Below are 144,179 nucleotides of genomic sequence, written 5' to 3'. Positions count from 1 at the left end.
CAGTTGTGCTGACGTCTTCTATATTGTGTGTTGTCTTTCCCTTCACCTAAATTAGTTCTGGTCTACTGTATAATTAGTGAAAACCCCTCTCCCTCTCTTTCTACCTCCCCCCTCTTGTAACCATCAAAGAATATTTTCTTCTCTGTTTAAACTATTTCTTGAGTTCTTATAATAGTGGTCTCATACAATATTTGTCCTTTTGCAACTGACTTATTTCACTCAGCATAATGCCTTCCAGATTCCTCCATGTTATGAAATGTTTCACAGATTCATCATTGTTCTTTATCTATGTGTAGTATTCCATTGTGTGACTATACCATGATTTATTTATCCATTCATCCATCGATGGGCACCTTGGTTGCTTCCATCTTTTTGCTGTTGTAAACAGTGCTGCAATGAACATGGGTGTGCATATATCCGTTTGTGGGATGGCTCTTATTTCTCTAGAATATATTCAAAGGAGTGGGATTGTTGGATCGTATGGTAGTTCTATTTTTAGCTTTTTAAGGAAGCGCCAAATCGATTTCCAAAGTGGTTGTACCATTTTACATTCCCACCGGCAGTATATAAGTGTTCCAGTCTCTCCACAACCTCTCCAACATTTATTATTTTATCCTTTGGTTTCTTGACTGCTGCTTCTATAGACATTGATTGTTGATTGGGGTAGAATGAAATTGTTGACAACTTCAGGTTTTTCTCCATTTATCATGATGTTGTTTATTGGTTCAGTTGTGAAGATTTACATTTTCGTCATGTTCAGGCGTAATCCATACTGAAAGCTGAAGTTTTTGACTTCATCAGTAAGAACTTCAAGCCGTCTTCATTTTTGGCAAGCAAGGTTGTATTATCTACATATCACAGGTTGTTAATGAGTCTTCTTCCAGTCCTGATGCCGCCTCCTTCTTCATATCATCCAGCTTCTTGGATTATTTGTTCAACATACAGATTGAATAAATAAGGTGAAATGATATAACCTTGACACATACCTGGTATATAGTAGGTGCTTTTTTTTTTTTTTTTTTTAAGAATTAGTTGAATGAATGAATGAATGTTTAGTCTATACAGGAAAGGAAGGTGATCCTGGGAATTGGTGTGATAATGGTCATCGTTTCAGTGAATTCCAAGGTGGAGTGTTGCTCCTTTTTTTGAAGAATTCAGTGTTAATAACAACAGCAAAAAAAGAACAGATAAAAACAACAGCAGCAGCAACAAAAAACCCTATGGGATGCAGTTTCACTCTAATACACATGGGGTTGCCATGAGTTGGAATTGACTCAACAGCAACTGGTTTCATTCGTTAAAAAGTTGTTAGGTGCGGTCAAGTTGGTTCCAATTCTTAGTGACCGTATGTACAAAAGAACGGAACACTGCCTGGTCCTGCACCATCATCACAATCATTGCTATGTTTGAGCCCATTGTTGCAGCTGCTGTGTTAACCTATCTTGTTGACAGTCTTCCTGTTTTTCGCTGATGCTCTTCTTTACCAAGCATGATGTCCTTCTCCAGGGACTGACTGGTCCATCCTGGTAACTTGTCCAAAGTATGTGGGACAAAGTCTTACCATCCTCGCTTCTAAGGAGCATTCTGGCTGTATTTTTTTCCAAGACATATTTGTTTTGTACTTCTTCCAAGACAGATTTTCCAAAGAGGAATCAGAAGACGTGTTCACGACCATCAGAGAAAAATAAAAGCAGTGTTTTAAAGAAATTAACAAAACAAAACAGTATCTTTTCTGAAATCCCACCATAGTCACATTACCTTCTTGGAGTCAGTGTATAGTGTATGTTCAGAATTTTGTTATCATGAACAACCAAACACAAATTATTGGAAGTTTATCCACAAAATTTAGGAAGCCACAAAATTTAGGTAGCTTAGTGTTTTTATAAATACTTGATTTCATTAATTAGTATAATAGGTCTTGACTTAAGGACACTGTACTTTTCTTAAGGAAATTCACATATATTCTGGTGTTATAATCAGTCTAAAGCTGGAAAAGAACCCTTCTGCTTGAAAATTGTAAAAGGCAAATAAAAGATGAGCCTATTTGTTATCACATATAAAAGTTCCGTTTACTTTAAAACCGTATAATTATTTAATTGTACTTTGATGAAGGTTTACAGAGCAAACTAGTTTCTCATTAAACAATACAGATATTGTTTTGCGACATTGGTTGCCAACTGCGCGACATGTCAACACTCTCCCCTTCTCCACCTTGGGTTCCCTGTTACCAGCTTTCCTGTCACCTCCTGCCATCTAGTCCTTGCCCTTGGGCAGGTGTACCCAATTAGTCCTGTTTTGTTTTATGGGCTTGTCTAATCTTTGGCTGAAGGGTGAACCTCAGGAGTGACTTTATTACTGAGCTATAAGGGTGTCTGGGGGCCATACTCTTGGGGGTACTTCAGTCTCTGTCAGACCAGTAAGTCTGGTCTTTTTTTTCTAAGTTAGAATTTTGTTCTACATTTTTCTTCTGCTCTCTCTGACACCCTCTATTGTGATCCCTGTCAGAGCAGTTGGTGGTGGTAGCAGGCACCATCTAGTTGTGCTAGACTTAGTCTGGTGGAGGCTGTGGTAGTTGTGGTCCAGTAGTCCTTTGGACAATCTTTGCTTTTCTTCATTCTCGCTCCAGATGGGGTGAGACCGGTGAAGTATCTTAGATGGCTGCTCACAAGCTTTTAAGACCCCAGACACTACTCACCAAAGTACAATGTAGAACATTTTCTTTATGAACTGTGTTATGCCAATTGAGCTAGATGTTCCCGGAGACCATGGTTCTCACTGTGATCCCTCAGGGAGTTTGGATGTGTCTATGGGGCTTCCATGACCTTGCCTTGGACAAGCTGTGCTGGCTTTTCCAGTATTGTGTGCTGTCTTACCCTTCACCAAAGTTATCACTTATCTTTTGTCTATTTAATGTTTTTCCCTTTCACCACTCCCCTCCCTCATAACCATCAAAGATTGTTTCTTTTTGTGTGTGAACCTTTTCATGAGTTTTTAAAATAGTGGTCTCATATAATATTTGTTCTTTCGTAATTGACTTATTTCACTCAGCATAATGCCCTCCAGATTCATCAGTGTTGTGAGACGCTTTGCAGATTCATCATTGTTCTTTGTCATTGCATAGTATTCCACTGTGTGCGTGTACCCTTCATTCATTTGTTAATGGGCACCTAGATTGTTTCCATCTTTTTGCTACTGTGGACAATGCAGCAATGAACATGGGTGCACTTAGGTCCATTCATGTGATGGCTGTTATTTCTCTAGGATATGTTCCTAGAAGTGGAATTGCTGAATCATGGTGTTTCTATTCCTAACTTTCTAAGGAAGCATCATATCATTTTCCAAAATGGTTGTACCATTTTGCATTCCCTCTGCTGTTGTTGTTGTTAGGTTTGTCAAGTCAGTTCTGACTTGTAGTGATCCCTTCCACAACAGAACGAAACACCATCTGGTCCTGTGCCATTCTTACAGTCGTTGTTATGCTTGAGCCCTTTGTTGCAGCCACTGTGTCAGTCCACCTCACTGAGGGTTTTCCTCTTTTCCACTGACCTTGTGCATTGCCAAGCATGATGTCCTTCTCCAGGGATTGATCCCTCCTGACAACGTGTCCAATTCACGTAAGATGCAGTCTCGCCATCCTTGCTTCTAAGGAGCATTCTGGTTGTACTTCTTCTGAGATAGATTTGTTCGTTCTTTTAGCAGTCCATAGTATATTCAATATTCTTCACCAACACCACAGTTCAAAGGTGTCAGTTCTTCTTCAGTCTTCCTTATTCATTGTCCAGCTTTCACATGCATACGATGTGGTTGAAGATACCGTGGCTTGGGTCAGGTGCACCTTAGTCTTCAAGGTGACATCTTTGCTCTTCAACACTTTGAAGAGGTCCTTTGCAGCAGATTTGCCCAGCACAATGCGTCTTTTGATTTCTTGACTGCTACTTCCATGCTTTCCAAGTAAAATGAAGTCCTTGACAACTTCAATCTTTCCTCTGTTTATCATGATGTTGCTTACTGGTGCGGTTGTGAGGATTTTTGTTTTCTTTATGTTGAGGTGTAATCCATACTGAAGGCTGTGGTCTTTGATCTTCATTGGTAAGCACTTTCAAGTCTTCTTCACTTTCAGCAAACAAGGTTGTGTCATCTGCATAACGCAGGTTGTTAATGAGTCTTTCTCCAATCCTGATGTCCTTCATATAGTCCAGTGTCTCGGAGTATTTGCTCAGCATACAGATTGAATAGGTATGGTGAAAGGATACAACCCTGATGCACAGCTTTCCTGACTTTAAACCACTCATCATCCTCTTATTCTGTCTGAACAACTGCCTCTTCATCTATGTCCAGGTTCCTCATAAGCACAATTAATTGTTCTGGAATTCCCATTCTTCGCAATGTTATCCGTAATTTGTTGTGATCCCGCAGTCGAATGCCTTTGTGTAGTCAATAAAACACAGGTAAACATCCTTCTGGTATTCTCTGCTTTCAGCCAGGATCCATCTTACATCAGCAATGATATCCCTGGTTCCACGTCCTCTTCTGAAGCTGGCCTCAATTTCTGGCAGTTCCCTGTCAATAATACTGCTGCAGCTTCTTTTGAATGATCTTTAGCAAAATTTTGCTTGTGTGTGATATTAATGATATTGTTCTATAATTTCCATATTTGGTTGGATCACCTTTCTAGGGAATAGGCATAAATATGGATCTCTTCCAGTCAGTTGGCCAGGAAGCTGTCTTCCATATTTCTTGGCATGGACAAGTACGTGCTTCCAGCCTTGCATCCGTTTGTTGAAACATCTCAGTTGATATTCCGTCAATTCCTTAAGCCTTGTTTTTCGCCAGTTCCTTCAGTGCGGCTTGGACTTCCTCCTTCAGTACCATTGGTTCCTGATCATATGCTACCTCTTGAAATGGTTGAACATCGACTGTTTGTGGTATAATGACTCTGTGTATTCCTTCCATCTTTTTGATGCTTCCTGCGTCACTTAACATTTTCCCCATAGAATCCTTCACTACTGCAACTCGACGCTTGAATTTTCTCTTTAGTTCTTTCAGCTTGAGAAATGCTGAGTATGTTCTTCCCTTTTGGTTTTCTATCTGCAGCTCCTTGCACATGTCATTATAATACTTTGTCTTCTCAAGCCACCCTTTGAAATCTTCTGTTCAGCTCTTTTACTTCATTATTTTTTCCTTTTGCTTTAGCTGCTTGACGCTCTAGAGCAAGTTCCAGAGTCTCCTCTGACATCCACCTTGGTCTTTTCTTCCTTCTCAATGACCTCTTGCTTTCTTCATATATGATGTCCTTGACGTCATTCTACAACTCGTCTGACCTTCGGTCGTTAGTGTTCAACGTGTCAAATCTGTTCTTCAGATGGTCTCTAAATTCAGGTGGGATATACTCAAGGTCATATTTTGGCTCCTGTGGACTTGCTCTGATTTTATTCAGTTTCAGCTTGAACTTGTATAGGAGCAATTGATGGTCTGTTAGACAGTTGGCTTCTCGCCTTGTTCTGACTGATGATGTGCTTTTCTATCGTCTCTTTCCACAGATGTTGTTGATTTGATTCCTATGTGTTCCATCTGGCGAGGTCCATGTTTATAGTTGCCGTTTATGTTGGTGAAAAAAGATATTTGCAGTGAAGAAGCCATTGGTCTTGCAAAATTCTATCATTCGATCCCTGGCATTGTTTCTATCACCAAGGCTGTATTTTCCAACTACCAATCCTTCTTTGTTTCCAACTTTCTCATTCCAATCACCAGTAATTATCAGTGCATCCTGATTGCACGTTTGATCAGTTTCATACTGCAGAAGCTGATAAAAATCTTCATTTTCTTCACCTTTGGCCTTAGTGGTTGGTGCGTAAATTTGAATAATAGTTGTATTAACCAGTCTTCCTTGTAGGTGTATGGATATTATCATATCACTGACAGTATTGTACTTCAGGATAGATCTTGAAATGTTCTTTTTGATGATGAACACATCACCATTCCTCTTCAAGTTGTCATTCCTGGCATAGTAGACTATATGATTGTGTGACTCAAAATGGCCAATACCAGTCCATTTCAGCTCACTAATGCCTAGGATATAGATGTTTATGTGTTCCATTTCATTTTTGACAATTTCCAATTTTCCTAGATTCATACTTTGTACATTCCAGGTTCCAATTATTAATGAATGTTTGCAGCTAAAACCTGTCCTCCATGAGTGACCCTGCTGGTATCTTAATACCAGTGGCATAGCTTCTGGCATCACAGCAACACGCGATAGGACAGACTGACAGACACATGGGGGTATTTCCTTTAGCAGTGCATAATAGTTCCAATCTCCCCACAGCCTTTCTAACATTTGTTATTTTCTGTTTTTTGATTCATGCCAGTAGTATTGGGGTGAGATGGTATCTCATTGTGGTTTTGATTTGTGTTTCTCTAATGGTAGTGATCGACAGCATTTCCTCATTTATGTTAGCTGCTTGATGTCTTCTTTGGTGAAGTGTCTGTTTATATTTGCCCATTTTTTAAATTGGATTATTTGTCTTTTTGTTGTAGAGGTGTTGAATTATCCTGTAGGTTTTAGAGATGAGACCTTTGTCAGATTTGTCATAGCCAAAAATTTTATCCCAGTCTGTAGATTTTCTTTTTATTGTTTTGGTTAAATCTTTTGATGAGCATAAGTGTTTAATTTTTAGAAGATCCTAGTTATCTAGCTTATCTTTCGGTGTTTGTGTATTGTTAGTTATGGTTTGTATCCTTTTAATGCCGTGTATTAAGGCCTCTAGCATTGATACTATTTTTCCTTCTATGATCTTTATAGTAAAACTGTGTATTCTAATTAAAATGCTTATAATGGCCACTATTGTAAAATGTACAAATTTTTACATAAAAAAAAAAAGATCTTTATAGTAAAACTGTGTATTCTGATTAAAATGCTTATAATGGCCACTATTGTAAAATGTACAAATTCTTACATAGCTCAGTATTTTTTCATTTTGAAAAGCACTAATTTATCATATTATCCCTTCAGTAGTATGCCAAGCTTTAAGTTAGTCTTGTACTTTTATCCATTTTTTTTTTTTTAATAATTTAATAAGATTATACTAGAGGTCAAAAATGTTCTTTGAATGTCAGATTAAGTATACTTACAATTTTAACTAAGGAAATACTATACAATGTAGGTATTAAAAGGAAGCTTAAGGCTCCTGGTATTAATTAAATTCTGTTAAATAATTGTATTTATTTTAGAATATAAGGAAACAACTTAAGAAAATATGCTGAATTTGAATGAGTTTTTTATGGGAGGAGTATTGAGGGGGTTGGATGGAATGAAATTTTTCTTGTTCAATCTGTAAACACTAAGACTTTTAATTTTGTAGGGTGACATTGAATAGCTTGGTCATTCAGCTTGTATATCCTTTAGTTTAATAATCAAAGACTTCTAAGTATATGTATAATGTGTGCTGCTGAGAATTAGTGATTGAGCATAAGAATACTAGAAAAATCAAGGGATTTTACTGTGGCCCATTATTCATTCAATTTCTGGCAGCCTTCATGATTACAAATCACTTGATTGACTTACTAGACAATCTCAAAGCGAATTATGAATTAGGTTCATTTTTCCTGGTTGATAGTTGGCACATGCTGTAACTCTTCTACTTTGTGATATATCAAATTCTTGTAACTGTAATAATGTAAATAACAAAGTCTTTATTTCACGAAGATGAAATTGCCATTTCAAGAAATGAAATGCGATTGCTAACATTTTAACAGCATAATGTAATTTCTGCCTTCACATCCTAGGGTGGAATCCACAGTGATGATGCTATTTTTCAGGTTACCAAAAAAAAAAAAAAATCTTTCGAATGATTTTACATCAGGTATAAAACTCCTATTGGTATCAATTCTGTAGGCTGCTTGAGCAGTTGACTGAGCCTAGGTTGAAAAGGGAAACCCCGGTAGTGTAGTGGTTAAGAGCTATGACTGCTAACCAGAAGAGTGACAGTTCAAATCCACCAGGTGTTCCTTGAAAACTCTATGAGGGTAGTTCTACTCTGTCCAGTAGGGTTGCTATGAGTCAAAATTAACTTCATGGCAATGGGTCAGGTTGAAAAAACAGTTGCATTTTCTTTCCTTAAGTATTTAAAAAATGTGCATGATGGAGGAATTGTTTATTTTTAGTATTTTCCTTTGAAGGAAATGTAGTTTTTCCTAAATACCTAATTTGTAAAGAGGCCATGATGTTGCAAGCTTAAAAAATGTTAAGCATTTTAATGGTTATTAATAAAGAGGGTCTCTTTTTGAATAGGGAAAAGGCCCCATAGTGACCTGAATCTTGAGTCTTTCCGTTTGGAAAGTCCAGAGAGTCATCTCTGCTTTCCAATGCAGCCTGTTCTCTTTTGGCTTAATAAGAATTCTTCCTGAATAACTACACTGGCAGTTGAGTGGCAGAAAATTCCTTTAGCATAGCTGCATTTTTTAAAAATCCCATCCACTCAAGGAAATGAAAATAAAATGGGTGCTCTTTATATTCAAAATTTGGGACTCCTGCACGGAATCTAGTCATTTCCTAAGTAAAAATGAGGCCCCTTTGTTGAAAATTCTTATGCATAGGAATTAGAACCCAAACTATTTAACGGTGTTATTATTCGATTCTTTTACTAATAAAAAAAATGAATATGAGAAAGTAATTATGAAGGCAAAATTTAGCAGAATTAATGGAAACCATACATGTAAGGCCAACAAAATTCGACTGCCATACTTTTCTCTGTGTAAAAAAGCAGAGTAATTAATATCTCAAGAATTGTAGAATATTTTCACTTTCTTTGTTTTTTTTTAACATAAGATTTATACATATTAGAACAAAAAAACTTTGTTTTTCATTGTCTTTAAAAAGATGTTTTACAAAAATTTCTTCCAAACAAATTTCCACTATATATATTAATTTATGCAAACATGTAGAATAGTAATGTATAATTGTATATAATTGCATAGACACCATTATATACTTTTTATTTTAGTGTTTTGTCTTCTTTAACATTGTCTAAAGTTCTTGAATTTATGTTTGGCCACCTTGAAATTAACTTTTTAATTCCTTAACACTATTAATTATGTGCTTAGTATTTCAAATTTTTATTAACCATATTTCATGGGATTAACATTTTATTCCTGATTTGCCAATTAACTATATAAATAATTATTACATTAATTTAAAAATTATGATTAGAAGATTAATCTTCCAAAGATGTCTATAACAATATACCACCACTCTGGTAGAACTGGAATTACCCACTGCCATCGAGTCAATTCTGAATTATAGCGACCCTATAGGACAGAGTAGAACTGCCCCATAGAGTTTCCAAGGAGCGCCTGGTGGATTCAAACTACTGACCTTTTGGTTAGCAGCCTTAACACTTAGCCACTATGCCACCAGGGTTTCCTAGAATTGGAATTAAGGAATTAGAAATGGAAAGACAGAGAATCAGTTTATTAATTATAGAAAAAGCAAAATCTTTGATATCTTTGGTAGGTTTTGTGACATGACCATGAAATATACTGGGACCTTAAAGGATTGCCACTTTCCATCCTGGCTGGGTGCCTTTTATTCCTGTGTCATAGCTGTACATTTGGAATCCAGAAATGTTATTGTATTTCTTTAAGCATAATGAGGTTAGCAATATATAGTAAAATGGGATTTTGTGGTTGTAACCTGGCCACAAGACTTGGGAATAGAAGGAGGCCTGGGAGAAAAGAGGAGACAAAGAAATTTGTTAGGTCACAGAAATGGGCTGTATTATTTTGATGGTTTTTTATGTTGATTAAATCAGTGGATTGCTAGATTGTCTCTATTTTGTGGTATACAGCCTGATATTTAATTGCTTCTTTTGAAAAATTTAGCATTAGAATAGTCATTGTCAGAGAGACTGAAACATCTAGATTTTATGGGAAAGCTGAAAGAAAATATTCAAGAGGAAATTTCTGATATTTTGTCTTTCTAGATAAGTATGTAAAGGGGTGAGGCTGTCCGGTATAAACAAAATCTGCCAAAAAGTTGTGTTCCCCAATTTACACTTTAACCCTTGACATTTAATGTCCCTCCTTTTCCGCACTAAATGTACAAGACAATAAACTTTGCATTTTTGTAACATGTCTAAGTGTCTCATATTACATAATATTTATTGCATTTCTTAATATCAACATTACGTTGTTACGTCTATATTGTAGTTTCATAGGTTAAGACTGACATTTTCTGTATTGGTGGTAAAAATCAACTTTTGAAATAGTGTCTTGTTTATTTCGTTTTTATAGCCCTTTAGAATATTTTTGGTTAGTTTTTTCCTTGGCCTGGATTTGATGAGTTCGCAGTGGTTAAGTGCTTGGCAGCGAATGAAAAGGTTGGCAGTTTGAATCCACCAGCTCCTATTTGGAAACCTTGTGGGGCAGTTCTACTCCGTCCTATGGGGTTGCTTTGAGTTGGAATCAACTCGACAGCAATGAGTTTGGTTTTATGGTTTATTTATTTTGTTTAGGCATATACTAAAGATTGGAATTACAGAGTCATAGATATGGAAAACATGCTTATGATATCTTTTTATTAAAAATCAGTTGCTACTGAGTCAGTTCCAACTCATGGAGACCCCATGTGTTTCAGAGTAGAACTGTGCTCTAGAGGTTCAGTGGCTGATTTTTTGGAAATAGAGCATTAATATGATATAATTACATTGTGTATGATTTTAGCTGTTCATACTATAGATAATCTTTAAAATAATTAATTTCTTTTAGAACCTCCTTTTAATCGGATTCGGTGGTATTTAGTTTCGATCCCGAGAAGTGGCTACATTATTAGGCAAAATGATTCAAGGGATGTGAACATGAAAAATGTAGATCTGGTTGTAATCAGTGATTTGGGATTGATATAAAAGAACATAAAAAGGCATTTCATTTTCGTTAAAACTAAGGATCTAAAGCAACATATAATAATGTGGTGCTTTCTACTTCTAATGTCTATATAGTACGTTAAAGCCTCAAACAACATCACTCACTTTTATCAGTCAGTGTTCTCCAGAAAAACAGAAATACACACATACACACATTATATCTATATCTATCTGTCTATAATTTTTTAAGGAATGAGCTCACATGATTATAGGGACTGCTAAGTCTGAAATTTGTAGGTAGGCCAGCAGGCTGGAAACTCAGGCAGGATTTGATGCTGCAGTCTTGAAGCAGAATTTCTTCTCTGGGAAACCTCAGATTTTTCTCTTAAGCCCTTAAACTGATTGGATTTTATCCACCAGGCTTTAGCTGATTGGACATTATTGAGAATAATTTTTCTTTACTTAAAGTCAACTGAGTGTAGATGCTAAGTACAGCTACAGGATAGTCTAGCCAAGTTGACAGATAAAATTAACCATCACAGTGTACCCCTTGTCAAATTAGCACCTGTATGCATTAAACCATACATCATCTTAAATAAAAATAATAACAGAGTCTTACTTCTGCCTAACATGATACAACTATCCTGCACACAACCAGAAGTGTGTTAACCTTTTCCCCAGAGGAGGATGCAGAGTCCTTGGGTGATGTTAATTCTTTTAGATGTTCTGTATCATAAATACTGTGATTTAAAGTTTACTATTTTCTAAAGGAATCTAATTTTTCATTTTTATTGAGGCATAACACACATACGATACAGTATGTGTAAATTATTATATAGATATATATATTATATAGGGTTTTCTTCTGGGTTATTATATAGGTATAGTATTATAAAAGTATATAATTTCATTAAAAAATTTTATTCTTTAGGTAAAAGTTTACAGTGCAAATTCGTTTCTCATTCAAAAATTTATACACAAAATTTTTTTGTGACATTGGTTGCAATACCCACATTGTGTCAGCACTCTCCTCCTTTCACTTTCCACCCTGGGTTCACTGTATTCATTTAAAGTTAACTACTATTAATACATCTTCCACCACTAGTTTGTCAGTTTGTTGTACTGTGGTTGCTTGCATGTTGCTGTGATGCTGGAAGCTATGCCGCCAGTATTTCAAATACCAGCCAGGTCACCCATGGTGGACAGGTTTCAACGGAGCTTCCAGACGAAGACAGACTAGGAAGAAGGACCTGGCTGTCTACTTTTGAAAAAATTGGCCATTGAAAACCTTTTGAATAGCAGCAGAACATTGTCTGATATAGTGCTGAAGGATGAGTCCCTCAGGTCGGAAGGTACTCCGAATACAGCTGGGGAAGAGCTGCTTCCTCAAAGTAGAGTCGACCTTAATGATGTAGATGGAGTAAAGCTTTTGGGACCTTCATTTACTGATGTGGCATGACTCAAAATAAGAAGGAACAGTTGCAAAAATTCATTAATAATCAGGACGTGGAATGCGTGAGTATGAATCTGGGAAAATTGGCAGTTGCCAAAAATGAAATGGAAGGTATGAAGATTGACATTCTAGGCTTTAGTGAAGTGAAATGAACAGGTATTGGCCATTAAGAATTGGACAGTCATATGTTCTACTATGCTGGGAGTGACAAATGGAAGAGGAATGGTGTCACATGCATTGTCAAAAAAGAACATTTCAGGATCTATCCTGAAGAACAATGCTGTTATAATAATATCCATACACCTACAAGGAAGACCAAACTCAGAGTCTTATTGTAAGAGTGGCTGAATTACAATGCCAGCTCACTTGCCAACCTTGAGATGTGTCAAAGTGAGGGGATTCATTGGGAAGAAATGGGGTCCTGAAATTTGGGAGGGGGACATATGGGCAGATAATCAGGAAGCTGGAGACATTGAGCCCCTAAATTCTGCTGAATCACTCCTGCCAACAGAACCAGTCCCATCTGAACAGATTACTTCATGTTTGTTTGCTACACCACCCTGGCCAGAAAAACCATTAGTCCTTCCACTCCCATCTAATAAGATTAGCCAGGTGCATCTAAAGAGCCCTTGCCTGAGTCATTGCCTGGGGCATCGCCTGAGGTAGATGCTTTACAAGACAATGCTGAATGTTCTCAAAACAACTTCACACTACTGATTCAGGCTTCTAGAGCTATGACTAGAATTAAGTCCCAGGGAGCCCCAAAAGGTGAAGTGAAAAATGTGACCCAGGAGGAGATGCATTCCACTCCAAAAGAACTGCTTGACTTTTCTAATATGTACAAACAGAAATCTGGGGACTACGTGTGGGAATGGCTAATAAGAGTATGGGATAATGGTGCAAAGAACACGAAGATGGATCAGTCTGAGTTTATTGATATGGGTCCACTAAGCACAGATTCTTCATTCAGTGTTTCAGTTTAGGAAAGGATCTAATAGTTTATTTGGTTGAGTTGCTGAAGCAGGGATTACGTGGTGGCCTACACTAAATCAAGTTGAAGTACCAGACCTACTTTGGTATACTGTAGAAGAAGGTGTCCAAGGCTTAGGAAATTGGCATGCTAGAGTGGGTTTATCAGGTTAGACACACAGACCTACACATGCAGTGACCAGAGGACACACCTTTTGTCACAAGTGCGAGGAGCAAATTTGGGAAGGGAGCCCCGGCATCCTTGAAGACTGCTGTGATTGCTATTTTATGTAAATTAAATTCGACAGTGGGAATTGCCCTAACTGAGTTAAGGCACCTAACTACAGTGGGGCTGATTGGACCCTGTGGTAGTAGGGACCAAGTGGTGGCCCTCAATCGGCAAAGACAAGGTGGGTATGATTACAGTAATGGGCAGTGGAGTCAAAGCAGTGATCAGAATAGTCTGGCTCATGTGGACTTACGGTGTTGGCTATTTAGTCATGGTGTCCCTAGGAAGGAAATAGATGAGGAAGCCTACTAAATATTTACTTGATCTGTACAAATGGATGAATTCTAGATCAAGTGAACAGCAGTCTAACTTGAATAGAGAGTCATGGTCCCTCAATCAATTTCCTAGGCTTGAGGGAGTTTAACAACCCACAACCCCTTGAATGAAGGAGCGGCCGGGTCCCCTTGAGGAAGGACTCCAATGCGCGCCAAAAATTTATACCATTGATCTCTTTCCTAGTCTTCCCCAAAGGAATCTATGGCCTTTTACAAGAGTGGCTGTTCACTGGGGAAAAGGAAATAATCAGGCTTTTTGGGGATTACTGGATACTGGTTGTGAACTGACACTAATTCCAGGAGATCCAAAACATCACTGTGGCCCACTAGTCAGAGTGGGGGCATATGGAGGTCAGGTTATTAATGTAGTCTTGGCTCATGTCCATTGTATAGTAGGTCTAGTGGGTCCCTGAACCCATCCTGTAGTGATTTCCCCAGTTCCAGAATGCATAATTGGAAAAATACACTTAGCAACTGGCAGAACCCCCACATTGGATCCCTGACAAATGGAGTAAGGGCTGTTATGATAGGAAAAGCCAAGTGGAAGCCATTAGAACTGCTCCAACCTAGGAAAATAGTAAACCAAAAGCAATACCACATTCCTGGAGGGATTGTAGAGCTTACTGCCACCATTAAGGACTTGAAGGATGCAGGGGTGGTGATTTCCACCACATCCCCATTCACCTTGCCTATTTGGACTGTGCAAAAAACAGATGGACTTGGAGAATAACGGTAGATTATCGAAAAATTAACCAGATGGTGACTCCAAACAGCTGCTGTTCAAGATATAGTTTCGTTGCTTGAGCAAATTAGTATACCTCCTGGTATCTGGTATGCAGCTATTGATCTGGCTAATACCTTTTTCTCCATACTGTCTCAAAGGACCACCAGAAGCTGTTTGCCTTCACCTGGCAAGGCCAGCAATACACCTTCACTTGCCTACCTGAGGGCTCCATCAACTCTCCAGCCCCATGTCATAATTTAGTCCGTAGGGACCTTGATTACCTTTCCCTTCCACAAGACATCACACTGGCCCATTGCATGGATGACATCATGCTGATTGGACCTAATAAGGAAGAAGTGTCAATGACTCTGGACTTACTGGTAAAACATTTGCATGCTAGAGGGTGGAAAATTAATCTCATAAAAATACAGGCACCTTCCACCTCAGTGAAACTTCTAGGAGTCTAGTGGTGTGGGCATGTCGAGTTATTCCTTCTTAAGTGAAGGATAAGTTATTGCATCTGACCGCCCCCACAACAAAAAAGGAGGCAGAATGCCTAGCGGGCCTCTTTTGAATTTTGGAGGCAACATATTCCTCATCTAGGTGTGCTACTCTGGCCTATTTATCAAGTGACTCAAAAAGCTGCTAGTCTTGAGTGGGGCCCAGAACAAGAGAATCCTCTGCAATAGGTTCTGGCTGCTGCGGAAACCATTCTGCCACTTGGGTCGTATGATCCAGCTGATCCAATGGTGCTTGAAACATCCGTGGCAGATAGAGATGCTGTTTGGAATCTTTGGCAGGACCCTATTGGTGAATCACAGCACAGACCCTTAGGATTTTAAAGCAAAGCCCTGCCATCCTCTGCAGATAACTACTGTCCTTTTGAGAAACACATTCTGGCTTGTTATTGGGCCTTAGTAGAGACTGAATGCTTAACCATGGGACACAAGTCATCATGTGGCCTGAGCTGCCCATCATGAACTGGGTGTTGTCTGACCCACAGAGTTATAAAGTTGGACGTGCACAGCAGCATTCCATCATTAAATGGAAGTGGTATATATACAAGATCAGGCCCCAGTAGGACCTGAAGGCACAAGTAAGTTGCATGAGGAAGTGGCCCAGATGCCCACAATCTCTACTTCCGTCACATTACCTTCCATCTCTCAGTCTGAACCTGTGGCCTCATGGGGAGTTCTTATGATCAACTGACCGAAGAAGAGAGAACTTATGCCTAGTTTACAGATGGTTCTGTGTAATATGCAGGCACCACTTGAAAGTGGACAGCGGCAGCACTACAGCCCCTTTCTGGGACCTCCCTGAAGGACAGTGGTAAAGGGAAATCTTCCCAATGGGCAGAACTTTGAGCAGTGCCCCTGGTTGTTCACTTTACTTGGAAGGAGAAATGGCCAGATGTGTGATTGTACACTGATACATGGGCTGTGGCCAATGGTTTGACTGGATGGTCAGGGACTTGGAAGGAACATGATTGGAAAATTGGAGACAAAGATTTATGGGGAAGAGGTATGTGGGTAGACCTCTCTGAATGGGTCAAAGAAGTGAAGATATTTGTGTCTCATGTGAATACTCACCAAAGTGTGACCTCAGCAGAAGATTTTAACTATCAAGTGGATAGGATGTCCGTTTCTATGGAAACCAGTCATCCTCTTTCCCCAGGTACCCCCGTCATTGCTCAATAGGCTCATGAACAAAGTGGCTGTAGTGGCAGGAATGAAGATTATGCATAGACCCAGCAACATGGACTTCCACTCACCAAGGCTGACTTGGTTACAGCCACTGTTTAGTGCCCAATCTACCACCAGAGGGACCAACTTTGAGTCCCTGATATGGCACCATCCCTGGAGGTGATCAGCCAGCAACCTGGTGGCAAGTGGATTACATTGGACCACTTCCATTATGGAAAGAATAGCACTTTGTCCTTACTGGAATAGACATTTACTCTGGATATGGATTTGCCTTCCCTGTGTACAGTGCTTCTGCCAAAACTACCATGTATGGGTTTAACAGCTGCTTCAGCTATGGGCTGTGGAGTGCTGCGGGGTAGGTGCAGTGATGCTGGTTCTGCTCTGGGCCATGGGATCTGCTGAGTCACAGCCAGCGGGGAGGAAGTAGAGGGGGCTGGTTCTGCTTGCAGCCGCAGGGCATGATGGAGTGGAGGAAGTGGGGGAGTGAAGTGGGGCCAGTTCTACTGGGGCTATGGCATACGTTGGGGTGGGGCTGATTTTGCTTGGGGTCGTGAGGCTCGGTGGGGTGGACCCAGTGGGGAAGGGGGTGGAGTAAGGCCAGATCTGCTTGAGACCTTGGGGTGCAATAGAGTGGAGCTGGCAGGGGGGAAAGTGCAGCAGGGCTGTTTCCACTCAGGGCCATGGGGCAAACGTGGTTGAGGTGGCAGGGAGGGAGATGGAGTGGTGCTGGTTCTGCTAGGGCCACTGTGTAGCTGAATAGAGGAGAGAGGCAGGAAGTGTGGTGAAGGGAGGGGTGGATGGGGCTCTGTGGGAGAGAGGAATGGTGGGGCTTGTACTGTGGTCCCCAGCAGCTGAGGCTGCAGGGATTGGACAGTTCATGCTGCTATTCTCCAGAAGGTTGGGGATTGTAGGAGCACATTCCTCTGGTTACTGTATGAGAGTGTTTGAGCATTTCCTTGAATGGCAGCCAGCACACCCAGTCTTACTTTGCTCAGTGTCCCCCCATTCCTCTATCTCCTATTGGAAATTCTGTGAAGGTGCCTTTCTGCGCTCTTCGTGCAGGGTTGATGGGTTTATCCCAAGATGGCCACACTGTGTCATGCTGGATGGCAAGGAACCTCTACTCCATATCTCTGTTTGTTTGCTATTTTTAATCAGTTTCTTCTTTTAATTTGCTTCTGAGGTAATACTCTATACTTGCATTTAAGGTTCAGGGTTTCAGGATTGACTTCTATATTTGTTCTACTTGGTTTTTTGGGTCTTTTTTGTAGAGAGATGGATTAGTGCACTTGACCAGTCCCCCATCTTTCCTCCCCCCTGCAAATATCTTTTTTTAATAATATGGATGGTGTCTATACACCTGGACCTTGTTGGTTAGAATATACAGAAATTAAATTGACTATATCTGTAGAAGGAGACTATGGAGAAGCTCAGTATCATCAGTTAGTAAAAAGGTAGGGGCCCACTGTGGTACAGACCATCAATTGCTCATATGCAAGGTCGGATTGAAGCTGAAGAAAAATTAAAACAAGTCCATGAAAGCCAAAGTAATGACCTTGAGTGCATCCCACCTGTATGGAACCCTGGTGGCACAGTGCTTAAGAGCTACAGCTGCTAGCCAAAAGGTTGACAGTTTGAATTCACCAGCCGCTCCTTGGAAACCCTATGGGGCAGTTCTACTCTGTCCTGTAGGGTCGCTATGAGTCAGAATTGACTTGACAGTAATGAGGCTTTTTTTTTTTTTTAATATCCCACCTGAATTTAGAGACCATCTCAAGAGTAAATTTGGTGCATTGAAAATTATTGACCAAAGACCAAACAAGTTATGGGATGACATTAAGATCATTGAAAAGACAGGAAAGGAAGAAAAAAACAAAATGGATGTCAGAAGAGATTCTGAAACTTGTTCTTGAACATAGAACAGCTAAAGTGAATAGAAGAAATAATGAAGTAAACGAACTGAACAGAAGATTTCAAAGGGTGGCTCAAGAAGACAGAGTAAAGTATTACAATGACATGTGCAAAGACCTGGGGTTAGAAACTCAAAAGGGAAGAACACACTTGGCATTTCTCAAGTTGGAAAAAACAGAAGAAAAAATTCAAACCTTGAGTTTCGGTATTGAGGGATTCTATGGGCAAAATATTGAATGACGCAGGAAGCATCAAAAGAAGATGGAAGGAACACACAGAGTCAGTGTACCAAAAAGAATTGGTTGATGTTGAACCATTTTAGTAGGTAGCATATGATCAAGAACCGATGGTATCGAAGAAGTCCTAGCTGCACTGAAGGCATTGGCCAAAAACAAGGCGCCAGGATTTGATGAAATATCAATTGAGATGTTTCAACAAATGGATGCAGTGCTGGAGGTGCTCACTCATCTTTGCCAAGAAATTTGGAAGTCAACTACCTGGACAAACGGCTGGAAGAGATCCATGTTTGTGCCCATTCCAAAGAAGTGATCTAACCGAATGCAGAAATTATTGAACAATGTCATTAATATCACATGCAAATAAAATTTTGCTGAAGATGATTGAAAAGAGGTAGCAGCAGTACAACTACAGGGAGCTTCCAGATTCAAGCCAGATTCAGAAGTGGATGTGGAATGAAGGATATCATTGCTGATGTCAGATGGATCCTGGCTGAAAGTAGAAAACACCAGAAAGATGTTTACCTGTGTTTTATTGACTACGCAAGGGCATTCAACTGTGTAGATCGTAACAAACTATAGATAACATTTCGAAGAATGGAAATTCCAGAACACTTAATCGTGCTCATGAGGACCCTGTACATAGACCAAGAGGCAGATGTTCCCATAGAACAAGGGGATATACTGCGTGGTTTAAAGTCAGGAAAGGTGTGTGTCAGGGTTGTATCCTTCCACCATACTTATTCAATCTGTATGTCGAGCAAATAATCCAAGAAACTGGACTATATGAATATAACATAGATTGCCAGAAGAACAAAAAAGTCTGTCTTGAAAGAAGTACAACCAGAGTGCTCCCTAGAAGGGAAGACGGTGAGACTTCATCTCATGTACTTTGGACGTATTAACAGGAGGGACCAGTCCCTGGAGAAGAACATCAGGCTTGGTAGAAGGTCTGCAAAAATGAAGAAGACCATTAAGGAGATGAATTGATGCAATGTCTGCAATAGTGGGCTCAAACATAGCAATGATTGTGAGGATGGTGCTCGACTGAGCAATGTTTCTTTCTGTTGTACAAAGAGTCGCTGTGAGTTGGAACTGACTCAACAGCACTAACAACAAAAATAACAACACTAATACATCTAATGTTATATGATAAGGGGATAAGGGAGGGAAGCAAGCAAAGATATTTTATATACACATATTGATAGTAAAATTAAAAAGTCATAAAAATTACTCTCCTATTTTCTATAATTTGTCGTGCGTTCTCAACTTGTGTTTATAACTACCTTCTTCAATGCTCATTCTATATTGCCTTTGTCCTCAGCAAGGACATTAGTTGGTTGTGGGTCTTTGCCTGTTTGGGTGACACAAACCTTCATTTCTGAAGAGTGTAGGTTTTTACTAATTCTGCCTGAATTGAGCTGTTTTGGTTTTCCACTGGCTTTTTAATAATAGGCTTGGTAGTACTAAGAGATGCCCTAAGGAATCTCCTGTACTCCAGATACATTCTTCTTTACTTCCACTGTATAGTAACAGCCCAGTTTCCCCTTGGTAATCAGGATCAGTTACACCAGTGGTACAGTGCCTCCCTTCTTTGCCTGTTGATTCAGAGGCATCAGGAGCCTAAAGTGACTGGGTGTCAGTCTTAACTTTCAGTTCAATGGAATCATTGTTTTGTTTCCTGTTACAAGCACTCCTCCCTTTGGAACTAAGACTTCAAGACTGGCAGAGCATAGGACAGGTTGCAGGGATAGGAAGAGAGTGGTGCCACTCTCATTTCCACCCCTGATTCCTTGATCTGCATCCTGGCTGTGGGAGACACAGTACCCTATATTGGATGCTGATTTAAAGCATATATAGCCTCCTGGAGAACATTATCCCAGCCCTGCAAGGTATTGCTACTTACCTGGTGTTATAGCTGACTTTTCAAAAGGCCGTTCCGTTGTTTTATCAAGCCAGTTGCTTCAGGATGATGGGAACATTGTAAGACCAGTGAATTCCATTTTCCCCTTGATGCACTTTACTTGGAGCCCTGGTAGTGCAGTAATTTTTGCTATAAAGTGAATTCCTTGATTAGAAGCAGTGCTGTGTGGAATACACTGATAGTAGATAAGATATTCTGTAAGTCCATGGATGGTAGTTTTGGCAGAAGCATTGTGAGTATGGACAGCACATCCATATTCTGAGTAAGGGTCTCTTCCAGTAAGAATGAGTGTAATCATTTCTATGATGGAAATGGTACAGTGTAATCCACCTGCCATCAGGTTGCTGGCTGATAACCCTGGGGAATGAGGCCATACTGGGGACTCACTACTGATCTCTGCTGCTGACAGATGGGGCACTTAGCAGTGGCTGTAGCCAAGTCAGTCTTGGTGAGTGGAAATCCGTGTTGCTGAGCACATGCATAATAAGCTCCATCCCTACCACCATGGTCACTTTGTTCATAAGCCCATTGGAGACTGACTGGAGTGGCAGGGGAAAGAGACTGACTGGAATCCACAGGATGGGTGTCCTACCTACTTGATTATTAAAATCCTTCTCTGCTGAGGTCATACTTTGGTGAACATTCATATGGGACACAAATATCTTCATGTTTTTTGGTCCATTCAGGGAGGTTTATCCATATACCTCTTCCCTATACCTCTTTGTCACCAATTTTACAATCATGCTCCTTCCATGTCCCTGACAATTCAACCAAACCATTGGCCATAGCCCATGAACCGGTTTACATATGTGGTCATTTTTCTTCTAAGCAAAGTGAACAACCAGTGCACTTCTGGGGGTTCTGCTAAAAGGGATAATTTCCCTTAACCATGGTCCTTCAGGGACCTTCAAGGTAAGGGCTGTAGTGCTACAGCAGTCCATTTTTGGGTGGTGCCTGGTTATTGTGTAGAACTATCTGTAGACCAGGCCTGAGTTCTCTTCCTCAGCCAGCTGATCATAGGAAACTCCTGATGAGACCATAGGTGCAGGCTTGGAGAGAAAAGGTTAATGTGGAAGGAGTGGGGGCCATGGGAATTGGGGCCGTTATGTCATGTAACTTTCTTGTGCCTTCAGGGCTTGCTTGAGCCTGATCTTGTATATACCACTTCCATTTGATGATGGAGTCCTGCTGTGCACATATAACATTAGGCCAGACAACACCCAGTTTGTGATGGGCAGCTTAGGTCACTTGGTAACTTGGTAGCCCATGGTTAAGCATCCAGTCTCTACTAAGGCTCAGTGGCAAGCCAAAAACTTCTTTGTTATAAGGGTAGCAGTTAATCTGAAGAGAGTGGCAGGGCTTTACCCCAAAATCTTTAGGGTCTGCGTTGTGATTCACCTATAGGGACTTGCCACAGGCTCCAAACAGCATCTCTGTCTGCCACTGCCCCTTAGGGACCATCATATCTGCTGGATCATACACCCCAAGAGACAGAGCAACTTGCACAGCTGCCTGGACCTGTTGCAGAACCTTTTCTTGTTCTGGGCCCTACTCAAAACTAGTAGCTTTTCAGGTCATTTAGTAAATGGGTCAGAGTAGTACATCCAAATGAGAATATGTTGCCGCCAAAATCCATAGAGGTCCACTGGGCATTTTACCTCTTTTTTGATTGTAGGAGGGCCAAATGTAACAACTTACTCTTCACCTTACAAGATAAATTTTGGCATGTCCCACACCACTGGACCCTTAGAAATTTCACTGAGGGAAAGGCCTCTGAATTTTTGTCAGATTTGTTTCTCACCTTCTGACATGCAAACTCTTACCGGTAAATCTAGAATAGTTGCTACTTTTTGTTCACTAGGTCCAATCAGCATACTGTCATCAGTGTAATGGGCCAGTGTGATGCCTTGTGGAAGGGAAAGGTGATCAGTATTCCTGCTGCGTAAATTATGACATACTGCTGGAGAGCTGATATATCCCTTAGGTAGGACATTGAGGGTGTATTCCTAGCCTTGCTAGCTGAAATCAAACTGCCTCTGGTGGTCTTTACTAACAGGTAGTGGGAAAAAAAATATTCACCAGATCAATAGGTGTAAACCGGGTACCAGGGAATGTGTTAATTTGCTCAGGCAATGAAACTGTATCTGGCACAGCAGCTGCAATTGGACTCACCACCTTGTTAAGTTTACCATAATCTATTGTCACTCTCTAAGATCCATCTCTTTTCTGTACAGGCCAAATAGGTGAGTTCACTGGGGATGTGGTGGGAATCACCATCCTTGCATCCTTCAAGTCCTTGATGGTGGTACTAGTTTCTCCAGAAATGTAGTATTACTTTTGGCCTACTCTTTTCCTAGGTAGAAGCAGGTCTAGTAGCTTCCACTTGGCTTCTACTACCATAACAGTCCTCATTCCTCAGGTCAGAGAAGCAATGTGGGGATTCTGCTAGTTGCTGAGTATGTCTATTCCAGTTATGCATTCCAAAACTGGGAAAATCACCACAGGATTGGTTTGAAGACCCGCTACACCCACTATGAGAGGTACATGATCTAAAACTACACTAGTCAGCTGATTTTCATAAGCCTTACCCTGACTAGTAGACCGCAGTGATATTTTCGGTCTCTAGGAACTAGTTTCATTTCAGAGCCGGTGTTCAGTAATCCCTAAGAGTCTGATTTTATCTTTTTCTCCAATGCACTGCCACCCTGTTAAAAAACTGTAAGTCCCTTTGGGGAAGGCTAGGAGAAAGATTAAGAGTACAACTTTTTGGCAGTGTAGCAGGGTCCTTCCTCAAGGAGACCTGGTCTCTGCTTCATTTGTTTATACTAACTGTATATACCTAAGCTGGTGTTCCATGCTACTCCTGCCACTCCCAAAATGTCTTCACATTTCTGTCACTAAGGCTTTACTATCCATCTACCTCTCTGCATGCTACTCCTTTTTTTTTTTTTTTAAATCTAAAGTCCCCAATAGGTATAAACACTTCGTAGTCATTCTTCTAATTTCTGATATTCACGCTATTGTTGTTAGATGCCATTGAGTCAATTTTGACTCACAGTGACCCAATGTAACAGAGTAGAACTGCCCCATAGGGTTTCCTAGGTTGTAATCTTTGTAGGAGCAGATCCCCAGATCTTTTCTCCAATAGAGGAATGGCTGTGGGTTCAAACCACCAAGCTTTCGGTTAGCATTTGGGTGCCTAACCATTGTGCCTTCAGGACTCCATTCATGCTGTAAGACACATCCAAAGATTAACTCATGAGTTTTTGAAAGATTATTACAAATTACTAACAATTGAAATTAATTTTATATTTACGATTAGGGGAATTGTTCAGAAATTTTCCAGCATATGATAGTTGGGGACTCTAAAGGCATGTAATGTAAAGTTGTCTACTTTGAGATGTCTGTTTCTTCTCCAAGGTTAAATTATACAATACTGCAACCTGTATACTCCATATTTTAATGCAAGCAATGCACACCTTCTGTGTTTGCCAACTGCACCCCCCACCGGAGAAGTACTTTCTTAAGTGTGCTATATGTAAAAAAAACTAGCATAGCATGCTTACGAAAATACTACTTGAGTGGGAGGGCATAGTTGCTAAACAAACATAGAAGGCATGCATTATTTGCATAAAATTATGGTAATTTTACATTTCCAAACATACAAGGGTTCATGTTAATTTTTTTATTGTAATAGTGCTAATTAACATTTCTGTCTTCTAATTAGTACATAGTTTTTGCCAAATGAGTATAATGTACCATTTCTCTCTTTACCTTAGCTGCCTCTAAGCTCCTAAAAAAAACAAGGTACTCTTGGGTTGATTCTGATTCATGGTGACCCTATGTGTGTCAGAGTACAGCTGTGCTCCATAGGGTTTTCAGTGGCTGATTTTTCAGAAGTACATTGCTAGGGCTTTCTTGTGAGGCTCCTCTGGATGGACTCAAACCTCCAACATGTTGTTAGTAGCCAGTTAACTGTTGGAACCACCCAGGGACTCCTCTCAGCTCATAGTTAGAATTAATACTTCCTAATTTTTTTCTTCGTCTCTGGTTCCTTTTTTTTCTGGTTCGTAGTATATTCATTTCCTGCATTTGTTCATTTAATTACTGAATCTCACTTTATTTATTCATATGTATGTTCATTGCCATTTTATGTTTTAGATAACCTGCTGTATAAATATATTTTAAATAATAAATCAGCAAAGTCTTAAGGGAGTTATGAATTATAGGTAGATAAAAATGAATACAAAACATTTATTATTTTTGCAGTTTCTTTACTTTGTTTTCTTTACCATTGTGTCCAAGCACCTAAAATAGTACCTAACTGCATAGATGTTAGTGAATGAATAGATTGAATTAATACCTTCTCTCAGACACCTAGGTGATTTTAACCAGAGTTTAAATTTATTTATGTACAGTTAGTGTAATTAATGATGTGGTTGACTTTAAATCTACTGTCTTACTTTGCGCTTTCTCTTTGACATGCTTTTTCTATTTTTTTTCTCTCTTTTTGTTCCCTTTTGGATTGATAATTTTCTCATTATTTCTTTACCCCTCTGCTAATTGAGAAGCCATACACTCTATTTTTATTCATTTAGTAGTTGCTATAAAAATTACAGTAGGCATAATTATTAAGGTCCAAATTTAAAAAATACCTTTAATCTCTTTCCGGATAATATAAATAGAACACTTTAACCTTATTTTCCCTCCGGACTTAGTGTGGAAACTCTGGTGGCGTAGTGCTTAAGAGCAACAGCTGCTAACCAAAAGGTTGGCAGTTTGAATCCACCAGGTGCTGCTTAGAAACTCCATGGGGCTGTTCTACTCTGTCCTGTAGGGTTGCTATGAGTAGGAATTAACCCGACGGCAATGGGTTTGGTTTTTTGGTTTGATTTATTGTTGTGTCATGTATATGTTTTTAACCCCACAAGACTTTATTTAATATTTGGTATGTTTTTTTTTTCATGTACATACACCCACATATCTGTCGCTTTATTTGATGTTGATGCTTTCTTACATCTTAGGTTTTACGTTTGAGAACCCATTCCTGCAGCATGTTTATTCTTTAACATCTCTTCTAGTGAATGTCTTTTAGTGACAAACTATTTTTATTGTTCTGAAGAAGTCTTAAAATCCCAGACGCCACTCACCAAAGTAGGGTGCAGAACATTTTCTTAATAAACTTTGTTGCGCCAAATGACCTAGATGTATCCCAAAACTATGGTTCCTGCACCCCTGCCCCTGCTACTCTGTCCCTTGAAGTGTTTGGTTGTACTCAGGAAACTTCTTAGCTTTCGGTTTAGTTCAGTTGTGCTGACTTCCCATGTATCATCTGTTCTCCTTCCCTTCGCCTAAGGTAATTCTTGTCTGCTCTCTAGTGAAATCTCCTTTCCCTCCCTCCCCACCCTCGTAACCATCAAAGAATGTTTTCTTCTGTGTTTAAACCTTTTCTCGAGTTTTTATAGTAGTGGTCTCATACAGTATTTGTCCTTTTGCGACTGACTAATTTCATTCAGCATAATGCCTTCCAGATTCATCCAAGTCATGGGATATTTCGTTAACTTGAGCTGTAAACTTTTACCTAAAGCACAGTAAATAAAAACAAATTACCTATGGGGGGAAAAGTCTTTCTTTTGTGTTTGTTCCTGAAAGATATTTTCACTGGGTGTAAATTCAGGGTTGGCAGTTATTTTTGTCATCACGTTTAAGATCTCATTTCACTGTCGTTATGTTTTCACTGTTGTTTTTGTGATACCAGTTATCAATCTGACGTTCATATAAAGTTAACTTAGTGATCTGTCTCTCCATATATCTTTATATAACATTTGAGGTGTCTTTTATATTTCATATAATTTACCTGCTTCAGGTATATAATTTAATGATATTTTAAAGTAAATTTAGCAAGTTGTGCAGTCATCACTCTTAATCACTTTTAGAACATTTCCATCATCCCAGTAAGAACCCTCATTTCCATTAACGGTTGATTCCCATATTCCCTCACCTACCCCAGAAACCACTAACCTATTTTCTGTCTTTATACATTTTCCTTTCTGGATATTTTATATAGATGGTATCATACAGTATGTGGTCTCCTGTGTCAGACTTCTTTCATTTAGCATAATATTTTTGAGGCTTATCTTTGTTTTGGCATGTGTTATTTATTTGTTCCTTTTTATTTATGAGTGGTATTCCATTGTTAGGTATACTACATTTTGTCTATTCATTTACCAGTTGATGGACATTTATGTTTTTTCCACTTTTTGGCTATTATGAATAATGCTGCTAAGAACATTTGCGTGCAAACATTTGTGCAGATACAAGTTTTCATTTCTCTTGGACAGATGCTTAAGAATGAAATTTGGTTGGTCATATGGCAAATTATGTTTAACTTTTTAGGAAATTGCCAAACTGTTTTACACAGCGGCTGCACCATTTTACATTCCCACCAGCAATGTATGAGGGTTCCTGTTTCTCCACTTTCTTGCCAACATTTGTTATTGGTTTTTAAAAAATTTTTATTATAGCCATCTGGTTGTTGTGTGCTGTTGAGACAATTCCAACTCCTAGTAACCCTACAGGACAGAGTAGAACTGCTTCATAGGGTTTCTTAGGCTGTGATCTTTATGGGAGCAGGTTGGCAGGTCTTTTCTCCCATAGAGCGGTTAGTGAGTTTGAACTGCCAACCTTTTGATTAGTAGCTGAGTGCTTAATCATTTCACCACTAGGGTTTCTTATAGCCATCTTAATGGGTATGAAATATTATTTCATTGTGGTTTTAATTTGCATTTTCTTCATGACTAATGATATTGAGCATATTTTCATTTGCTTGTTACCATTCATTTGTCTTCTTTTATGAAATGTCTTCAGTTATTTGCCCATTTTTGACTGGGTTTTTGTCTCTTTATTATTGAAGAATAGGAGTTTTTTTGTGTATTTTGGATATAAGTTCTTTATCAGATATGCATTTTGAATATATTTTCTTCCAATCTGTTGTCTTTTTTTAATTTTCTTGTGCTTTAGGTGAAAGTTTACAGAGCAAATTAGCTTCTCATTCAAAAATTTATAGACAAATTATTTTGTGACATTGGTTGCAATCCCCACAATGTGTCAGCACTCTCCCCTTTTCTGTCCTGGGTTCCCAGTTTCCATTCATCTAGTTTTCCTGTTCCTTCCTGCCTTCTCATCTTTGCTTTTGGGAAGATGTTGCCCATTTGGTCTCACATACTTGATTGATCTAAGAAGCATATTCCTTATGTGCGTTATTTGTTTTATAGGCCTATCTAATCCTTGGCTGAAATGTGAACTTCAGGAGTGGCTTCAGTTTTGAGTTGGTAGGGTGTCCGGGAGCCATAGACCAAGTTCCTCTAGTCTCTGTCAGACCGGTAAGTCAGTTCTTTTTTGAGAATTTGAAATTTGTTCTACATTTTTCTCCCGCTCTGTGTGGGACGCTGTATTGTGATCTCTGTCAGAGTGGTTGGTGATGGTAGCTGGGCACTGTCTCGTTCTTCTAGGCTGAGGCTGGCAGAGGCTGTGGTTCCTGTGGTCCATTAGCCCTGTGGACTAATGTTTTCCTTGTGTCTTTGTTTTTTTTTTTTTCATTTTCCTTTGTTCTGGATGGGATGGGGCCAATAGATATATCTTACATGGCTGGTCGAAAGCTTTTAGGACCCAGATGCTACTCACCAAAGTAGGATATAGAACATTTTCTTTATGAACTGTTATGCTAGTTGACCTAGATGTCCTTTGAGACCGTGGTGCCCCAGCCGTCAACCCCAGTAACTCAGTACCTCAAGGTGTTTGCATGTGTCTAGGAAGCTTCTATGACTGTGCCCCCTTTGTGCTCTATTATGTATATGAATATGCATGCCGTACGTACAAATATTATGTAAAAATATCGACAGCTTAACCTATAACTTGTATATGGGTATATGCGTAAGAGTTCTTCGTGTATTTTGGATGTAAGCTCTTTATCAATATTTACCAATATTCATTTTACATATATTTTCTTCCAGTATACTGTTTGTCTTTCAATTTTCTTAATGGTGTATTTTGAAGTACAACAATTTTGAATTGTGATGAGGTATAATTTATCAATTTTTTTTTTTATGAACCATGCTTTTGATGTCATATCTAAGAAATACTTGCCTGACTCAAGGTCTCAGAGATTTTTACCTATATTTGCTTTTAAAAGTTCAATTGTTTTAGTACTTACATTGAAGTCTGTGATTCATTTTAAGTTTTTGTGTATGGTATGAGGTCTAACTTTATCTTTTGGCATGTGGATATCCAGTTTTCTCAGTAGTATTTGTTAAATGGCTATTCCTTTCCCAATGAATTGCCTTGGCACTTGTTGAAAATCAGTTGACCATAAATGTAAAGATTTATTTTTGGGTTTTCAACTCTGTTCCAGTGACCTATGTGTCTGTCCTTGTGCCACTACCACACTGTGTTGATAACTGTAGTTTTGTAGTAAGTTTTGAAATTAGGGAGTGAAAGTCTTCCAACCTTGTTCTTTTTTTTAAAAAAAATTGTTTTGGTATGCTAGGTCTTTTGTAATTCTGTATAAATTTTAAGATCCTCTTGTCAATATATGTAAAGAAGCCTGGTGAAATTTTGATAGGGGTTGTGTTGAGTATATGAGTCAGTCTAGAGAAAATTACTATTGTAACAGTATTAAATTTTCAGCTCCATGAATCTGGCATCTGACCTTCTTTTGATGGTACTCTGGTTATTCTCCCCCCACCCCCCACCACCCCATTGCTTTTAAGGTCTTTCTCTTTTGCTTTTGGTTTTAAATAGTTTCATTATGATGCATTTAGTTTTGAATTTCCTCTCATTTATACTGCTTGGGAATTTTTGGTCTTCTTGAATTTGCGGACTAGTGTCTTTCATGAGTTCTGGAAATTTTGTTTCTCTATATAATTTTTCATTGCATCTAAAATATCATCAATTGTAAGATACGCCATTTATGTACCACTAAGAAATAAAAAATGCTGCTAATTAAACTTTTTTTTATGCCTTAATAATAGCACTATGTGATGTATGAATTGGTCATACTAACCCTAATTGCTTCAAAATTTTTCATTTTTCAAAAGGATTTGGCAGACATTTCCTCGGTTGCATTGCTTGATCTGAAATCTTTTGCTTGTGTCAAAGAAGAAAATCTCATACTCTGTTAAAAGTAAAAGAAAAGGAGTTTTATTGAGGAATAGAAACAGATGTAGTTGGGACAGCACAAACTGAAAGTACAAAGTGCCCTGAAGCTCGGACGTTGCAGGGGGTTTTTATACAAGAGATTCAGCACGGTCAGCATGACCACAAACATTTGGAAATAACTTGTTTTCTTCAACTGTCTTCTACATACCAGCTAATCCGCAGACTTCTTCGAACCGGCCCATACCTTTCAAGAACAAGAAGCAATTTACAAGAAGTGAGATTTTGAAAGTGTATTGCCTTTTGCAACCCCCAAGGTGTTGAGGTCCTGGGCTTTGGTACCAGCGGAGCTATTTGAGCTCTCCAATTCCACGAAGCCTTGGGAGTCATCTAAGCTAAATAATCTCTTGGATCTGAACTCCACTCTTTTGTGTTGAAGCTCTTCAAGTTTTACTGAAGACTTATTTTTATTTTTACAAGTAAGATTTTACTGTCTTTTTGGAAATGGAAGTGTCAAATCTAGGGACAACTCAAAGCCACCATCTGGGACTCCTGCCCACTATGTGAACAAATGCTTTGATCCTTTACTGTGCTCGTTTTTGTTTGGTTGGCATAACATTACTAAAGATAGTTTAGGAAATCAGTGGCTACTTTGGGTTACTTTTGGTCTTCTCCACTGTAAATTAGAGAACCAAGGCTCCTGAATTTAAACAGTCCCAGTGGGATGCCTATTTTTGAATGTTTATGTTTGGACTTTTGTTTGAGTTCTCTAACAACAGTTTATTAAATCAGTGACGACTTTAGGGTACTTTCAAATCAGAGAGACTAGTATATTTAAAGTCTAAAATAAGAGACAAGGTGTCTAGCCACAGAATGAATTAGGTTAAAAAAGAATGAATCCAGGTAAAGAACTTAATTATCTTTTCTTTCAGTACCTAGGCCAACTTAAACATATTTAAATGAATTAAGATTAACTAATTTTTTCTTGATAATGAACTTCTGAGACCTGTACAGCTCTGGAGAAGATTTTGAAAAGACCCCTTCCGACCAAGTGAAAACCTTTTTGAAGACAAATTTAAGGTTAAATTAAGAAAATGTATAAGAAATGATAAAAGTTTGAATGGGAGTGTTGACTATTTGGATAACTTTACTTCAGCAGTTGTGTTTTATAGTATTTCCCAGATTTTTGAGCGGCTTACTGATGTTAAGTTGAATTGGTGGATACTTATTATATTAAAGGTTATAGGCTCTTGCTTTTTATGCCACAGAAAAAGGGTATGTGTGTGTTTCTAGGTCTAGTAATGGACGGGTTCATTTTTGTCCCTTGAAAGATTGCGCTGTAAGAAATATATAATGAGCACTCCTGCCCAATTATAGTGTTCTCCAACTTGAAAAATCCATTCAAAATCTGTCCACCACAGTGGCTCAAATTCCGAGGACATTGCAGATGAGATAGCTGCTCAGTAAAGATCATTATTATGTCTTGTTAAGGTTGTATTAGATAATAGAATAACTCTTGTCTTCCTTCTAGTCCAGCAAAGAAGAGTTTGTGCCATTGCTAATACCTGCTGCTGTGTTTGGATAAACACTAAGCCTGAAAATTTGTCAAAAAGGCCACTTGGCTGCATTCAATACCTCCTATAACTAATTCCTCCCCCCCCTTTTTTGATATCTTTAGGTTATTACCCAATGGCTTTGGTTCTTGGTTACACCCATTACAGACTAGACTAATTCTTTTGATCGTTATAATGTTAGTTATAGGACTAATGAAATGCTTGTTTAATGCTTGTAATCAGGATAAAGCCCCTCTTGCTATGCAAAGAATTGTGTATCTTGAAAAAAAATTTTATGTTCTATGGCAGCTAAACTTTTGCCTCTTCCCTGCCTTCCCTCTAAAGCATTGTGCACTGACCCTTGCTGTTTAGGATTGGACTGAATTATTCCTTAAATGTGGCCTTGTCTATTGCCCTGATAAGAACTAACCCAACTCACCCTGAAGATGAGCCCCATTAGCATGGCAAAGTGAAGAGACAGGAAGAAAAGAGAAGCAACCTTAGCAAGAAAAGTGACTCTATTGTAAGTGATGTGATCATTGGCCCCCAGTAGAGGCTTGGCCAAAAGAGGGGAATATGCTAGCAGACCTGAAAAATAAGAGGGGTTTGAGCCATACTCATAATAATAGGTTAATCTGCACTGACTCAGGGAAGATGGGGAGGAGGGAGGCTGAACTGCAGCTACTCTCGGAAAGAATATTTGTGGAAATTGCCCGCTGTTCTTGAGAGATATAGGGTGGCTCCGAGAATTCTGTAGATTAGTTGGTATGCAGATGATAGTTGAAAAAAAACATGTTATTTCTAAATGTTTGCAGTCATATTGACCATGCTGAATCTCTTGTATAAAAACCTCTCATGCTGTCTGAGGCTGGGCTAGTGCTAGATTTTATTTCTAGGGCAGGACAAGTGCTAGAGTTCCTGTCCTAATATTATATTATGGGAAGAGTATGGTATAATGTTCAAATGTTTCACTTATCCCTAGTTACACTTTGAGTAAAGAATATTGTTCAGGAGGTCCAAGGTAAAGTCAACAGGGCCCCATAGGTATGCCAGGCGTAGCAGCGAGAAACTGAGTTGGTAATCCCAATTTAAGAGAGCAGGCCTGTAGAAAACAGTCAAGTGATGTGTTTAAGGGTAACATAGCTACCAGGCTTGTCATAAAGCCATAGCTATCAGGATTAGAGTTGTGATTTCTACTGAGGGGGATTGAAAGATCATGGCTTAACATCCTATTCCTAGGAGGAAAAAGGGTAGTAACCTATTCCTTCCAACTGGGGTCATAATAGGCAAGTTTTTTTTTTAAATGCTCAGAAACTTGGATATGGTAGCTCCGTTTATCACATGGGTGGGGTGAGGCTCAGGTGACGACATAGAAACCACTTGGTCAGCATTTACTATCCTTACCTCTGATGCTTCTCCAGCTTAATACAGTGACTGATTAAATGGTAAGCGATACTAAGTGTACATTGAAGCAGTTTAGGCATTTATTATCTCAGTCAAAATTAACTCAGATACCAAGATAGGTCTGATCCTGCAGGTGGAGGTTGGGAGCAGTGGTGGACCCTTATGGGAAGTTGGGGACAGCTGAAGCAGGAGAAATGAAGTGAGAACCAGTGTTGGAAAGTGTTTTAAACCATTTATTCCCAAACTATTAAAAACGCATATTCTTCTGTTAACCAGCCCTTTGTGTGCCATCGTAAATACCCATGTACTTATATGCACTGTAAAATAGAGTGCCTCTTCCTTTACTGGTGTTCTCATGCTCTTCCTCCAAAATATCTTAATTTCAATTGTATCATAACGTTTTATTGTATTTTCTAGTGGGCAAATTTTATCCTACTTGGAGTTCATAGTAGGTTTATGTCCTTCATCAGTTGGGAAGTTTTTTGCCATTATTCCTTCAAATATTCTTTCTATCCCTTCGTGTCTCTTCTCCTTTTGAAACTCCCATAATAGGTATGTTGATTCGTTTGAGGGTAACCCATGATTCCCTTAGGTTCTGTTCACTTTTCTTCATTCTTTTTTTTCTTTTTGCCCCTTAGACTTGATAATTTCAGTTGTCTGATCTAGTTATGGTTATTTTGTCAGCTTAAAACTTCTGTTCAGCTCCTCTAGTGAATTTTTCATGTCAGTGACAATTTTTTCAGCTCCAGTAATTCTGTTTCATTCCTTTTTATAGAGTCTATCTCTTTTTAAGAATCTCTGGTGGTGCAAATGGTTAAGCACTCAGCTGCTAACCAAAAGGTTGGCAGTTTGAACCCACCAGCGATTCCACAGGAGAAAAGACTTGGTGATTTGCTCCCATAAAGATTACAGCCTAAGAAACCCTGTGGGACCATTCAGCTCTGCCATATAGGTTCTGTATGACTTGGAATTGACTTGATGGCATGCAACAACAAAAACAATCTATTGATACTCTCATTTTGTTCATGTATTGTTTTCCAGATATCCTTTTGTTCTTTGTGTTTTCCTTTAGTTCTCTGAGCATATTTAATACTGTTGTTTTAAAGTCTTCTAGTTTGTCAATAAGGAGCCTTGGTGGTGCCATGGTTCAGTGCTTGGCTGCTGACTGAAAGACTGACTATTTGAACCCACCCAGCAGCCTTATGGGGTAAAGACCTGGTGATCCGCTTCTAGCCAAGAAAACCCTATGGGGCAGTTCTACTCTGTCGCATGAGGTTGCTGTGAGTTAGAACAGACTTGATAGTACTCAACAAGTTTGTCCATTATCTGGGCGTTTATAGGGATGGTTTCTGTCACTTAATTTTGTTCTTTTTTAATGGGCCATACTTTGTTTGCCTTGTGTTTTTTTTTTTTATTTCTTTGTTTTGTTGTTGTTGTAACCGGGACATTTGAATATTATAATACGTCAGCACTAGAACTCAGATTTTTTTCCTCTTCTCCAGGGTTTGATTTTTTTTTTTTAATTAAAAAAATGATTATTGTGCTTTAGATGAAAGTGTACAGCTCAAGTTAATTTCTCATTCAAAAATTTTGACACATACTGTTTTGTGACATTGGTTGCAATACTCACAATTGACAGCATACTTCCCCTTTCCACCCTGGGTTCCCTGTGTTCAGTCAACCAGTTCCTGACCATTCCTGCCTTCTCATCTTCCTTTTGGACAGGAGCTGCCCAGTTGGTCTCTTATATCTGATTGAACTGAGAAGCACGTTCCTCACGTGTATTATTTTTTATTTTATAGTCCTCTCTAATCTTTGTCTGAAGAGTGGGCTTTGGGAATGGTTTTAGTTCTGGGTTAACAGAGTGTCTGGCGGCCGTAGTTTCAGGAGTTCCTCCAGTCTCTGTCAGGCCATTAAGTCTGGTATTTTTAAGTGAATTTGTATTCTGTTCTACATTTTTCTCCTGGTTTGTCTGGGACTGTCTGTTGTGTTCCCTGTCAGGATGGTCATTGGTGGGAGCTGGGCACCGTCTAGTTCTTCTGGTCTCAGGCTGATGGAGTCTCTGGTTCGTTTGGTCCTTTAGTCCCTTGGGCTAGTATTTTCCTTGTGTCTTTGGTTTTCTTCATTTTCCTGTGCTGTGAGTGGGATGGGACCGATAGATGTATCTTAGATGGCCGCTTGCAAGCTTTTAAGACCCCGGACACTGCTCACCAAAGTGGGATGTAGAACATTTTCTTTATAAACTATGTTATGCCAGTTGACCTAGATGTCCCCTGAAACTGTGGTCCCCGGGCCCCAGCCCCAGCTACTCTGTCCCTCAAAGTGTTTGGAAGTATCTAGGAAATTCTCTGCTTTTGCTTTGGTCTCGTTGCGCTGACTTCCCTTGTATTGTGTGTTGTCCTACTCTTCACTGAAGTTTACCCTTGTCTGCTATCTAGTTACTGATTTCCCCTTCCTCTCCCTCCCCACCCTTGTAACCATCAAAGAATGTTTTTTTTTCTGTGTGTAAATCTTTTCTTGAGTTCTTATAATAGTAGTCTCATACAATATTTGTCCTTTTGTGACTGACTGATTTCACTCAGCATAATGCCTCCCAGGTTCATCCATGTTGTGAGATGTTTGCGAGTTCATCATTGTTCTTCATTGTTACATGATATTCTAGTGTACATACCATAACTTGTTTAACCATTTATCTGTTGATGGGCATTTAGGTTATTTCCATCCTTTTGCTATTGTGATTAATGCTGCAGTGAACATGGATGTGCATATGTCTATTCGTGTGATGGCTCTTATTTCTCTAGGGTATATTCCCAGGCATGGGATTCCTGGATCATATGGTATTTATATTTCTAGCTTTTTAAGGAAGTGCCATATCATTTTCCAAAGTGGTCATACCATTTTACGTTCCTACCAGCAATGCATAAGAGCTCCAGTCTTCCCACAACCTCTCTAACATTTGTTATTTTGTGTTTTTTAGATTAGTACCAGCCTTGTTGCATTATATTTATAGATCACTTTGGGTAGAATTGACGTTTTCACAATTTTGAGTCTTCCTATCCATGAGCAAGGTATGCTTTTCCACTTATATAAGTCTTTTTTGGTTTCTTACAGCAGTGTTTTGTAGTTTTCTTCATGTAGGTCTTTTATGCCTCTGGTTAGATTTATTCCTAAGTATTTTATCTTCTTGGAGGGTATTGTAAATGGTATTGATTTGGTGATTTCCTTTTTAAAGTTCTCTTTGTTGGTTTAGAGGACTCCTGCTGATTTTTGTATGTTAATCTTGTATCCTGCTAGTTTGCTAAAATATTCTATTAGTTCCATTACCTTTCTTGTGGATTCTTTGGGGTTTTCTGTGTATAAGAACATATCATCTGTGAATAGAAATACTTTTACTTCTTCTTTACAAATTTGGGTGCCTTTTGTTTATTTTTCTTGCCTTATTGCTCTTTTTTTTTTATTGCTCTAGCCAGGACCTCCAGCACAATATTGAATACGAGTGATGATAAAGGGCATCCTTTTTTAAAAAAAGTTTTTGAAGGTAGTAGTCTGACTTCTCAGTGTCTTCCCCTGTTTTTTCAATGACTGCCCTCCTGCAAACGCATAGAACCTGAGGATTCTGTTCCCCAATGTGTGTTTTGAAAGAGATTTCCTTGTACCCCAGGGGAAAACAAACAAACAAACAAGCAAAACCTCCCTGAGCCTTTGCAAATCACCTCTGTGCCTGGGCCTTTTTTCAGCATTTAGGCTGGATTATGGTATGCTTAAGAGTCAACCCAAGGTGGAAACACAGGGTCTTCTTAGGTATTTTCTATGCATGCATTTTGCCAAAGAAGGGTGTGACTTTCTCAACCCCCCCCGCCCCCACCATACAAGGTGCTTTTGAAAGCCCTAATTTCCAAAAGGAACTCTCACTCCAGCTTCTCCTTCAGCCATTCTGTATTAATTGTATGCTCCAATCACACTTTCTAGCCCCAGGTGGATATGGGATCACAGCCTTCAGGCATAGTCTGCTGCTACCCCCGCACTGCATGGCTCAGAGGCAGCCCAAACTGAGAGGAGTGCCCTTTTTTAGTCCTTCAGGCAGCCCTCAGACATATCAGAACAGACAGACATAATAACCCCCTAGTAAAGTCTACTCTGCTTACTCCAGAGCCAGATATCAGGCCCCATCTCTCTGAGAGTGCAGTCTGCCACCGCCACCTTAATTTGGCCAAGCTGGGGAGCAGGAGGTATGCAGGCAGTAGAAAATCAAATATCTCCTACTGTTTAAAAGTTACCTTTTTCTTGATTCAGCGTTAGCTTAGTTGCTGCAACCTTCTACCTACTTTTTGGAGTTCTTGCAAAGTCGAGTCTATGAATTTCTGCTTGTTTTCCTTGGTGATCCTTTTTTATTTATTCTTTTTAAAGGACAAATATTTCAAAATTTCCCTAATGTATTTATTTTCACATTGTTTTATTTGGTTCCCTTCTCTCATGTTTTTTTTTACTTGTTTATTTTTTATAATGGCTGCAGCTGTGCCACACACATGACCAAAAAGAGAGTCTATATTACAAGGGAGCAAATGTAAAGCCTGATTCCTTTAAGCTCTCTCTAATGAATCTCTCAATCATTTTAAGAATTGTCGTTGTTAGGTGCCATTAAGTAGATTCTGACTCATAGCGAACCCTACGTACAACAGAATGAAATACTGCCCGGTCGTGTGCAATACTCACAATTGTTGTTATACTTGAGCCCATTGTTGGGGCCCTTGTGTCAGTCCATCTCATTGAGGGTCTGCCTCTGTTTCGCTGACCCTCTACTTTACCAAGCATGATGTCCTTCTCCAGGGACTCATCCTTCCTGATAACATGTCCAAAGTATGTGAGACGTAGTCTTGCCATCCTTGCTTCTAAGGAGCATTCTGGCTGTACTTCTTCCAAGACAAATTTGTTCGTTCTTTTGGCAGTCCATGGTATATTCAATATTCTTCGCCAACACCACAATTCAAAGGTGTCAACTCTTCTCCGGTCTTCCTTATTCATTGTCCAGCTTTCAGATGCATATGATGCGATTGAAAATACCATGGCTTGGGTCAGGCCCACCTTAGTCTTCAGGGTGACATCTTTGCTCTTCAACACTTTGAAGAGGTCCTTTGAAGCAGATTTGCCCAATGCAATGCGTCTTTTGATTTCTTGACTGCTGCTTCCATGGCTGCTGATTGTGGAACCAAGTAAAATGAAATCCTTGACAACTTCAGTCTTTTCTCCGTTTATCATGATGTTGCTCATTGGTCCAGTTGTGAGGATTTTTGTTTTCTTTGTGTTGAGGCGTAATCCATACTGAAGGCTGTGGTCTTTGATCTTCATTAGTAAGTGCTTCAAGTCCTCTTCACTTTCAGCAAGCAAGGTTGTGTCATCTGTATAACACAGGTTGTTAGTGAGTCTTCCTCCAATCCTGATGCCCCATTCTTCTTCATATAGTCCAGCTTCTCGGATTATTGGTTTAGCATACAGATTGAATAAATATGGTTAAAGGATACAACCCTGATGCACAACTTCCTTGACTTTAAACCAAGCAGTATCCCCTTGTTCTGTTCATGCGACTGCCTTTTGATCTGTGTACAGAGTCCTCATGAGTAAAGTTAAGTGTTCTTAAATTCCCATTCTTCACAGTGTTATCCATAGTTTGTTAAGATCCACACAATTGAATCCCTTTGCATGGTCAATAAAACACAGGTAAACATCTTTCTGGTATTCTCTGCTTTCGGCCAGGATCCATCTGAAATCAACAGAGATATCCCTGGTTCCATATCCTCTTCTGAATCCAGCTTGAATTTCTGGCAGTTTCCTGTCAGTGTGCTGCTACAGCTGCTTTTGAAAGACCTTCAGCAAAATTTTACTTGTGTATGATATTGTTCAATAATTTCCACATCTGGTTGGATCACCTTTCTTTGGAATAGGCATAAATATGGATCTTTTCCAGTTGGTTGGCCAGATAGCTGTCTTCCAAATTTGTTGGCATAGACAAGTGAGCGCTTCCAGCACTGCATCTGTTTGTTGAAATATTTCAGTTGGTATTCCATCAATTCCTGGAGGTTTTGTTTTTTGCCAGTGCCTTCAGTGCGGCTTGAACCTCTTCCTTCAATATCATCGGGTCCTGATCCTATGCTATCTTCTAAAAAAGAATGGCCTCCTAAAATCTTTCACTCTGGGAACACATGGGTTAGCTCTCTTTAACATACTTTTCTGCTCTGCTGATGTCATATTGAATTTATTAGGGCATTTATTGCTTCCTAAAGTTGCATACTATTTGAATCTTAAAGGTGCTTATTTAAAAATCTATGATTTCTGAGATAGATAGCTGTTGGATTTTGAACAAAAGTGACAATAGGGAACTAAGAATTAGGGGAACCCCACTTGGAGAGTAATCTTCCATGTAGTACGCCTAGCCTAAACTTGCTGATAATCTAGGAGTGGTTAACCCTCTTAAAAATGTCCATGGGAGGTGGGCCATTAGAGGTTCTAAGTCAAACTCTTGGTGTAGTTTTTACACCAGCCTTCTCCTAATTTAGTTATTTCCTGGGTGAGCCACTTCTCTGCCTTACTGGGCATGGGCATATTCTTTGGGTATAGCTCTCCTAGCAGTTTTTCTTCATTATTTGAATTAATAATGTATTTATGAATACTAAGTATGAAAAATCAAAATCTTGCTAGTAGGAATGACATAAATTTAAATTATGGAAAATGGTACCTGTTTTCATTAAAAAGTTTCACAGTAATACTGTTTTCTTTTAATGTTAAATTAAGGAAGCTTTTACTTTGCTATTTCTTTTATCAGTCTTATTAGAAATTCTTCATGCTAATTGTCATTGTGTGAATAATCCATCTTAGAAAAGATTTGAGTGTAAAGTAAGGAGACTCAGTATAGTAGGAAAAACGTAAGGTCTGATACTAGAAGACCTGGATTGGCATCCTCACCCTATTTTTTATTAGCTAAATGACCTTGGAAAGATTAGTTAAACTTTCTTTGCTTTGGCTGCTTCATCTGTGAAATAGGAATGATGATATTACATCACAGGATTATTTTGAGACTCAAACGAGACAACTTTTGTGAAGGTGCTTTATAAACTATAAGGCATTATATAAGTATTATAATTCTAAGTAACGTTATTTTCTAAAGGTCAAGGTTTAGAGATTGAGAGGCAGTAAAGTTAAATCAGATTGCTTGCGGTGAAATTCCAAGTCTTCTTCATAGTAGAGTTGTGACCTAAACCACTCTTGGCCTCAGTTTCCTCTTTTATAAAATGAAAATTATAATTGCATCTATCTCATATGGTTACTGTGAAGACTAAGTCAGCTAATCCATGTAAAGCGCTTCTAACAGTGCTTTCCAGCACATTCAATAAATGTTAGCTATCATCATCATTCTTCAATTAAAAAAGGAATTATTTTCCTAAATTAAAATCCATATTTACCATTTATTAAGTGGCTACCCTGTCGTAAAGTATCAATGCAATAAATTTAATTTTTCCTTAGTGATGAATGGAGCCCTGATAACACAGTGATTAAAGTGCACGACTGCTAACTGAAAGGTCAGTGATTCTAAATGACCAGCATCTCCAGGGGAGAAAGATGTGGCAGGCTTCTGTAAAGATTTATAGCCTTTGAAACTCTGTGGGGCAGTTCTAGTCTGTCCTATAGGGTCGCTATGTGTCGGAATACAATGATATACTTTTCTTGACTTAAGAAAACTCCTTCACGTTGTACCCATAGTGACCCTATAGGACAGAGTAGAACTGCCCGTTAGGATTTCCAAGGAGTGGCTGGTGGATTTGAACTGCCGAACTTTTGGTTGGCAGCCAAGTTTTTAACCACTGCACCACCAGGGCTCCTGTACTCATTTCACATAGTAGATATTCCTGATAACTTGTGTGCATGTAGCATTTTGGTAAAGTTAGTTATATTTTGAATCCGGTAAAGGGATGTAGAAAATAAATCCTGAAAATAAATTCATTGAAAAATAAAGAAGTCATTGAAATGTGATCATTCATTAATTTATTCATTCTTAAAATGAATTTTCATAGTTAAAAAAAGAAGTATGGCTATATTTGTACTCACTAATAATTTGTGGGAGCCCTGGTGGTGCAGTGGTTTAGAGCTAATGTCTGCCAACTAAAAGGTCAGCACTTTGAATCCACTAGATGCTCCTTGTAAGCTACTCCCTCCTGTAGGGTCGCTATGAGCTGGAATTGACTTGACGGCAATGGGTTTTTTTAAATAATTTGAGAGAATTAATCAATAAATCAGTCAATTCATTTTAAAGGAATCATCGAAATGTTCAAAGCAATAGCCTTGAAGGATTTTTATACAAATAACATGCACCTTCTACATTTGTTTGCCAACTGCCCCCTCCTCCCTGCAAGGTATTTTCATAAGTGCTCTGTGCTAAGAGCGGTTGGCAAACAAATGTAGAAGGCTCTTGTTATTTGTGTAAAAATATGGTAGTTAAAAAATGTTGAACATAATGGATTTAATCAAGTAATTTCTTCAGGTAAGTGTCTAATGTGAGGTAATGTTTAACTAAAACAAAGACTGGCATTTTGAAAACACATAAATAACTAGCTAAATGATTGTGTGATTTTTTTGCTGTGTACCAATAAACTTAGCAAGATGTAAGGAAGTGTAATATTTGAGATTAATTTGTAATATTTAGGTTAAAAATTTATGCTTTTTTTCTTTTCCATGCAAGGCATGACTTACACCACTTATGGTTCAACTAGGATTGCTTTCACATTTTATGTGTTAATACTTTGGTGAAATGTGCAACATGAAAGTGAATTGAAATGATTGATGATTGCTACACAATCCAACACTGATTTCAACGAGTCAAAATGTTACAAATTTGGCTTAACTGCAAGAGGAGTCTGAGGCTTCTGTGACAACCCAAGGTCAGGTGACCTGGATATGTGCCGCCAAACTGTTCCTTTGGAATAAATAGGCTATTTGTAAACAGGATGGCCAAGCAGTCTCTTACAAGATTTCAAGTTCACAAGAATGAGGCAGCTGGGTGAAAAGTCAAAGGTGAAAGGTAATGTCATTTTGGGCCTATTCTTTTGTGGAGCCTTTGGCAGCCCTACAGACTGAGGTCTTGGAAATAGTTCACACACAGGCCTTCTGCCAAGAGACTACTGAGAGTTGGCTCAGGCAGGATTCTATTATGAAAATTCTTTTTCTTTCTTTATCTCACTCTTCCTTCCTCCCTCCCTGTCTCTCTTCCTTTCTTTCTCCTCTCTCTCTCCCCTATCTCTCTTTCTCCCGTCTCTATGCCTTGGTGTCTGCAACAGATAAAAATGTAAGGAATTTAATAACTAAGTATATAAAATAAGCAACCAAACAAATTGATGTTTTACGTAAAGTGAATTTAGAATGACTGTTTAGGGCCAGAGATCCAAAAAATTGAATTATTATAATAAATATGTACAAAATTTATTACAAAGAATATTTTAGAAAAAGACTATTTTAAAATAACTAAGAAGATTAAAAATATTGGCTGAAAAATTTGGGGCAACTATTTAAGAGGCAGTGTATCTCTTTGCCACCTAAGCCACCCGAGATGGTCATTAAACAAGTCTACTTGGATATTATAATTAATGTGCTCATCTGCAATTATATGTTATGCTATTAGGAATTAAGATTTGGTATGTCTGCCAGTTGGTCGTACTGTGGGGGCTTGTGTGTTGCTGTGATGCTGGAAGCTATGCCACCGATATTCAGATGCCAGCAGGGTCACCCATGGAGGACAGGTTTCAGCTGAGCTTCCAGACTAAGACAGACTAGGAAGAAGTACCCGGCAGTCTACTGAAAAGCATTAGCCAGTGAAAACCTTATGAATAGCAATGGAAAACTGTCTGATATAGTGCTGGAAGATGAGCCCCCCAGGTCGGAAGGCACTCAAAAGATAACTGGAGAAGAGCTGCCTCCTCAAAGTACGGTTGACCTTAATGACATGGATGGAGTAAAGCTTTCGGGACCTTCATTTGCTGATATGGCATGACTCAAAATGAGAAGAAACAGCTGCAAACATCCTTTAATAATCGGAACCTGGAATGTACGAAGTATGAATCTAGGAAAATTGGAATTTGTCAAAAATGAAATGGAACGCGTAAACATCGGTATCCTAGGTATTAGTGAGCTGAAATGAACTGGTATTGGCCATTTCGAATCGGACAATCATATAGTCTACTATGCTGGGAGTGACAACTCGAAGAGGAATGGTGTTGCATTCATCGTCAAAAAGAACGTTTCAAGATCTATCCTGAAGTACAACGCTGTTAGCGATAGGATAATATCCATAGGCTTACAAGGAAGACCAGTTAGTACGACTATTATTCAAATTTACGCACCAACCACTAGGGCCAAAGATGAAGAAATAGAAGATTTTTATCATCTGTTATAGTCTGAAATTGATTGAACATGCAATCAAGATGCATTGATAATTACTGGCAATTGGCATGCAAAAGTTGGAAACAAAGAAGGATCAGTAGTTGAAAAATTTGGCCTTGGTGATAGACACAGTGCTGGAGATCGAACGATAGAATTTTGCAAGACCAACGACTTCTTCATTGCAAATACCTTCTTTCACCAACATAAACGGTGACTATATACATGGACCTCGCCAGATGGAACACACAGAAATGAAATTGACTACATCTGTGGAAAGAGACGATGGAAGAGCTCAATATCATCAGTCAGAACAAGGCCAGGGGCTGACTGTGGAACAGACCATCAATTGTTCACATGCTAGTTCAAGCTGAAACTGCAGAAAATCAGAGCAAGTCCACGAGAGCCAAAATATGACCTTGAGTATATCCCACCTGGATTTAGAGACCATCTCAAGAATAGATTTGACCCATTGAACACTAGTGACCGCAGACCAGACGAGTTGTGGAATGACATCAAGGATATCATCTATGAAGAAAGCAAGAGGTCACTGAAAAGACAGGAAAGAAAGAAAAGACCAAGATGGATGTCAGAGGAGACTCTGAAACTTGCTCTTGAGCATCTAGCAGCTAAAGCAAAAGGAAGAATTGATGAAGTAAAACAAGTGAACAGAAGATTTCAAAGGGCCTTTCGAGAAGACAAAGTAAAGTATCAAAATGACATGTGCAAAGAACTGGAGGTGGAAAACCAAGAGGGAAGAAGACGCTTGGCGTTTCTCAAGCTGAAAGAACTGAAGAAAAAATTCAACCCTTGAGTTGCAATAGTGAAGGATTCCATGGGGAAAATATTAAACGACACAGGAAGCCTCAAAAGAAGATGGAAGGAGTACACAGAGTCATTATACCAAAAAGAATTAGTTGACATTCAACCATTTCAAGAGGTGGCATATGATCAGGAACTGATGGTACTGAAGGAAGAAGTCCAAGCTGCTCTGAAGGCACTGGCAAAAAACAAGGCTCCAGGAATTGATGGAATATCAATTGAGATGTTTCGACAAACAGATGCAACGCTGGAGGTGCTCACTCGTCTATGCCAAGAAATATGGAAGTCAGCTTCCTGGCCAACTGACTGGAAGAGATCCATATTTATGCCTATTCTCAAGAAAAGTGATCCAACAGAATGTGGAAATTATAGAACAATATCATTAACATCACACACAAGCAAAATTTTGCTGAAGATCATTCAAAAACAGCTGCAGCAGTATATCAACAGGGAACTGCAAGAAATTCAGGCCGGTTTCAGAAGAGGACGTGGAACCAGGAATATCATTGCTGATGTCAGATGGATCCTGGTTGAAAGCAGAGAATACCAGAAGGATGTTTACCTGTGTTTTATTGACTATGCAAAGGCATTCGACCGTGTGGATCATAACAAACTATGGATAACACTGTGAAGAATGGGAATTCCAGAACACTTGTGTTCATGAGGAACCTTCACATAGATCGAGAGGCAGTTGTTTGGACAGAACAAGGGGATACTGAGTGGTTTAAAGTCAGGAAAGGTGTGCGTCAGGGCTGTATTCTTCCAACATACCTACTTAACCTGTATGCTGAACAAATAATACGAGAAGCTGGACTATATGAAGAAGAATGGGGCACCAGGATTGGAGGAAGACTCATTAACAATCTGCGTTATGCAGATGGCACAACCTTGCTTGCTGAAAGTGAAGAGGACTTGAAGCACTTACTAATGAAGATCAAAGACCACAGCCTTCAGTATGGATTATGTCTCAACATAAAGAAAACAAAAATCCTCGCAACTGGACCAATGAGCAACATCATGATAAACGGAGAAAAGACTGAAGTTGTCAAGAATTTCATTTTACTTGGTTCCACAATCAACAGCTGTGGAAGCAGCAGTCAAGAAATCAAAAGACGCATTGCATTGGGCAAATCTGCTTCAAAGGACCTCTTCAAAGTGTTGAAGAGCGAAGATGTCACCCTGAAGACTAAGGTGGGCCTGACCCAAGCCATGGTATTTTCAATCGCATCATATGCATGTGAAAGCTGGACAATGAATAAGGAAGACCAAAGAAGAGTTGACGCCTTTGAATTGTGGTGTTGGCGAAGAATATTGAATATACCATGGACTGCCAAAAGAACGAACAAATCTGTCTTGGAAGAAGTGCGTCCAGGAGGGATGAGTCCCTGGAGAAGGACATCATGCTTGGCAGAGTACAGGGTCAGCGGAAAAGAGGAAGACCCTCAACAAGGTGGATTGACCCAGTGGCTGCAACAATGAGCTCAAGGATAACAACGATTGTAAGGATGGCGCAGGACCGGGCAGTGTTTCGTTCTGTTGTGCATAGGGTTGCTATGAGTCGGAACCGACTCGATGGCACCTAACAACAACATGAAGAAAAGAGGTATAATTAGGATTCTTAAAAATTTCTCATTTCTTTTTTGACTTACTGCTATTGTTATTGTTGCTTAGAGTAGGAATTCATTCCAGGCATGTAAAAAACAAAGTAAATGCTAGATTTTGCTTTTCTGACATTAGAGCTTGGTTTGAAGAGCCTTCTTTAACTCCTTGGCTATCACATTGTCTGTCTGACTAGTTTGTTTCTTTCCTGTGTTTGTACTCTGTTACAGAGCTAAGATTTCTATCTTGATCGATTTTGGTATATTTTCATCCCTGGATATGAAACAATTTGTTAGTAAATATGTGGGGAGCTGGAAATCCTTGAGGTAGAAAGGGGTGATGTGAGGGGCAATGAAAAAAAGAGCCATTCCCAGATACAAAGTATTAGTCATAGGCCATTATTACTGTAAGTACACTTCTTCGGGATGGTAGCAATTACAAAGAAATTACCCAGTTAAATGGAAAAACAAAAACGTTTCATTGGGAAATTTAATGTACTTCCTAGTGGAAACCAAAACATCCAGCTTGGATCATTACCAGTGAGACTTGGCTTTCATTATTAATCTGTATTAATGAGAGTAGGTGTAGGAAGGATGGGACTTTCCAGCGTGCTCCATAAAGTCTGATTCCTTTTTCCCTTGTAGAACAATGAAACAAATCCGTTTTGTCTTTCAAACAGAAGTTTCAGAGAATATCTTAATTTACAGATGGTCTTGTCTTTATCTACTTTCTTCAGGAAACTAAAGAAAAGAAATTCCCAAAGTTTGGGAAGTCATTTGCTATTATTTTTTCTTTCCTTGAATTTCTTGAGGCCATGAACACTGCTAAAATATGAGGTATTATACATATTGGTAAACAGATTTCTATGTTTTTTGTTTTAATTTTTTATTGTGCTTTAAGTGAAAGTTTACAGAGCAGATCAGTTTCCCCTTTGATAGTTTGTACGTAAAGTGTTTAGTGACACTGGTTGCATTCCTCATAATGTGTCAGTACTCTTCCCATTTCAACCCTGGGTACCCCGCTTCCTTTTGTCTGGATTTTCTACCCGTTCTATGGATAACACTGTGAAGAATGGGAATTCCAGAACACTTCATTTTTGCTTTTGGGCAAATGTTGTACTTTCAATCTTGTATAATTGATTTTTCTAAGGAACACATTCCTCTCAAGTGTTACTGTTTATTTTATGGGCCTATCTGTGGCTGAAAGGTGGCCTCTGGGAATGCCTTCAGTTCCAGGTCAGAAGGGTGTCTTAGGGCCATAGTCTTGGGGATTCCTCCAGTCTCTATTAGACCACTAAGTCTGGTCTTTTTTGTGAATTTGATTTTTTGTTCCACGTTTTTCTCCCACTCTGTCCAGGACCATCTGCTGTCATTCCAGTCAGAGCAGTCAGTAGTGGTAGCCAGGCACCACCTAGGTCTTCTGGTCTGGGGTCATGTAGGCTGTGGTTCATGTGGTCTGTTAGTCCTTTGGACTAATTACTGCCTTGAGTCTTTTGTTTTCTTCACATTCCTTTGCTCCAGATGAGAAGAGGTCAATAGTTATATCTTAGATGGCTACTTGCAAGCTTTTAAGACCCCAGACGCTACTCACCAAAGTAGGATGCAGAACATTGTGTTTATGAACTATGTTTTGTCAATTGATGTAGATATCCCTGATCTATGTTTTTTATTAAACAGGATGACAGGTTTCTTTTTTCCTTATTTTATTGTCTTCAACAAGACTGTGTTGGACAAATTAGAAAATGGTAACTTTTTAAAGAATATATTTTAAAAACATGAGCAGGACTTTACTTATTTTTCCCATGTAAAAGTTTTCAATGAAAACTTGAAAAATGTCTACTCTTTTTTAAAAAATTAAACTTAACAAAAGTAACCTTGGACAAGTCACTGAACCACTGTGAATCTGTGTTCTTATATGTAAAATGAAGGCTCGGACTCTATCTTTAAAGTTTCTCCTAGGTGCAGCTATCATACATCTAACCAAATATTGTTTTTAAGACTTTAGAACTATCCGACTTGCTATTAAATTTGGTATTTCTGTCATTTTTCTTCAGTGAATGAAATGTTAGAGAGAAAGTGTATCAGGTCCTTGAGGTATGAAATGTGTCATTAATCCATGTTAAGAGGGGGCAGTTGGCACTGTATCCCCTTATTTATCCGTTTCCCTTTGCCATTCTTACTACTATTAAAGTTATTACCATTGTTCCTGTTACTGCCACCTCAAATGAGAGGCATAGACTAGGCTGATGAGGCCAAGAGCGTGACCTCTCTAGGGCCTAAAGGAGAGGAGCAAGCTGATTGCTGATGGAACCAGAGATTCATATTGCTGGCACAGAAATCCCTACTTAGGTGCATGAATAAAATCACAATTTAAAAACTCCAAATTATAGGTGAGGACAGACCCTCTAATCTGAATTAAAAGCACAGACATGAGAATCTGAGCTTGAGTCTGTCAGTTATGACTGATTTGTTTTTGGGCAAATCATTTAATAAGTTTGAGCCATAGTTTAATTTGTGAAATGGGTATCAGGCTGGTGTGAGGACACAATGACTCAGTTTATGTGAAAGCACTTTGTAAATGATGCAGTTTATTATGAAGGTTACTTTTTTTTTTTTGCTAAGTTTAGAAAGTTGTGAATATTTGTACAAAATAGTTAAAGTAAATTTTTCCTATAATGTAGCAATATGTATTTTATATGAACAGATCTACATGAACAAAAGTGAGGTTAGAGTTTTAATATAATATGCGCTCTGAATTGGGAGCTGGGAAACTTGAATCTACGATATCTCCATGATATGAATTAATTTCTGTTGTTGAAAATGGGGCATCCTGTGATTAAATAATTCTCCTATGATCACTTTGGCCTTGACTACACAGAAAGTGAGAAGTAGAGAATTGCAGGTACTTTCAAGTGAATAAAATATTAAGAAGAAAAAGAAAAAAAAGGACTTTTTAATTTTTTGAGTCCCATTTCTGGTTCAATTAAGATAATTGCCAAAATTTTCACTGTATATATATATATATATATTTTTTTTTTTTTAATAATTTAAGTCTTACTCAATCAATGGTAGGTCCCAGTAGACTTGAAGCTTCTTGATTCCTTTATCTTTTTCTAGCATATATTAGTTGGCATTTGTTCCCTTTCGCATCAATGCACTTACCAGTAATTTTGGTGAGTCCCGTGTCTTTAATATAGGATGCTTCAGGAATTTTTCGTTCTTATTTCTCTAGCAGTAATAACGGAAGCTTTACCAACTGTTATTTGCATTATATATGAAATAACCTTTAGCGTCACTAATCCAGGCTAGCTGGCATATGTCTGAAAAGACTACACATACAATATAAACACACACATATATCTCTTCATTACTCACAGCCTTTATTGAATAGTGCTAAGTCAAAAATTAGAATGGCCTCCTATGCTTTTCATTTTTACTAGTGGATGTCTTTATATAAGGATTATATACTCACTCTTTAAATTCAGAAATAAGCAAAGCATTGTTGTTGTCAGTTACCATCAAGTCAATTTCAACACATGGCGACCCCGTGTATGCAGAGTAGAACTGCCCCATAGGGTTTTCTAGGCTGCAACTTTCAGAAGCAGATCGCCAGGCCTGCCTTCTGAGGTGCCTCTGGGTAGGTTCAAATTGCCAGCCTTCTGTTAGGAGTCAAGCACTTCACCATTTGCACCACCCAAGGACTCCAAACAAAGCATATATGTATATGTGTGTGTGTGTATGTATGTATATATGTATATATATTTTGCTTGTATATGCGTGTGTATATATCTGTATATGTTGTTGTTGTTATTAGGTGCCGTCGAGTCAGTTCTGACTCGTAGCGACCCTATGCACAACAGAACGAAACACTGCCCGGTCCTGCGCCATCCTTACAATCGTTGTTATCCTTGAGCTCATTGTTGCAGCCACTGGGTCAATCCACCTTGTTGAGGGTCTTCCTCTTTTCCGCTGACCCTGTACTCTGCCAAGCATGATGTCCTTCTCCAGGGACTCATCCCTCCTGACGACATGTCCAAAGTATGTAAGATGCAGTCTCGCCATCCTTGCCTCTAGGGAGCATTCTGGACGCACTTCTTCCAAGACAGATTTGTTCGTTCTTTTGGCAGTCCATGGTATATTCAATATTCTTCGCCAACACCATAATTTAAAGGCGTCAACTCTTCTTTGGTCTTCCTTATTCATTGTCCAGCTTTCACATGCATATGATGCGATTGAAAATACCATGGCTTGGGTCAGGCCCACCTTAGTCTTCAGGGTGACATCTTCGCTCTTCAACACTTTGAAGAGGTCCTTCGAAGCAGATTTGCCCAATGCAATGCGTCTTTTGATTTCTTGACTGCTGCTTCCACAGCTGTTGATTGTGGAACCAAGTAAAATGAAATCCTTGACAACTTCAGTCTTTTCTGCATTTATCATGATGTTGCTCATTGGTCCAGTTGTGAGGATTTTATGTTTATGTTGAGGCGTAATCCATACTGAAGGCTGTGGTCTTTGATCTTCATTAGTAAGTGCTTCAAGTCCTCTTCACTTTCAGCAAGCAAGGTTGTGCCATCTGCATAACGCAGATTGTTAATGAGTCTTCCTCCAATCCTGGTGCCCCATTCTTCTTCATATAGTCCAGCTTCTCGTATTATTTGTTCAGCATACAGGTTAAGTAGGTATGTTGGAAGAATACAGCCCTGACGCACACCTTTCCTGACTTTAAACCACTCAGTATCCCCTTGTTCTGTCCAAACAACTGCCTCTCGATCTATGTGAAGGTTCCTCATGAACACAAGTGTTCTGGAATTCCCATTCTTCACAGTGTTATCCATAGTTTGTTATGATCCACACGGTCGAATGCCTTTGCATAGTCAATAAAACACAGGTAAACATCCTTCTGGTATTCTCTGCTTTCAACCAGGATCCATCTGACATCAGCAATGATATTCCTGGTTCCACGTCCTCTTCTGAAACCGGCCTGAATTTCTTGCAGTTCCCTGTTGATATACTGCTGCAGCTGTTTTTGAATGATCTTCAGCAAAATTTTGCTTGTGTGTGATGTTAATGATATTGTTCTATAATTTCCACATTCTGTTGGATCACTTTTCTTGAGAATAGGCATAAATATGGATCTCTTCCAGTCAGTTGGCCAGGAAGCTGACTTCCATATTTCTTGGCATAGACGAGTGAGCACCTCCAGCGCTGCATCTGTTTGTCGAAACATCTCAATTGATATTCCATCAATTCCTGGAGCCTTGTTTTTTGCCAGTGCCTTCAGAGCAGCTTGGACTTCTTCCTTCAGTACCATCGGTTCCTGATCATATGCCACCTCTTGAAATGGTTGAATGTCGACTAATTCTTTTTGGTATAATGACTCTGTGTATTCCTTCCATTTTCTTTTTATGCTTCCTCTGTTGCTTAACATGTATATTAATACGTATATATGTGTATATATATTTTGCTCATATATGTGTGTGTATATATCTGTATATACACGCATATATAAACAAAGCATTGAACATTGAAAATTCATATTATTGACATGCTTCTTTCAAGAGGTGTTTAGAGAATGCAAATATAAAACATTTTAAGTATTATTTCATCTGTTTATTGATGAAGTATTGTGACATTCCTTAATGCTTGATTTTTCATTTTCCATACTTATTTTGGTCAACCCAAAAGCCAAACCCACTGCTGTTGAGTCGATTCTGACTCATAGCGACCCCATAGGACAGAGTAGAATGGCCCCATGGGGATTCCAAGGATGTAATCTTCACAGAAGCCTTACTGCCACATCTTGCTCCTATGGAGCAGCTAGTGGGTTCGAATTGCCTGCCTTTTGGCTAGCACCTGAGCACTTAACCACTGCACCACCAGGGATCCTTATTTTGGTCAAAGAAGTATAAAAATCACAGGCTATTTTTTTTTGGACTAGGAGATGTAGAAGTTTTATATTGTATTTCCCCAGTAGGAGAACACTGTATTATTTTGATGTTTAAGCTGTGTCCTATGTCTACCTTTTGCTTGTTTAAACAGTTCCCTTTGTTTTTGATGGAAGATGAGAACTTATTGGCAGCTCTGTCACATTTGATGCAAATTCGCTTAAGAATTGGTATGCTGCTTTTGAGAATTTTGTTGGAGTTCATAGAATGAGAATCTGGTATTAAGCGTTTGATTGCTAACCAAAAGGTCGGCAGTTTGAATCCACCAGTCGCTCCCTGGAAACCCTGTGGGGCATTCTACTCTGTCTTATGTGGTCACTGTGAGTCAGAATCGACTAGGTGACGATGGTTATGGTTTTCTAGGAATCTAGATTAAGGCATTCTTTGTTCACTGAGAGCCTTATGTTTCTTGAATGAAAAAGGAGACTATCAATACAATAAAATTAATTTTGATTTTATTAAAATTTTGATAATTAGTCTACTTGTCAACTTTCCTTTGGATAATTGAGCTTTGTCAGCATGTGAAAATGGGACACTGGATTTGTGCTTTTTCAAGTGGATTTGGCACTCTTCAGAAATAGCAGAACATGAAAGTGTTCATTAATTAAAAAATGGAGACTAACCAAAACAAATCTATTCCCAAGCTTAAAAGATGCTGAACAACTAAACTTGAATGTTAAAAATTAAAGGTTTAAACAACCTTTAGTTTTAAGCACATGGAAATAATAATAATATATATGTATGTAGTTCAGTTTTTAAATATGATTGAACCACATTTTTTTTGTATTATTTGATTTACATGGAATTTAATAGGATTTGTTGGGTATACATTACTATAAGCAAGCCCTGGTGTCACAGTGGTTAAAGAGCTTGACTGCTAACCTTTAAAATGTCAGTGGTTCGAACTTACCCAGTCACTCCATGAGAGAAAGGTGTGGTAGTCTGCTTCCATAAAGATTTACAGTTCTACTCTGTCCTACAGGGTTACTATGAGTTGGAGTCAACTCGAAGACAGTGGGTTTGATTTGTTTCATGCATTACTGTGGAGCTCTGGTGGTGCAGTGGTTAAGTGCTCAGCTGCTGACTGAAAGATCAAAGGCTGGAACCCACCAGTAGCTCTGTGAGAGAAAGATGTGGCAGTCTGCTTCTGTAAAGATTACAGCCTTGGAAACCCTATAGGACGGTTCTTCTCTGTCCCATAGGGTCACTAAGAATCATAGTCAACGTGATGGCAACAGGTTTATACGTTACTATAAGATAACAGTGAATATGAAATTGTGTCTTAAAAACTTTCTGATTCTTAACACTGAGATTTAGATACAGTAATGCTCAATTTGTCTTTCCATAAATAGAAAGGATCTTTTCAAACCTCTGCTAGGAGAAATGTCAACTTGTAATGAGTCATCACAGATGAGTAATAGTCTAGAAATTATTTCTCTTAGTTTAGACTTCTTAAATGTTATTTTAGTCTAGTTTTTCAAACAGTACATTGAATGTTAAGTATTATATTGAACAAAATATATAGTAGCACTTGTTGCAGAATCCTTTCCTATAAAAGACTGCACTTTTCTTGGAATCGTGTTGGCTTTTTTCCTTTATGTTAATCATTAAGAATTACTGGGCAATAGCGATGGATGTGGGGCTCTAACATATGTGTCTAAATAGAAGGCATTCTGTTAAAATCTCTTCCTTTGGGAATTTTAATATATATTTATGTATACTTTATTATTTTTTAATGGGATGGTATGTAGACTAACATATGAGTCGGAATTGACTCGATGGCAATGGGTTTGGTTTTTTTTTTATATGGACTAAAAAGTTAGTTATTACCAAAATATACAGTATATACAGTGTAGGAATAGAAATAAAGGATCTTCCCAGCATCATGCAGTGTGGACTCAATTTTTTTGAGTCTGTATTTCTGCATGTGTGAATGTTGGTGTGAGTATATATCTTTATGTTTTCTATTTTAATGACTTATGCAATGTACAGGTGTGGCAAAAAAGGGAGAGAAAGTAAAAGAGCCCACTCAGTGAGTGTGTGCTCTCGATGTATATCTTCTGTTCCTCACTCAGTCTCAGTTCCTTTATGTATGCTGGCCTGGGTGCAGCTCTAGAGTTTAACTCTTTCATTACCATTGGGTAAATGGTATACCAGCCACTTTTTATGCCTCTGGACCTCAGAGGTAAAGCATTATTTTGGTTCCAATGCTTTTAGTATCAAGGTGGGTCCCTATGATATGTCCAAAGCTCAGCAGGCTGGAGTTTGAACCTCACTGTTGTGTAGGTTGAGCATGCTCTTAGGTGATGCTTCCTGGATGTATTAGTTTTGTAAGCTTTTGCTTTTTTTCCTTTATTTCTCTGAGATGAGGCTCGCAAGCATAATTATGTCTTTCCTGTGTGATAGTTAGGGAGCCCTGATAGGTTCATTTTAGTTTTCCTGTGTCATATTTGGAAAACGAGAGGTTACCCATGTAACCTAATAAATAGAAAGGTGCCCACAATTAATTTTTTATGTAGCTTTCATTGGTATATTGTCATACCACAGATTGGTGGCAACCACAGTGTCACTTGCCTCATTGGTGGCTTGTATTACCAGATATTTCTCAAAATCCATATTACCAGCCAAAAATTTTAAACACAGTTAGTGAGCATGCATTCCAATGCTGGAAACACATGCCATTAAAAAAAAAAATTCAGGAGAAAAAATATAGTAATGATAGTTAAAGATATGCATTTTTTTAATGCAATATGAAATACAAACCAACTAATTCACCTGGTACTCAACCAAAGAAAAAAGATAACTGGCTATGAGAGAAAGTATGTTGGCCTTCAGTGTGTCATTGCCCTAAGAGATTTTGACCATATACAGTTTTTCCTTATATGCTGACACTTAACTATAGTGATTTTTTAAAAAATAATTTTTATTGTGCTTTAAGTGAAAGTTTACAAATCAAGTCAGTCTGTCACATATAAGCTTATATACACCTTACCCCATACTCCCACTCACTCTCCCCCTAATGAGTCAGCCCGCTCCCTCCTTCCAGTCTCTCCTTTCGTGACCTTTTTGCCAGTTTCTAATCCTCTCTACCCTCCCATTTCCCCTCCAGACAGGAGATACCAACACAGTCTCAAGTGTCCACCTGATACAAGTAGCTCACTCTTCATCAGCATCTCTTTCCAACCCATTGTCCAGTCCTTTCCATGTCTGATGAGTTGTCTTTGGGAATGGTTCCTGTCCTGGGCCAACAGAAGGCTTGGGGACCGTGACCGCTGGGATTCTTCTAGTCTCAGTCAGACCATTAAGTCTGGTCTTTTTGTGAGAATTTGGGGTCTGCATCCCACTGATCTCCTGCTCCCTCAGGGGTTCTCTGTTGTGCTCCCTGTCAGGGCAGTCATCGGTTGTGGCCGGGCACCATCTAGTTCTTCTGGTCTCAGGATGATGTAAGTCTCTGGTTCATGTGGCTTTTTCTGTCTCTTGGGCTCATAGTTATCGTGTGACCTTGGTGATCTTCATTCTCCTTTGATCCAGGTGTGTTGAGACCAACTGTAGTGATTTTTTAAAAGAAATAAAAAAATTTAATGTTTGCTGGATTTCTGCCTCAGGCTATACTATGAAAATCCATTTCTATATCAGATGTTTCATAGGGACCTGAAGAAGTATAATACTGTGGGTAAGATTATCTCTTTGGTATTGATACTTGGTATTAAGCTCAGACCAGTTTCTTTTCTCCTACCACCCCACGTTTTGTTTTTACATAATGTCCAAAGTACTTTCAACTAAAAAAAACAAAAAACCAAACGCAGTTTCGTTGAATCGTTCTGACTCATAGCAACCTTATAGGACAGAGTAGAACTGGCCCATAGAGTTTCCAAGGAGCGCCTGGCGGATTTGAACTGCCGACCTCTTGGTTAGCAGCCGTAGCACTTAACCACTACGCCACTTTCAGCTACATGTTATTTAATCTTGCCTCTCACATAATCAATATTCACTAAATATTTGAGGAATAAATGAGCAACTGTGTCACATAGGTATAATTTCCCCCATTTTAAAGATAAAGAAACTGAGGTATAAATGAAGGCAAATGTATTATCATGAAATTAGAAAATCTGGGTTCATAGCCCACTTCTGAAATGATGTTATCTTTGGAAAGTCTTGGTCTTTTTGAGCCTCCCTTTTCTTATCTGTAAAATGGGGATATTATCCCCTCAGAAGGTTATTAGAAGGATTGAATGAATTCATCTGTGTGCAAATGTTTTGAAACTGTAAGGTTTTATACAGATATAAAGGCAAGATTACAGTATTCTGTGTATTACCAATTGTAAGCCCATTAGTTTAATGGCATTTTGGGAAAGAGCAGTTCAGTCTCTTCTACTGTTTCTACCCAGCCTCAGATCCAGAAGTATTAAAAATCAAAATCAAACCCATTGCCATCAAGTCAATTCTCACTCATATTGACCTATAGGACAGAGTAGAACTGCCCCATAGGGTTTCCAAGGGCTGCTGGTGGATTCGAACTGTTGACCTTTTGGTTAGCAGCCAAGCTCTTAACCACTGCACCACCAGGGCTCCCCAGAGGTACTGTTGTTGTTATGTGCTATTGAGACATAGTGACCCTGTGGGTACTAGGCCTAGTTAATCTGTATCATGTTACTAATATTCATTATAAAAGCAATTTTGCAAAACTGATTCTAATGAGCCCACACTTCAAAGGTTATTTTATGCCTGTAATATACTGTGGAAGTTCTTTTAATAAAAAATTTTAAAATCAAAGATAATGAATATATCTTTTCTTCCCCCCTCCCCACCAGCTGAAATTTATTCAAGTTTGTAATCCACAGAAAGAGGTATAAGTCACCCAGACAGGGTTATTCTTCTTGATTTAATCTGGTCTTTCCCATAATATGAGATAAAAGTCATGGTGATCAACTTGTTTATTTTATTCATTTCTTCAGGAAAGAAGGATATACATTAGATTTGTTATTACATTTAAATTTTATGGCATGAGCATATGACAGGTAATTAAACCAAAAACAAACAAAAAACCAAACCCACTGCCGTCAGGTTGATTCCAACTCATAGCAACCTTATAGGACAGTGTAGAACTGCCCCACAGAGTTTCCAAGGAGCAGCTGGTGGATTAGAACTGCCAGCCTTTTTGGCCAGCAGACAAACTCTTAACCACTGCACCACCAGGGCTCCTGGAAGGTAGTTAGTTAGCTTCTAACATTCTAAATCTGTAGGAAAAGTACCTACTTCATGTTTCTTATATTTGTTTCCCTTTCTGATGAGATCTTTGAGGATATTTTGCAATTCCGTAGTTGATTTTTTGTCTTAAATATCTAATACGATGTACTTTGAAATAATGAGATTACACTTTGAAACCTACAGCAAACAAAAATACTAACAGAAAGTAAACACAGGAGAAAATATGGAAATGTAAGTATATAATCAAATAAATGAAAAAAAAAAGTTTTGAGAAGGACTGTAAAGGAGTAACAGGAGATACCATCAGTATGTTTCTTACTTGGTGCTTGTTTTTTTTCAGGAAAAGTCTTATCAGCTGGAGGGTGTTGCTCTTTTCTTTGAACTAAGCTCTGGTTTCTCTGAAATCAGATTTTGTATTCCCAAGGCTCCACTCTGCAATGCCAGCACAAACATACATCAGCAGCTGCACAACACTTTAAAGAGTTAGCAAGAAGGTATCAAGCAATTACTTATTCCATTTTAGAAACCCAGCCATGATATTTTTTAAACTTCTAGAGTTTTAGGGGTGGGTGGGAGGAGGAATAAGACAGAGTAAATATACTTTATGAAAAGTATATGTAAAATAATGATATGAATTAATTGAAAAGGTTGCATTTCTGAATGAGGGATTCAGGAAAATATCCCCATTTTATTCTTCTATAAACAAAACTACATAATGGTTTGTATAAACTATGTAACTGAGTGAATTTGTTTCCAGGTTTCTTTTCTAGCCTGGTAGGTAGATATCATTCTAGTGAATCTATTGTTGACCGGTGAATTGTACAGTGAAAGAAATGTAATGCTTCTAAATAAAATAGCAAGATCTGTTTTTTGATGATGTGAAGGACTCAGAATTATTCTGTTATAGTTTCTGAATTCCACAGATATCCATATATCTATATCTGTTTGGGCAAATTTGCTGAAAAATGCATCGTTTGATTTTGTTGACTCCTGCTTCCATGAATGTTGACTGTGGATTCAAGGATTTTTGCAGATCTGCTGAAAAAGACCTCTCTAAAGTGTTAAAAAGCAAAGCTGTCACTTTGAGGACTGAGGTGCGCCTGACCCAAGCCGTGGTGTTTTCAGTCGCCTCATATGCATGCGAAAACTGGACAATGCGTAAGGAAGACTGAAGAAGAATTGAAGCTTTTGAGTTGTGATGTAGGCAGAGAATATTGAATATACCGTGGACTGCCAAAAGCATGAACAAATCTGTTTTGAAAGTACAGCCAGAATGCACCTTAGAAGCAAGGGTAATGAGACTTTGCCTCACACACTTTGGACGTGTCATCAGGAGGGACCAGTCCCTGGAGAAGATATCATGCTTGGTAGAGTGGATGGTCAGTGGAAAAAGAGGAAGACCTTCAACAAGTTGGATTAACACAGTTGGCTGCAACAATGGGCTCAAGCATAGCAGCGATCGTGAGGGTGGCACAGGATCAGGCAGTGTTTTGTTCTGTTGTACACAGGGTCACTATGAGTTGGAATCTACTCGATGGCACCTAACAACAACAACAACTATACATATATAAACCAACCAGTTGCCATTGAGTCAATATTGACTCATTATGACCTCCATGTGTGTCAGAGTAGAATTGTGCTCCATAAGGTTTTCACTGGTTGATTTTCCTGAGGTAGTTCTCCAGGCCTTTCTTCAAGGTGCCTCTGGGTAGACTTGAACTGCCAATCCTTTTTGTTAACAGTCGAGTGTGTTAACTGTTTGCAATGCCTACAGAGGTGTACTGTTGAAACTTGTCATTGCTGGTATGCGTTTCAGGTATCTCTGATTTTACGTTACTGTTTGTGGTGCAGGAAGAAGTTGAAAAATCAGAACATCTGAGTTACAGTCCTGGATTTTCTACGTACTAGTTTTGTATCTTTGACAATTTACTTCATTTCTCTTTCTGTTTGTGTCCTCATTTGTAAGAGAGGACTAATAGTAGTTCCTCATATAACTCATGAGGTTAGTGGTAGTTCAGGGGTAGAATTTTCACCTCCCATGTCGGAGACCTGGGTTCGATTCTTGACCAGTGCCCCTGAAGTGCAACATGCAATGGAGGCTTGCATATTGTTGTGATGCTGAACAGTTTTCAGTGGAGCTTCCAAACTAAGACAGTGTAGGAAGAAAGCGTTGGTGATCTACTTTAGAAAATCAGCCAATGAAAACCCTGTGGATAATAATATTTCAAACCTGTTGTGCGTGGGGTCATCATAATTTGGGGACTGACTTGATGGCAGCTAACAGCAATACATACAACACAGTATAGCTTAAGTGAGAATTTGTGTGAAAATGTCTTATAAATTATAAAGTGGTGTTAAATATACCACCTAAAATACTTTCTTTGGACTGAAGAGAGGTTTAAAGAAAAAAATGAAAATGTAAATTATTTATTATTCCTCTTTACCAACATTAATGTGATACCAATCATAATCTTTATTAGGTAGGGTGGGAGTACTCCGGTAAGGCCGTACGCTTTGTCTGTTGTCAGGAGAGGATTGAGGATAAATTTGAAATGGGGTACAGATTTCAGGTCATGTGTATGCTTACATTTAAAAATTCATGTTTTACAATCATGTAACCTTTATGATCTTGTTTACCTGTGCAAAAAAAAAAACCAAACAAACCTAAATCTGTTGCTGTCGAGTTGGTTCTGACACACAGCAACCCTACCACATATGAAAATGTGTGTGTGCATGCACATGCATGTGTAGTATATATATGCATAATGTATATATTATGTGATATCTGGGTGGAGAAAAATGCTGAAATATGCATGGTAAGAGGTAATACTTTTGAGGAGAAAACTTACTTCATTCCTTCATCCATTTATTGTACAGTTATTTGTGCCAGGCATAAATCAATTGTCCTGGCTTCAAAATGCGATCACTTTTAGTATGAAAATTTAGCTCTCGGTTTGTTGTTTACATAATTATTGATTTCTGTTCATATTATGTGCTTTTACAACAGATTGTTGACATTTTCATTGAATGTAGATACTCACAGGGATGCATTCAACTTTCAGTCTCTTACTTTAAATTTAACCATAAATTAGAGAAAAATGGTGTACCTGTATGTCTTCTCTTGGACACACAGATGCACTCTGAGGAAGGTCTTCTGACATTATCTCCATTTAATTGTATACTTCGTGAGACCCAATTTATGTATAGAAGACAGGAGATTTTTCTAAAGGTAGAGAAAAGAATTAATATTTGTTGTTAATATCATTTGTTGATTAACTTATTTATTGTCCATCTAATCTAAGCCTGACACTATACTAGATGCTGAGGATAAAAATAGGAGTAAAAAGAGGTGTAGTTCCTATCCTTATTCAGCTTACAGACTACTGGAGGAGATAGACGTTACTCAGAAAATTTAAGTTTAATTTAAAATTTTAAATTTAATTTAAAATTAAAAGTCATAAATGCTAAGGAGAAGTGTGTGGTCTTATGAGAGCATTGGGAGAAATAGAAAAAGTAATAGATACATTAAAAAACAAAACAAAACAAGTTGAATCTGTTGCATTGCAACCCTATAGGACAGAGTAGAACTGCACCATAGGGTTTCTACGGAGCAGCTGGTGTATTCCAACTGCTGACCTCTTAACCACTGCACCACCAGGGCTCCAATAGTTACATATTTGAATGATAAAAAGAAGTGGGAAACTGCCCTTAGTAATCAATAACATTATTTCATATATTTTATGTATCACAGAGTTCTATTCGTAAGAATTCTGATTTGAAAATTATGAGTGGGAGTAATTTTAGTAATTTTCTAGCAGCTAGATAAACTTAAGCAATTTTGGTATAATAAGGAATTATGTGCAACAAGATTATAAAAATAATGTGAAATATAAAAACTGGACCATTAGAGAAAACCGTTTTATTTGATATGCTTGGAATCGGTGGAATAAATCCGTATGCTAAATTATCCCTTCATGCACATTTCTTTCTTATACATGGTTTCCTTGTCCTTGTAAAATAGGAAGATACGACTTTGGGAACTATGAGGCTGACCAAAAAAAAAAAAAATGTTAAACATTAAAATTTATTTTTTCATTGATATATTCACTTTTGTTGAAATCTAAGTTGTAAGGGGCAACCACTAATTTCAATTTGTCAATTTTGCTTTGTTATGTAAACTGTTCATATTGTTACTTGAATTGAAAAGATATGAGAAAATAAAAAAATTGAACATTTTTTTAGTGTTATAAAATACCAGTTTTCTATTTTTTATCAACAACTTTTAAATCTAAACTTAAAGTTCCTTAAACTTAATTTTTTAGCATTTTTGATTCTTAGTTATATGGTTGTTTAATGTTAGATCTGTTTCCCCAAGTATTTAATTCAATATGTCAGCAAGAATTGCCCCAACTAAAATATTTCTCTTGTTTAAGTGAAGTAAAAGAGATGCTCCGTAACATTTAATATTGATTACTGAAATGGCAAGTTATTTACGAATAATGCCAAAGCTTATATACTGTCAGGCTTTCCTCGGTTTGCAGAGAAAACTGGCTGGACTTTATGGTAGCACCTCTCACTTCATTGCTTGAAGAGCTTCCTGAATGAATTTCATTTGTTAATGAGCACTGGGGATAAAAATCCTTTGGTGAGTTGGAAGCAGGGGGCAGGAGAATGTATGCCTTTGGGCCCTATATTTTAATTATGAGGATAGTGTAGCTTGTGCTCATTTTTTTTTTTTTACTTTTGTTTGGATATTTTCAGTTTAGATTTATCAAAAGTAGCAATTTATTATTTTTATTTAGTACTTGGTATGAAATATTCAGGAAACACCGGTAGCATAGCGGTTAAGTGCTGTGGCTGCTAACCAAAGGGTCGGCAGTTCGAATTCGCCAGGCGCTCCTTGGAAACTCTATGGGGCAGTTCTTCTTTGTCCTCTGAGATTGCTATGAGTGAGAATCGACTAGACAGCACTGGGTTTTCTGGAATATTCAGTACTAGTGTTACTAGAAATAACAAACTTTGAAAAAAATTTTTTTTTCTCTTTTTCCTCTCAATTCTTGGCCTTAAAGAAAGTGTTCCTTTAAGTAGCCCTGTATTTAACATCCAGCAGCATTATGGTAGCTTTGAATGTATAACAGAACATGAAAGAAAAGTTGAGTGTTTAAAGCTGCATTGTAATTGTGTATCAAATACACTGTAATCCTATCTCTCAACTCCTGGTTTATGGTGGTCTCCATGAGGATCAACTACTGTAATGAGGATTAATGAAGCATAAAATACTTCTTTCATCTTTGGGTAGGGGGCATTCTATTCCCTAATTCTCAGTTCTTGTACTTTCCAAGCTTGAATTTTTCTCCTATGCTAAAAAAAATCTGTATGTTCGGTAAGAATAACTCCACTCTTCTGCAGTCAAGGTTGGGAAGTTAATCACAGGAGACATTTGTTAACTTAAGTTCTATATATCTTATGAAAGGCGTTATAGGTCAGGGATGTCTTAGTAATTTTGCCATAAGATAAATTTTGCCACAGTGTAAGTAAAAGATTGGTAATTATTGTCATTTCCTGCCATTTGCACCACCATCCGAAATAACTTAACCCCAAGCCCTACCATTCAATAAGTCATGAAGGTCAGTCAGAATAGATGGTAAACAGCCTAACTCCTCCTCTCTGATCTGGACATTTCTGGTGCACACTGAGTGTTGTAACAGAGTTGGTGAATGACTAGCCACTTTCTTTGGATACATGATAACATGGGGAGAGCGCTGAATGAATTGAGATCTCTGGCTGATGTTATACATGTGAGTAGTTGTATTTGCCCTTTTTTAGACTGTCAATATTTTCATAAAATGAAGCAAAAATATAAATTGGAACTATGTATAAGTTTAAAATTTTTCTGGGATAAAAGCATGTGAACAAAAATGAAGCTCATATGGAGAAGCACATTTTCTGTTGAGAGTCTTATTTTTTTCCTAAATTTTATTTTGTTATTGAGACTATACATAGCAAAACATACACCAATTCATCAGTTTTACATGTACAGTTTAGTGACACTAATTACATTCTTCAAGTTGTGCAACATTCTGAGTTGTTTCTCCCTTATTAGCAGAAACTTACTGGCCCCTAAGCTTCCTATCTAATCTTTTGAGTTGCTGTTGTCAATTTGATCCCGTCCATATAAATAGCTCTTTAAAGAGCATAAAACTCAAACCCATTGCCATCGAGTTGATTCTGACTCATAGTGACCCTATAGGACAGAGTAGAACTGCCCCATAGAGTTTCCAAGGAGCACCTGGTGGATTTGAACTGCCAACCTTTTGGCTAGCAGTCATAGCACTTAACTACTATGCCACCAGGGTTTCCATAATACTCAAGGCAGATCTTTTTTTTTTTTCCTAGTTAAGCCAAACCGTTGTTTAGTTTTAAGATGACTGAATTCAGAGAACATTTTTAGTTTATGGCTTAAAGATTACCTCAGGGCAATAGTGTCAGAAGTTCATTCACCACCTATTGCTCCAGAAAGCCTGGAGACCATGAGAATTTGAAGTTTTATTCTGCATTTACCCCCCTTTGATCAGAATCACCTATGGAATCTTTGATCAAAATGTTCAGTAATGGTAGCTGGGCACCATTCCTTCTGGCAAAGGAGGCAGTTGGTGGTGGAGGTAATTAGTCACACATTCCATACCCTTCTGCTATTCCTGACTCTCCTTACTTTGTTGCTACAGGTGAATGGAGATCGATTGTTGTGCCTTGGATGGCCGCTTGCAAGCTTTTATGACCCCAGGTACTACGTAGTGAATTGGGAGGTAGAACAAAAGCACTAAACATGTTGTTAGGCCAGTTAACTGGGATATCCCATGAAACCACAAACCTAAACCTCCAAACCAAGAAACCAAAACCAAATCCCATGAAGTGTTCAGTTGTACGTAAGCAGCCTCAGCAGCTACTTTTTTTTTTTTTTAAATCCTTGTTGTAAATATATCTATCATACAACTTTTTACAGGTGTACAACTTAGTGACAACAATTACAACAATCGGCTGTGCAACTCAATCCTTAATGCGATTTTTTCATCACCGTTACCCCATCTTTTTTTTTTTTTTTTGCCCTGTCTCCTGCCCCTGGTAACCAGTAATAAACTTTGGTGCCTGTACATTTGCCTTTTTATATAAGTGGGTCACACAATATTTGTCCTTTTGTGATGGGCTTATTTGGCTCAGCATAATGTCTTCAAGCTCCATCCATACTGTAATATGTATCAAGATTTCATTTCTCCTGCTGGCTGAGTAGTATTCTGTTGTATGTACGTACAAATGTTTATCCATTCATCTGTTGATGGGCATTTAGGTTGTTTCTGCCTTTTGGGTGTTGTGAATACTACTGTGGTGAATATTGGTATATAAGTCTCTTTTTGAGTCTCTGCTTTCAAGTCTTTTGGGTATATACCTAGGAGTGGATTTGTCGGGTCATATGGTAGTTCTGTTTTTCAGCTTATTAAGGAACTGCCATACTGTTTTCCACAATGGCTGTACATTTTGCATTCCCAACAACAATGATAAGGGTCTCAATTTCCCCACATCCTCACCAACATTTGTTTTTTTTTTATTTTTTAAAATTTATCTTAACCATCTTAATGGCAATGAATGGTATCTCATTGTAGTTTTGATTTGCATCTGTCTGATAGCTAATGATGCTGAGCATCTTTTCATGTGTCTGGTGGCCATTTTAATGTCCTCTTTGGTGAAATGTCTGTTCAAGTCCTTTGCCTGTTTTTTGATTGGGCTATTTGTCATTTTGTTGTTAAAGTTTTTTTTTTTTTTTAAATATATTCTGTTTATTAGAGTTTTACCAGATACTGGTTTCCAAAGATATTCTCTCAGTCAGTAGCTTGTCTTTTCACTTCTCTGGTAAAGTCTTTTGGTGAACAAAAATTTTTAATTTTTGTGAAGTCCTATTTATTTTGTCTTTTGCTGTTTGTGCTTTCGTTATTATATTAGACAATCTATTGTTAAAAGCTAGGCCCTATAGCGCTGACATTGCTTGTTCTTCTAAGAATTTTATGATTTTAGTTTGCACATTTAGGTCCTTAATTCATTTTGAATTTGTTTTTGTGTATGGTGTGAGGTATGGATCCTATTTCATTTTTCTGCATGTGGAAATCCAGTTTTCCCAGCACCATTTATTGGAGAGATTCTTCTTTCCCCATTGAATGGACTTAGTACCCTTGTCAAAAACCAGTTGACCATTGATGTGTGGGTTTATTATTATTAAATCACCAAATTTGGGCTTTTAAATAAAGAAGGAGGCCAAGAAAGGTGAGAATGTTCTACTAAGGAGCACTCAAATGTTAAATGATGAAGAGTTAACTGCTCTGCCTAACTTATGACTGGCTCTTTCAATAACGTGGCTTATTATATATTGTTTTCGTTGTTTAACTGTCTGAATTTTATGAAGCTGTTGTAATCTTTTTTTTTTGTATTTGCACTGTTTTTATTTTTATTTAGTTATTGTTCTTTAGATGAAGGTTTACAGAACAAACTAGCTTCTCATTAAACACTTAGTACACATACTGTTTTGTGATATTGGTTACCAACCCCACCACACATCAACACTCCCCTTTCTTGACCTTTGGTTCCCTATTACGAGCTTTCCTGTCCGCTCCTGACTTCTAGTCCTTGCCCGTGGACTGGTGTGCCCATTTAGTCTCATTTTGTTTTATGGGCCTGTCTAATCTTTGGCTGAAGAGTGAATCTCAGGAGTGACTTTGTTACTGAGCTAAAAGGGTATCCGGGGGCCATACTCTTGGGGTTTCTCCAGTCTCTCAGGTCAGTAAATCTGGTCTTTGTTCTTTTCGAGTTAGAATTTTGTTCTACATTTTTCTCTGGCTCTGCCTGGGACCCTCTATTGTGATCCCTGTCAGAGCAGTCAGTGGTGGTAGCTGGACACCATCTAGTTGTGCTGGACTCAGTCTGATGGAGGCTATGGTAGTTGTGGTCCATTAGTCCTTTGGACTAATCTTTCCCTTGTGTCTTTGGTTTTCTTCATTCTCTCCTGCTGAAGATGGGGTGAGACCAACAAAGTATCTTAGACGGCCTCTCGAAAGCTTTTAAGACCTCAGACACAACTCACCAAAGTGGTATCTTGAACATTTTCTTTATAAACTGTGTTATGCCAGTTGAGCCAGATGTCCCCCAAGACCATGGTCCCCAGACCTTAGCCCAGTAACTAGGTCCCTATGGGAGTTTGGATGTATCTATGAAGCTTCTTTGACTTTGCCTTGGTCAGGTTGTGCTGGCTTCCCCTGTACTGTGTTTCACCCTTCACCAAAGTTACCACTTATCTATTGTCTAGTTAGTATTTTTCCTTCCCGATCCCTACCTCATTGGTGTCTTTCTTGGTGTAAACCTTTTAATGAGTTTTTATAGTAGTGTTCTCATACAGTATTTGTCTTTTCGTTATTGACTCATTTCATTCAGCATAATGCCCTCCACATTCATCCACGTCGTGAGATGTTTCTCAGATTCATCATTGTTCTTGATTGTTGCATGGTATTCCATTGTATGTATGTGCCATAGCTTGTTTATCCATTTATTTGTTGATGGGCACTTAGGTTATTTTCATCTTTTTCCTCTTGTGAATAAGGCTGCAGTGAAGATGGGTGTACATGTCTGTTCGTGTGACGGCTGTTATTTCTCTAGGGTATATTCCTGGAATCACTTCTCTGTTTTACATCTCAAAAGACATTGACTCAAGATCTAACCTAATCCTGTGGACTGTGCCCTGCCTCATTAACATAACAACCTGTAATTCTGCCTCATTAATGTCATAGGGGTTAGGATTTACAACACATAGGGCAATCACATCAGATCACAAAATAGTGGGTGACCACATAATACTGAGAATCATGGTCTAGCCGAGTTGGCACAGATTTTTGAGGGACACAGTTTAATCCATAACAGTGTGTAAATTTGAATAATAGTCTTATTAAATGGTGTTTCTTGTAGGCATATGGTATTATCCTATTACTGATAGCGTTATACTTCAGGATAGATCTTGAAATGTTCTTTTTGACGATGAATGCGATACCATTCCTCTTCAGTTTGTCATTCCTGGAATAGTAGACCATGTGATTGTCCTATTCACAATGGCCAGTACTAGTCCATTTCAGCTCATTAATGCCTAGGATATTGATCTTCAAGCATTCCATTTCATTTTTGACAATTTCCAATTTTCCTAGATTCATACTTTGCACATTCCACATTCCAATTATTAATGGATGTTTGCAACTGTTTCTTCTTGTTTTGAGACATGCCACATCAGCAAATGAAGGTTCTGAAAGCTTGACGTCGTCTGTGTTATTAAGGTCGACTCTGCTTTGAGGAGGCACCTCTTCCCCAGTCGTATTTTGAGTGCCTTCTAACCTTAGGAACTCATTTTCCAACACTGTAACAGACAATGTCCTGCTGTTGTTCATCTGGTTTTCGGGGCCTCGTTTTTTCAGAAGTGGACCACTCGATCCTTTTTACTAGTCTGTCTTAGTCTGGGAGCACCAATGAAATGTGTCCATCATAGTTGACCCTGCTGGTATTTGAAATACCAGTGGATAGCTTCCAGCGTCACAGCAACATACAAGCCTCTACAGTGTGACAAACTGACATATTTGCTTTGTATCATTTTGTTATTGTAAAGGAATAAAATGTTGCAGAGACTTCTGAATTCCTTTACATCCCATCCTGGCCCACTTCTCCTTCACTTTTTCTCCAGAAGTGAGCACTGTCTTGAAGCTGTTGTGTAGTCTTCCTCTATGTTTTTAGATTTGTATATATATATGTATTCAAAAATGATATATACCTGCTCTGTTCAGTATTGTGTAACTACTAGCCACAAGTGGCTATTTTAAAATTAAATAAATAATTATGCATATATGCATATATCTGTACACACATAAATAAATTCAGTTCTCAGGAGCATTAGTCATATTTCAGGTGCTCTACAGCAACATGTTATTCTTCACTTCTATTTCTTATAAACTACTATTATTATTGTTATTTTTTTATTAGTTAGATCTTGAGACTTGTACTGGCATGATTTTTTTTTTAGTAATAATATTTCATACGTGGTTGTATACTTTCTGTTGCATCACATCAGGAGGCAACTCTAGTTGCTCCTTTTTTGTGTGTGACGTTATGATTGATCACTAATTTCAGGTATTGTGAGCCTGATCCATAATCTTTTGTAAAGTTCCCCATCTACTGTTTACCTAATAATGGCTTTAACATCCATTCATGATCCTTGTCCAGATTCATTATGGCGTTATGAGTTGTAAAATCTTTCTTTTTCATTTAAGAGCTGAAATATTTCTATAAAGAACTTCCCCTCATCAACTATAAAATTACTTTGAGGTACAGTTTGTATAGGAAACATAGGAAAAAAATACATGGTTATTCTTTTTACTTAGAGTTTTCAGAACAATAAGTTTGGTTCCCTAGGGTTTTCCGAAAAGAACCATAAGTTTTCATCTTTTGTTATTCTTACGAATGTATGGATTTAAAAAAAATATTTGATATTTTAATCCATTGAAATTATTATCTTTTTCCTAATATTGTTCCATCTTTTCCAGTGGAAGTCTGTTCAAGTTTGCTACTAAGTGCTTTTGACCCAATATCATTAACCTTCAATAACTTCCTTGATTTCTGGTACAGTTAGATATTTAAGGCTCACCTTGTATGTTTCTTGCCCCAGAGCTGAAATCAGGTGTACTTGTAAGGAGCCGTAGTTTCTTTTAGTGGAAAATGATATTTAAAGACCACAACTGGATGCCATGGTGCTAATGCTCTGGATTTGTCATTATTTATTCCTGGGCCTTGATAGTGGGCAGAGCTATGAAATATGAACTTTTTTTTTAAACTAGAAGTTCTTTCATGAGTTTATCCTGATAACTTCAATTCAGGTTTGGGATTATAGGGTTTTTACCTTTTTTTTTTTCTGGCTTTGTGTTTCTTTACTCTTGGGCTGAAAATGTTCATTTCTAGTGATATTAATAAAATTATTTGCTCTATCTATATTAATATAACAATACCAACACCATTACTAACAATATGGTTACGGAAAACAGCTTAAATTTCTTTGCAGTTCTGGTCCTTGTGGTATATCTCACTAGGGACTTAGAATGAATTCCTGTGTTTTGAAGTCACTTGAAATAATTGCTCTTTGTGTGTTTAAACCATCAGCTTGACACATGGGTCAGTTTGTTTCATTTTGCTTTCAAATTTTGGAGATCACTTTTTAATTTTTTTATTAAATTTTGTTCTGTAATTATGTGTAATAATTATAGAATTATAACTCCACTTTTGGTGGAGTTGAGCTTCTATTCCTCTCCCCTCTATCCTGTTCTCTCATTTCTTATAAGTAAACAATTTAATTAGCTTTTGATTTATCTTTCTTTCTTTGTTTTTTTAATAGAACCAAATGTGTGTGTTTATGTATTTGTGTTTTCTTTCTTAGATAAATGCAAGCATACTATTTGCACTGTTCTGCACCTTGCTTTTTTATTTAATAATACTACCTGGAGGTCATACCATAACAGTGTATAGGAATTCCTTGTTGGGATCTGTTTTTTATTTGTCATGACATTACTGTATCATATATGTAATATATGTCCTATAGGGTTGCTATGAGTCGGAATCGACTCAATGGCACTGGGCTTTATAGGTAATATAAATTTGTACCCCAAACCATCTTTAGGTTTTGCTCTTTCATGGGGAACTGTTTTCATACCTAGAGCTTTTGGCAGAGAATAAACTTCCTTTGAGCTCTCCTGGCTGGTAAGCAGAGTTTTTGTTTTGTTTTTAACTCCCCTTTTCATAGAATGTGGAAACCCTGGTGATGTAGTGGTAAGTGCTACAGTTGCTAACCAAGAGGTGGGCAGTTGAATCTGCCAGGTGCTCTGTGGAAACTCTGTGAGGCAGTTCTACTCTGTTCTATGAGTCGGAATTGACTCAACGGCAGTGGATTTGATTTTGGGTTTTTTCATAGAATAAGCCATCTTTTGAATATCCAAGCTCTTCATTCAGGTAACTCATTTCTAATTCCCCTACTTGTGTGGGGCCCAAATCACATATATATTGACCTTAAAACCTCGGCTACTGGTCCCCACACCCTGTTCATACTTTGTGTCTCCCTGAGTTGTCATGCTGTCAGCTTGCTCCCTTGTAACTCTGGCTTTGAGCTGTGCCTTTGTTGCTGGAACCTGAGTGTGTCTAAGTTATGTATTAATTTCTTTTTTGTTTATATTTTGTTCAGCATTTCTGTGTGTTTGGAGGAGAAACAGTTCGGTTTATCATATTGCCAGATGTAGAACAACTGCATTTACTTTCTGTCACCCATGTCTGTCATCCCTTTTCTGTAATGAATTGGCTGAAGGAACATACGCAGAGATGAACCAATTTTATAAGATACATCTTAGAACTAAAATTATGACATCTCCTACCAGGTTTTTTCTCCTTTCTTTCATTTAAAAGATTCTTGATCTTCTGTAATAGTTATTTTAAGGCATTTTTCACTATATTGTCTTCCTTTTTCTCTGCTGCTTCACTTATTTTCCTCTTTCTTTAAGCCAAAGAAAAATTTGTAGGGAAATCTAGATTAACTAATTTCAGTACATATTTCAGAAGGATGATAAAATCACAGGGCTTTTAGACAACGACATCATAGCGAATATGAATTCTTTTAAACAGGAGAAATAACCTGAGTAGAGTTTGTGGACACTAGTGCAAATTCTTGGTTCAGGGAATTTTTTGAGTTTTTTTTTTTTTTTAACAGCCTTTATCCAATTACATTCATCTGGTTTGATCTTATGTCTTTGTTTCACTGTGCTCTCCTCTAACGTGTCTCTTCCCTGTTGCTTTATTTTATGCTCCACCTCTATTTGCCATGCAGGTGTTTCATTAAGACTGCATCTGGTATTGGCATGCCACATAGAGGAACTTTTGTATTTCATAAATGTCAACCAGCTCTTTTGCCCTGTGTGTTTTTGCAAGTTTACATATAGAGGCAATACTGATATGCAATAAGTAGATTGGAATTGTATAAGTTGTAGTTAAATCCTCATATCTCTCAAGGAGATCTGTAGCTTTCAGAAAAATTTTCCTTAGAGGAGGATACATTTACTTGGATTAGAACTTTTAGTAGAGGTAAAAATTTTGCAAAAGTATGGGAAAAATTGTTTTACCTGTTTTTGAGTTTCTTAAGTGTTAAAATAATAGTAATTCCATTCTCATATATAATGCTTTAGCCAGAAACAACAACAATGTGAGAAAGACAGTTAAATCTTTCTTTAGACTTCCCCAAGGAAAGCTTATTTTCAGGGTCCCCCAAAAGATGTTCTCATTATGTTTTTTAAAAATAAGACTTCTTTTTTTTTCTTTTTTAGTAAGACTTATTTCTTATGAAGTTTTGAAGCGTAATGTTTCTTCAGTTATTTTTTAAAAGAGCATGTAGAAAATCCAATGAAAAAATGGTACACCTGCCATTTTAAAGCTGTGCATCAAAACACATGGATAGTAAACTTGAAAGTGAGATGTTTTCTAATTGACACTTGATTCAAGTTATATAAAATTCATGCAGTGTAGGCATTTACTAGTATGTTTCATGGAAACGTGAGGAATGCAAGAAAGCTAATAAAAGCCTTTGAATTTTCATGAATTTTAGGGCTATGACATTTGCCACCATATTTTCTTCACACATTCAGTATACCATTTGTGTCAAAGTTATATCAACTTGGATTTATGCATACATATTACACAAAATGTACTCTGAGTATAGTATATATATTGAGGTATGAATTCATAGGTGGAGACAATAAAACACATATCAATTAATAAGTAAAAACAAGGTTCAAGAAGAAAACAATCCTGAGTCCTCTAGTTGTCAGTGTTCCAAAGTGATGTGGAGAGAAAGCTCAATTTTCCATCAAATTGAATTTGCCAAAGCAGGATCTTTCATCCACGTGTTGAAAGAAGGAGCATACTTTTTCTCAGAACCTGCAGATCAACTAGTTGAAAGATTGACAGCTGGGTGAAGAGAACACAACTTTATATTTGGTTTCAGGCAGCCAGAGTTTTAATCACAGCTCTGGCGATGAGGGGAGCGGGAAGGCTTGCCTTTCACACAGAACTTAAACAAACACAGCATAGTATCTCCACTGCTACCCAAGTCATTTCCTGCGTGAGCATTCTTCATGCATGTCCTACACATTGCTTAATAATAACACATCCAGAAATGCTAGATTTTGAGTCATTTGGTGTCTATCACAGTCTACTGGAATGACAAAATAAAGCTACCATTAATCACTGAAATATGTGGAAGAGCTTTATCTTAAAAAAGTTTTCTACTGAATATAATACAGAAATTTAAGAAAGGACTACATTTTAGAAGTCCATTCATTTGGACAGAACGTTTTGGAACCATAGGGTTTTTCTCATGCAGTTTTCTCTGCTCGTAGGCTGCCTGATTGAAAATTAGCACCATTTAATGCAGATGTCTGTATTCACAGTGAAAAAAAAAGAGGAGGCTAATTAAAGCAAACACTTAGAAAATGACCTATGTAGCTGCAAAACATTTTTCTTTCGCTGGCAAGCAAATGACTGTCTCTTCTCTTTATCATGCCACCAGGGATCTTGATTCCTATAAAGAGATCAGAATCAGGAGAAAAGTTTGTTTTGAGATGTCAAATATGAATATTCAGTTAACAGAACAACAAGACAAAAACATCAGAAAAGTCATGGTGTGTAAATGAAGAATGTGTGGGAACAATTACTTTTTATGACAAAACCAGAAAGACATTAAAAACACCTTGTATTTCTTTGTTTTCAACTCAGAAACTAATAAGCATAGAGAACATGTTTGTCTATTTAACAGTGAAAACAAACAATTTCCATAATGCATATATTGAAAGAGGATGTCTTACTATTTCATAATACTCAAGGTAGGGAGTCATGGTAAAGAAAGAAGGAAATAATAACAGAAGTCCTTGAAGCAAAGCAGTTCTGACAAAGAGGGGGTCTTCCTACAAGAGCCAAGACATACCATGTCTCACATGCTGATTTCTTGAATAGACTTCTTGCCAGGATGTATTTTCCTTGGACTCTAGAATTTATTGGATGTGCTTAGCTAGCGTTAACAACACAGCAATTTCTTTGCCTCACACAAGCCTGCTTGAGCAAAACAGGACATAAACAGTTAGAATGCTTTGCTAACTATGAAGACGAAGATAGATGAAATGTACTTTTTGTGTTTATTTCATCTTATTGCCTGGTCTACGAAAGGATAAAGGAATTGAGAGGTGTTTTTTTTTTGTTTTGTTTTGTTCATTTCACTTCAATTTTATTAACTTTCAGGGATACCTAACAATGATATTTGAAAAACAGTTGCTTAGTCTTGGAGAGGTAATTCATTCATTAATTTTTTTCTTCTAATCTTTTGACATGATGATATTGAGTTTCTTCTCTATGTTCCGATCGTAGTTACCATGTATAGCAGTAATACTGTATATCTTCTATAGTAGGAGACCTGGTGGTGCAAAGGTTAAGTGCTCAGCTGCTAACTGAAAGTTTGATGATTCTAACCCACCCAGTTGCTCAGTGGGAGAAAGATCTGGTGATCCGTTCCCATAAAGATTACAGCCTAGAAAACCCCATGGGGTAGTTCTACTGTGTCACATGGGGTTGCTATGAGTTGAAATTAACTTAATGGCACCTATCAACAACACTATCTTCTATATCAGATTTGAGAAACATACCTATACTTAGTTTATATTGTTTTGTGTTGTTGAGCTGATTCTGACTCATAGCAACCCTATGTGACAGAGTAGAACTGCCCCATAGGGTTTTCAAGGCTATAATCTTTATGGGAACAGATTGCCAGGTCTTTTCTTTTTCCGCTGGGTAAGTTTGAGTCTCAGACCTTTCACTTACAGACAAGTGGTTAACCATTGCACCACCAGGGCTCCTTACTTAGTTTATAAAACCAAAAACCAAACCCACTGCTGTTGAGTCAATTCCAACTCATAGCAACCCCAATAGGACAGAGCTGCCCCGTAGAGTTTCCAAGACTGTAAATCTTTATGGAAGCAGACTGCCACATCTTTCTCACAAGGAATGACTGGTGGGTTCAAATCAGTGAACTTTTGCTTAGCAGCCGAGTGCTTTAACCACTGTGCCACCAAACTTTTGCCGCCAAGTCAAGTCTGACTCGTAATGACTCTATAGGACAGAGTAGAACTGCCCCATAGGGATCCCAAGGAGTGGCTGGTAGATTTGAACTGCTGACCTTTTGGTTAGGAGCTGAGCTCTTAACCATTATGCCACCAGGGCTCCTACTTAGTTTATAATAGCCACAAAATATTCTTTTCCTGGTTTTTAAGTTGTATAATAAATTCAGAAAATTTATTTGAGCAGAGCATTTCTAGAATAAATCTTTAACTAGTGATATTGCATAAGTAGTCTTTTGAAATAAAATTTATTTTCTCTTAAATATTACATATCTACTAATAGTCATATTTGTAAATACAAATAATACCTTATCACAAAATTTTATATGATACACATATTTATATTATAAAGATTAAAAACTCTGGGAATAAATTACTTTTCCCAAATAGAACATTATATAGTTTTGGGCAAACCTGTATTCTCTGGTCTCTTGGTGAAAAGTCTGTAAACATTTACATTATCAGTACAGAAATTGCACACTTTTATGACTTGTAGCTTACGTAGAATTTTGGAGAGGTTCTTTGCATCTTTCCCATGTACTTGATCTTATTTTCTCACTTTAAAAGAAATTGTGGTTTGATGCTAGATTTGGATATATAATTCTACTTTTTTTATAGATTATTTTGGTGAAGATATACACAACAAAATATACTCCATTTCAGAAATTTCTACATGTATAATTCAGTGACATTGATTACATTCTTCAAGTAGTGCTGCTTCTTGATTTACTCTTCTGAATTATTTTACACTCATTAATACAAATTTACTGCACCTTAAGCTTCTCATCTAACCTTTCAAGTTGCTGTTGTCAGTTTGATCTCATTGAGATAACTCTTTAAAAGAATGCAGTGCTCAAGGCAAACACTCTATTCTAATTAGGCTGAACTATTGTTTGGTTTAAAGATGACTTCAGGGAATAGTTTTGGTTTAAGGTTTTAAAAATTTCCTCAGGGCAGTAGTTTTGGGGGTCATTCAGCCTCAGTAACTCCAGGAAGTCTGGATAACATGAGAAATTGAAGTTTTGTTCCATATGTTTCCCCATTTTGATCAGGATTCTTCTACAGAATCTTTGATTAAAATGTTCAGTAATGGTTGCCAGGAACCATCCATTTCTTCTGGTCTCATGTCAAAAAAGGCAGTTAGTTGTTCATGGAGGCAACCAAACGTGCATTCCAGTTCCTCTAATTCCTGACCCTCCTTCTTTCACTGCTGCTCCAGGTAAATAGAGACCAATTTTTATACCTCAGGAGGCCGATTGTAAGCTTTTGAGACCCAGGCACTACACAGAAAAGTAGGAGGTAGCAAACTAAAATCAATAGTAGGCCAGTTGATTGAAACGTCTTATGAAACCATGACCCTAAACCTGCAAACCAGGGAAACAAATCTCATGAGGTATTTGGCTGTACATAGACAGTATCAGCAGCTGGTTTTTTTTTTTTTTTTTTTTTTGGTAGAAAAATATATATAGCATATTTGCCAATTCAACCTTTTTTCAGGTTTATAGCTCACTGATATCTACTATGTTAATCATGTTGTACAACTGTTTCCCTTAATTGATGCTAAATTTCCCTTCACCATAAACAGAAACTCACTATTTCCCAAACAATAGGGCCCCTTCTCACCTTCCCTCTTGCCCCTGGCAACCACTAATAAACTTTGACCTCTGTTTGCCTATTCTTGATGTGTCATGCAAGTGGGATTGTGCGATATTTGTCCTTTTGTGACTGACTTATTTCATGCAAAATAATCTTCAAAATTCATCCATGTTGTAGCAGGTATCAGGACTTTATTTCTTTTTATGGTTAAGTAGTATTCTATTATATGTATGTACCACATTTTGTTTATCCATTCATCCTTTGATGGACAATTTGGGTTGTTTCCATCTTTTGGCTATTGTGAGTTGTGCTGCAGTGAACATTGGTGTACATATGTCTGTTCCCTTTGCTGCTTTTAAGTCCCTGGGATGTATGCCAAAGAGTGGAATTGGTAGGTCATATGGTAGTTCTGATGGCTCAGCTGCTAATCAAAAGGTCAGCAGTTCGAATCTACCAGCCACTCCTTGGAAACCCTATGGGGCAGTTCTGCCCTGTCCTGCAGGACCAGTATGAGTCAGAATCCACTTGACAGCAATGGGTTTGGTTTCGGTTTATGGTAAGTCTATCTTTAATTTTTTGAGGAACTGGCACACTGTTTTCCACATTGACTGTATCATTTTGCCTTCCCACCAGGGAAGGTTGAAGGTTCTAATTTCGCTATATCCTCACCACCATTTGTTATTTTCCACTTTTTTTTTTTAATCTTAACCATTCTAGCGGGAGTAAGGCAGTACTTCATTGTGGTTTTGATTTGCATCTTTCTGATGGCTGAAGATTTTGCCTATCTTTTTATGTGCTTCTTGGCCATTTGAATATCCCTCTTGGTGAAATGTCTACTCAAGTCCTTTGCCCATTTTTGTTTGGGTTACTTGTCTTTTTGTGGTTAAGTTGTAGAACCAAAAAATGCCCCCGAAAACAAAAAACCCAAACCCGTTGCCCTTGAGTCAATTCCTATCATAGCGACTCTATGGGACAGAGTAGAACTGCCCCATAGGGTTTCCAAGGAGTGGCTGATGGATTCGAACTGCTGACCTTTTGGTTAGCAGTCAAGCTCTTAACCACTGCACCACGAGGGCTCCGGGTACAAGAAGTCTTATATACATTGTGGGTATTACACCCTTATCAGATATATGGTTTCCAAAGATTTTTTCCCAGTGTGTTGTTGGTTGTCTTTTAACTCTTTTTGATAAAGTCCTTTGAGGAACGTATTTAATTTTTATGAGGTCCCAATGACTATTTTTTTTTTTTTAGTATTTGCATTTTTTTAAATTGTACTTTAGATGAAGGGTTACAGAACAAACTAGTTTCTCATCAGTTAGTACACACATTGTTGTATGACATCGGCGCAATGACTGTTTTGTCCTCTGCTGCTCATGCATTTGTTTTTGTGTTTGATAATCTGTCATTAAAAAATTAGGTCTCATAACTTCATCCCTATGTTTTCCTCCAAGAACTTTATGGTTTTAGATTTAACATTTAGGCCCTTGATCCACTTTGAATTAGTTTTTGTCTATAATGTGAGGTATGGATCCTGTTTCATTTCTCTGCATGTGGAAATCCACTTTTGCCAGCACCATTTGTTGAAGAGACTGTTCTCTCCCCCGTGAATGAACTTAGCCCCCTTGTCAAAAATCAGTTGATCATAGATGTATGGATTTATTTCTGGGTTCTCAATTCTGTTCCGTTAGTCGATGTGTCTATCATTAAACCAGTACCAGGCTGTTTTGATTACTGTAGCTGCGTAGTATGTTTTGAAGTCAGGAACTGTGAGGCTTCCTATTTTATTCTTCCTCTTCAAAATTGCTTTGGCTATTTGGGGCCTCTTGCCTTTCCATATAAAGTTGAAGATTAGTTTTTCTGTTTGTGTAAACAATGCCTTTGTAATTTAGATCAGGATTGCATTGAGCCTATAGATTACTTTGAGTAGTATTGACATTTTGACAGTATTAAGTCTTCCAGTCCGTGAACATGGAATGTCTTTCACTTTATTTAGGTTTTCTTTAGTCTCCTTCAGTGAGCTCTGGTGATGCAGTAGTTAAAGCGATCAACTGCTAAATGAAAGATTGGTGGTTTGAAACCACCAGTCGCTCCATGGGAGAAAGATGTGGCAGTCTGCTTCTGTAAAGATTTGCAGCCTTGGAAACCCTATGGGATTACGTGAGTTGGAATTGGCTCGATAGCAATGGGGTTTTTTCTTTTTTGGTTTTAATTTCTTTCAGCAGTGTTTTATAATTTCCATTCTATAAATCGTCCACATCCCTGGTTAAACTTATTCCTAGGTATGTTATTATCTTAGATGCTATTGTAAATGGAATTGTTTTCTTAATCTCCTTTTCAGATTTCTCATTGCCGGTGTATAGAAACCTACTGGTTTTTGTGTGTTGACCTTATATCCTGCAACTTTGCTAAAATTCTTTCCTTTTTTCTTAACAAGAAAGGACAAAAATCAAGCATCAGAGAAGAAACTAAAATAGAAGAGAATAAAGTACTGGAAAAAAGAGCCATACATATGTGAACCTTGTGGAGATTGTAGCTTAGATCCATTTAAGGACAATATCATTATTTGCAAACTCTTCGATGTTGAAAGGATCAAAGAAAACCACACAAGACCTTATAAGTAGTTATTTAAGTAGACTAGTGTTCTAATCAGCATAGTTAATGCTGAATCTATTCTGGAATTTTTGTTGTTTGAAAGGAAGAGATAATATGGTGCAAGTACTAAAGAAAGACCTAACAGACGAATGATCTCAAGAATATCCTAGGTAATATGACCTACTCTGAGATTAGAGAGGAATATTGCAAAGTATTTTTTCCTCCTGGTCTCCTAATTCTATAGGCTGGAGAGAATTCTGTTGTCTAGTCAGTTAAACTACAACATGTTTTGAATATCCGTTCTGTATATTTTACTGTATCTTTGGAGAGAAATGGAAAATAGAATATATCCTTTCCTTACCTTCGAACATGCATAAAAAAGACAAATAAGTGTAGATTAATGTAGTACAAAGTGTATACAAAGAAAACAATATATAAAAAAAATGAATGGGAAGTACCAATGTTCTGGTGATTGATTCAGAACACTGTTGGGAAGTTAGTTGACAAAAGAAATGGTGGTTGAATGAGGTCCATTTGCTCAAATTTTGCTTTTTTGGGAATTTTCCTAGTGATGAAGGTATGTTATGCTACATAGGCCATACTTATACAACTGCCCCAGAGAATTTAAGTGTTAGATGAGGTAAGAAGTGGAATTTATGGTCATTAAGATACAGGGTTGCTATGAGTCGAAATTGATTCAACAATAATGGGTTTGTGTTTTTTTTTTTTTTTTGGTAAGATATCTAAATATTTTGTAATCAGATTTACTAGTTCTAACATTCTACCTCTGGGGGAAAAAATGAAGTTATATTTAGGTAAATTTTATGTTTGACTCCTTTGCTAGTAGTTATTGGTTAAAACTGGAAACAAACTCTTCAGTGAAAGTAAAATCTATGTGTATATCATTTCAAGACTCTTACTTGCAAGTAATAGAACTCAGCTTAAACTGATTGAAGCAAAAAAGAGAATTTGTTAACTCACATAACTTAAAAATTCAAGGAAAGATCTGATTTGAATCTTCACTGGATCCATGGGGCTGAAATGATACCTTCAGGACTCAATCTTTCCATTTCTCTGTTCCTTTTTCCTCTGCTAGTTTAATTTTCGGGCTATATGGGGTAGCCTGGCAATGGCAGGTTCACATGATCCTTACTTCCAGCAGACCCAGGAATAAAAAGAGTTTCTCTTTCCAAATAATTTCAGCAGAAATTCCATAATTAAAAATTATTGAACCAGTTAGATCATATACCCATTCTTGACCCCCATTCCATGGGGTTTATGTACCCACCCCAAGAGCTGGGTGATGGAAATCTTTTGGCACCACATATACTTAGCATGAGGGACGTATTCTTTCCCAAGGAGATGAAAAACAACAAGAAGGCAAAATGACAGGTTAGCCACACCTTGGAAATCAAACTGTAACACCTGTAACTAGCATAGTGTACCAGTACTGAAGCACACTCAGGTAGCAGCTCCAAATTCCCTTGGCACCGTAAGGTCTTCTGAACCAAAAGAAGTGTATTATCTGGATTTGTTATGAATTTATTTGATATTTTACTCATAAATCAGAGGCCAAAGTTTAAAGCAGAATTTTTTTGTCACAGGAACTTGATGTACATAGAACAGTAGTAAACTATGTTTTCCACTTAATTAATGGAAATAAGATCTTATTTCTCTCATATTTAAATAGAAGTGTGAGCCCGGAATTAGATGACTCAATTTCTGCATCCTGACTTTGTCTATTAGTAGAGTATCATATATCCTAGTTTGCCCAAGACAGTCTTCATTTATTGTCATTTTCTTGGCTTATTTTCTTTCTCTTGCCATATTCATTCTTAAAAGTGTTCCAGTTTGAACAATTATATGGTCACCTACTGGTAATTGAAAGAAAGGAGCAAGAGAAAGAGATGAAAACAAATTTGCATAAGAAAATATAAACCATGAGGATAATCAATAAATATTTGTTGAATGCTCAAGGAGTATAAGGCATCAGATGAATGATGCAGGGATGCTCTAGTTTTAGTCCAAATATAGTTCCTGTCCTTTAGGAAGTCTTTATACAAGTCTGGCATTGGTGCAGTGAATGCCTTTGGAAGTGTTGGCAAATTGTTAATTGGCAGTCTGAGTTTAGATATGAGGTATTGTCGTTGTAACATGTGAACTGAGAGGTGGAGTCTGTGGAACAGCCTTATCTCTTATTGCTGACATGGGTGCCATATTGTCTGTCTTTCCATTTGCTCCCCCTGCCCAAATCTGTAGGTAGGTCATGAACAACTGCTTCATGATTGTTTGCAGTCTGTAAGCCTTATGTTGTGTAGGCCTGCTATAGACAATGCTCTTTAATTGGGCAGAAAAGTTGCTTTATGGCCTCTCTCCCATTTCAGAAATCTGAGTACATGCTGTTACTGTAGCATTTCCAGTCTATGCCAGCCTGAGGAGCAAGATCCTAGGATTGGAAATCAAACTAGGGGCTGCACCTGGTGATAAATAGCACTACATTTCGTTGAGTCTGATTGATTATATTTATAATTGTAAGGAGGTGCTTTTTTGAAAGTGGATTAATATGCCTTTATTCTGGAAGGTCATTAGACTTTAGCTGCTTTTTATAGTCCTACTTAAGGTGATTTTCATTAAAGTTTTTAGTAACTACTCAGAAAAGAAGAATAGGGTACATTTGGGGAAAAAAATGTTCTCAGTGGGAAACCTTGGGTTGGCTGGCTGGCTGGCTGTCTCTCCATCTCTTCCATGGATACATAGAATGTCACAGGCAATAGCATCTTTTATGTTTTAAAAATTGTGAATAAAAGTAGAAAAGACTTGTTTACCTTTTTTCTTGGTCTGTATTTAAAATTAACAAGCTAGTTTTGGTGAAGTTCAGTAAAATAATTTTCTATTTATATAAGTAGCCACATTTTGTGGTTGAAATTTAAACTCTTGAAAAAGGGGCTTGTGATGGACTCCTATGAAAATATTAGCTATCTCATATGAAAAGACTGAATATACTGTGAGGATAGTATAAAAACTTTCTTTATAAACCTGTTTATTATAATTAAAATATCAAAATTATAATCATCCACTAAAAAACAAATAGTTTTAATCTTTTCTGTAATTTTCAATATGATGTTTATGCTATACACATTAGTATTGATGCTTGGGAAACCCTGATGGCGTAGTGGTTAAGAACTATGGCTGCTAATCCAAAGGTCGGCAGTTGGAATTCACCAGGCGCTCCTTGGAAACCCTATGGGGCAGTTCTACTCAGTCCTATAGGGTCGCTATGAGTCGGAATTGACTTAACGGCAACAGATTTATTGATGCTTGAGTTTAATATAACTTTCTCTAGCTTTAAAATTGCTGACACCATAGCTTTGGTAATGTACATTTGAATATTTAATTTTGTTGCTATAAACAACTTCTCTAATGCTACATTTTCATTGACGATGATGGGCCTTCTTTTAGGGCCGGCATTTTAAGCAATCTTATGTTGTTTTCCTGTTGCATATATGATGCAAAGGGTTCCCCCTGAGATTTCCCCAAAGTTTCACTTGAGAAACAGAAAATAATTTGAAAGATGTTTTATGTTGTATACTGCTCGAATCAAGCTTTGCTTTGAATCAAGCCAAAGGATGAAACATAGTCCAGCCTTCTTCCCAGCAGAATATAATTACCTCTAAGGCCTGTAGTAAAAAGACCAACTAATTGAGAACACTTGTCTTTGTTTTTGGTTAGCAAAGATTCTTATTAAGAAGTGTCCTTTTTTAACTCAAAAAGTTAGGTTTATATTTTATGAACTAAGAGTTAGGAGCTCTGAAAATTAAAGCATGTGCAGGTTACCTTCTTCCTCAAGGGGACACATACTACTGCTGTGCTCATGTGAAATAATAATGAGATACCATAAGCAAACAGTAGAAGATTCATGTCAGATGGTTCTCCAATAATGTTGGGGGAAAAAAGCAGCTGATTTATGGGATATTGAAGGCAGATTAAGTTGTTAATGTATATTAGTATAATCTTAATTTCCTTTTAATTGAAAAAGACATATTGACTTTAATTAGAACCATTTCACAGGAACTGTCAATTAGCACATGTCAACCTAGTTAATTCAGAACAGAATTCTTTTAATTAGGGTCTGCTTTCCTTTAACTATGGGGCCAATGAAATCAGCCTTTCCTTATCTAGATTTTAAATGTCTCTAAGATGTACAATACAAATGTAGACTCCTATCTATTATTAGAAGCCCATATGGATAACGTTAAAATGATGATGCTGGCATTGTTCATGCAGCACAAATCAGAGTCCCTTTAGGACTGTTTGAAAAAAAATGGCTTTGAACAAAGACTATTTTAAATACCAGATTTATCCTACTTTAAAGAGACTACAAAATTTATGACATGCATGTTCACATTTAAAGTATTATTTAATACGTCTGCTCAAATAAATGGGGCTATTCAAACGTTTTGTGTGTTCTATCAGCCGAAGACACATAAAACATTGTCAAACCATACAGCAACATTTTTCCCTTAAATGAACTGTAATCAAAGAGGGAAAACAGACTGAATGATTTTTTTTGCACAACATAAAAATAACGTTGTTAACTTTCATTGCATCCAAAGATTTAATACCAATAGTTGATACAGTGACTAGACTACTAGTAGTGTGCTAATGTGGTCTCAGTAATCAGACAGTGTAAAATCTGAAACCTGGCTTTTGCTTAATGCAATGATGTGGAATTACAGCATTTTGGTTACAGTTGGCATGAGGAAGGAATTACTCTGCAGTTTACACATACAGTGAGCTTGGTGGGGGAGGGTTGTATGGCATTCACTTACAGTGTAGGTATATTCAAAATTAAAAGAAGAGAATTAAGTGATACTCAAAAGGGAGAATTAATGTAAAATCTGGCTTACTTTATCAAGTGAGGTTTAGTCACTATTTTACTGAGCTATGGCAAGTGAGGATTACAGAGACTAATAAAAAGAATATTTAATAAACTAAACCCTGGATTTCAAAAAGAATCATCTGATAAGATTTTTTTGTGTATCTTCACACTTGTTCATCTGGTATAGGTATATTTAACTTAGTGATAGCAGTAGTGTTCCTTTCTTATTGTAGTATAACTGTATGAGTGGCTACAGTTACTAGTCAGGTGAAATGAAGAACTGTACTAATCTGCTGATTTTGGTAAACATAGGCAAAACAATAAGGACAACAAATTAAAACCAAAAAACAAAAAACCCAATAACAAAAAAATACTTTCCTTTTTCTTTTCTGAACCATTTCTAAAAATGCCTTAGCTCTCAACTCTGTGAAAGACACAGCCTATGTTCAGATTTGTGGCTTTTAACTTTTTTTGGTGTCATATAGTTCTTTGATATTGTGATAAAAGATATTAGTCCTCTTCCCGGAAAAATCCACTTATGCATACACACACAAAAACTTGCAGGATGGGAAATCTTAACTTCTTAAAAAGTAGTTTTGTCACAGCCTACTGATACATGTAACCTTAGTTTGATATTTATTGAGTACTTGTAATGTTCCAGGGACTATGCTTAGTTCTGGGAATATAATAATGAATACTCCCATGCATCTGTCAGTTTGTTGCACTGTGGGGGCTTGTGTGTTGCTGTGATGCTGGAAGCTATGGCACCAGTATTCAAATGCCAGCAGGGTCACCCATGGTGGACAGGTTTCAGCTGAGCTTCCAGACTAAGACAGACTTGGAAGAAGGACCGGGCAGTCTACTTCTGAAAAGAATTAGCCAGTGAAAACCTTATGAGTAGCAGCGGAACGTTGTCTGATATAGTGCCGAAAGGTGAGCCCCTCAGGTACTCAAAATATGACTGGGGAAGAGCTGCCACTTCAAAGTAGAGTTGACCTTAATGAGGTAGAGTCAAGCTTTCAGGACCTTCATTTGCTGATGTGGCATGACTCAAAATGAGAAGAAAGAGCTGCAAATATCCATTAATAATCAGAATGCGGAATGTATGAAGTGTGAATCTAGGAAAATTGGAAATTGTTAAAAATGAAATGGAAGGCATAAAGATTGATATCCTAGGTATTAGGGAGCTGAAATGGAGTGGTATTGGTCATTTTGAATCAGAAAATCATACAGTCTACTATGCTGGGAACAACAGCTTGAAGAGGAATGGTGTTGCATTCATTGTCAAAAAGAACATTTCAAGATCTGTCCTGAAATACAACGCTGTCAGTGATAGGATAATATCCATATGCCTACAAGGAAGACCAGTTAATAAAATTTACACACCAGCCACTAAGGCCAAAGATGAAGAAATTGAAGACTTTTTACGAACTTCTGCAGTCTGAAATTGATTGAACATGCAATCAAGATGCACTGATAATTACTGATGATTGAAATGTAAAAGTTGGAAACAAGAAGGATCAGTAGTTGGAAAATACGGCCTTGGTGATGGAAATGATGCTGGAGATCGCATGATTGAATTTTGCAAGACCAGCAACTTCTTTGGAAATACCTTCTTTCACCAACATGAACGGCGACTATACACATGGAACTTGCCAGATGGAATACACAGGAATCAAGTTGACTACATGTGTGGAAAGAGATGATGGAAAAGCTCCATATCATCAGTCAGAACAAGGCCAGGGGCCGACTGTGGATCAGGCCATCAATTACTAATATATAAGTTCAACTGGAAACCAAAGAAAATCAGAACAAGTCTACAAAAGCCGAAGTACAACCTCGAGTACATCTCACTTAAATTTTAGAGACCACCTCAAGAATGGATTTGACACATTGAATACTGATGACTGAAGACCAGAGGAGTTGTGGAACGACATCCTATGTGAAGAAAGCAAGAGGTCACTAAAAAGACAGGAGAGGAAGAAAAGACTTAAATGAATGTCAGAAGAAACTCTGAAACTTGCTCTTGAACATCGAGTAGCTAAGGCAAAAGGAAAAAATGATGAAGTCAAAGAGCTGAACGGAAGATTTCAAAGGGTGGCTTGTGAACACAAAGTAAAGTATTATGATGACATGTTCAAAGAACTGGAGATAGAAAGCCAAAAGAGAAGAACACGCTCAGCATTTCTCAAGCAGAAAGAACTGAAGAAAAAATTGAAGCCTCGAGTTGCAGTAGTGAAGGATTCTATGAGGAAATATTAAACGATGCAAGAAGCATCAAAAGAAGATGAAAGGAACACAGAGAGTCACTGTAGCAAAAAGAATTGGCCAATGTTCAGCCATTTCAGGAGGTAACATATGATCAGGAACTGATGGTACCGAAGGGAGAAGTCCAAGCTGCACTGAAGGCCTGGCAAAAAACAAGGCTTTGGGAATTGATGGAATACCAGCTGAGATGTTTCAGCAAATGGATGCAGCACTGGAAGTGCTCGCTCTCTGTGCCAAGAAAGTTGCAAGACAGTTTCTTGGCCAACTGGCTGGAAGAGATCCATATTTACACCTATTCCCAAGAAAGGTGATCGAACCAAATGTGGAAATTATTGAACAATATCGTTAATATCACATGCAAGCAAAATTTTGCTGAAGATCATTAATAATGAGTAAATTAACCATTATCTTTTGAAAAAATTGTTTTTAGTGCCTTACAGTTGAAATACTTTAAAGTACATTATCCTTTGCAAGCTGAACAGTCCCATCAAGATAATTATCAGTTTAAATTCCTTCACTGATATTATTAAAAAAATGCTGTCACTGATATTATTAGAGGTCTATATATGGGAATTTTTTTTTTTTTTTATATGGGAAGCCCTGCTGGCGTAGTGGTTAAGTGCTATGGCTGCTAACCAAAGGGTTGGCTGTTTGAATCTGCCAGGAGCTCCTTGGAAACTCTGTGGGGCAGTTCTATTCTGTTCTATAGGGTCGCTATGGGTTGGAATCGACTCGACGACACTGGGTTTGGTTTTTTTGGTATGTATGGGAAGGAAACCCTGGTGGTGTAGCGGTTAAGTGCTATAGCTGCTAACCAAAGGGTTGGCAGTTCAAACCTGCCAGGCGCTCCTTGAACACTCTATGGGGCAGTTCTACTCTGTCCTATAGGGTCGCTATGAGTCGGAATTGACTCGATGGCAGTGGGTTTGGTTTTCGTTATATATGGAAAAACTGGATTCAAATTCCACTTCACTATTTATTAGCTTTGTGAACTTAGATAAGTTACCTAACCTCTCTGAACTTCAGTTCTGTCCTCTGAAAAATGAAGATAATAATACTCATCTCATACTGATGTAAGGATTAAATGAAATGAATAAAAGGGCTTAACATCATGGTTATTACATGCTTGATAAATACTGATTTCTGTTGGAAACCCTGGTGGTGTACTGGTTAAGAGGTGCAGCTGCTAACCAAAAGGTGGGCAGTTCAAACCCACCAGGCTCTCCTTGGACACCCTGTGGGGCAGTTCCACTCTGTCTTCATAGGGTCACTATGAGTTGGAATCGACTCGACGGAAATGAGTTTTTCTTTATGATTTCTTCGGAGCCCTGGTGGTACAGTGGTTAAGACCTTGACTGCTAACTGAAAGGTTAGCAGTTCGAATCCACCTGTTTCTCCTCAGAAAGCCTATGGGGCAGTTCTGCTCTGTCCTATAGGAGTCGGATATGAATCGGAATCCTGTAGCAGTCCTTCTATATGAGTCGGAAATCGGAAATCGACTTGATGGCAGAGGGTTTGGTTTTTTTTTTTTTTAAATGATTTCTTCAAATAGTTTTGTTGTATTAACTGTCCCCATGGAGAAATGCAGCCACGTGTAAATAAATTCACCCTTAGATGAAAATGAAAGTTGCTAACATGAATGTTCTACTAAGAGAATGGCTGGTAGATATTAAGAGGGTTTTTTTTATACAACTGTCGTTGGTGCTTCATCTGGAGCCAACTGATAACAGTCATCTACTTAGGACCACCAGTTCTTTCTTCACTGTGAATGCAATTATTTTATGACCATCGTTCAATAAAATGGCTTCAAACAAAAAACTCTATTTCTGTTTATAAAAGTTAAGTGTAGAAAACTTAGAGAATTTTGAACAGCCGTATTAGCTCCTAAAAATATGAACAAAAATACGAAAAAGGTATATAAATGTCACCTGTAATTATACCAACCTAAGGTAGTCATGGAAACCCTGGTGGTGTAGTGGTTAAGTGCTATGGCTGCTAACCAAAAGGTCAGCAGTTTGAATCCGCCAGGTGCTCCTTGGAAACTCTATGGGGCAGTTCTACTCTGTCCTGTAGGGTCGCTATGAATCGGAATCGACTCGACGGCACAGGATTTGGTTTGTTTTTTTTTTCAGGTAGTCATCGTTTTGCTGTACTATATGTATGTTCTGAGATTGTATTAGATTATTACATTTTATTCTAAATTGTGATTTAAATGGCTGTATGTTGTTTGCTGTTGAGGCCCCATGTGACAGAGTAGAATTGCCTCATAGGGTTTTCTAGGCTGTAGTCTTTATGGGAGCAGATTGCCAGGTCTTTCTCCCATGGAGCTACTTGATAGATTTGAAATGAATTTCAGTTAGAAGCCGAGAGCTTAACCGTTGGCACCACCAAACCAAAACCGAAACTGAAACCCTTTGCCACTGAGTATATTCCAACTCATAGCGACCCTATAGGACAGAGTAGAACTACCTCATAGGGTTTCCAGGAAGTACCTGGCAGATTCAAACTGCCAACCTTTTGGTTAGCAGCCATAGCTTTTAACCACTATGCCACCAGGGTTTCCGTTGAGCCACCTAGGGTCACTATGAGTCAGAATTGGGTTGTTGGCTATGGGTTTTTTTTTTTTTTTTTGGCATACAGCCATTTAAGGAGCCCTGCACCACCAGGGCTCCTTAAATGGCTGTATACAAAAAAGTAAAAATAAAAACAAAAAAACCAAACCTGTTGCCGTCGAGTTGATTCCAACTCATAGCAACCCTATAGGACAGAGTAGAACTCCATGTGTTTTCCAGAGAGCATGTGATAGGTTTGAACTGCCAACCTTCTGGTTAGCAGCTATAGCTCTTAACCACTACACCACCATGATTTCCAATTTACCTAAGGTTTTTTTTTGATGTTTGAGTTGTTTCCTTTTCCTTCTGCTCCAATAAAGAATGTTAAAGTGAACATCTTTATACATAAAACTTTGTGTATATTTCTGTTTGTTTCCTTAGGATAATTTTTAGGAGTGGAATTACTGGGAACAGAGAATGAACATTAGTACTTTATGTATATTACCAAGTTGCTTTGCAGAAAAGTTATACCAGTTTATGCTCCCACCATCCTCAAGTGTAACTTTCTGACAAAAGTTGAATTGCTTTTTGAATGTGCAGTTTGGCTATTTGTTAAATCAGTTGATTATTGTCCATTTTTTTGCTAATTGATTCTTGTCTAATTGATTCAGTATGGCTGTAATTTACAGAGACTAACTAACTGAATAACATTCTAATGACCTGTGTGATCTCGAATGAGATTTTGAAAAGGACAGTTTTTAAAGTAATGTTTAAAGTCATATTTGGTGTAAGTGGTAACTGGTATGCCAGTTTGACACAGTCATAGTTTGATTTTTGTATCCACCATGAGGCCTTTTAAGGGCTAATTTCTATTGCAGTTTTTAGAGGAAAATGAGATTCTTCTAATGTGCAATTAAAGTATTGGCATTATTCGTAATGTATATTATAGAGAAACTTAAGGGTAAAAATCAACTCATTTTGTTTTGTAGTAAAATCAGAAATAGGAAAAATATGTTAACATGATAATATCTAAGAGGGAAATATTCCATGTCTGCTTTTTTATTAATCCTCTAAAATGACTCTATGCTTAATTTATATGACTAACATCAGACACAAATATGTTACTAGGAATACATCCACTTATAGAAAAGATAAACACAATATGAGCTTAGGATTTTAATAAAGAATATTTTAAAAGTGTGTAGATAATTGAAAATTTCAACAAAGAGGTAATAATATCTATGTTTGCTACTTCTGGGAGCTAGTTAGATATTTTTCTCTTGTTTAGCTGCATTTAGTATAGCTTTTAACTTAAGGAAATGAGAACTGAGTCCTGTGTGATATGATATATCTTTTATGGAGTACTGAGAAATATAATTTTATTTAGTTATTTTTCAAGCCTCTATCTAGGCACACTAGCAACCAATTTTATTTTATTATAGTATGTAGATAACAAAGTCATATGCTCTGAAGGTAATGCAGAGAACATAAGAAGGGAAAAGAGAAAACATAAATTTTGTTTTTGCTGTTGTCATTTGGGATTTTCGTATTTTCTTTGTACATTGGGCACCATTTCATTTTTATTGCACTATACTGATAGCAATGTCACATTTCATTAACACCAAGTTAGTAAAAAAGTAAAGCAGAATATTTTGCTACTATTACCATTGTTCAAGATTTTTGTCCTGTAAACACTTATCTTTTATGGCTAAGAGCTATTTTAGAATGAGAATGCTTTAGGGAGACGTAGTATGTTTTAAGACAGATTAGACTTTAAAAATAATATTTTATCATGTTTAAGGGTGAAAGTTTACGCAGAACATTAGGTTTCCATTTAACAGTTTCTACACATATTCACTGATATTAGTTACATTTTCACAATGTTTCTTCCAGAATATTGGGTTTGTTTATCAGAATAACTGTTTGAAGTGAGGAAACTGAAATAGTAGTACATAAAACAGGTAAGATTTTGGTGTCTGATAGATGGGACTTAGAGGGAAGTCAACTGAATGGAGTACTTGCCTGGTGAGGACAAGCCTCAAGAGAGAGGAATTTAGGAGTGGGATGGTCCCTGGGAAGCTAAGTAGAAGCTTGAGGGCCCTTGGGAAGGGGTACTAAAAAAGAGGACAGAATGCCTTGGAAAAGTGAAATGGGGATGATGTAGTTTGACCTTGTAAGTCTTTCCTGGACTGGGCTTGGGTGTGTCAGCCATCTGCTACACATTCAGTTTAGGTGTAGACTTTGGACTAACCCCCTGCCTTTGAGTTGATTCCCACTCATAGTGACCTTTTAGGATAGAATATAACTGCCCCATAGGGTTTCCAAGGAGCAGCTGGTGGTGGATTCGAACTGCTGACCTTTTGGTTAGCAGCCAAACACTTAACCACTGCACCATCAGGGCTCCTATGGACTTTGGAAGGAGATAAAAATAATAATGTAAAACGACTCATTATTTACCCCATTATATTTCTAAGAGATTTACCCTTAAAGAGAGGGGCATGCTATCACCCTATCTAAGCTATTGTAAAAACTGGGTGGAGGAATGGGAAAAGCCTGTGAGTTATGTGAGCTATATGATCCAAATGAGGGACTCGATTTGATAATTTCCTTTGGGCTTTTGGTTTTTAATTTGTAGAATTAACTTCTGTTTCTCTTAAGTCTTGAATTTATTGTAACTAGAATTAATTTAAGCTTGGTTACCAAAATAACTGAATAAACCATTTGAAACTGGATATTTTGTCTGTTATATAGTATATTTGGAAACCCTGGTGGCGTAGTGGTTAAGTGCTATGGCTGCTAACCAAAGGGTTGGCAGTTCGAATCCGCCAGGCACTCCTTGGAAACTCTATGGGGCAGTTCTCCTCTGTCCTGTAGGGTTGCTATGAGTTGGAATCAACTCGACGGCACTGGGTTTTTGTTTCTATAGTATATTTATTAGCTCCAGGTAGGTCATCATATAGTTTATAAATCTTAACATTTTGTCATTTTTAAATATGCCTGATGATACTTTAGAAAATAAACCAATTTCTTCTTGCTTTAATTTTTCTTCACCTGTACTAACGGGCAAAATTGTGAACTTCATGATGAATTTCTCCTACAATTTTGATCCCCAGTTTACTTTCTCAGAACTCATTTTAAATTACAGGGACTGTGTTCTACCTTTAACCTTTTATGGTAGAATTTCACAATGAATGTTTTGACCTCCCGGGGTGCAGTATTTTGGGAGGTATTTGGAGCCCTGGTGGTGTAGTAGTTAAGAGCTACAGCTGCTAACCAAAAGGTTGGCATTTCGAATCTATTAGCTGCTCCACCTCGGAAACTCTGTACAGCAGTTCTGCTCTGTCCTGTAGGGTTGCTGTGAGTCAGATTTGACTCGACAGGAATAGGTTTGGTTTGGTTTTGAATTTGACTGAAATTAATAGCCATTATTATATTGGCTGCTGCTAATATATTAGAGATTATTCTTCAAAGAGCCCAGATGAACACCAACTCCAGTATTATTTGATGATGGCTGGGGATATACATATACACATACACACATACACACATACAGACACACACACAATCATTTACAATTCTTACGGGGCTGCTTGGCAGTTTTTATTTATTTTTAACTTGAATAAGCACCAGAATCAACTTAATTAAAAAAAGAAAAAGAGCTATGTCAAGCCTAGGATTTTAGCAAATAAACTTTAGTGAATATTTTGTGAAATTTTTAAATGGAATATTAAGGATAGAAGTCAAAGATGTTGACTGTGTTTTAGAGACACATTGTAGACAAGGAAGAGAAGAAACTAAAGCAGGTGAAGTCCCAAAGCATTCAGAGTTTTGGTTGTAGGAGGTGAAAGGGAATGGCTTCCTGATTCTTTTTTTTTTCCCTTTCAGTTTTCTGCTTTCACAATGAGTACTTGCTACTGGTGTTCTCCTTGACATATAAATAAATATCAAATATACTTTTAACAGTTTCTCAGTAGAGAACTCTTATCCTATTGAGGCTACTGATTCACAGGAAAAAAAATCCTTTGAGGGCAATATACAAGTGAGGAACAATTTAAGACAGAGAAAACAAAAGAGGAGGAGGAAAAGAGACAGCAAAAAGAAAAAAAGAAAAGAGTAGATATTGGGGAAGGAAACATGAGAGGAAGGAAGATGAAGAGGAAAAGTGAGTCAGAAAAAAAAAAAGTTTTTCTCCATTCTCTGCTCAGGCTTTTACCATCTGAGGGCTAGCATTCTTCCTTTGGCTTCCATCTCTCCTATTATATTCCAGCTAGTAAAAATTCTACTCTTAATACTGGTGCTAACCTCATTCTTCCAGCCTTTTACCTTTTTCATCCCCACACACTCTAGGTTCACCCAGCCACTATTAACTGTCTTTGGTATTTTTACTCCTCACTCCTCTGGCATTAGCATTTGCTGAAAGCTTCCCTTGAATAATAAAACCCTCTAAGTTAGTTAGTTCAATAAATATTTATTGAATTCAGTTTCACATCAGACAGTGTTCTAGGCTCTGGAGATATAATGGTGAATGAGATGAAGTTCCTGTCCTTATGGAGCTTACAACAGATTAATTAGTACGTGTCTGATTTGCCATGGAGAATATATTTGATTTTATATGAAGAAAAATAAAGCAGAGTAAAGGGTTAACAAATTATGGATAATATTGTGAAGAATGGGAATTCCAGAATGCTTAATTGTGCTCATGAGAAACCTGTACATAGACCAAGAGGCAGTGTTTGGACAGAACAAGGGGATACTGTGTGGTTTAAAGTCAGAAAAGGTGTGTGTTAGGGTTATATCTTTTCACCATACTTACTCAGTCTGTATGCTGAGCAAAGAATCCAAGAAGCTGGACTGTATGAAGAAGAACGAGGCATCAGGTTGGAGGAAGACTGATTAACAACCTGCGTTATGCAGTTGACACAACCTTGCTTGCTGAAAGTGAAGAGGACTTGAAGCACTTACAGATGAATTATACCTCAGCATAAAGAAAACAAAAATCCTCCCAACTGGGCCAATAAGCAACATCATGATAAATGGAGAAAAGATTGAAGCTGTCAAGGATTTCATTTTACTTGGATACACAATCAATACCCATGGAAGCTGCAGTCAAAAAATCAAATGATGCATTTCATTGGCGAAATCTGCTGCAAAAGACATCTTTAAAGTGTTAAAAAGCAAAGATATCACCTTGAAGACTAAAGGTGTGCCTGACTCAAACCGTGGTGCTTTCAGTTGCCTCATATGCATGTGAATGCTGGACAATGAATACAGAAGACCGAAGAAAAATTGATGTCTTTGAATTATGGTATTGGAGGAAGAATATTGACTATACCATGGATTGCCAAAAGAACGAACCAGTCTGTCCTAGAATTACAGCCAGAATGCTCCTTAGAAGCTAGGGTGATGTGAGTTCGTCTCATGTACTTTAGACGTTTTGTCAAGAGGGTTGAGTCCCTAGAGAAGGACATCATGCTTGGTAGAGGGTCAGCGAAAAAGAGGAAGACCTTCAACGAGATGGATTGACACAGTGACTGCAACAGTGGGCTCAAGCAGAACAATCGTGAGGATGGCGCAGGACTGGGCAGTGTTTCTCTTGTACCTAGGGTCACTATGAGTTGAAACCAACTCGATGGCACCTAACAACAACAGCAAAGAGGATAGAGAGTAGCAAAGTATGCGATTTTAGAAAGGGTAGTTAAGACAGTTTTCTCTGTGGAGGTGATATTTAAGTAGAAGCCTGAATGAAATGAGGGGAAAAGCCACATGACTATTAAGGCAATATGTACCTGGCAGCAGGCTGAGTCAAGGACATAGATAGGTTTATGCTTCATGTGTTTGAGGATCAGCAAGAAACATAGCAGATGGAGGAGGAGAGTGGTAGGAAATGAGGTTAAGAGTTAGGCAGGGGCTAGGTCATGTGGGGCCTGACAGGCCATGGCCAAGTCCTTGGATTTTATTCACTTAGATGTTGAGAGCAAGGAGGCAATGTGATTTGCTTCACTCTACAAGTATTTTCTCAGATGAGGGCGAAGCTGCAAAGTATCAGGAAAATTAACGAAGTGCTATGGAGTTGCATAAAAATAAATACTGCAGTAGGAGTGGGAGGTTGTTCAGGGACAGCTAGCACTGGATGACATTATCGAAAGTCTGTTTTACCTTCGAAGGAGTGCCACAATATCATGATGGAATAGGTGATTATTTCTTTCTCTAGAAAGATATCTTCAATTGGTTATTTCAGAAGCCAGTAGAGATGAAGATAATGGTGGCCAGTACTTATTATGGGCTCATTATATATCAGGCACTGTACTAGCTGCATTTGTAAATTTTAGATTATATAGGTATTTGTTCCCATTTTATACAGAAAAATGAAGCCCAGAGGTATAACTTTTCCAAGGTTTCATTGTGCCACAAGTGCAATAAGTACTTCGTTAATTATCTGAAAATTCACACTAAAGTAAGCCCTTTGCCTGAATTATTTGAGTGCTTGCAACAGTATAGATCTGGATATTAATCATGTTTAATCAGACAGTACTGTTAAATTTCTAGGAATATAGGAAAGGAGTAGTTAAAAGACTTGTCTTCTCTCAAAACATACACTTTCTCATTATTTTCAGGTAATTAAAGGGATATATGGTCATTTTAGAAAAATTAGAAAATATAAATTTTTACACACACATACACCCACACCCCTATGTTGTGGCCACCCCTTTGCCTGCGCCTCAGACCAGTACTTTATCCAGTGTAAGCCAGTGGATTCTGGCAGTATTGTTATTATATTTATTTAAATAATTGCAGAATGAATGAGTTTTATTCACTTTGTCCAGTGTTGCCAATCATCTAGACTTATTATAAGGGAATGTATTACTTATAGATGAATTTGAGAAACTTAAATGTGTTTGATAACTCAATATATCTAGCAAAATTGTTACAGTGGTCACCTGAAGACCCTAGCTCTGTAGTCCATTCATTAGCAGTGAACCAAAGTCTTATGCTCTGGTAGTCTAGCTGTAGGACATCCTACAATATCCAGTATTTAGTTGGCATAATTCATCTAAAGGAAATTAAAAAAAAACTGCCTCCCCCCCACCAGATAGCTTCTTGCTTTGAGAGTTATAGAGCAGACTGTAGAGGTACTTTTCAGTCTACGAAGTTAGATGTTCAAGGAGTATACTTAATTTTTTTTTGTAGCTCAGTTTGTATTTTGAACCTCTGTTTATATGCTCAGGTGGCTGAAATTATACTGTCAGTTAGGAATCCATCACCTTTTTCTTGGGCTCTGTTAATTCTTGGGTTTGGGGTGGGTAAGGCCTACTAGTCATCTTCATCTTTCCACAGTAGTGGCATCTGTAGAAATGTTTATCCTTCATTTTGTTTCTGTAGTTAGTTCCTAATCACAGGTTGCTGCTGACTCGTTCCCTAATCCCATCTACAAGGTTTTATCTAGTAAACCTTGGAATTTCTATGCTAGTGATTACATTGTAATCTTTTTTTCAGCAAATAGAAGCATAATATACAAAAAGGAGAAAAATATATGGGATACATTTTTAAAAAATAGCACGATTTATTTAATGTCAGCCTTATCAATAATTATATATAAATGGTTTAAACAATCCAGTTGAAATGCAGATTGGCAATGCAAATTGCCACATTGGAAGTGATATAGTGTTATTTGAAGGTAGACTATGATAATTTAAAGATGTACATTGTGAATTCCACAAGAATCACTAGAAAACTAAAACAGTTATACAGCTAGTAAGCCAACAGAGTAGATAAAGCAGAGTAATAAAACAAGAAATCCAAAAATAACACATTATTCAATAATATTTTTAATTTCAGTGGTTAAAGGATTAGTTATATACCGTAAACTGGCTACTCACAGTACATACCACACTTAGTTGCTACGATTCTGAAATTTTGGTTAACTTAGTGACCCTATTTTGGATATATTGAAATACTGAAAATAACGGTAACAGTCCTGCTCACTAGTTTGTTTTTTTTTTTTTTTTTACTTTTTTATTGCCATTTCAGCCATGTATGTTTTTTTTATGTAATTCAGTGACGTTGATTACGTTGTCCATGTTGTGCAACCATCACCACTATCCACTTCCAAATTTCTTTATCACCTTTAACAGAAACTCAGTACCCTTAAGCAATACATTCTCATTTCCCCCTCCTACCTGCTCCTGATAGCCGTGATCATATTTGGTAGCTATCCATTTGCCTATTCTAGATATTTTATATAAGTAGGATCATATAATATTTGTCCTTTTGTGTCTGACTTATTTCAGTCAGCATCATGCTTTCAGGGTTCATCCACGTCATAGCATATATCAGAACTTTTTTCTCTTTATGGCTGAATAATATTCTGTTGTTTGTATATACCACATTTTATTTATTCATTCATCTGTTGATGGACACTTGGGTTGTTTGGCTGTTGTGAGTAATGCTGCAGTACACATTGGTGTACAAGTATCAGTTTGAGTCCCTGCTTTCAATTCCTTAAGTATACACCTTGGATTGGAATTGCTGTGTTAACTTATGCTGGATTATAAGGTAGTTCTATGTTTAACTTTCTGAGGAACTGCCATACTGTTTCCCATAGCAGCTGTACCTTTTTACAATTTCACCAGCCATGGATGAAGGTTCCAGTTCCTTCACACCCTTGCCAACACTTGTTATTTTTCATTTTTCTGGTAATAGCCATCCTAGTGGGGATGAGTAGTATCTCACTGTGGTTTTGATTTCCATTTCTCTAATGACTAATGATGTTGAGCATCTTTTCATGTGCTTCTTGGCCATTTATATATTTTATTTGGAAAAATATTCAAATTCTTTGCCCAGTTTTAAACTGCGTTGTCCTTTTGCTGTTGAGTTGTGGGAGTTCTTCATATATTTTGCATGCTAAACCCTTATCACATAAATGGTTTCCAAATATTTCCTCCAGCCTGTAGGCCATCTCTTCACTTTGTTGATAAGGTTCTATGATGCACAAAAGCTTAAAATCTTGATGGTTACCAATTTATCTATTTTGTCTTTTTTGGTTGGGTGTTTGCTATCATATCTAAGAATGGCTTGTCCAAGAATCCAAGTTCCGAAGTGTTACTCCTATAGTTTGAAAAGTTTAAGAATTTCAGTTGTTACATTTAGTTCTTTGATCCATTTTGAGTTAATTTTCATATATGGTATGAGGTATAGGTCCACCTTCATTCTTTGGTATGTGAAGGTCCAGTTGTCCCAGCGCCATTTGTTGAGACTATTCTTTCCCTGTTGGATGGACTTAGCATCCTTATCGAAAATCAATTGGCAGTCCTGGACAGAGCGGGAAAAAATGTAGAACAAAATTCAAATTCATAAAAAAAGGCCAGACTTACTGGTCTGACAGAGACTGGAGGAACCCTTGAGACTGTGGCCCCTGGACACCCTGCTAACTCAGAACCAAAGCTACTCTCAAAGTCCACCTTTCAGCCAAAGCTTAGACAGGCCTATAAAACAAGCAGTAACACATGTGAGGAAGATGCTTCTTAGTTCAATCAAATATACAAGATCAAATGGGTAACTCCTGCCCAAAAGCAAGAGCAAAGGTAGGACGGGACAGTAAAACTGGACAAATGGACACCGGGAACCCAGGGTGGAAAGGGGGTAAGTGCTATCACATTGTGGGGATTGCAAACAATATCGCAAAAAAATTGTGTATAAATTTTTGAATGAGAAACTAACCTGCACTATAAATTTTCACCTAAAGCACATAAAATTATTAAAAGAAAGAAGGAAAATCGATTGACCATAGATGTATAGATTTATTTCTCAACTCTCAATTCTATTCCATTGGTCTGTATGCCTACTGTTAGGCCAGTCTTTGTCCCTTTCTGGAATATTCATTATGTACATAAAGGCTCTAAGAAATATAGCAGTGCAGAAAGTTGTTTAACTCAGCTTTTCCCAGATTTTATTTGATTACCATCCCTACCCACTTTTTGCCAAGACACCTGTTAAGTCGCTAGTGTTCCATAGAACACAGTGAACAAAATTTAGAAAATGCTGCCTAGGTGATGATGATACATATCGTTAAACTAAATTGTAGCTATATCTGGGCCTATATAGTCATATCACATGTTAAAGAAAAGATAGTTGAGAGTAGAAAAATAGTTCGCTGGTATTAGACTCCATTTAAACCAAATTAGTAATTTGGGGGTACAAGTTTTAAGAGTAACTTTCTCTCTTCAAAAAAAAAAAAAAAAAAAAGTGTTTCAGAGTGTTATAAAACCAAATCTCATAAGGCTGGACAAAAAACAAACTCTTGCAAAATAAACTTTTGATGAGCAAAGTGTAAATGAATCAGAAACACAGGAAATAAATTGCATTTGAAATATTCCTGTGTATAAAATTTGAGAAATGACTTAAGAATTTTGGTCAAGCGAGTTTTGGGTTTTGCTAAATTCAAACATTAAAAGTTTAGTATATGCGTGATCTTCACGAAGAGGTTATCCATTCCTAACTTAAAATTCCAGAAAAGAGTTAGAAAATGAACATTTGTGTTTAGAAAGTACTTAACAGGTCTTGAAATGCTGCAAAGCAAGTTCTGAAGTTTACCCATAGCCCTTCCTGATAGCCTAGAGCTCTCTACTGAAACTCCAAGTTGCAACAATAATATCGCAGAAATACAGACATGGTATTTATTCTTTTATTTCTTTTTGGTGATGAAAAGAAGTAAGGCCAAGGGCCTTATAAAGTTATTGCTTTCACTAGGTACCTCCCACCTCAATTATCTGATATTTGGTCTTAGTACACAGCTCTAATAGGTATTTCCTTGTTTATGCAAAACGATAATCAGCGATATCAGCAGGCCTCTGAAAATAGAATTTCTTATCTTGTGTTTACTCTGCTAGATTCCAAGCAGTAGAGCAGAAAACACTGTAATTCTGTAAAACAGTTGCTCTAGCCTTTTATAAAGTAGTAAGGTTTACCATAGAATTTTTAAAATAAAGTGGTAAGAGTTGTAATAAGCTATTGTTTATTGGTTTCTATAACGATGGCACTGGGTTCTGGGTTTGTATAATCATAGTGCCTTGCTCTTGTCTCTAAAGTATTCAAAGGTGAATAAGTATTAACTTTAGTAAACACTTTAGAATATGAACATTAGGAAAATATAAGCAATGGATGAATTGGTATAAAATGCAGGTTCAAAACAAGTTTTTCTAATGCCTTTTTGGAGTAAAGAAAGGGTAAATTAAGATGATCTGTGTTGTAGCTATATCTAGGCCTTTCTGATTATAAGAAGTATAAGTTGAGAGAAAAATAATATTCTGGCAAGTATAGACTCTACTCAAATCTAATGAGAGATTTTGGGATGGTCTGCTTTATGATGCCTTTAAGAAAAGGATGCTGTAATCTAGCATATAACCCACTGTTTTCAAGAAGTCCTGGATAAATTTTACCATTGGTTATAAAATGCCTTGTTTACATATTTATAGCTTCAGAAGGCACTAATTCCAGCACTGAGTCCTAGTTTTTTAGTGTGTACAATTGTTCCCTCAGACATTTTGTGTATACTTTTTAAAAATCCTAAATTTTATACTCTTTTCTGAGGCAGCAGTACAAAAGTCTTTATAAAATTATTAGTTATGTATGTAAGAGTCCTAAACTTTCTACTTGATAGAAATGTTTGATTCTTACCTGCCTTCCTTCCTGTTTTTTTCATTAAATCCAGAATTTTACCGGTTGCTGTCAAGTTGATTCCTATTCGTGGTGACTCCTTGTGTGTTAGTGTTGAACTATACTCCACAGGTTTTAAATGGCAAGCCAGCCATTTGTACCCCTCGGGGACATGCAAATACTGTACTTAAGCTATGAGGTTGTTACAAAGACTTGGGTTTTGCACATTATTTTTCATACCATCTCTATCAGTCTTTTTCAGTCACAGTCCAGTCACTGTTGAGGTTAGATGATGAGAAAAGTCCATAGACCAGCCATTGTGTTTGTGTGACTGAAGATACTGCATTTAATGCCAGAGTTTTGCGTATCCTAAAGATTATAAATTGTCTCCCTCAATTTTTTTTCACAATTTCAAAACAATTTTAATCTCTCTTCTCAGGTGATTTAGGACCCCATGAACAAAAAGGTAAGCAGCCTTACTGCATTTATTAATGGGCTAAAATGGGATAATATTATTTTTGAAATTTTAACAAAATCTGTGCTATAATCAGGAGCTAGGAAATTTTTTATATAGTGGGCCAGGTAGTAAATATTTTAGGTTTTATGGACCATATGATCTCTGGTAAGAGTCCCTGGATGATGCAGATGGTGAAGCGCTTGACTGCTAGCCCGATGGTTGGAGGTTTGAGCCCTCTGGAAGGTAGGTCTGCTGATCTGCTTATGAAAGGTCACAGCCTTGAAAATCTGCACGTGGGCATTGACTCGATGGCAACTAAAAATAACAACAACAACATGGTCTTTGTTGCAACTACTCACCTCTGTCATTGTAGTGCAAAAGTAGTCATAGACAATACATAAATGAATATACACGGCTGTGTTCCAGTAAAATTTTATGTACAAAAACAGGCCGTGGGCAGATTTGGCTTGCAGCCCATAGTTCGCTAACTCATGTTATAGAGAATCTTGCAAAAAAAAAAATTATAGCTATCATTTGTTGATTACCTACAGTATATTGGGCAATGTAATAGGCACATTGATTGCATTGTTAAATTAATTTATCCTTACAGCAGCAAGGAAGCCGAGGCTCGAGGGATTTTAAATTCTTACTCCAAGGTCACACAGAAAGTTGCAGAGCCTTTACTGGAACCCAGATTTATCTCCATAGGTGACAATATACTTACTCTTATTCTGAAGGAAAATGTTCTGTAAATTTAGGAACTTTGCTTTCTATACTCTAAAAGAAATAGTTTGTAAAATGTAAAGTTGAACTATAGTGATTTTACTAGAAATAATTTCATATGTTATGGTTCAAATAGTGTTCAAATAAAACTGACAATTTAAATAAGGATAACCAACTAGTCAAGGGCACCAGAGTTTTCCTTAGCTATCCCTAGTTCTAGGATTACAGACAGTCCTGAAACTTGCCATGGTACATCAGTTTCTTTAAAGATCTCTTTTCTTTGACTTTGCTGAGAGACTAAGTTAGCTGCTCTTGGTAAGGGCTTGGGGAAAAAAAAAAAAAAAAACAACAACTTAGCAGCATTTTAAGCTTCTCTTCCCCAAATTCAGAACAGGTCATAAATACCTCAGCCCTTTGGAGGTGATAGTGGACAGAGATGAGGATCTTTGGACCCCAGAAAGTTGAAGAAGAAGTTGTTCAGTTCAGCTGTCGTTCTGCCTTCATCACCTTAGTTCTCTGGGCCTGGAAACACACTTGATTTATATAGAGATCACATTCAACTCTGTTTTAATCAACAAGTCTTTGAAAAAAGTATATTTTCTCTTTCCCCATGTAATTTCTGGTAGCCTGTTCAAAAGAGGGTGTTGAAGTTAGGAGAAAAGCACCACTGATAGGACATGTCAGTGGTGTGTATGTGTGTGTGAGTATGCGGGGATGAGAAAAGCACCACAACCGAAATCATTCTCCTCGTAGTTTCTTTTGGATTACATTTCTATTTCTGATTCTGAAGACTGATCTGATTATTTATTTATTTATACTAAATAGGTATTCATTGAGCATCTACTGTGTGCCAGCCATGATTCTTGAGGATATAATAATGAGTCAGACACCCTGTCCTCAATGAGATTACTAATGGGGGATATATATATATATATATATATATATGTATATATATATGTATATATATACACACACACATAGTTTTAGTACTGTGTATTAAAATGTTAGAACAGGAATGAAATACTAAGGGAGCACATAGGAAAAACATTAATCCTACCTTGAGATTCAGAGAAGGCTCCCTGGAGGAGATACAGTCTAAGCTAAGTTATGAAGAAGAGGAGTTAAACTGACAAAAAAGCCAGGAAAGCCTGTCCTAGGCAGATGTTAAGAGGTGAGGATGGAAGGTAGGCAGTCTAGCTCATCTGACTTTTCTGCAGCCCATCTACATGACTCAGCTGAATTAAGGAGGCATTTAAAAAGAAAAGAGCCTTCTTTATTGGGTGCCATGAAGTGAAAGGAAGAAGTAGATGTGGCACAGATCACGCATTCCATGTCTAATCAGAAAAGTGAGATTCGCTTACAGCCTGGGCATGATCCTCATCAGAATAGATGTGGCTGGCATTGAACAAAATAATAATAGGCCTTCTTGGCTATGTTGAGTCCTTTTTTGGTTACTATTTATTACAAAAAATGTCACTGAGATCAGCTGGGCTCAAATCTTCATACGAATGAGCCAGGGAGACCCTATGGCAACCCCACTGAGGCCCAGCCCTTAGAGTGCTCCTTCCAGGCCAGCCCACCCAACTCTGTTCTTTGCTCCAAAGCCTTTTGTGTTTTCTCCTTTCCTTTTTTCCCCCCTAGGTGAGATAATTAAAAGAATTTCAAGAAACATCCTTTGTAAGTCCTGACTTTGAAATATTTTGTAATCCTAAGAAGTTTGGACTTCATCCCGAGGGCAAAGAAATGACATAATCAGCTGCAATGAGAAGAATGGCATGAAGTTGGGCAACACTGGAGCCAGTGACACAAATTAGGTAAGTAGGTGAGAGAGAATAATGACCTAAACTAAAGGCAGTGGGAATGGAAAGAAGTAGATGATTTGAGAGAAATTTGGAGTAAAATAAATAGAACTCAGTGATTGCCTAGATATGGGGGACTGGTGAATGAATGGCAGTAGTCAAGGTTGATAGGTTTCTGATTTGGGCAATAGAATAGATAGTGGTGCTTATACAAAGATTGAGAATGTAAAAGGGAGAGCAAGTGTCAAAAAGTTCCCAAGCAGCAGTCAGCTTGTATGTCAGTTCTTGATACTTCCGTAGATTCAGCCGATAAGGAAACAATGAGCCCAGATGGATTTAAGTAGTTTGTAACTCACGACAAAGTACACAGCACGATCTTCATGTTTGTATCAGATCCTTGTGTCCCATGGAAGTGATGCAGAGTGAGGCCCAGGTAGATGCTGTGGATACAGTGAATTGGTGTCCTCCCAGTCTTATAAAGGAAACCCTGGTGGCATAGTGGTTAAGTGCTACAGCTGCTAACCAAAGGGTCGGCATTTTTAATCTGCCAGGTGCTCCTTGGAAACTCTATGGGGTAGTTCTTCTCTGTCCTGTAGGGTTGCTATGAGTCGGAATCGACTTGACAGCAATGGGTTAGTCTTATAAAGAGCTATTAGCAAACCTGCCCAACCTTTGCCCTTGAAGACACATTTATCTTTATTATCCTAGTAAGGAAACAAATGTGCCATCTAACACTGACAGATGCACTGTCTCTAGCTTCCAAGATTGTTTGCTAAGCAAACGTTCTTGAAAAGATAGTTATAGACACATAGAAGCACCACGGAGAATTGCCTCCCAACAGCAAAGTCATGATTTTTTAAAAAAAAATTTTTATTGTGCTTTAAGTGAAAGTTTACAAATCAAGTCAGTCTCTCACACAAAAACTTACATACACCTTGCTACATACTCCCAATTACTCTCCCCTTAATGATACAGCCTGCTCCCTCCCTCCACTCTCTCTTTTTGTATCCATTTTACCAGCTTCTAACCCCTCTACCCTCTCATCTCCCTTCCAGGGAGGAGATGCCAACATAGTCTCAAGTGTCCACCTGATCCAAGAAGCTCACTCTTCACCAGCATCCCTCTCTAACCCATTGTCCAGTCCAGTCCCTGGAAGAGTTGGCTTTGGGAATGGTTCCTGTCCTGGCCATCAGAATGTCTGGGGGCCATGACCATCGGGGTCCTTCTAGTCTCAGTCAGACCATTAAGTCTGGTCTTTTTATGAGAATCTGGGGTCTGCATCCCACTGGCCTCCTACTCCCTCAGGGGTTTTCTGTTGTGTTCACTGTTAGGGCAGTCATCGGTTGTAGCTGGGTACCATCTAGTTCTTCTGGTCTCAGGCTGATGTAGTCTATGGTTCATGTGGCCCTTTGTGTCTCTTGGGCACATAATTACCTTGTGTCCTTGGTGTTCTTCATTCTCCTTTGATCCAGGTGGGTTGAGACCAATTGATGCATCTTAGATGGCTGCTTGCTAGCATTTAAGACCCCGGACACCACTCTTGAAAGTGGGATGCAGAATGTTTTCTTACTAAATTTTATTATGCCAATTGACTTAGATGTCCCCTAAAACCATGGTCCCCAAACTTCTGCCCCTGCTACGCTGGCCTTCGATGCATTCAGTTTATTCAGGAAACTTCTTTGCTTTTGGTTTAGTCCAGTTGTGCTGACTTCCCCTGTATTGTGTGCTGTCTTTCCCTTCACCTAAAGTAGTTCTTATCTACTATCTAATTAATGAATGTCCTTCTCCAATCCTCCCTCCCTCCCCTCTCTCGTAACCATCAAAGAATATTTTCTTCTCTGTTCAAACTATTTCTCGAGTTCTTGTAATAGTGGTCTTATACAATATTTGTCCTTTTGCAGCTGACTAATTTCATTCAGCATAATGTCTTCCAGATTCCTCCATGTTATGAAATGTTTCACCGATTCCTCACTGTTCTTTATTGACACGTAATATTCCATTGTGTGAATATACCATACTTTATTTATCCATTCATCCATTAGTGGGCATCTTGGTTGCTTCCATCTTTTTGCTATTGTAAATAGTGCTGCAGTGAACATGGGTGTGCATATACCTGTTCGTATAAAGGCCCTTATTTCTCTAGGATATAGTCCAAGGAGTGGGATTGCTGGATCGTATGGTAGTTCTATTTCTAGCTTTTTAAGGAAGTGCCAAATTGATTTCCAAAGTGGCTGTACAGTTTTACACTCCTACCAGCAGTAAGGTCATGATTTTAATTTTGGACGTGTTACATTTGAAATGCCTATGACATCTAAACATAGATGTTGAGTAGATAGTATACAGTTTATAGGAATGTTCAGTATAGAGTTTATAGAATGAGACAAAAATTTATGTAAAATTTGGCTATGTCAAAATATTAGTATTGACAGTCATTCATAAGACATTTATAGCACGTGGTTACCATGTTGCCTAATTAACCACAATGATATTAAATGTGTATATGGTTTATTATTTTATTCATTACAAATTGAATTCTCCTAGGCCTAGTCTTCTGTTGCTCATGAGGTTTGATGATCTCCTATTGTTATTAAAAAAAAAAAATTTTTTTTTTTTTTTTTTTTAATAATTGTTGTTATTAGGTTCTGTCAATTCGCTTCTGACTCGTAGCAACGCTGTATACAACAGAATGAAACACTGCCAGGTCCTTCGCCATCCTCACAGTCATTGCTCTGTTTGAGCCCATTGTTGCAGCCACTGTGTCAGTCCATCTTGTTGAGGATCTTTCTCCTTTTCACTTTACCAAGCATGACGTCCTTCACCAGGGACTGGTCCCTCCTTATAACATGTCCAAAGTACGTGAGACAAAGTTCCACCATTTTCGCTACTAAGAAGCATTTCTGGCTGTACTTCTTCCAAGACAGATTTCTTTTTTCTTCTGGCACTCCATGGTATATTCAGTTTTCTTCGCCAACACCATAATACAGATGCATCAATTCTTCGCTCTTCCTTATTCATTATTCAGGTATCACATATATATGAGGTGATTGAAAATATCATGGCTTGGGTCAGGTGCACCTTAGTCCTCAAAGTGACATTTTTGCAGCACATTTGCCTAATGCAATACATTGTTTGATTTCTTGGCTGCTGCTTCCCTGGCCATTGATTGTGGATCCAAGTAAAATGAAATCCTTGACAACTTCAATCTTTTCTCCTTTTATCATGATGTTGCTTATTGGTCTAGTTGTGAGGATTTTTGTTTTCTTTATGTTGAGGTGTAACCTACACTGAAGGCTCTAGTCTTTGATCTTCACCAGAAAGGGCTTCAAGTTCTCTTTGCTTTCAGCAAGCAAGGTTGTGTCGTCTGCATATTGCAGGTTGTTAATGAGTCTTCCTCCAATCCTGATCCTACGTTCTTCATATAGTCCAACTTTTCAGATTATTTGCTCACCGTCTAGATTGAATAAGTATGGTGAAAGGAAAGAAACCTGATTCACATCTTTCCTGATTTTAAACTATGCGGTATCCCCTTCTTTTGTTGGAATGACTCCCGCTTGGTCTATGTACAAGTTCCACATGAGTACAATTAAGTGTTCTGGAATTCCCACTCTTTGCAGTGTTGTCCAGAATTTGTTTGATCCACACAGTTAAATGCCTTTGCATAGTCAATAAAACACAGGTAAACATTTTTCTGGTATTCTCTGCTTTCAGCCAAGATCCATCAGACATCAGCAATGATATCCCTTGGTCCATGTCTTATTGTGAGTCCAGCTTGAGTTTCTGGCAGTTCCTTATCTGTGTACTGATGCAACTGTTTTGGAATTATTGTCAGCAAAATTTTACTTGGGTATAATATTAATTATATTGTTCGATAATTTCCACATTCTATTGGATCACCTTTCTTTGAAATGGGCACAAATATGGATCTCTTCCAGTTGGTTGGCCAGGTAGCTGTCTTCTTGGCTTCCAGCATTCCATCCTTTTGTTGAAACATCTCAATTGGTGTTCCACCAATTCCTGGGGGCCTTGGTTTTTGCTAATGCCTTGAGTGCAGCTTGCACTTCTTCCTTCGCTACCAAGGGGTTTTGAGTATATGCCACATCCTGAAATGGTTGAACATTGACCAATTCTTTTTGAAATAGTAACCCTATGTGTTCCTTCTTTTGATGCTTCCTGTATTGTTCAGTTTTTTGCCCGTAGAGTCCTTCAGTATTGCAACTCAGGCTTGAATTTTTTCTTCAGTTCATTCAGCTTGAGAAATGCTGAGCATGTTCTTCCCTTTTGGTTTTCTAACTCCAGGTCTTTGCACGTTTCATTATAATGCTTTGTCTTCTGTAGTGGCCCTTTGAAATCTTCTATTCAGCTCTTTTTCTTCATTTCTTCTTTTGCTTTAGCTACTCTGTGTTCAAGAGCAATTTCAGAGTCTCTTCTGGTGCCCATTTTGGTCTTTGCTTTCTTTCCAGTCTTTTAAAATGATAACATGCTTTTTTCATGTATAATGTCCTTGATGTCATCCCACAATGCATCTGGTCTTTGGTCATTAGTGTTCGATGTGTCAGATCTATTCTTGAGATGATCTCTAAATTCAGGTGGAGTATACTCAAGGTTGTGTTTTGGCTCCTGTGGACTTGTTTTCATTTATTCAACTTGAACTTGAATTGATGCTCTGTTCTGCAGTCAGCCCCTGGCCTTGTTATAACTGATGGTATAGAGCTTCTCCATCATCTGTTTCCACAAATGTAGTTGATTTGATTCCTGTGTATTCCACCCGTGGAGGTCCATGTATGTAGTTGCCATCTATATTGTTGAGAGAAGGTATTTGCAATGAATAAGTTGTTGGTCTTGCAAAATTCTGTCATGAGGTCTCCGGTGTCATTTCTCTCACCAAGGTCATATTTTCCAACTGCCGATCCTTTTTCTTTTTTTCCAACTTTCACATTCCAATCACCAGTAATTATCAATGCATCTTGATCAATTTCAGATTAGAGAAGTTGGTAAAAATCTTCATTTTCTTCATCTTTGGCTGTAGTGGTTGATGCATAAATTTGAACAATAGTTGTATTACTGTCTTTCTTATAGGTGTATGGATATTATCCTATTACTGACAGCATTGCACTTCAGGATAGATCTTGAGATGTTCTGTTTGATGATGGATGTGATGCCAGTCCTCTTTAATTTGTCATTCCTGGAATAGTAGACCATATGACTGTCTGATTCAAAATGGCCAATACCAGTTCACTTCAGCTCACTAATGCCTAGGATATTGATCTTTTTGTGTTCCATTTCATTTTTGATTACTTCCAATTTTCCTAGATTCATACTTCAGACATTATTCCACATTCCGATTATTAATGAATATTTGCAGTTGTTTCTTCTCATTTTGAGTCTTGCCACATCTGCAAATGAAGTTCCTGGAAGCTTGACTCCATCCATGTCATTAAGGTGGACTCTGAGGATGCAGCTCTTACCCAGTTGCATCCTGAGTGCCTTCCAAGCTGCAGGGGTCATCTAGCACTACATCAGACAGTGTCCAGCTGCTATTTGTAAGGTTTTCACTGGTCAGTTTTTTTAGAAGTAGATTTCCAGGTCCTTTTTCCTAGTGTGTCTTAGTTTGGAATCTCCACAGACTCTGCTGGTATTTGAAATACCAGTGGCATAGCTTCCAGCATAACAGCAACACACAAACCACCACAGTATGACAAACTGACAGATGAGTGGTGATCTGCTAACAACCTCAAAAAATTAAATAGTAGTGTCTTGATATTTATGACACATCACAGAACTGGCCTCATAACTGCAACTTATTTTGCCTACATTTGTCTAGACCATGAACACTAGAGTCCCGGTGTTTATGCACTTCACTGCTAACCAAGGGGCTTGTGGTTTTAACCCACCAGCCATTCCGTGAGAGGAAGATGTGCCCTATGGGGAAGTTCTACTCTGTCCTATAGGGTCACTATGACTTGGAATTGACTCCACTGCAATGAGTTTGGGTGTTTTTTTGAGACTAAACCAGCCTTTCTGATAGAGATAAAATGCAAGCCACAAATGTATGCCACATGTGTAGTTAAAACTTTTCTAGTAGCCATGTTGAAAAAAACAGGTAAAATTAATTTTAATAACATCTTTTATTTAACTCAATATATCTAACATATTATTCCAACATATAGTCAATATAAAAATATTAGTGAGATGTTTAAAATTTTTCCATACTGAATCTTTGAAGAGTATCCCACACTCATGTCACATTTCAGTTTATACTAAACACATTATAAGTACTCAATAGCCACACGTATGGCTGCTGGCTACAGTATTGGACAGCACAGATCTAGTCCCTAAGACCAGGAAGTTAGATTTCATCATGTATGATAATTTGTAAGTATAATTCTTCTTTTTATCTTAGAAGAATAAATACTGTGGTATACTTTTCATCTTAGACGATTCAACACTGTAGGATAACTAACATCATAATGAACAAAAAAATGACCATTGAATTTACATGTTATTTTTTAATAATATTTTGTGTTTTTGGTGGAAGTCTGCACAGCAGATGAGTTTCTCATTTAACAATTTTTATATGTTTTGTTCAGTGACATTGGTTACATTTTTCACAATGTCTCAATATTCTCATTATTTCCATTCTGCTTATTCCTTTTCCATATATCTAGTTTCCCTGCCTCCCCTTACCTTCTCATCTTTGCTTTAGGGTAACTGTTGACCAGTCTCATATAGATGATTTTTTTTCAGTGGAACGCAGTACTCACTGGTGATATTGTTTATTTTATGAGCTAATTTATTATTCAGGTGAACGTTAACCTCCAGGAGTAGTTTCAGTTCAAAATTTAAAGGGTATCTCAGGGCAATAGTCTCGGTGGTTTCTCTAGCCTCAGCTAGTCTAGCAAGTCTATCCTTTTTTTAAGAATTTGAGTTTTTTCTACAATTTCTTCCCATTCTGTCTAGGACCATCTATTGTATCCCTGGTCACAATGGGCGGTAGTGGTAGCCAGGCACCATCTAGTGCTTCTGGTGTCTGGGTAGATGAGGTCATGGTTCATGTAGACTCAGTTGCATAGACTGGTTTCTTCTTTGAGTCTTTTGCTTCCTTCTTCTCTTTTGCTCTGTACAAGTTGAGACCAATAGTTGTATCTTAGATGGCCACTTGCAAGCTTTTAAGACACCAGATACTACTCACCAAACCTGGATGTAGAACAAAAACTTTATGAGCTATGTTATGCAGATTGACTGGGTTGTACCATGAGACTATGATCCTAAGCCTTAAAACCCAGTAAACCAATCCTGTGAGGTGTTTGGTTATATCTGGGAAGTATTCATGACTGTGCCCCCTATGTGCTTTCTTATATATATGAATATATATACAGCACACACAAACATGTACATACATATGCCTACAAATATACCAGTGTTGTGAAGGATTTCATTTTACTTGGGTCCACAATCAACACCCATGGAAGCAGCAGTCAAGAAATCAAAAGGTGCATTGCATTGGGCAGATCTGCTTCAAAACACCTCTTGAAAGTGTTGTAAAGCAAAGATGTCACCTTGAGGACTAAGGTGCGCCTGACCCAAATCATGGTGTTTTCAGTAGCATCATAAAATATATGCGAAAATTGGACAGTGAATAAGGAAGATGGAAGAATTGATGCCTTTGAATTGTGGTGTTGGCTAAGAATTTTGAACATACCATGAATTGCCAAAAGAATGAACAAATCTGTCTTGGAGGAAGTACAACCAGAATGCTTCTTAGAAACAGGGATGGCAAAACTACGTCTTACATACTTTGGACGTGTTGTCAGGAGAGATCAGTCCTTGGGGAAAGACATGCTTGGTAAAGTACAGGGTCAATCAAAAAGAGGAAGATCCTCAATGAGATGATTTGACACAATGGCTGCAACAGTGGGCTCAAGCATAAAAATGATTGTGGGCATGGTGCAGGACTGGGCAGTATTTTGTTCTGTTGTACAAGGGGCCGCTATGAGTCAGAATCGACTTGATGGCACCTAACAACACACATACACCTATACATAATGCATATATACACACATATACCTTCCTGTACACATATATGCATACATATTTACCTACGTAACCCCAAACACATTTTTGGTTGTTATTGCTGTTGTTGCAAAATTGTATATGTTATAGCATTTGCCGGAAAGTCCCTTGTTCTTGTGCACTTCTTAACGTAATCATTGGCCTTGATCAAGTTGTGCACACTTCACCCACCTTTGGTATTGGCTTTTCCATCACCAAAAATAACAAGTGTCTACTAGAGTGATTGCCCCTCCCTCCCCGTCCCATCCCTGTTAACCACTGATAAATGTGGATTTCCGTATGTGTATCTGTTCTTGTCTTTTTAAAAAATGGTATCATATAACATTTGTCCTTTTTTTTTTTTTATAACTTTTATTAAGCTTCAAGTGAACGTTTACAAATCCAATCAGTCTGTCACATGTTAGTTTACATACATCTCACTCCCTACTCCCACTTGCTCTCCCCCTCTTGAGTCAGCCCTTTCAGTCTCTCCTTTCTTGACAATTTTGCTGCCTTCCCTCTCTCTCTATCCTCCCATCCCCCCTCCAGACAAGAGTTGCCAACACAATCTCAAGTGTCCACCTGATATAATTAGCTCACTCTTCATCAGCGTCTCTCTCCCACCCGCTGACCAGTCCCTTTCATGTCTGATGAGTTGTCTTCGGGGATGGTTCCTGTCCTGTGCCAACAGAAGGTCTGGGGAGCATGGCCGCCGTGATTCCTCTAGTCTCAGTCAGACCATTAAGTTTGGTCTTTTTATGAGAATTTGGGGTCTGCATCCCACTGATCTCCTGCTCCCTCAGGGGTCCTCTGCTGTGCTCCCTGTCAGGGCAGTCATCGATTGTGGCCGGGCACCAACTAGTTCTTCTGGTCTCAGGATGATGTAGGTCTCTGGTTCATGTGGCCCTTTCTGTCTCTTGGGCTCTTAGTTGTCGTGTGGCCTTGGTGTTCTTCATTTTCCTTTGCTCCAGGTGGGTTGAGACCAATTGCTGCATCTTAGATGGCCGCTTGTTAGCATTTAAGACCCCAGACGCCACATTTCAAAGTGGGATGCAGAATGATTTCATAATAGAATTATTTTGCCAATTGACTTAGAAGTCCCCACAAACCATGTTCCCCACCCCCGCACTTGCTCCGCTGACCTTTGAAGCATTCATTTTATCCCGGAAACTTCTTTGCTTTTGGTCCAGTCCAATTGAGCTGACCTTCCATGTATTGAGTGTTGTCTTTTCCTTTACCTAAAGCAGTTCTTATCTACTGATTAATCAATAAAAAACCCTCTCCCACCCTCCCTCCCTCCCCTCCTCGTAACCACACAAGTATGTGTTCTTCTCAGGTTTATTATTTCTCAAGATTTTATAATAGTGGTCTTATACAATATTTGTCCTTTTGCCTCTGACTAATTTCGCTCAGCATAATGCCTTCCAGGTTCCTCCATGTTACGAAATGTTTCAGAGATTCGTCACTGTTCTTTATCGATGCGTAGTATTCCATTGTGTGAATATACTCAATTTATTTACCCATTCATCCGTTGATGGACACCTTGGTTGCTTCCAACTTTTTGCTATTGTAAACAGAGCTGCAATAAACATGGGTGTGCATATATCTGTTTGTATGAAGGCTCTTGTATCTCTAGGGTATATTCCCAGGAGTGGGATTTCTGGGTTGTATGGTAGTTCTATTTCTAACTGTTTAAGATAACGCCAGATAGATTTCCAAAGTGGTTGTACCATTTTACGTTCCCACCAGCAGTGTATAAGAGTTCCAATCTCTCCGCAGCCTCTCCAACATTTATTATTTTGTGTTTTTTGGATTAATGCCAGCCTTGCTGGTGTGAGATGAAATCTCATCGTAGTTTTAATTTGCATTTCTCTAATGGCTAATGATCGAGGGCATTTTCTCATGTATCTGTTGGCTGCCTGAATATCTTCTTTAGTGAAATGTGTGTTCATATCCTTTGCCCACTTCTTGATTGGGTTGTTTGTCTTTTTGTGGTTGAGTTTTGACAGAATCATGTAGATTTTAGAGATCAGGCGCTGGTCGGAGATGTCATAGCTGAAAATTCTTTCCCAATCTGTAGGTGGTCTTTTTACACTTTTGGAGAAGTCTTTAGATGAGCATAGGTGTTTGATTTTTAGGAGCTCCCAGTTATCGGGTTTCTCTTCATCATTTTTGGTAATGTTTTGTATTCTGTTTATACCTTGTATTAGGGCTCCTAGGGTTGTCCCAATTTTTTCTTCCATGATCTTTATCGTTTTAGTCTTTATGTTTAGGTCTTTGATCCACTTGGAGTTAGTTTTTGTGCATGGTGTGAGGTATGGGTCCTGTTTCATTTCATTTGTCCTTTTTTGATTGACTTATTTCACTCATCATAATGTCCTCCAGATTTATCCATGTTATAAGATGTTTGGAAAACTCATTATTCTTTATAGCTGCATAGTATTTCATTGTATGTATATACCCGTTAAAAAAACCCATTGCCATCGAGCGGATTCCGACTCATAGCGACCCTATAGGACAGTGTAGAACTGCCCAGTAGAGTTTCCAAGGAACGCCTGGTGGACTAGAACTGTAGACCTTTTGGTTTGGAGCTGTAGCACTTAACCACTTCGTCACCAGGGTTTCCTTGTACATATATACCACATTTTATTTATCCATTCTTCAATTGATGGACACTTAGGTTGTTTCCATCTTTTTGTTATTGTGAATAGTACTGTAATGAACTAGCTATGCGTATGGTGTCTTTTCATGTCACATCTGTTAGGTTTCTTGGTTACATGTAATCTTTTTTAAGGAGATAATGGATTTCTCTTAAAATCAGCGATATCTTGCAGTACCTAGAGCAGGTACCTTGGAAGGTGAGTTAAGCCCTTAGGGTGTGTCTAGAGAATCAAAACCAGTAAAGCATGTAAATGAATGAATGAATGTACGTGTGTGTGTGTGTGTATATATATGTACACATATATACGTATATACATACACATATATATATGTATCAAGGAATGGCTCATGCAGTTGTAGAGGCTGGAATGCCTCAAGTCTTTGGATCAGGATATAGGCTTCTCCTGATTCATGTAGCTGCAGGGGCTGGTGAACCCAATATTGGTGGATCAGAGAGCAGGGCTCTTGCTTACAGGCTATGAAGATTGATGAATCCCAAGACCAGCAGGTAAGCTGCTAGCTCAAGTCCCAAGAACCAGAGATCAGATGAACAAGAACCAGCTGCAAGATTCCTAGCCAGCCAAAGTCAGAATGTCTTTATATTTGGATGCAGGCGACATGCCCAAGGAAAATTCATTTCAACTGGTTGGGAATTCACAGCAGATCCCAAGATCCCATCTTGGAGGTGATGACACGTAAACACTGAGAACTGTGGCCCAGCCAAGTTGTCACACAGTCTTAACCATCACAGGGTGTATCATTGGTCATCCACTCAAGGATTTCACTGATCGGCAAGTTGTTAGCTGCCATCAGGTTAGCCCCTGGATCATGCTGACCACATGCACGATGGGATGAGACTGTTGTGATCCGTAGGGTTTTCTTTGGTTGATTTTTGGAAGAGATCACTAGGCCTTTCTTCCTACTTCATCTTAGTCTGGAAGCCTTGCTAAAACCTGTTCAGCATCATAGCAACGTACAAGCCTCCATTGGTGGATGATGGTGGTTGAACATGAAGAGCCAGGAGGTTTAAAGTAGAGGGCAGAATACATCACTTACCCTTGGGGAATAAGCTCTGTATTTGTAGAGTTTGTTCAATTATATCATGAAAAAAACTCCAAAAACAATCCAATATTGTTGCCTTTGAGTTGGTTCCAACTCATGAGGTGCCTCATCATTTTGTGTCTTGTAAGCATTTACCTATTTACCATGTTGACAAATGTATTGACTCTGCAGTGCAGAAGCATCTCTGGAACACAATATCAAAAACCTAAAATATTTTTCTTAAGCCATTTTAGTAAAAGCAGACATTCAGGGGAACAGTCAGTCACCCTATGTGTCTTCAGTACAATGGTTGGAAATAATATACATTTGAAGGTTTGAAACATGTTGGTGGTTTCAGAAAAAGACTAGTTAAGTAGTTTGGGAAACTTAAGAGCTCCTCAGAAAGTGATGATACATGGTAGTGACTTACTCAGTTTGCCTTGGGCAAGCCCAATAAGTCATGGACCTTGCTATGTTTTTTAGTGAAAGCACCTTTAACTCTAATCAATGAAATGCAGTCACATTGAATTGTATACTGAGAGAATATGCTCAAGGAAAAGTAAGGCTCTCTTCTGAATGTCTGAGTGAAAGCACTTGATTACTTATAAAGCCTGTGAGTATCTCTTTGCAGTTACTATCTGAGATTTTCTTGTGAGGGATTTTTGTTTGTTTTTAAAAGACTGCTACTTGTGAAAAGAAAATGGTGAGTGTTAACATAGTAAGATTTTTTAAAAAAGTGATCCACAGGAAGAGAAGAATAATTCTGTTTTCCTTGTTTGTTGATGCATTTGTTTAAGAGCAAACAGTTAAAAAAAATATATATATAGAAGTGAAAGTACTGTGGGTAATAGAATAGAATAAAGAAATCAGAAGCAGCAGGGTGGGGGAACATCTATTTTGTATCCATGTTCCAGAAGGACTATGTGTGTATCAGCAAACACTTTAGAAAGTTTGTCGGTCCACTATGTTACAATACATCAGTAGGGGTTAATCTCATGTTTCTGACTTAACCATTCATGGGGCTAAAACCATTGCCATTTTCTATCTTGCTTTGAAATGAAGATTTGGGGATGAAGGGGTTACCATCATAAGGGTTTTTAAGCAATACTTTAAAATGTTTGAAACTTGGCAGGGCCAAGATGGCATAGTAGTAGACGCTTCCTGTAGTCCGTATTACAACAAAGAGCCAAAAAAAAAACAAGTGGATTGATTGTATATGACAGTCTTGGAGCCCTGGACATCAAAGGCAAAGTTGAGGAATCAAAATGAGTGGCAGGGGGAGGGACAGTTCAGAAGCAGCGAGGAGTTGCCAGACCTGACCCAGCAGGAAATGGCACCCTACAAGCTGGGATCAGCTGGCATCATTGGTGAGGCAGGTGGTGGTGTTCGGGATGCCTTTTCCATATCAGGAGAGACCAAGCAGTGGAGAGTCTGCTTATGCCTCCAGAATCAGGGAATAGCAGTGCTCAGTCGGCAAAAGATAAGTACCTGCATCTAACCAACCATGTGGATCAAAAAACACCCCTTTGGGAAAATCCTCTCTTCCACTTACCTGCCCCCTTCCTGCTCTGCACTAGGTTAAGCCGGCTTCAGAGAAGTGCTGCACTCCCCCACCCCCAGGCCAGAAGTAGGAAACATCAGGTGCTCTGAGCCATTCTCCTGGCCTTGGAGAGGGAACAAATTAACAAACAGGGAAAAATTAGTCTACCAGCTCCCCTTAGCTGGGAACTCAGGGCAGAAATAGCTCCTTTGCCTAGGCACAGGCATGAGGGATCCATAGACTTTGAATGCCATTCACCCCTGTGCATAGACCTGTGTGGCCCCATTTCAACAGTGTACACCCTCATAGCACAGTACAACAGGGTATATACCTGAAGTCTAACTTCAACTGTTTCAGTTATATGGTGGAGAGGTAGGTTCATGAGATTTGACACTGTTCTGCGTATTAAGCAGGGTCCACACCTACCCACATCAGGGACCTGATGACTGGTGGCTCCACAGATGCCACTTAGGCACTTGCGACAGGGGTCCAAGAATAAGTGGTGCCTCCCAGTCCTTAGAGTCAACAGCCCTGGGTGCCCATAGTCTGGCTGCAAAACCTACCCACCTATGCACTCTAGGGAACAGGGACACACTTTCCTGAACAGACACTCAGGGGTGATTGTCAGCCCCTTGCCTTGCTCAGCGTGTGACCCTCTACTGCAGCCAGGTACCTGTGCCTACACAAATCGCCCCTTCTCATCTAGAACTGTAGGTGAGAGTCTGCATCACACTCCAGGTGACTGACTACCTGGACACCTGAGCTGAATCCCTATAAGAAAAATGAACAGTCTCTTGGGCTCACATACCTAGAAACAGCTCTAACCACTTGGGGACAGGACGTTAGAGCTTCAAAGGCACCAATAATCAAACTAGCTCACTTGAGCAACCTATTTGGGGATATCAAAACAAAACAAAACAAGAAGCTAGGACACAGTAAGCAAACATAAATAAATACAATAACTTATTGAAGGCTCGGAGACAATAGTTGATATCAAATCACATAAAGAGACAGACCATGATGGCTTCAGCAAACTCCCAAAACAAAGAATCAAGAAATCTTCTGGGTGAAGAGAACTTTCTGGAGTTACTGGAGGTAGAAGACCAAAAAAAAAAAAAAAAAAACCAATCCCAGTGCTGTCGAGTCGATTCCAACTCATAGCGACCCTATAGGACAGAGTAGAACTGCCCCATAGAGTTTCCAAGGAGCACCTGGTGGATTCGAACTGCCGACCCTTTGGTTTGCAGCTGTAGCACTTAACCACTACGCCACCAAGGTTTCCGAGGTAGAATAGAAAAGGTTAATATACAGAACTCTTCAAGAGATCAGGAAGGAGATCAAGCAAAATATAGAACAAGCCGAATAGCAACAGACTAAGCAGTAGAGAAACTTAAGAAGATTAGAAAACAACATAATGAAAAATTTAATAGGCTGCAAAAATCCATAGAGAGACAGCAAACAGAAATCTAGAAGATTAACAATAATATTTCAGAATTAGACAATTCAATAGAAAGTCATAGCAGAATTGAGGCAATGGAAGTCAGAATTAGTGAGATTGAAGTTAAGGCACTTGACACCAACATATTTGAGGAAAAACCAGATAAAAGAATTAAAAAAAATGAAGAAACCCTAAGAATTATGTGGGACTCTATCAAGAGGAATAATATACAAGTGATTGGAGTACCAGAATGGGGGTGATAATAAAAAATACAGAATTTTTGAAGATGTGTTGGCAGAAAACTTCCCTGGTATTGTGAAAGATCAGAAGATATCTATTCAAGATGCTCATCAAACCCCATAAAAGGTAGATTGCAAAAGAAAGTCACCAAGACATTATAATCAAACTTGCTAAAATCAAAGATTTTTAAGAGCGGCTAGGGATAAACAAAAAGTCATCTGCAAAGGAGATTCAATAAGACTAAGTTTGGACTACTCAGCAGAAACCATGCAGGCAAGAAGTCAATGGGATCACATATATAAAACCTTGAAGGAAAAAAGCTGCCAGCCAAGAATCATATATCCAGCAAAACTCTCTCAAATATGATGGTGAAATTAGGACATTTCCAGATAAATAGAAGTTTAGGGAATTTGCAAAAACGAACCAAAATTACAAGAAATACTAAAGGGACTTTTCTGATTAGAAAATCAATAACATCAGATAACAACCCAAGACTAGAACACAGGACAGAGCAAGCAGATATCAACACATAGGTAAATCACGAAAATAAATCAAAGCTAAAATGCTCAAAACAGGGAAACAGACATCAATATGTAAAAGATGACAATGTTAACACAAAAAAGAGGGACTAAAAAATGTAGTCATAGATCTTTCTTATGGAGAGTAAGTCAAGGCGATATAAAGAAATAAAAGATTGATTTAAACTCAGAAAAATAGGGATAAATATTAAGGTAACCACAAAGGAAACTAACAATCCTGCATATCAAAATAAAAAACAAGAAAAACATAAAGACTCAGCAAATACAAAATCAACAACAATGAAAAAGAGGAAAAGAAAATATGTAAAGAAAAGCAACAGCACAAAATTAAGTGGAACAAAAAAACTGTCAATAATACAAAAAAAGACATCAAAATGGTAGCACTAAACTCATACCTATCAATAATGATACTGAATGTAAATGGACTAAATGCACCAATAAAGAGAGAGTGGCAGAATGGATTAAAAAAACAAACAGAACAACAAACACGATTCATCTCTGTGCTGCTTACAAGGGAGACACCTTAGACTTAAAAACACAAAGAAACTAAAAGTCAAAGGATGGAATAAAATATATCAAGCAAACAATCAAAGAGTAGGAGTGGTAATATTAATCTCTAACAAAATAGATTGTAAAGTAAAATCCACCACAAAGGATAAGGAAGGACACTACATAATGATTAAAAGGTTGATACACTAGGAGGATATAACCATAATAAATATTTATGCACCCAACAACTCAGCTCCAAGATACATAAAAAAAAAAAAAAAAACTCTTAACAGCATTGAAAACAGAGATAGACAACTCCACAATAATAGTAGGAGACTTCAACACAGCACTTGCGGTGAAGGACAGAACATCCAGAAAGAAGCTCAATAAAGACAGGAAAGATCTGAATGCCACAGTCAACCAACTTGACCTCATAGACATATACAGAACACTCAACCCAACAGCGGCAAAATATACTTTCTTTTCTGGTGCACATGGAACATTCTCTAGAATAGACCACACGTTAGGTCATAAAGCAAGCCTTAGCAGAGTCCAAAACATTGGAATATTATAAAGCATCTTCTCTGACCGTAAAGCCATAAAAGTAGAAATCAATAACAGAAAATCCAGGGAAAAGAAATCAAATACTTGGAAACTGAACAATACCCTGCTCAAAAAAGACTGGATTATAGAAGGCATTAAGGATGGAATAAAGAAATTCATAGAATCCAATGAGAATAAAACACTTCCTATCAGAACCTGGGGACACAGCGAAAGCAGCGCTCAGAGGTCAACTTATATCAATAAACGCACACATACAAAAAGAAGGGCAAAATCAAAGAATTATCCCTACAACTTGAATAAATAGGAGAGCAAAAAAAGAAACCCGCAGGCATCGGAAGAAAAATAATACAAATTAGAGCAGAATTAAATGAAATAGAAAACAGGAAAACAATCGAAAGAACTAACAAGACCAAAAGGTGGTTCTTTGAAAAAATCAACAAAATTGATAAACAATTGGCCAAACTGACAAAAGAAAAACAGGAGAGGAAGCAAATAACCTGAATAAGAAATGAGATGGGCCATATTACAACAGACCCAACCGAAATTCAAAGAATCATATCAGATTACTATGAGAAATGGTACTCTAACAAATTTGAAAACCTAGAAGAAATGGATGAATTCCTAGAAACACACTACCTACCTAAACTAACAGGAACAGAAGTAGAACAACTAAATAGACCAATAACAAAAGAAGAGATTGAAAAAGTAAAAAAAAAAAAAAAAAACTCCCAACAACAACAAAAAAGCCCTGGCCAGGATGTCTTCACTGCAGAGTTCTACCAAACTTTCAGAGAAGAGTTAACACCACTACTGCTGAAGGTATTTCAGAGCATAAAAAAGGATGGAATACTCCCAAACTCAGTGTATGAAGCCAGCATATGCCTGATACCAAAACCAGGTAAAGACACCACAGACGTATCCCTCTTGAACTTAGATGCAAAAATCCTCAAGAAAATTCTAGCCAATAGAATTCAACAACACATCAAAAAAATAATTCACCATGACCAAGAGTGATTCATACCAGGTATGCAGGGATGGCTCAACATTAGAAAAACAATTAATCTAGTCCATCATATAAATAAAACAAAAGACAAGAAGCACATGATTTTATCAATTGATGCAGAAAAGGCATTTGACAAAGTTCAACACCGATTCATGATAAAAAACTCTCAGCAAAATAGGAATAGAAGGAAAATTCCACAGCATAGAAAAGGGCATTTACGCAAAGTCAACAGCCAACATCACCCTATATAAAGAGAGCCTGAAAACACTACTGCAGGAAACCAAAAGAGACCTACGTAAGTGGAAAAACATACCTTGCTCATGGATAGGACGACTCAACATTGTGAAAATGTTTATTCTTCCCAAAACGATCTATAGATACAATGCAATCCCAAATTCCAATGGCATTTTTTGATGAGATGGAGAAACAAATCACCAACTTCATATGGAAAGGGAAGAGGCCCCGAATAAGTAAAGCATTACTGAAAAAGAACAAAGTGGGAGGCCTCACACTACCTGATTTTAGAATGTAATATACTGCCACGCCACAGTAGTCAAAATAGCCTGGGACTGGTACAACAACAGATGCACAGACCAATGGAACAGGGTTGAGAATCTAGACATAAATTCATCCACTTACGAGTGGCTGATATTCGACAAAGTCCCAAAGTCTGTTAATTGGGGAAAAGTCTGTCTCTTTAACAAGTGGTGCTGGCATAACTGGATATCCCTCTGTAAAAAAAGGAAACAAGGCCCCTACCTCACACCATGCACAAAAATGAACTCAAAATGGATCAAAGACTTAAATACAAAATCTAAAATGATCATGGAAAAAAAGATAGGCACAATGCTAGGAGCCCTAATACTTGGCATAAATGGTATAGAAAACATTACTAACAATGCATAAACACCAGAAGAGAAGCTAGATAACTGTTGTTGTTGTTGTTAGGTGCTGTCGAGTTGGTTCCGACTCATAACGACCCTGTGCACAACAGGACGAAACACTGCCTGGTCCTGCGCCATCCTTACAATCGTCGTTATCCTTGAGCTCATTGTTGCAGCCACTGGGTCAATCCACCTCATTGAGGGTCTTCCTCTTTTCCATTGACCCTGTACTCTGCTAAGCATGATGTCCTTCTCCAGGGACTGATCCCTCCTGACAACATGTCCAAAGTATGTAAGATGCAGTCTCACCATCCTTGCCTCTAAGAAGCATTCTGGACGCACTTCTTCCAAGACAGATTTGTTCGTTCTTTTTGGCAGTCCATGGTATATTCAATATTCTTCGCCAACACCACAATTCAAAGGCGTCAACTCTTCTTTGGTCTTCCTTATTCATTGTCCAGCTTTCACATGCATATGATGCGATTGAAAATACCATGGCTTGGGTCAGGCCCACCTTAGTCTTCAGGGTGACATCTTCGCTCTTCAACACTTTGAAGAGGTCCTTTGAAGCAGATTTGCCCAATGCAATGCGTCTTTTGATTTCTTGACTGCTGCTTCCATGGCTGTTGATTGTGGATCCAAGTAAAATGAAATCCTTGACAACTTCAGCCTTTTCTCCATTTATCACGATGTTGCTCATTGGTCCAGTTGTGAGGATTTTTGTTTTCTTTACGTTGAGGTGTAATCCATATTGAAGGCTGTGGTCTTTGATCTTCACTAGTAAGTGCTTCAAATCCTCTTCATTTACAGCAAGGAAGGTTGTGTCATCTGCATAACGCAAGTTGTTAATGAGTCTTCCTCCAATCCTGATGTCCCGTTTTTCTTCATATAGTCCAGCTTCTCGTATTATTTGTTCAACACACAGATTAAATAGGTGTGGTGAAAGAATACAACCCTGATGCACACCTTTCCTTACTTTAAACCACTCAGTATCCCCTTGTTCTGTCCGAACAACTGCTAGACAACTAAGAGTTCCTAAAAATCAAACACTTATGCTCATCCAAAGACTTCACCAAAAGAGTAAAAAGAGAACCTACAGACTGGGAAAAAATTTTTGGCTACAACAAATCCCATCAGCGTCTAATCTCTAAAATCTATAGGATACTGCAAAACCTCAAAACAAAAAGACAAATAAGCTAATTAAAAAATGGGCAAAGGATATGAACAGGCACTTTACCAAAGAAGACATTCAGGTGTGTAACAGATACATGAGGAAATGTTCATGATCATTAGCTCTTAGAGAAATGCAAGTCAAAACTACAATGAGATACTGTCTTATCCCAACAAGGCTGGCATTAATCCCAAAACCACAAAATAACAAATGTTGGAGAAGTTGTAGAAAGACTGGAAATCTTATACACTGTTAGTGGGAATGTAAAATGGTACAGCCACTTTGGCAATCTATTTGGCCCTTCCTTAAAAAGCTAGAAATAGAACTACCATGTGATCCAGTAATCCTACTCCTTGGAATATATCCTAGAGAAATAAGAGCCCTCACATGAATAGATATATGGACACCCACGTTCATTGCAGCACTGTTTACAATAGCAAAAAGATGGAAACAACCAAGGTGCCCATCAATGGGTGCATGGATAAACAAATTATGGTACATTCACACAACGGAATACTATGCAATGATAAAGAACAACAAATGAATTCTTGAAACATCTGACAACATGGAGGAATCTGGAAGGCATTATGCTGAGTGCAATTAGTCGCTAAAGGACAAATATTGTATGAGACCACTATTGTAAGAACTCAAGAAAAAGTTTAAACACAGAAGAAAACATTCTTTGATGGTTATGAGGGTGGGGAGGGAGGGAAAGGGGTATTCACCAACTAGATAGTGGACAAGAATTATCTTAGGTGAAGGGAAGGACAACATACAATACAGGGGAAGTCAGCACAACTGGACTAACCCAAAAGGTAAGAAGTTTCCTGAATACAACCAAACCCTTTGAGGGACAAAGTAGAAGGGGTGGAGGTCTGGGGACTGTGTTTTGGGGGGACATGTGGGTAAATTGGCGTAACAAAGTTTATTAAAAAATTTTTCTGCATCCCAGTTTGGTGAGTGGCATCTGGGATCTTAAAAGCTAACAAGAGGCGGAGCCAAGGTGGTGGAATAGATGCTTCCGTCGAGCCCTCTTTACAACAAAGACCCCAAAAAACAAGTGAAACGAGTATATTTGTGACAAGCTGGGAGCCCTGAGCATCAAAGGCAAGCTTAGACAACGAACTGAGGGGCAGGGGAAGGAAGAGACCGTTCAGAAATAGAGAGGAATTGCCGGACCTGAGTCGTGGGGAGCCCTCAGGCACCATTCCCGGAGTGGCTGCGGTGGCAGCAGCAGCGGCAGAGGGCTGGTCCTAGCGTTTGGCCGCGGTTTCCTCAGGGAGAAGCAGCCAGCCACACAGCCCACTCATACCTCCAGAACCTGAGCAGAAGGGCATTCTCGGCAAAAGCTAAGTACTTGTGTATCTTTTACCGCCTCCCCCACCCCCAGCCCAGCTTCAACAGCTGAATCCCTAGGTCTGAGATAGACCCTGGTGAGCACCTGGAGCTGTCTTCCCAGCCTTGGGAAAGGAAAAAAATTCCAACTGGGGGGAAAAGATAATTTGCTAGCTCTATTAACTGGGGGAGCTCAGGACAGAATCGGCCCCTGTCCAGGCATAAACCGTCCATGGACCTTGAGCACCTTTCCCTTCTGCGTGGACCTGTGTGGCCCTATTTCGAGAGAATAGGCCCTTGTTGGCAAACTCCAACCATTTCAGTGGTGCGGTGGAGAGGTGGGTGTTTAACGTTTGACATTGCTTTGCCTATTAAACAAGGTCCTCGCCTACCCACAACAGGGAGCTAAGGACTGGTGGCTCCACTTGGGTCGCCCAGCCACCCGTGAAAGGGGCCCAGGGATAACTGGTACCTCCCAGTCCTTACAACAAAATCGTTGGGTGTCCATGGTCCCTCTGCAGAGCCCACCCACCAGCACGCTCTAGGGAACAGAGATGCATTTTCCTCAGAGACACTTGGGGGTCGGTTCTCAGCCCCCTGCCTTGTTCAGAGCATGACCCCCTGCTGCAATCACATACTGGTATATACGCCAATCACCCCTGCCCTTCTAAGACTGTAGGACAGAGCCTGTACCACACACTTGATATCAGCTACCTGGAAACCTGAGCAGAATTCATTCTAGAAAACTGAATGGACTCCTAGACTGATATACCTGATAACAGCTCTAGTCAACTGGGGACAGGACACCAGAGCTCCAAAGGTGAAAATAATCAAGCTAGCTCACTTAAGCAACCCATAGGTGTATACCAAAACAAAACAAAGCAAGCAGCTACGACACAGTAAGGAAGCATAAACTAATAACTTATTAATGGCTTGTAGACAACAGTCAATATCAAGTCACATAAACAAACAGGCCATGATCACCTCAACAGGCTCTCAAAGAATCCAGGGATCTTCTAGATGAAAGTGCATTCCTGGAATTACCAGATGCAGTATACAAAAGTTTAATATACAGAACCCTTCAAGACATCAGGAAGGAAATGAGGCAATATGCAGAACAAGCCAAGGAACACACAGATAAAGCAACTGAAGAACTCAGAAAGATTATTCAGGAACATAATGAAAAGTTTAATAAGCTGGAAGAATCATATACAGACAGCAATCAGAAATTCAGAAGATTAACAATAAAATTACAGAATTAGATAACTCAGTAGAAATTCAGAGGAGGAGAATTGAGCAAGTAGAAGCTAGAATTACAGAACTCGAAGATAAATCACTTGGCACTAATACATTTGAAGAAAAATCAGATAAAAGAATTAAAAAAAAAGAAGAAACCTTAAGAATCATGTGGGACTCTATCAAGAGAAATAACCTATGAGTGATTGGAGTATGAGAACAGAGAGGGATAACAGAAAATACAGAGAAAATTGTTGAGGATTTGTTGGCAGAAAACTTCCCTGATATTGTGAAAGACGAGAAGATATCTATCCAAGATGCTCATTGAACTCCACATAAGGTAGATCTTAAAAGAAAGTCACCAAGACATATTTTAATCAAGCTTGCCAAAACCAAAGATAAGGAGACAATTATAAGAACAGCAAGGGATAAAAGAAAAGTCTCCTACAAGGGAGAGCCAATAAGAATAAGCTTGGACTATTTGGCAGAAACCACGCAAGCAAGAAGGCAATGGGATGACATATTTAAAAAATTGAAGGAAAAAAGTTCCCCGCCAAAAATCATATATCCATCAAAACTGTCTCTTAAATATGAAGGTGAAATTAAGACATTTCCAGATAAACACAAGTTGAGGAAATTTGTAAAAACCAAAGCAAAATTACAAGAAATACTACAGGGAGTTCTTTGGTTAGAAAATCAATAATATCAGGTATTGACCCAAGACTAGAACACTGGGCAGAGCAACCAGAAGTCAACCCAGACAGGGAAATAAAAAAAAAAAAACAAAGCAAGATTAAAAAAAAAAAAAAAAAAAGCCTAGCACAGGGTAACGGCAATGTTATTATATAAAAGAAGACTACGTTAAAATAATAAAGACGGACTAAGAAATGTAATCATACACCTTCCATATGGAGAGGAAGATACGGTGATACAAAGAAATAAAAGTTAGTTATAAATTTAGAAAAATAGGGGAAAATAATAAGGTAACCACAAAGGAGACAAACTATCCTACTCATCAAAATAAAATACAAGGGAAAAATACAGACTCAGCAGAAACAAAATCAACAACAACAAATATGAGGAAAGGACACTATATAAAGAAAATCTCAGCACATAAAATCAAGTGGGAAAAAGAAGCTGTCAACACACAAAAAAAGACATCAAAATGATAGCACTACATTCATACCTATCCATAATTACCCTGAATGTAAATGGACTAAATTCACCAATAAAAAGACTGAGAGTGGCAGAACGGATTAAAAAACAAGATCTGTCTATATGCTGCCTTCAAGAGGCACACCTTAGACTTAGAGACACAAACAAACTAAAACTCAAAGGATGGGGAAAAAAATACCAAGCAAATACCTATCAAAAAAGAGCAGGAGTGGCAATATTAATTTCTGACAAAATAGACTTTAAAGTTAAATCCATCAGAAAGGATAAGGAAGGACACTATATAATGATTAAAGGGTCAATACACCAGGAAGATATAACCATATTAAATATTTATGCACCCGATGACAGGGCTGCAAGATACATAAAACAAACTCTATCAGCGTTGAAAAGCGAGATAGACAGCTCCACAATAATAGTAGGAGACTTCAACACACCACTTTCGATGAAGGACAGGACATCCAGAAAGAAGCTCAGTAAAGACATGGAAGATCTAAATGCCACAATCAACCAACTTGACCTCACAGACATATACAGAACACTCCACCCAAGAGCAACCAACTATGCTTTCTTTTCTAGTGCACATGAAACATTCTCTGGAATAGACAATATATTGGGTCATAAAGCAAGCCTTAGCAGAATCCAAAACATTGAAATATTACAAAGCATCTTCTCTGACCATAAGGGCATAAAAGTGGAAATCAATAATAGGAAAAGCAGGGAAAAGGAATCAAGCACTTAGAAACTGAACAATACCCTGCTCAAAAAAGACTGGATTATAGAAGACATTAAGGATGGAATAAAGAAATTCAGAGAATCCAATGAGAATGAAAACACTTCCTATCAAAACCTTTGGGACACAGCAAAAGCGGTGCTCAGAGGCCAGTTTATATCAATATATGCACACATCCAAAAAGAAAGGGCCAAAATCAAAGAATTATCCCTACAACTTGAACAAACAGAAAGAGAGCAACAAAAGAAACCCACAGGCACCAGAAGAAAACAAATAATAAAAGTTAGAGCAGAACTAAATGAAATAGAAAACAAAAAAAATTGAAAGAATTAACGAGACCAAAAGCTGCTTTTTTGAAAAAATCAACAAAATTGATAAACCATTGGCCAAACAGACAAAAGAAAAACAGGAGAGGAAGCAAATAACCCGAATAAGAAATGTGATGGGCAATATTACAGCAGACCCAACTGAAATTAAAAGAATCATATCAGATTACTATGAAAACCTATACTCAAATTTGAAAACCTAGAAGAAATGAATGAATTCCTAGAAACACACTACCTACGTAAACTAACACAAACAGAGGTAGAACAACTAAATAGACCCATAACAAAAGAAGAGATTGAGAAGGTAATCAAAAAACTCCCGACAAAAAAAAGCCCTGGTTCAGACGGCCTCACTGCAGAGTTCTACCAAAGTTTCAGAGAAGAGTTAACACCACTACTGCTGAAGGTATTTCAGAGCATAGAAAAGGATGGAATACTACCACATTCATTCTGTGAAGCCACCATATCCCTGATACCAAAACCAGGTAAAGACACCACAAGAAAAGAAAATTATAGACCTATATCCCTCATGAATGTAGATGCAAAAATCCTCAAGAAAATTCTAGCCAATAGAATTCAACAACATATCAAAAAAATAATTCACCATGACCAAGTGGGATTCATACCAGGTATGCAGGGATGGTTCAACATTAGAAAAAAAATTAATGTAATCCACCACATAGATACAACAAAAGACAAGAATCACATCATTTTATCAATTGATGCAGAAAAGGCATTTGACAAAGTTCAACACCCATTCATGATAAAAACCCTCAGCAAAATAGGAATAGAAGGAAAATTTCTCAACATAATAAAGGGCATTCATACAAAGCCAACAGCCAACATCACCCTAAATGAAGAGAGCCTGAAAACATTCCCATTGAGATCGGGAACCAGACAAGGATGCCCTTTATCACCACTCTTATTCAACATTGTGCTAGAAGTCCTAGCCAGAGCACTTAGGCTAGATAAAGAAATAAAGGACATCCAGATTGGCAAGGAAGAAGTAAAAGTATCTCTATTTGCAGATGACATGATATTATACACAGAAAACCATAAGGAATCCTCCAGAAAACTACTGAAACTAATAGAAGAGTTCAGCAGAGTATTGGGATACAAGATAAACATACAAAAATCAGTTGGATTCCTCTACACCAACAAAAAGAAAGAACATCGAAGAGGAAATCACCAAATCAATGCCATTTACAGTAGCCCCCAAGAAGAGAAAATACTTAGGAATAAATCTTACCAGAGATGTAAAAAAACTTATACAAAGAAAACTACAGTACACTTCTGCAAGAAACCAAAAGAGACTTAACGTAAGTGGAAGAACATACCTTGCTCATGGATGGGAAGACTTAACATTATAAAAATGTCTATTCTAACAAAAGCGATCTATACATTTAATGCAATTCGGATCCAAATCCCAACGACATTCTTTAATGAGATGGAGAAACAAATCACCAATTTCATATGGAAGGGAAAGAGGCCCCAGATAAATAAGGCATTACTGAAAAAGAAGAACAAATTAGGAGGCCTTACTTTACCTGATTTTAGAACCTATTATACTGCCACAGTAGTCAAAACAGCCTGGTACTGGTACAACAACAGATACATGGACCAATGGAACAGAATTGAGAATCCAGACATAAATCCACCCACATATGAGCAGCTGATATTTGACAAAGGCCGCAAAACAGTTAAATGGGGAAAAGATAGTCTTTTTAACAAATGGTGCTGGCATAACTGGATATCCATCTGCAAAAAAATGAAACAAGACCCGTACCTCACTCCATGCATAAAAACTAACTCAAAATGGATCAAAGACCTGAATATAAAATCTAAAATGATAAAGATCATGGAAGAAAAAATAAGGACAACGTTAGGAGCCCTAATACATCGCGTAAACAGTATAGAAAACATTGTAAAGAACATAGGAGGAAAACTAGATAACTGGGAGCTCCTAAACATCAAACACTTATGCTCATCCAAAGACTTCACCAAAAGAGTAAAAAGACTACCTACAGACTAGGAAAAAGTTTTTAGCTATGACATTTCTGATCAGCGCTTGATCTCTAAAATCTACATAATACTGCAAAAACTCAACTGCAAAAAGACAAATAACCCAATTAAAAAGTGGGCAAAAGATACGAATAGACACTTCACTAAAGAAGACATTCAGGTAGCTAACAGATATATGAGGAAATGTTCACGATCATTAGCAATTAGAGAAATGCAGATCAAAACTACAGTGAGATTTGATCTCACTCCAAGGCTGGCATTAATCCAAAAAACACAAAATAATAAATGTTGGAGAGGCGTTGGAGAGATTGGAACACTTCTACACTGCTGGTGGGAATGTCAAATGGTACAACCACTTTGGAAATCGATTTGGCTTAAAAAGCTAGAAATAGAACTACCATACGATCCAGCAGTCTCACTCCTTGGAATATATCCTAGAGAAATAAGAGCCTTTACACAAACAGATATATGCACACCCATGTTTATTGCAGCCCTGTTTACAATAGCAAAAACATGGAAGCAACCAAGGTGCCCATCAATGGATGAATGGATAAATAAATTATCGTATATTCACACAATGGAATACTACACATCAATGAAGAACAGTGAGAAATCTGTGAAACATTTCATAACATGGAGGAACCTGGAAGGCATTATACTGAGTGAAATTAGTTGCAAAAGTAGAAATATTGTATAAGACCACTATTATAAGAACTTGAGAAATAGTTTAAACTGAGAAGAAAACATTCTTTTGTGGTTACGAGAGGGGGGAGGGAGGGAAGGTGGGAGAGGAATATTCACTAATTAAATAGTAGATAAGAACTACTTTAGGTGAATGGAAAGACAGCACACAATACAGGGGAGGTCAGCACAATTGGACTAAACCAAATGCAAAGAAGTTTCCTGAATAAACTGAATGCTTCGAAGGCCAGTGTAGCAGGGGCAGGGGTTTGGGGACCATGGTTTCAGGAGACATCTAAGTCAATTGGCATAATAAAATCTATTAAGAAAACATTCTGTATCCCAGTTCGAAGAGTGGTGTCTGGGGTCTTAAATGCTAGCAAGCAGCCATCTAAGATGCATCAGTTGGTCTCAACCCACGTGGATCAAAGGAGAATGAAGAATACCAAGGACACAAGGTGATTACGAGCCCAAGAGACAGAAGGGGCCACATGAACCATAGACTACATCATCCTGAGACCAGAAGAACTAGATGGTGCCTGGCTCCAACTGATGACTGCCCTGACAGGGAACACAACAGAGAACCCCTGAGGCAGCAGGAGAGCAGTGGGATGCAGACCCCATATTCTCATAAGGCTAGACTTAATGGTCTGACTGAGACTGGAAGGACCCCGGTGGTCATGGCCCCCAGACCTTCTGTTGTCCCAGGACAGAAACCATTCCCGAAGCCAAATCTTCAGACATGGGTTGTACTGGACAATGAGTTGGAGAGGGATGCTGGTGAGGAGTGAGCTTCTTGGATCAGGTGGACACTTGAGACTATGTTGGCGTCTCCTGCCTGGACGGGAGATGAGAGGGTGGAGGGGGCTAGAAGCTGGCGAAAAGGACACGAAAGGAGAGAGTGGAGGGAGAGAGCAGACTGTCTCATTAGGGGGAGAGTAATTGGGAGTGTGTAGCAAGGTGTATATGGGTTTTTGTGTGAGAGACTGACTTGATTTGTAAACTTTCACTTAAAGCACTATAAAAATTATTAAAAAAAAAAGTTAACAACAACAAAAGCTAGCAAGAGTCCATTTAAAATGCATCAATTCATCCCAACCCACCTGGAACAAGGGAGAATGAAGAACACCAAAGATACAAGGCAAATATGAGCCTGAGAGAAAGGGCCAAATAAACCAGAGACTCCTTCAGCCTGAGACCAGAAGAACTAGATAGTGTCCAGCTACAACCAATGACTGCCCTGACAGGGGACATAGCAGAGAGTTCTTGATGGAGCCGGAGAGAAGTGGGATGCAGAACTTAAATTCTAGTAAAAAAAAAAAAAAAAACAAGACTTAATGGTCTGAGACTGAAGGGGACTCAGAGGACATGGCCCCTGGACTCTGTTAGCCCAAAGCTAAAACCATCCCTGAAGTCAACTCTTCAGGCTAAGATTAGACTGGACTGTAAGACTGATACTGGTGAGGAGTGTGCTTCTTAGCTCAAGTAGACACATGAGCCTAAGTGGGCAGCTTTTGTCCGGAGACGAGATGAGAAGGCAGAGGGGGACAGGAACTGGTTGAATGGACCTGGGAAATATAGGGTGGAGAGGAGGAATGTGCTGTCACATTATAGGGAGAGCAACTAGGGTCACATAATTATGTGCATGTAAGTTTTTTTTTAATGTGAAACTGGCTTGAATTGTAAACTTTTACTTAAAGCACAATAAAAAAATTTTGAAACCATTGTTCTACTATAATAAAAGTGGTCAGAGAAGACCTCCTCAAGAGGGGAGCATTTAAGTGGTGGCTTAAAGGAGGTGGGGTAATGAGCCCTGCAGATTCATGCGGAGGGAGGCCCTAAGCAGAGAGAATGGTGGAAGTCGAAACTCTAATGCAGGGTATGCCTGGCAGGTTGGAGGGATAGCATGGTAGCCAGTGTGGCCACAGAAACAAAGGGGTTACCATCATTTATTCACATTCTCCTTCATATTCTAGGTACTATTCATATAGATCAGACTTGAAATCAGACAAATTAGGGAAAAATTATTATAGTAGAACAGTAGTTTTCAGACATTTTAAAACATTGTTTAAAAACAAATTACAAAATATGAAACAAATGTGATGTTGCAGCTCCAAAAATGATAAGGATATGTCAAAAAGCTTTGGGAGTCAGCTGAAAGAAGTCCCCACTGGCTGAATCTGGGACTATTTGTGTTTCGAAATAATAAGAGTAATAGATCGGAATCCATTAAAAAAACAATCTGAGTCCATACTTAAAATAAATAAAGAAGGAAGTAGAATGTTGTTGTTGCCATTGAGTTGGCTCTGACTTGTGACGAACAAAACAACACATTGACAGAACAAAACATTGACTAGTCTTGTGCCATCTTCACAACTGTTGGTATACTCCAGTCCATTGTTATGGCCACTATGTATTTTAGGAGCCTTCTAACCTAGAAGGGTCATCTTCCAGCATTATTAAAAAAACCAAAACCAAACCCACGGCCATTGAGTCGATTCCGACTCATAGCGACCCTATAGGACAGAGTAAAACTGCCCCATAGGGTTTCCAAGGAGTGCCTGGTGGATTTGAACTGCCGACCTCTTGGTTAGCAGCCATAACACTTAACTACTACGCCACCAGGGTTTCCTCCAGCATTATAGCAGACAATATTCTGCTGTGATCCATAGGGATTTCATTGGCTAGTTTTTGGAAGTAGATAGCCAGGCCATTCTTCCTATTATGTCTTAGTCTGGCAGCTCTACTGAACCTTGTCCACCATGGGTGACCCTGATGGTATTTGAAGTACAGGTGGCATAGCTTCCAGCTAATAGCAGTATGGAAACCACGACAGTACAACAAACTGATGGGTGGTAGAAGGGAGGAGGATACCAACTAATACATATTGGAGGAAGGATAGTGGTAGAAAATCAGTATTTTGCAACCATTATAAAATAATTTCTTCAGGCAAGACTCATCAGTGAATGCTAACACCAGGAGGTGAAAATTTGATGAGAACCAGGATATTTAAAAATCTTAAAAGTGTTTCCTCATGAATTACTTTTTAGTTACAAAGAAAAAAATAAGAAGTTTACAGCATAGTAACCTGGCAGACACCAACTTAAACGAAGTCATCAAAGTTAACATCACTAATAATTGGACAAAGCAGTATCATGTACTTCCCGATGTGATTCACTGAGAAAAACACAATATGATTTATATAGTATTCCTGCTAAAATGCATGACCTAAATCCAATTATGAGGAGATAATAAACAAGCCCAAACTGAGGGATATTTTACAAAGGAAATTGCCTGTGCTATTCACAAATGTCAATGTTGTGAAAGACAAAGTAAGGCAGAAAAACAAAAAATTGCTACAACAATAGTTTGGGCAATTGATATAATTTAGGTAAATTCTGTATAGTAGATAATAGGTTAGATAAAAGCATTGTGTCAATATTAAATTTCCTGATTTTGGTGATTGTACTGTGATTATGTAAGTGAATGTTCTTGTTCTTGGGAAATACACAGTGAAATATTTAGAGGTAATGGAGCATGGTGTCTGTAACTTACTATCCATCTAGAAAAAAAAAATTGTATATGAGAAGAAAAAGACCAGGAGAGGAGAGGAAAGAGTAGGAGATAATGATAAATCAAATGTAGCAAAATGTTAACAATCTGGATCAAGCAGCACATACATGATTTCTTTATACTATGTTTGCAACTTTTCTTAAGTTTGAAATTATTTCGAAGTAAAAAGTTGAAAACAAAAGTGATGGTGTGCTTGATTGAATTGGGCCTGGATTATCTTCTGTTTGGTGCCCCCTTCACCCGTTTGCTTCTAAAAAGGACCCCTGAGGAACCCTGAATATAGTTTGAAAATAACTGCACTAAAGTGATCATTTTTTCCAACAATGAAAGGGGAGAAAGGAAGTAGTTGTATATATAATAATGATTTTATATAAGGAAGGAGACAGCTGATGTTTCATTAGCTGTAAGAAGAGATTACTTATCCTTTTAAATATTGCTGTGTAGATATTATTGGTAAATAATTGATAGTTGTTATTGTTAGGTGCCATTGAGTTGGTTCTGACTCATAGCAACCCTGTGTACTACAGAACAAAACACTGCCGGGTCCTGCAGCATCCTCACAATCTGTCTTGGGCTGGGTTCTCTAGAGAAGCAAAGCTAGTGAAGCATGTATATACGTGTATATATTTATATATACATAATATGTATGTATAGCACATATATGTATGTGTTTATATATGTTGCTGTTGTCATTGTTAGGTGCCCTCAAGTTGGTTCTGACTCATAGCGACCGTATGTGCAACAGAGCGAAACACTGCCTGCTTCTGTACCATCCTTACAATCGTTGTTATCCTTGAGCTCATTGTTGCAGCCACTGTGTCAATCCACCTCGCCGAGGGTCTTCCTCTTTTCCGCTGACCCTGTACTCTGCCAAGCATGATGTCCTTCTCCAGGGACTGATCCCTCCTGACAACATGTCCAAAGTATGTAAGATGCAGTCTCACTATCCTTGCTTCTAAGGAGCATTCTGGTTGTACTTCTTCCAAGACAGATTTATTCGTTCTTCTGGCAGTCCATGGTACATTCAGTATTCTTCGCCAACACCACAATTCAAAGGCGTCAGTTCTTCTTCAGTCTTCCTTATTCACTGTCCAGCTTTCACATGCATATGATGTGATTGAAAATACCATGGCTTGGGTCAGGCACACCTTAGTCTTCAAAGTGTCATCTTTGCTTTTCAACACTTTGAAGAGGTCCTTTGCAGCAGATTCGCCCAATGCAATGCGTCTTAATTTCTTGACTGCTGCTTCCATGGGTGTTGATTGTGGAGTAGTTGTGTATGTGTGTGTGTGTGTGGATATGTATGTGTGTGCATGTATATATATATATATGTATGTGTGTGTGTGTATATATATATGTATATATATATGAGCCCTGGTGGTGCAGTGTTTAAGAGCTTAGCTGCTAACCAAAAGGTCAGCAGCTCAAATCCACCAGACACTCCTTGGAAACTCTATGGGGCAGTTCTGCTCTGTTCTGTAGGGTTGCTATGAGTGGGAATTGGCTCAACACACACATATATATGTATATACATATGTATGTATATATGTATGTATATACATATATATGTGTGTGTATGTATGTATGTGTGTGTATATATACATATATATATGGAGAGATAGAGCTGTATCTCAAGGAAATAGCTCACAGAGTTGTAGAGGGTGGCAGTTCCAAGTCTTTGGGTCAGCCATTAGGCTGGGGGCTTCTCCTGACTTATGTAGCTGCGGGAGCTGATGAACCCAAGATTGGCAGATCAGATGGCAGACTGCTGGTTCATAGGCTGAGAAGGCAGATGAATCCCAAGATTGGTAGGCAGTACTGCAAGCATTACAGGGAGCTTTTCCAGAAAGTCCATATATATTATGCAGGTCACACCCCCAAAGAAACTCCCTTTCAATTGATTGGCTGCTCATAGCAAATCTCATCATGGAGGTGATTACATTATATCAGATCTCATCATGGAGGTGATTACATCATTACATAACTTCAAAACTATATCATAACTGCCAAACCACTAAGAATCATGGTCCATCCAGGTTGACGTACAACCTTAACCATCACACAATTGTTGCTTTGTTTGAGGCCATTGTTATAACCTCCGTGTCATTCCATCTCGTTGAGGGTCTTCCTCTTTTTTGATGACCCTGTAATTTACCAAACATAATGTTCTTCTCCAGAGGCTGGTCCCTTCTGATAATATCTCCAAAGTACCTTAGACAAAGTCTTGCCTTCCTTGCTACTAAGGAGCATTGTGGCTGTACTTCTTCCAAAACAGATTTCTTTGTTCCCCTGGCAGTCCATGGTATATTCAATATTCCTTGCTAACGCCATAATTCAAATTCTTCAATTCTTCTTTGGTCTTCCTTGTTCATTGTCCAGCTTTTATGTGCATATGAGGCAATTGAAATTACCATGGTTTGGGTCAGGCTCACCTTAGTCCTCAAGGTGATACCCATTCTTTCTAATGCTTTAAAGAGGTCTTTTGCAGCAGATTTGCCCAATGCAATACATTGTTTGATTTCTTGACTGCTGCTTCCATGGCCATTGATTATGGATCCGAGTAAAATGAAATCCTTGACAACTTTCAATCTTTTCTCTCTGTATCATGATGTTGCTCGTTGGTCCAGTTGTGAGGATTTTTGCTTCCTGTATGTTGAGGTGTAATCCATACTGAAGGCTGTAGTCTTTAATCTTTGTCAGTAACTGCTTCAAGTCCTCTTCACTTGCAGCAGGCAAGGTTGTGTCATCTGTCTTACGCAGGTTTTTAATGAGTCTTCCTCCAGTACTCATGGCACATTCTTCTTCATGTAGTCCAGTTTCTTGGATTATTTGCTCAGCATACATATTGAATAAGTGTGGTGAAAGGATACAACCCTGACACACACCTTTGCTGATTTTAAACCAGGCAGTATCCCCTCGTTCTGTCTGAACGACTCCCTCTTGCTCTATGTACAGGTTCCACATGAACACGTCTCAGTGTTCCGGAAGTCCCATTCTTCGCAATGGTATCTATAATTGTTATGATTCAACTATTTGAATGCCTTTGCATAGTCAATAAAATACAGGTAAACATATTTCTAGTATTCTCTGCTTTGCCAAGATCCATCTGACATCAGCAATGATTTCCCTTGTTCCACATCCTCTTCTGAGTCCAGTTTGAATTTCTGGCAGCTCCCTGTCCATGTACTGAGGCAACTGCTTTTGAACTATCTTCAGCAGAATTTTACTTGTGTGTACTACTAATGATATTGTTTGATAATTTTCTCTTTCTGTTGGATTATCTTCCTTTGGAATGGGCAAAAATATGGGTATCTTCCTATTGGTTGGCCAGGTAGCTGTCTTCCAAATTTCTTGGCATAGATGAGCAAGCACTTCTCGTGTTACATCACTTTGTTGAAACGTAAAAACATATGTTACAAAAATAGGCACTAAGGCAAAGTCTGTATTTGGTCCAAGGGCTCTGTGAATTGTAAGAAAGACTATTCCCAGGTAGTTAGGAAGAAAATTATTTAGGTAACTACAGTAAGTTTTACTTTAGGTTTAAATGTGTAACCGAAATAAGGCCTAAGAAGGAGTGAAGTGCAGATATTGTGATCAACATAATTATTTAAGTTTATAGTCATGGTAACGGTGGCTGCTGTCACTGGAACAACGAGGTCATGTTGTTGTTGTTAAGTGCCATTGAGTTGGCTGGAAATCATGGAGACCTTAAGTATAACAGAATGAAATGTTGTCCCATCCTGTGCCATCCTAACAATCATTGCTGTGTTTGAGCCCATTGTTGCAGCTACTGTATCCATCTCATTGAAGGTCTCCCTCTTTTTCACTGACCCTCTACTTTTAAAAGTTAGAGCATAGATGATAAGAGTGATCCAGGGTAGACAGGAGAGCAGTCAAATCAGGGATGTTAAAAGGATCATACTTTAGGCCACTGGAATAGTTGAGTCAGCACAGACTATATACTTCTTGGAAATGGCATACATAATGTCAAAAAGAGAAAGAACCCCTACCTGAGTCAGGTGTCACTTCCCCCAGGTTTCTTAGAGTTAACAACATAATCCCTATTCAATATAGTACTTCAAGAGAGACAGAATTTAGAAGGTCTTGAAAGCAGGGTGAAACTGCTGTAATTATGGAATTATTATAAGCACGTGAATAGCATATAGATGGTTTTAGGTTAACTGCAAGGGAATTCTAGTTTCCTTAAAGGAAAAAAAAAAAAAAAACGAACAAAATAAGCCATCTTCTTTTGACCTAATTTGTGAATGAAATGCTACGAACCTTGTAGGAGACAAGATATGACAAAAGTGGAGAAATTAGTATATAAGATCTAAAAGAACATTGTTTTCAAAACTGCCCCAATACATTAGAAATTTCCAAGAAGTAGTCACTGAGTAGAGAGCAGATTAATAAAGAACGAAAAGAAACTGCATTAAACATTGAGTAATGTGTGTATCAAAATGAGCAATAAGAGCAGTAATGTACCAATGATTATATGAACAAAACCTGAGGTTTCTTGGCAATTTGGAAAATAATATTATGAAAAATGATTTCTTATGACACAGAGGTGAAAAAAGAGTAAAAAGCGCCATTGTTACAAAAATAAGCCTTTCTTAAAGAATAGGAAAAATATAAATGAAAGACATGTTAAGTGGGAAATGATCTGTAATTTTAACTTTTTGGGCACTGTATGAAGTAGGAAGACTGAAGAAGAATTGACGCCTTTGAATTGTGGTGTTGGCGAAGAATATACCATGGACTGCCAAAAAAACGAACAAATCTGTCTTAGAAGAAGTACAACCAGAATGCTCCTTAGAAGCAAGGATGGCGAGACTGCATCTTACGTACTTTGGACATGTTGTCAGGAGGGATCAGTCCCTGGAGAAGGACATCATGCTTGGCAGAGTACAGGGTCAGAGGAAAAGAGGAAGACCCTCAACGAGGTGGATTGACACAGTGGCTGCAACAATGAGCTCAAGCATAACAACGATTGTAAGGATTGCTCAGGACCGGGCAGTGTTTCATTCTGTTGTGCATAGGGTCGCTATGAGTCGGAACCGACTCGATGGCACTTAACAACAACAATGAAGTAGGTAGTACCAAACTGGAGAGGAAAGCATGCTGACAAAAGGAGCTGTAACTGGAGCCAGTGTACCAGCAGGTTCACGTTGTAAGGTTCTGCCGCAGAATGGCAGTGAAGCATCAGTGGTAGTTGGAGTAAAGGAATAGGGAAATGAATAATGACCTCTCATAATAGTTATTACTGTCTGAAATATGATGAGAAGGGCAACCAAATCCAGAGCTCCCAGATACAAGCTGTTGGCCAGGAGTTAGCCTTAGTGTTATAGTCTGTGTACCAAGGCTCAGGTACCCTCTATTTGTTCCTTCCATAGCACCAGGGATTATCTACTGCTGTTTGCGGAACTCAGACATGGAGTATTCAATGGTCCATTCATTTTTGGAACATCCTGTATTTTAATGATTACGATAAATTCTTGGAAAATATACGGCAAATGTAAGGATGTTGGTGTTTCAGTAGAACTAATGACCACATCTGTCTTTTGACTGGTGTTTTCACTTAAATGAGGCCTAGCGATGATTTCCTAGTCAAAGATTTTTTTTTTTAAACAACTGACTATATGTAACATCTGACATATTTGATTCTTATAATGTACTAGGTTTTAAACACTGGAACCACAGTTCTGTTCAATGAAAAGCAAAGGTGTTCTGACAAGCCATACTAATAAACAAGGTGTGGAACTTTTGATTTTGTAAAACACTATGTACATATATAGTGCACACAAGGATCCTGAATACAAGGCTGACTTAATGACAATCAAATTTTAGTAGAATTTACTTGATCGTAACACCTTCCTTTCAGGCTGAGTATGGTATCTTAAAGAAAATCACAGAAATTACTCATTTTGGGAACAAAGACTTTTGAAAGCTGTCAGCTTTCTGACAGCTATGGTGAACATTTATTTCAGACTTATGAAACATTAATCCAACTTGTTTATAGGGTGGTGGCCGAAAGAGGGTTATTTTATTTTTGAGAAATACTTTAAATAAGTGAAGAGCACTTGTAACATATACCCCATTGATACAAAGCTACAATGTTTTTTACTTCTTCAAAATGAATAAATACTTTCCCTAGGATTACAGAATAAAGCATACTGCAGAAATCTGTTTATTACAAGACTGTTTGCAAAAGACCTGTGCACCTCACCATTCATTGAACCTTGAAAAATACTTGAAAATATGGGTTGCATTTGCAAACTTCAGAGTATGACATGGAAAGCTGGCAAACTGCCTGGCTTCTACTTAAAGAATTGTCATTCTGGGAAAAATAAATTTCTCTAACTAGACAAAAGTCAATGTTTTCATGTTTTACTGCAATCAAACTGATAGAGCTGACAATTTAATGTCTCAACACTTAAAATATCTGTGGATAATCAGTTACCTCAATCAATCATAAACACAAATCCTTCTATTTTGAAAGCCTGTACGTCTGTGACTGAGATATAAAACGGTTTGGTGAGACCCTTCCCCCACACCACCTCACCACCTATCCCCTACCAACCTTTAAATATTCCTGATTTGTCTTTGTCTATGCAGATATTTATACACACTATGTATCTGGAAATAACTTTGCACAACTCAAATGTGATCAAATTTAGAAACTTTTCTTTCAGTGTCCTGTTTTATTTAATTTTTATGGGGAGTTTATAGCCTATAAGGCTGTCATAAAAATGTGGAAGTGTGCTGGCATTCCAGCTGAAGACATCATTATGAGTGAAAAAATGCTCAAGGCTTTTTCAAAGTGGGTGCTGAAACATACATTTCCCTTTTCTTACTCCAGGGGATGCTGGTAGCTACCCCAAACAGACAGGTATTTTGGGGTCAAATGGTGTAGTGCTGGCCCCTTAGGATTTCCTGGCAAGCACGGTGAATGGCTGGCTGCTGGAAGTGAATCATAATGATGATGATGATAAAGCAAGGGAGGCAGTGACAGCAACACAGAAAAGCGCCTGAGGAATTGGATTGCAGGTAGCACCAGATTTGACAGAGCTGACAGGTTCAGTTCACTAAGCTTTGGTATTGATAATGATGGGAAACTTCAGACAGTTTTAGAAATCTGTTTCTATTAAGGTACGCCATAGTGTTTCTGCAACATGAGAACACGTTTACTGGGACACACCATTCTTCTTTCAACATGATAAGAATTGATGTGAATAGTTTTATATTCCTAACAGATAATTACTCTGAACACTCAATAAGCCAAATTCTTGTTTGGAGTATTTTTTTTATGTTGGTGTATGTGTTTATGTATGTATAGACACTCCTCTGCCACTACGGCCTCCTTTTTGTTTCTTTGATTGTTTGGGGGCTTTGCAATCAAGCTAAGCATAGTTTTAGGACCCTTGGGGCAGCATCTTTGAGTTCTCCGTCAGGCTGCGTTGCAAAACAATCAATCTTGCTCTTGCACTCACTTGGCGGAAGTGCCACGACATGAAGAGTGCAGTGCTTTGCTCTTGCCATGAAGTCTGGGTGACAAAAGTTTTTACAAGAAGCTGACTGTATTTGGGGTTATGAATATGCAATGACTCTCATTAGTATTGAAGTGCCAGAGCAGGGGCTGACATCCCCCGCCACTTTGAGTTGCTGCAGAGCTGGCTAATGAATTGTCTCGCTCTTTCACTCACATAGTCTGCTGTTGTGGCTTCCAAGTTCCAAGGGGAGTTGCCCGGTTTGAGAAGACCATTGACTGCAGAAATTAATTGTCAAGAACTACCCTTGATTTTGTGAAACAATGTTTAGACAGTGCTTAGATTGTCAAAACAGAAAAGCACTAAACTTTGCATATGATTGTATCATGAATAGGAAAATTGAGAAAGCTATAAGAACATATATATGTACTTATATTCACCACTGTATATAGATATGTTTCCATCCTGGATCATTGTACAGTATGTGTATCTATATATAGATGAAATCAAGTCATAGAAATCTGACATTCTGCTGGATTGTCTATTATCCTTCCAAATAGAACAAACAGAGATGATAGAAAATTCCCAAAATGAATAGAGCTGAAACACAAAGCTATTCCATCAACCGTTTACTGTATTCTTTCTTTCTATTTTATTCCTGGGTCTCTGCCAAACATTTTTCAGCTCATACACATACATCTTTCATGAATATGTTACTGATAAGGATATGTTTCTAGCTACTGATTAAGATATCTGAGCTGATTCGCAGTGTGTAAAAAGATGCGAAAGTGTTCAGAAACCATTTAGAATGTTCCCTTTTCAATAGGATAAATTAAATGTGTTTTTCTACCCCCTCCTGAAATTTCCTTTCAACTAGAAGAGAGCTTCTGTTCTCTTCTAGAGAGCTTGCTGCAAATTGTAAAGGATGAATTGAATTGCAATTGATAATATATGCTAAAAAGTAAGGGATATGTTGTAAGCTGTGCAAATACGGCAGCGAAAAAAGAGTAAGTCCTTATTTTAAGGTGCTCGCTTTTACAGTCATTTATTTAATCTGCAATGGGAAGGCATCCCTTGCAGGGAAGCAGGTGAATGTTATGGTTGTAGAGCTTTGGAGGGTAGCGTTATTATAATTGCCATGTCAGTTTGACCCAACACTAGAAACAAGAAAAAATAAAGCCCAAGAACATATACATGTAAGAGTATCAAGTATATGGCTTAAAAAATGCAGCTCTGAGGAAAGTGGCTCAAGTATCATACATCAAACACTTGTTACCTCTGCCAGCCTTACCAATTGCACATGACTAAGAACAAATCAGTGCTAAATTCTTAAGAAAGATGAAACCAATCTGGGCCTTTGCAAAGACCATCAGTCATTCTACAGAGCCATAATGTCATTTGCTCGAGTAATCCTTTGCTTCCTATTAAAAGGATATAATAAACCCCCTTAGACCAAAGCCACTAACGGAAATTAAAAAAAAAAATTAAATATATCTTTGAGAAGACCAATCAGATCTGATCACATAACAAGCTATTGAATTATTCAGTTATTTCAATTATTCAATCATTTCGTGTCTAAATTTGCATTCTTGCTGCACTTTATTGTCAATATGTGGTTTTAAAAACTGGCACAGTGGTTAAGTGCTCGACTACTAACAGAAGAGTCAGTGGTTTGAACCCACCAGCTGCTCTATGGGAGAAAGTTGTGGCAGTCTGCTTCCATAAACATTTACAGCCTTCAAACCTTATGGGACAGTTCTATTCTGGCCTACAGGGTTGCTATGAATTGGAATGGACTTGAGGCAGTGGGTTTGGTTTTTTGATATATAATAAGTGGCAGACATCACTCAAAAGAATTTTCTGATTTCTCTATGCTTTTTTCTTAGGCATGCAAGTATTTTCTGTTATATGCAAAGGTCTCCCCAGGTTCATCAAAATACAGTATTCACGTATTAGAAAAATATAAAAGTGGAAACATATGAATTGGCACAATTATAACCAAACATAAATTACTAAAATTTAATGGAAGTATTAACTAATATCTGTTACTATGAATATAGGGTTTGCATTATAAGTGAAAATATTTTCATTTTAATTGCAACTAAGATGGTTTTGATTTGAGTCTGTAATTAGCATCTACATTCTAGATTTTGTGACTGTTGTGAAAACATTGTTTATGGAAGGTTTATCCAAATATAATTTGGTGCTTGTTGTTTTTTATCAAGTAGTGGAGTCTAATGAAATAAAATGCAAAGAGCCTGTGCTTCTCACAGACATAGGAGTGTTTTGCTGACAGTCATTTACTGCAACTCAACCACAATACAATTGTAATAGCAGGCAAAACAACATGTTACATTGCTTTTCTTCATGTTATGCTAAGCTGTCCTACCACACACCTGCAATAGAATTTGGGCATTTTCGAGAGAACAGCAAATAAACTTACGGATTTAGAAAATTATATGATTCCCTTTTCTACACTCTGTAACATACATGCTTGTAATTAGTATTCTGACGTAGTTTTAAGTGGACCCAGAGTTGTTAGAGTACCCTTTAGGAAATCAGGGATACATGCTTTCTATGTGTCTCTGCCTTTCTGTCTGTCTCTGCCGCTCTGTCTCTGTCTCACACACACACACATGCACACATGTGCATGCGTGCAAGGAGGAGGGGAAAGCATGAGAGAGGAGTTGAACTTTTGATGAGCTTACCTAAATTTTTGCAAGGAGAAACTGTTTTAATTTTAGCATACATGTAAGATTTGTGCTTTATAGTTTAGTAAATTGTTTTTATTTTGAGTTATATATGGATGGGGAGCATCATAATCTTTTCAGTCTTTGGGGGCTCTAGAGGTCTTGATCTGGCCTTGAATGGACCAACGAATTTACCATCAGCAAATGCTACCTGTATCTTTCCTTGTCAGGTATAAATTAACATTTACTGAGTACAATCTGGGAGGTGGGGGTGGGGGGAAGGTGGCTTAGGAAAATACAGAAAGCACAATCCTGGGTACCAGGAAGTTTACAATGTAGCTAGGGTGAAAGATCACACAGGAAACAACAGAGTTTATTTTCAGAGCTAGATATTGACAATTACGGATTAATTTAGTTCACACTGAATGCAGAAGTAAGAAGTCCTGGTGGCATGGTGGTTAAGGGTTTGGCTGCTCATCAAAAGGTCGGCAGTTTGAGTCTACCAGCTGCTCCTTGGAAACCCTATGGGACAGTTCTGTTCTGTCCTATAGAGTTGTTATGAGTCAGAACTGACTTGACAGCACATAACGACAAGTGCAGAAGTAAGGAGACCTGGTGGCACAATGGTTAAGAGCTTGGCTGCTGACTGAAAGGTCTATGGTTCAAACCCACCCAGCACTCCACAGGAGAAAAGACCTGGTGATCTGCTCCTAGAAAACACTCTGGGGCAGTTCTGCTGTGTCACATGCGGTCACTACAGAAGTGTTTCAGAGCTGCCGTTTAGATGCGAGGGACAGCTCCAGAAGACATCCCCTGGGAGACGAGTTCCTACTTGGATTTTGTAAATTTAAAGATTTTATTAAAACTTTACTTTGAAATAGCACTACAATGTATCTAAAACTCACTTAGGTAAATTTCACTTGTAACATTTCTTTCAGAAGTGGTATAATTTGGAAGTTTCTATTTGTGTATTTGTGAAGTTCTTTTCATTTTTCTCACTTACAAAATTGTAAAAAAAAAGAAAAAACTTGTATGCCACAACTTTATTGTTGTTAGCTGCCCTTGAGTTGGGCC

The 144,179-nt window shown here is 38.1% G+C and overlaps 1 long non-coding RNA gene across 1 annotated transcript; it reads left to right on the top strand.

Moving 5' to 3' along the window:
* Positions 1-27,630: 27,630 nt before the first annotated feature.
* On the top strand, positions 27,631-102,874 carry LOC135230451 (uncharacterized). The gene is made up of 3 exons (XR_010321113.1): positions 27,631-27,725; positions 99,691-99,717; positions 102,073-102,874. It is a non-coding gene; the product is annotated as an uncharacterized LOC135230451 (long non-coding RNA).
* Positions 102,875-144,179: the final 41,305 nt, after the last annotated feature.

This window comes from Loxodonta africana, chromosome 2, assembly GCF_030014295.1.
Source record: "Loxodonta africana isolate mLoxAfr1 chromosome 2, mLoxAfr1.hap2, whole genome shotgun sequence".
In the NCBI taxonomy this organism is placed as follows: Eukaryota; Metazoa; Chordata; class Mammalia; order Proboscidea; family Elephantidae; genus Loxodonta; species Loxodonta africana.
This window is presented reverse-complemented; position numbering and strand designations above follow the sequence as displayed.